Consider the following 144,179-nt stretch of genomic DNA (forward strand, 5'->3'; position numbering starts at 1 on the left):
GTCCCACCTACCATACACAGCTCGGCTGTCTTGGGCTGTTTCTTCATATATGCAATAGTGTAAATGAAATAACTTATCCTGGGCCATTTCTGTCTATAGGCAATAGCTCTCCTGGTAGCCCCCTGCCCACCTAGGTGCAGAAAAGCTGGCATCTGGGAATACGTTGTGCCCCATAAGCGTGAGTCCCTGTAAAGCAAGCCACTCTCTGGAAGAAGAGCACCTCCCTGGCAGCTGGTACCAGAGCACCAGCCCTTCAATTCTGAGCCTCTCTCTGAGAGACACAGAGGAACCTGAATCTTCATTCTCCTTTGCCAGGGATGCATGCCTGCCTCTGACTCTAGACAAATGAAAAGGGAAAGGCTTCTGCCCTGAGAATAACACTTTTTTTATGCTTTATCTCTAGGACTGCATGTGAAAGATCACACAGGCATCTCATCATACACTGTTGATTATTTATGCAAGAAGTAGTGATTAATTATTGACATTTGTCCACATTTTCAGTGTCCCTCGACCCTAAAAACAGCAAAAGGTTGACTAGAAAGAATTTGAGGACATTTTATAAACCAAGAGCAGTGATGTTTTCCAATGTGTAGTTTAGTGAATTCTCCAAGAATGTTGAGTTTAAATTACTTCTGGCATCCCCTTTACATGTATTATTTATAAGAGCTATGTTATTTATTTGCATGGTATTGGGTCTTCTCAAAAACCTGGAACATTTGGGTGTAATATCTATATAATATGAGTTGCCATACTACAGCTCTGAAGGAAAAGGTGGTATGCTATCCTATACTGAATTTAACCAACTGAGAAAATGAAAAGAAGTCGAGCTTTTTAAGAGGCTACTTTATTTACAAAAGACTTTGGATTTTAACTCCATTCCTAGCTTCTGGATGCAGATGTATTCTCAGTACTGCACTTAATTTTTTACATAGCTGTTCAGAAACAAAACATCAGAAACTGCATTTCTGTGTTTTACATCACAAATGGAAGAAAAAAGGAATTAAGGAAGAAAGAAGGAACTTGAAAAATGATGGTGTTATTTCTGGATAGACCTTTAAAGTTCAAGTCATATATTTAATGTGGTTTTGCATCTCCACAAATCTTGAGGGAAAGAAGCTGGTCTACAAAAGCAGACTTTGCTTTGTTAAATATCTCCATGTAAAACTGTCTACAGAATGTTACTGTGTTATTGTTAGACAGAACCATATGTCACAAGGTTTAGGAAATATACTGATTTCAAACATTTCATCAAGTTTAGTTTCTGTATTATACAAGACTTTAGAAAACAAAAAGAAACTCTGTGTAGCAGTTTGTGATGAGTCAACAATATATTTAAACATTGTCCTTCAATTTTCCATGTCAAAATCTCTTAACTTTGTTAAATTCATATATTCTTGAAAACATTCAGCAATGAGAAGGAACAGCAATATGTCATGAAGAAGCAACAATTTATCTTGTTATTCTATTATAGGATTTTCCTGTCTGTTAGCAACTGATTTTTAGCATTACTCCTACTCATTTGGTGACTGGTATACTCTTGAAAAGTCCTGAACGCACTTTGCATTTCCCATGACAGAATTAGTATCAGTCAATGTATGATTTTTAAGGTGCAGCAACAGATATTACAGAGTGTTTGTTTTTACCTGTACGTGAAATCGTAACTTCTTTAAAATCAATGTGCATCTTGCCATTGCCTTTAATAAAAACAGAATTTCACCCTTTACATTATATAATATGGCGAGTTTCTTGCTTTAATACTGGGAATCTTTATTTAACCTTCTTCAGACCCAGAATTCTGTTATGCATTGTTATTTTAGTTGAGTAAACCATCAGCCTTGTGCCAAAAAATGCAGTAATGTCTTTAGAAGTTTCTTTTTACAGCTCTAAATATTTTAGCACCACCACAGTAGAAGTGAAAAATCTGCAGGAGCCTAGCTGAATCTCAGAAAACCGATTCGTGTGACACTGGTTTTATGCGTCTCCTGCTCCTGAGATGGATACACAGCATGGGAGTTGCATGATCCTTCACTCCGACTAAGCGAAGGGAAAACGCACACTTTCTGTTACAGGCAAAAAGTCAAAGCCTTCCATATTTTTCTTCTACAAAGACCTGCCAGGGATCTTGCTGAAAAAAAAAAAAGCAAAGGCATTTAAATTTCATAATTAAATAACTTAAAATTAAGTTCTGTTGAAAAATGTTTTAGTTATGTTAATAGTGGAATTAAAAAAACCCCAAACCACTGACATTTCTTACATTTAACTCTAGTAATAAAACAATTATTAACTGAAAAAGAAGCAATTCTGCACTTTATCTCTTCTTTTTGTTATCATGCTATCTCCAAACTAAAACAAACAAACAAATAAATATTATTATTGCTGTTCTTGTGTTCGTCATACTCAGCAATTTTGTTTTCTGTTACTATTTTATGACACATCTTCCTCTAAAATGACAAAAAAAAAAAAAAAGAAAAAGAAGATGAGTAAATCTGTTTTGGCTGAATTAAAAAAATTGCAGTGGGTTTTCAATCCACAATTAGTCTTGTGTAATCCGATGTTGTGATTAACATCTGTATATAGACGTTCATATTTAAAATGTTTTTCTCTTGTTGCTGCATTCGCGCTGCAAACTTTCCTGTGGCTATGACCCAAGAAGGGAAGCCACATTGGAGCTTGAAAATAATACTTTTCAGGGCTTCCAGAAATAGGGCTGTTTCAGCGAACAGTGAGAGCAAATCACTCTTGCCCCATCACAAAGCAGTGTGGAGGCAGTTGCAGCTGTCACAGAAACTTTGCACTGGTTTACAGGACAGAAGATGCTTTTTCTTATCCCGCAAGGCTGTTTGAAGGAAAGTAATTTCTCTTGCTGAGTAAACAGTAATTGCAGAGCTGAGCGGTGATATTCATTACCCAGTTGGAAAGAAGAAAGCAAAAAAAGTTGCTGCCTGACGGATTGAGTTAAAACCCAGCTACCCAGCTGAAAACCTGATGTAGTTGTGTAAAAGAAATGGTACTTTTTATTGGACTATCCAAAAACAATTAGAAAAAGAGACAATCTTATTTAAAAATAAAAGCTCCACACTGGACATCTTTTCTGTGAAAAGTTTATGAATGTAGGTTTTTCAGAGCTTTTTGTCCAGGGAACAGTGAATGCAAATGTTTAAAGTTCAATTTAAAACAAAATCTATGTGTCAGCTACTCTGCTCCCTAAGTCAGAAAAAATATAGCACATACCGTTAGCAATGTTCATGAAACTGTTTTTCTTCCTCTCTGTAGCATGTGTCTCAGAATGCCTACATGAGTGTGAGGAACAAATCTAACACACATTTTGTATCTTCCTATACCTTCAAACAGGGCTGTTCCTCCAGGAGGCAGTGCAAGGTTTAGGGAAGGTAAAGGAAGGTGTAAGGGAGACCGAGAAGAGGATGAGCTATTTTGTTGAATAAATAATTACATAAAGTAGGACACAGGATAAAAGAGATGAATATATTTCAGCATAGTTTGTAAAACTATGAACAAGTAGAACTAGTTTATGTCCCTAGCTGAATTAATGATAATGTCCAATGAATACCAAGGGAGCTAGACTGAGGCTACTGCTGTGCATGAAATAAAGGTCTCATTAAAAATCTGTTTTAAAGAAAAGAACAAGGGAAAGACTTCTGTTCATTCAGCAGAGTTTGGATCAGGCCCAGCTAAGCTGCCTTCATGTCCATACTAGATTTAGATTTCCCATATGTCTCCAGGTAGGCACCCTAAAGGGAGTATATTTTTTTAGATTATGAAATGTGGAAAAACTTTTCCTATGTTTACAAAATAACTCTTTTAAGCGTGCAGTGCTTAACATGTTTTATCATAACTACATGTTATCACCTTAATACAGACTCAAGCACTTCAGACAAGAGTACAACACAAACTGCTCACATAGTGCAGTATCAAATTGTATTTCAGCACTCAAAGAATCCCAAAGAATTGTGCTGGGGCATTGCTTCAGAGCCAGGCAGCTGGATAAGGATCAGATTGACCCCCTTATAAATATGTCTGTAAGCTAAAAACCAGATTGTAGTGAACAGTCTTAGGGTGTGAAAAATTCCATGGCCAAAACTGTGGATGGTTTCTCCATCCACATTTCAGGAAATGCCATGCTTAGATAGTGAATATTCGCCTAGGTCCTCTTATGTATACTAAACATACACTTTGGGACAGTGAGATGTTAGCAGTGAAGTCTGTCCTTGCCAATAGATTGAGAGTATTCCAGCTTCCGAAAATTTTGCTGACTGGGGTTTTTTTTCAGTGAGGTACGGAGCTTGGAGATGAGTCAAGAATTGCCACAAGGGCTATAGCAAGGCCAGAAGAAGTAGACTGCAGTTCAGAAGAGAGGAGCTGGCAGAAAGGTTAGGCAAAGAAAGATTCTAGTAGTTTGGGAGGAGACCTGGTCCAAGGTCAGGAGGTTTCTCATGAATATTCCTGTGGTTTTGGTTAGTGCCGCAGAATTATCTTTCTGTTGCCCTCCAGAAGTATGCTTTATTCTTCAAAAGGAATCAGATATTTTACGAAAGATGTTCAGAGATTCAGTTTTGCAACAGAATCTTCTAGTAGATATGTTCTTTTTTCTTTTTTTCCCAAATAATTCTGCTCTCTTTCAGTCCAAATCCACATTTTTTCTGCACAGAGCATTACTTTATTTAATTGTAGTACTAAATATATCAACTGAAGTGTTAAACAGTCATATTTTGAATTGCCAACTAAAATGGTCACATTCTGCTTGGTATTTGTCTGTCTTGCACAAAACAAGCAACCAGATTTTTTTCGAGGTTTTGCTTGTATGAGGCTAAGTGTTTCACCTCAGACTCTTGCCAAGTGAACCACAGAAAGAACCCTCCCAGTTAATTGCAGTATATTCTTATCTTTGCAAAAAGAGGGGTTTAATCAGTGTTTTTATTTGCCTTTTAGTTTGCCCTTTAGATCTCAGATTGGTAGCCTGCCAAAAAGCCCTGGCTACCTTCACTTCTCTGTCTTCACAGACTCTCAGTGACACTTGCCACCTGAGTTCTGTTTGTCACTTTGAGTGAAGATGATAATTTAGTGAATTCTCAAATGTGAAATCAGGGTGTCAGATCTAGGTAATATAGATGTGTCCAGAAACCCTCAGGCTTAAAAAGTTCAATAAATTCTAGCTTTTCAAGGGGTATGCTAGACCTACCTTTTGTTTCACCTTTGTCATCTCACCACAGAAATATACCGTCATTTGTTTACGATGACTGTAATTAATGCCTCAGCTCCAAGTTCAGTCTTTGGAGGGCTGCAACTGGATAATTCATTCTCTGCAGTACACTTAGAAAATAATGTATCTACTTGTCCAAAATGACAGTACAGTACATCAGACATTTGTATTCACTCAGGTGAATTTTTAGTTTGATCTTTGTCTAGGCAACTTGTTAAGTGATTCATCCTATTTTTCCTTTTTACTAGCATGTGTGCTCTATCAATCTTATAAATGACTTGATCATTTTGTGGTTTCTGGGTCAAAGTACAATGTCACAACTAGGAGTCCTCTTTCTCAAAAAAGAAAAAAATCTACAATCAAAATAATGTGTAAAAGTCTGCCACTGGCTAACATATTCCCTGAAAACAATAATAGTTCATAAATGAGAGAGATCATCCCTACAGAAAACAAGACCTTTGACATATCATCCTGACTCATCACATATTTGAACAACAGTGCTTATATATATATATATTTATTTCTTCAGATTCACAATTAACAATACAGCAAATAACTATTGTAACCTTATTACTGTGTATAACACCAATGGTAAGCAATTAAGCAATACTTGTTGTATAATAATATTCCTACTGGAAAAAGGATTCGAGACAATGACTATTTCAGGACTTCTGTATGAGCAATCACCATAGTAAGGGCTTTGTGTGAGAAACTAGCAGATGGCATCAGGAGACACATCTCTTCTGCTGTTGGGTTCTTATAACGTCCTACTCATCTGTTTGCATTGGGTGCATAATGTGCTGATCATCTATTTCATATCTGGCTTCCCGCTTGACCCTTTCAAACTTGTCAGCAACACAGCAAAAATAATAGATACCCTGGGAATGGAGAAAAAACCCAGAAGTTAGAACTGCTGGAGAGAGGAGAGATCCTTAGAGAACTACTCTGAGATGAAGAGTGTTAAAAGAGCAGACCCTGTCAAACCATGCAGCAGTAACTGTAAGACTTTTCAAAGGAGGGTTAAGGAGTGAGTAGGATGCTGCAGTGTTTTAATAACCTAGTTGTACCTGTTCCCAAAACCACTGATTAAGCCCTATGCCCAGCAAAATGGTTATTCAATCATTAGCTCCAGAGTAGTGCCAGATTTCAAAACAAAACAACCTCCCTAAAGAAACCCAAAGCAAGCAGGAGTATTGCTCAGGAAGCAGGAAAAAAGCAATGGATATTCGAGAACAGTGAGACCTCCTTAGTGTTAATACATAAAATGTACATCGTGGTTGACTAACAAAAGACTGATAGGATTAGAATGGACGAGTGTGCAATGTTTAATACCTCTTCAAATATATACTAAGGTTAAAATAACTGTAATATAAAATGACTGGATAACAATATTTGTAAAAAATAACTATAAAAATTGCTACAAGAACATATAATGAAATAGGGTGAAGCCCATGAGTATAGGCATGTATGACATCTGACCTAAAGTTATGCAACCAGTATTATGCATTATTATGCATTATCATACTTGGCCTGTTGGGGGCATTAGTTTAAATGTTTCTCGAGGAAATTTGGGTTTGCTACCAAGTGAAATGCAGGAATTTAATTCTGAGCTAAAATAAAAAGTGGAAAACAAAATGTGATGTATTGTGAAGCTCATGGTCTCTGTCATTCTTAATAAAAACTAACCATTGTAGCAACAACTGGGGTGAAAAGAAACAGAAATAAGAACACGCAGTGTGTGTCACAATATCTTACTTCAAGTGTTTAATGTAGGCATCTACATATGAGGTAGTCAACTGAACACCTATTACAATACAGAAGAGAAATAAACACTTCTAGAGGAACTTTCATCTCATAGTAATTTATAATAGATCTGTATATTTTAGTTGTTTAAACAGGTGAAAAATGAATCCCATCCTTGATAGTTATCTTTTATGTATTTGCAGCATCTTATTTACTGCATTCATCAAGATTTATGTACCCATACAAATAAATCAGAAATAATTCCACTCATTTTGATTTCAGTAATCATAAAAACATTGATGCTGAGCTTATTGTATGTGCTGAACAAAGAGACAACAGAGGGCAGAAGGTAGGCAGGAAGAAATGTACTTGCAACAGAAGCAGCTCAAACAGTTTGTCTGCATGGAATGGAAAATGAGAAAATTTCAAGGACAACCAGTTATCCAGAGAAGAAGTAAAGCCATGAAGACTAAGAGAGAAATACAAATTATGTGGAGCTAGGGACACAGTTTAAAAATGATCTGCCAAATTTTAATCTTGAGCTTACTAGTTCGAAAATAACATTATTTTAATTGTATTGAGCAGTGAACTGTATAGGAATATAAAATAGTTTTCCATCATTTGAGCCAAAATGTATGAATAAACTCACTGATATTTATTTCTTTAAAATGAGCTATGGCCATGTCATCACGCTTTATTTATTAAGTCTCTGTTGTCCAGATGGTGTCTCCAGTCAGTGCTATCTGTGAGGTTTAACATTAGTCTGTAATTTTCTTCTTTGGTTAACCAAAGAACACCTTCCAGAGTTATTATTATTATGCACATTATGCAGCTTACTTAGACCAGTACAAATAGCAGCAAATGTCACTTAATTCAGAGCTGTAAAAGCAGTGTGAAAGTATTCTGTAAAATTACTGTGTAAAATTAGAACTAGTTTATTCAACTGATCATACTTGCATTCATACTTGTAACTTCATTAGTGCCACAAACTAGTGTTGTACTCCTTTCTTGGGTCTTATATGCATTTGTGTATCAATATAATGGTGGGAATGTAAGCTAGATTGTATTCCGACTTTTATGTTATTAATAGAATAAAAGACTTAATCAAACTTCAACCATCTAATAGTTAGACATCTAGACCATTCCACTCAAGACAATATTAGACATCAAGACTGTTTCAATAACCATCAAACATCTAAGCTTTCTTATCCTAGTTGTTTCAAGTACCCATCCTGACATTAAAGAATGATCCTCTGGAGGTTTCTATGCTATTAAAACTAGATTGAGCAACAAGCTTTGACTGACCTTTAAAGGGTTGAAAGTAAGTGACAGGAGTTTCTCTTAGATCATCATCCCATAAGCTGTTCCACAATGGTTTACCACTGTACCTATTTCAAGCCATTGGGGAGATGGGCTGTTGGTTCTGGCTTTAAAGGCTCAGAGTCCAAATTCATTGCAAGACCAGTATATATGAAGTAGATGGAAAAAAAAAAAAAAAGCTAGTTTGACATGTTGGCCTTTGAACTGAGTAAATTTGGCATTAAAAAAAATGTTTGGAAGCTGCAAATCCACAATACATTTTTTTACAAACATTGTTTAGAGCAGAAGCTTCAAAGTTGCATTTTGTGGACTAAAACATAGAGAAAAAACAAACAAAATGGAACCTAAGTAAAACTCTTAGTTCTCCAATTTGGGCAGGCCAAAAGAGTTCTTACCTTTGGAACAGAGATAGAAGAGTCATATAATGAGACAGACGTTTGTGTGCATATCAACACTTGGCCATCGTCACTGAGGTATTCATCATTACTATTCCAATTTACAACTAATGATCCTCTTCTAGAAACATGTCCTTTTAGAGATGGATAACAGTAGCTCCAGAGGCAAGTTGGAAATCTGGCAACTTAAAGTCAAGAGATCATCACAGCCTGCTTGATGCCTGTCATAGCTACGGGGGAACAGCAGCCACATACACAGCAAGCAGAATATTGTTGCCCCACCAAAGAACATGGTGCTAATTACAGTAATTTCAAGGAGGAAATTTCTTAACTCAGGCTGAGTTAAAAAGTGTACTGCAAAGAGAATTATTTTATGCATAGCAATTTCCTCAAGGCATTTTGATGTGTAGTGGAAGAAAACACCGGATGTAAGTAACTCCCTGCTGCTTGTCTGTAAGAACCATGCTAAGGCAATGTATTTTTTTAAGACAATGAAGCTTATGCTATTTTTATGTTAGCTTATACTGCACATATGACAATGATTCCTTATTTCAGCTCTAAGGACTCTGTAGCTCATTAAAAGCTTTCTGTGCATTTAGTTGCAGGTTAATTTATATTCTAGAATGCAGCTGCGGATTCATGAAATACTTAAATCATCTGCAGTGGAGCAAGAACAAGTTTGGGTCTCTCTGCTAGATGCCTTTGGAGAGAGCTGCTGGTACTCATATAGCACAATTATTCTCATGGAGAATTCTTTGGGTAGGCAAAGAGCTCTTACAACGGCATCTGAACTATTCCACCACCACTCTGTTCCCCCCAGTTCCAAATACCCACCTTCTCACCATATCATCATTAACAGCTTTATCATAATCTTTAACAGGCACCAAAATTCATATTTCAAGTAGGCTTCTGCCATTTGCACATAGTTGGCCAGATGAGCACCAAGGTCACCAGTGAAAGACATTTTTGAGGGCTTGAGTACCTGAGGACCAAAGATTTGAGGCTTTCCACACACATTCAGTGGCCTTCCCTGTAGTAATGGTAACAAACTGATTGTCCTACTCTGCCTGTCATCCCCTGCGGCACCATGAGCTCGGTTTCCAAAAGCAACAGCATACAGACTATGTCTTTCCACTGGCTACTGCTTAGTATAAGCTAGCAAATAGTAACCTGGAAAAATCCCATTTTTAACCCTGCGATCTTGTTCCCTAGACTAATGACACACCATGTTGTTATAAGGTTTTTGTTAGGACAATAAAATAGCAGTGATCAGCTCTTTCCAAAATAAGGCTTCTGACTGCCAGGGGGATTGCAGTAATTACATTTTCCAACGCAAATTCAAAACTTGCCCAGAATTTGGGCTCAAGTTCCCTGCAGAAGTGGGTTTCACAACATGGCAGGAATCTGCTGACCCAAGGGAAGCTGAAGGAATTGCTTTTCTTGACATTTATCTGGCACATTTATTGGTATGATTTTGCATTTCTAATTCATTGCTTCACAGCAGTAGCTTTTCAGGGTGAAAACGCTATTTGGAAAATTACCACTACCTTTAAGTCATTGAGTTGGCTTCTGTGAACTGAAACTTGCCAAAATCAAAGACTGACCTAGCTGGGAGAAGTGGCAGCTTGTTAATGGTTGGCATATCATTCTCCTACCCAGTCACATCATCTTTTCCTCTTTCTTTTCAAGGGGTCCTGTTATTACCCATCATAACTACTAATATTTTTTTCTTATTTTCATTTTTCTTTTTAGTCATCTCTACAGTTTTCTTTATTTGTATTTTTGGCAGCAGACACTTCAGACATTCTGTTGTTTAAAAAGGCTTGTTTTCTTCACAGTTACTAGACTTCATTTTAACATGCCTCTGGCTCTTTGGATTCTTATTTTAAAATTATGTTTTATCACATTTTGTGAAACTTGAGTTATTTCTCACTCTTCCTGCCACATAGATGAAATTTAGGAAATGTGATTCTTTTTTTTTTTTCGGACAAGATATTGTTATTCGTTACAATAAGGCCTAGCAGCAACAAGTTTTCTGTTTTGGCTACAAATTCACATCAATTTGTCTTAACTACTACTTCTGAGGACTGGGACAAGGCTTGGTTGAGGACAACATATCTAATGTGGGAGCTGTCTCGGCTTAACATCAGCCTGAGTCTCAGCTGGTAGCCCAGGTGGTACAAGAGTAAGGGAGGCATCCCTCTGGCAAATAGCGATTCTCCAAGAAATGATGAGCCTGGAAAGTTCTCTCATTTCTGTTGCTGTTAAAGGGCACTGGGACAGCATGACTGTGTTGGGTTTGCATGGGGGGGCTACAGGGGTGGCTTCTGTGAGAAGCTGCTAGAAGCTTCCCTCATGTCTCATAGAGTCAATGTCAGCCGGCTCCAAGAAGGACCTGCTGCAGGCCTAGGTTGAGTGGTAGTACCTCTGTGATAACACAGTTAAGAAAGGGAAAAAAAAACCTGCACAACTGCAGCCAGAAAGAGAAGTGAGAGTATGTGAGAGAAACAGCCTTGCACACACCAAGGTCAATGAAGAAGGAGGGACAGGAGGCGCAGAGATTTCCCTGCAAACCATGGTGAGACTGGCTGTCCCCCTGCAGCCCATGGCGGTCCATGGTAGAGCAGATCTCCACCTGCAGCTCATGGAGGACCCCACACTGGAGTAGGTGGATGCCTGAAGCAGGCTGTGACCCTATGGGAAACCCACACTGGAGCAGGCTTCTTGTAGGACCCATGGCCCTGTGGAAAGAGGAGCCCAGGCTGGAACAGGTTTGGTGGCAGGACTTATGTGCCTGTGGGGGACCCATGCTGGAACACTTTGTGAAGAACTGCAGCCTGTGGGAAGGACACTTGTTGAAGTAGTTCCTGGAGGACTGTCTTCCATGGGAGGTACCCAATGTTGGAGCAGGGGAAGAGCATGACAGAGAAGGAGCAGCACAGACAACATGTTATGAATTGACTGAGACCCTCACTCCCTATCCTCCTGTGCTGCTGGGGAGGAAAAGATAGAGAAGCTGGGAGTGACATCAAGTTCATGAAGAAGGGCAGGATGGGGGGAAGGTGTTTTTAAGATTTGTTTTCATTTCTCATTATCCCACTCTGATTTGACTGGTAATAAATTAAATTAATTTCTCCAAGTTGAGTCATTTTTGGCCATGATGGTAATTGCTGAGTGATCTCCCTGTCCTTAACCTATGAGCCTTTCTTCATATTTTTCTCTAGCCTGTTCAGGTGAGGAGGGGAAGTGATAGAGCACCTTGGTGGGCACCTGCTGTCCAGCCAAGGTCAATCCACCACGATGGCATAATGTGTCAGAGTTTTGCCAGTCTACCCATGTTGCAGGCCCCCTGTATGAGCTATATTTGCTGTGCAAGAGCTGTAAATAAGTGACATTAGCTAATGCCTGGGCATCATTCTTCCTTCATGGATCTCCATATCCCCAGTCCCTCATTTACACACAAACCTTGCAGAGAGCCCAGCTGAGATCTGATGTAGCCCAGCCTTTCTTTGCTTAATGCATGGCCTTTATATACATGCACCAAAATGTCCCTTCATGTTTCATGTTGACATTAGCTCCGGCTTTCATCAAAAATCTGCCAAGTAAATTAAATATTAAACAAGCTGCCTCCTGACACTAAAGGATCACTTCGGTCCTGCACACCAAGCACCATGGGGTTGTGTAGTCCTTTGTATTGTTGAGAAGCACAGTGTCTGCCTGTCTTACAGACTTCACCTCTCAGACCCCATGAGTTATATTTTCCTTTTGCCTCTAGCGGTCACATTTGCCACGGTTTTTAGTCTGCCCTTCAGAGGCTGGCAGGGTGACATCTGCCTCTACGCCTCTTTCAAATAATGGCAGTAATTAGGTGCAAAAGTAGTGCCTGTGATCCCTTTTGCATTGACAAAGTCAGTTGAAGTCCTCTATAATGTGAGTAAATCTCTTGTGCTACCTTCTTTCACAAATTGTGTAAATTTGCCTGCTTAGGGCAGGGTCTATGTTGTAACAATGATATAGGTCAATATGGCTTTTGTGTACTATATACCTAATAGCAAGTGTATGAACTAGCACTACAAGTTTGATTCCTCAAACTGGCTATTTTAGTCTTAGGGATTGTTTAGGTACAACTCTAAATTCTTTTTCCTGAAGCCGATTCTTGCCATTGCTTTGCTAATTACGAAGACTATTTAGAAATACCTTCTCTTTCAAAAGACATTTCCTTGAACAGGCTGGCCATCAAGAATAAATCCCACCCAGGACTGTGCCTGTCCTTCTGAGACTGCATGGGATTTAAAAAATTTAGCTATCTCTAGTACAGATGTATAGATCTGTGCTTGTTTTGTGAATACGTTTTGTACTCAGCAGAGAAAAACAGGCATGTCTGGGTAGTGATTCATCTCACTTTAAGTATAAAATAGGTCATATGGATTACATTCCTGGATTGTGGTGAAATGAACCCAAATGGACTTCAGAGACTATTTCAAGGGCCTGATGCCAAAATTGGATGATGCAAATGTCACTTAAGCTCCTGACCCTAATAAGTGAAAAATACATAGTCACTTCTTAATTCCTCTGAAGAGTGACTCACAAACTGTAATGAAGAAATAGGCAGGGAGCTGCCATCCAATCAATAAACCCCACAAACCACAGGGAACTGGGGGGAGTGTAAGTTGTCTTTATTTGCAAACGACCTCAGACAGATGAACCTCAGAGAGGGCCTTCTGCTCCATCATCAGTCGCTGCAGCCAGGGCAGAGGATGACAAGTGTAACTGCAGGCTGGAGGAAGCAGCAGTATTGATGACAAACAGCCTCAGCTGAGCCCTAGGGATAACACTGCACCCTCCTACCCTTGCAACAGGAGACAAGGGCTCTTTACTGCATAGAAGAGGTATACATTCTCCTTGAAACAAAATTGTGAAATGGGCACAGCAACTTATTCTTAAAAACATGGTATATCCGTTTCCTCTGTGCAAACAGCTTTCTTCTATAAAAGAGGAAAAAGGGAGTATTTCCTTTATCCCTAGGGTAAACTATGTCCTACTTCTATCTAATGGCATCCTCAGAAATGCACACAATAACAATAGCATTCTGAGCAAGAGATAGAGATATTCAGGGCTCTGTTTTGAATATCCAAAGTTCTACATGCTAAAGGGCACAGTTATCAGAAAGTACTCAGCAGTCACTTTCATTAAATGAATCCCTTCCTCTCGGATTGTGAAGCCAATCATTAGTCATTCTGAATACCTCAGTCCTGACCCTCCAACAATTGCCTTGGTGCTGCTGCTGTTTTCTGGAACTGTAGGAACAGCAGAATTGCACCATGTCAAACAGTACTACCGAGAGGAAGGTAACAAGAGACCTTCTGCTGTAAGTTAAGAGAATCACCACTGACTGATTGTTTGAAAATCCAAGCTTAATCTGCTACTACTTCCTTTAAAAAGCAAAAATACATATTTTTTTTCCCTCAGCAACTTATTCTAACAGATTGTTCTTCAGACTAGACCTTTTGCGAAAGCACCTCCTTATGATCCTTACACGTAGTATGTTTGCATCGTCCTACACCCAGTGAGACCATAATAGTAGCTTATTTTGGTTGACATTTGTGTTGTGTAATATTTTGCTTACTTCACTGACATCTGTCTCTTTGCTTAGTTATGAATGTTTGATTTTTAACCTGTCTGCCTAATTATGTTTGTCCCAAAAGCTTGTTTGTATCTTTCCCCTGTTAATTTTTAGAACAACTGCTATGTGAGTCAACCAGGTCCACTGTTGAGGGCCTGATCCTGCAAGCCTCACCTCTCAGAGGACCAGGTCCTTTGACATCTGCAAGTTACAGTCTGTTTTCCTTATTTATGTCCGTTACATTCCTTGAGTAACAAGGTCGGTCCAGGCCAGCTGCACAAGTAAAGCATCAGGAATCTGGTGGTTCCTTCACCGGTGTAGGGGCTTGGTGGCCTTCCCAGGAGCTGCCGCAGGTCAGGGGCAGCTCATGGACTCACTTGAGCTTTGCTGAAGGCAGAATGTCCATGGGCACGTGGTAAAACTTCTGGGGACTATGGGTCATAGCCCTCACTCTGAATGTCAGAGGTGGCACCTGTCTCCCAAATGGTCAGACACTTGGTCTAACTTCTCTGCCATCCTTATACAATTTCTTACTGAAAGGATGTGTGTTTTTTTTAGAATTGGTCATTGCTGGAAGGACAAGTTCAAGCTCTTAGATACGGAGCAATTATTCACACTATGCATACTTGTATGGAGCAAGTTTTTATAGTACATTTAGATGTGCCAGCTTATTTCATTTGCTAAAGCAGGCTTAGTTAGGAAAAAAAGTAGGCTGTTTGACCTTTGAATTAAACTGCCCATTTCTTGAACATTCCCTATTATCACAATTACAATACATGTCATATTAATGATAATTCATTTATGATTGGACTCCCTGGATAAATCACTTATGCAGATGGCAAACTATGAATCTCTAAGCAGTGATTTCTTCTAACACTCTCATTTGACTCTTAGTCCCAACTTGCCCCAACTCTACTTAAAAATATATTTTATTTTGTTAATATGTCCATACATGGCTTACTTAGGCATCCTTTTTTCCCAGAAACTTGTGACATAGAGTGGCTCGATTATAAACAAATTGCCCAAGTCATGGTTGGATGCATTGGCACAGGAATCTAGCACTTTAAAAGGGAAGATGGAAAGTGTGTATCTCTCTTGTATATACTTCACCGTCATTAACAGCTACCAGACATGCCTTAGTTTATATGCAGCATCATGAAGTCACCTTATTGTCTTACTCAAATAAATTCAGAATCTCTATTAGATTTACCATTACACTGTGCTTTATTTCCCAGAAGACTGTATTAGCTGCCGTTTTGCTTTCATTTTTCCGCTTGTGATAACAGCAGGGCTTGTTATATGTTTTCCAAGTGTTGCATTTTCCTTGATGAGTTTTATCTCCTTTTGAACAAATGGTATTGTCACTAGAGAGCCATAATATCTTGAACTATAAATACACAATAACATCATCTCAAATTTTAATGATCAAGATTGAATGATACAAAACTCTATCCTAGCTGTTTTTTTTTTGGGGGGGGAGAAATGTCACAAGAGGAGATCTTTTTTAAAAAATAAGAATATTTGTGAGGATTTTTTGTTCGGCTAGTGCTTTATTTTTATTTTCTATTTTTGTTTTGTATTTTTATTTGAGAGAATAGAAACTTTTCATGACATTCCTGATCCAAAAGCCTCACGTCAATAGTTTCCAAAGAAGGAATTTTCATGCCTGTTTGAATGTTTCTGCAGATTTTCAAACCAGAACACTGTTTAAATTGTGTTAGCCAAATGATTGCAGATAGACAGTGATACTCTAACAGATTACAAATATATCCCCTCAGAAAGTGACGCACACAGAGCTGAAACGTTAAAAGATTTGCTTTTACTAAAACAAGTCTTTCCTGAGGGATACTGAGGGATACAAGAGCATATTTTTTTCCATGTATCCCTCCCATGTCCCCAAAAACTTTGGATAAAAAGCCTTCCATGCTACCTTAATTTCATAAAAGAAAACCACAGCAGCAGAATTTCAGGGATCTCTCAGGAGGGGGTGGTCAGTGAAGTAGGTTTAGGGAGGAGGAGAGAAATTATTTGAGTATGGCATTATCAAGAAAACCATTGTTTTGTAAGGAATCTAGTCTCTTTACAACCTTAATTTGCAGAGAGCTGGCTGTACTAACTACTAGAACTGAATGAATGTCCACACATAGAGTAGGTCTGAGAGTCTTCTTTGAATAAACAACTGGACTGACTGCCAAAGTGGTGAATTGCTTTACTGAAATGTCAACGAATTATTCAACAAAATTGCTTTTTTGTCATCTCTTTGTGACTCTTCTTCTTCCCCTTGATAATAAGCAAACACACAACTTCCTGAAGATATTACATTATTTATACTGCAGCAGTTTCTAGGAAGTAAAGGTTTGCTATGTTTTGTATTGACAAATCCAAGAAAAGAGTCATTGTCCACAGAGCTGTTCATGTTTGTATTAATTCACGATAGTCAACATGCAACAGGGGACAAAGGAGTAAGTATTGAGATAATGTGGCAATGAGGTGCTAAGAGCTGAAAAGCAAAAATGCAGCTTAAATGGGGCAGGGGTCTAGGCCTGATGATGGGGCTGTGCATTTAAAGGAGGATTAAGTGAAGTATCTATTTTATGAGAAATCTTTCTGCACCAGTTGAGAGAGGATGGATGAGGAGACATTTCTGTGAGTAGGAGATGTTACCCAGAATCTTGTGAACTCTCTCAGAGATATGATCAAAGGAGGACATGTTCTTCTTTGCAAAGAAATGAAAAATAAATTTGTATATCTCAGACCTTACAACTGAAGACTTGAAAGAAAAAAACAGAGTATAAATATTCTGCCTGAGCCAGACCTGGACTTTAATACTAAACACCAAAGAACTGTAGGGATTTGTAAGTTCAGAAAATAAATTTTTTATTGTCATGTGGACAGGGACAAGAGGAGAGGAAGAAAAACTGTAACATATGAGAAAGGAGAATATAATTTGGGATTAAGGAAAATAAAAAGGTTACACTCTTTAAGGGTAGAACTGCAAAACCATTAGTAGACTAAATGGAAATGGACTAGTCAAATTATGTATTAAAATTTTTCTATTTTATTAATAAAAAATTACTTTTTAAATCACAAGATTTCATTATTTCTTATTTGTGTAACAGGTCTAGTATGTATGGTCTTTTAAGTTTACCAAAAATATATTGCTGTACCTGGGAATATAAAACCTTTGCTATGACCTTGCAACCTGATCTATGCCCAAAAATCCTTAAATGAAAATACTAAACAGATCTTTTCTTGTAAAGAAACTCTGTTGGTAGCCTGAGTCAGGGCTCAAGATCTTACTAGGTAACAAATATATATAAAGAAAAGAGAGTTAAAACCATTTAACAAACCACACAATTTAATAGGCATTTTCTTAGAGCCTCTCTTTGTCTTTGCCATTTAAAAAAAATCTATCCTTTGTGTATTAATATTCACATTATTTTAAGAAAAGCTGGCTTTTAAGCGCCAGTATTTGAATAAAAGGAGATTTACTTTACCCATTTCCTGCTATTTTCACCTTATGTGGTTTTGGAAGACAAATAATAAAAATCACATATGAAGTATGGCTTTATTAGGATCCATCAATAAAAACAATGTCTATATTACTTTATGACCCTGAGAATGTTATCTTATTGTTGTGTTTCATTTGCTGAATTATATAGGAATTATCAGAAATAGTCATTACTTCTTCTTTGCCTGTTATATTAATGCTATATTTCAGTGTACTTCTTGACAGACTCATTAAGACACAAGGGCAGGCTGGAGAGCAGTGCATCTTTTCCTGTGTTTTAATATGGTGAATACATAGCAAATACCTCACTGCCAGTTAGAACTGACAAAAAGGAAACACTTCACCATTTTGAAAACCTGACTTTCTCTGACTGTGCCTTGGATAACAAATCATAAATATACACCAGGGGCGAAATTGTTCTTTTATTTCTTCACAGTTTATCGTAAGGTTTCTCATGTTTCAGAGTTGAAGTGGAGCATTTTAATACTTGAGGTATTTTGCCATTACGAGCTATGCATACAGTTCCTCTGAAGGCTTTGAAGAGCTTGGTTTTGCAAAAAAATTGTCAGCGTGGATTAATGGCACCATCTTTGGTCACTATCTTGTTTTAATTTTAGCAGAATTGCATTTTATAAAGTTGCATTTCCTAAGAGATTTTTCAAACTTTTTTCCTCAAAGGAGACAACAATTTTCTGTCACTCTGCATTGCAAGTTCATTGTCTTCCACAAGCTTTATGTTTGTCCTAGGAGCACCTCTGCAGTGTCACTCCTGTGAAAATGTAGCACTTTCGAGCTCACTGTATTTACTCACAGTATCTGTATTCTACTTAAATATTGTATCTCCTACGATGAGAAAAATCTTCGGCTTCTTTCCAGCTCACTGTATTTACTCACAGTATCTGTATTCTACTTAAATATTGTATCTCCTATGATGAGAAAGACCTTTGGCTTCTTTTACTTATGATGAGTGAACCAGGGAGTTTCCATTCAAGACTGAAAACCAGCACCCAGTTAGTCCTGTACCTCTCAAAGCAAAGACATATCTAATTCTAACTGACATAAAATCTAAGTCAAGTAATAGACATAAACATTAGCAAAACAGATAGGAACCATATTAGCCAGCTGAGCATTTCCCCAATTACAACATCAGAGCTGAGGGTCGAGGTGAGTTTAGTATTTGCTGAATATGCATAGTGTGTAATTGTTCGGTTTGAAAAAGAAACATTGAGAAGACATCCATTTTGATGTGCAACCTTGAAGAATAGTTATATTTATCACTTTCATGCACTCCTTGCCCACATGAGTTGTGTTCACGTGACAGCAATAATCTCAGGGGAGCCTCCATGAAACTTAGTGGAGACCTTGCTGTATTAGTGTTATAATATGAGATATGTGAATATGCATTGGCAATATTACTTCAATGGAAGGTTGTTGAGGCTTCTGCCACAGAGGCATTAGAAGGTCAATTGTAAGATTTAGATTGTTGTAATGCTTTGAATTCAAGGCTGTAGAGACCACTTGAGGCTTCCATTATGATACTTTGATGAGGTGATTAGTCCAGGAAAATTATTCCATCTCAAACCTGAACCATTAGAAGAATCATTATACATTGTGGGACATTACATTATATTCTGGCAGTATGATGATATCAGTGTTGTATTCACAGTAAAATAAAACAAATGGCAAATTAGAAACTCTAAGCATGACTTTTGAATAGTATTATAGGCAAAGGTGCAAAACCGAATAACACTACATTGCTCAGTACATCAGGCATCAGAAGAGATATTAGACAGTTAAAAGAAAGAATAAGAGGAAGATAACATCCCTTGCAAGAGTTGACTAAAGAAAAACTATCATAATTAATAAGAATCAGAACTTAGATGCAGGAAATCACAGAACTGAGACGTGTCTCAAGAATCTTCTGATACCAGTTTCATGCCTCAAAACAAGATCTATGACCCTCCTAACAGATATTTGTCTTACTGCTTCTTAAAGACATCTAATAGCAAAGACTACATAATCTCCCTAGAAAATCAACTCCAGAGCTCCACTATTTTAGTCAGTTTTACTAATATCTAAGCTGAATCTTTTTGTCTGCCATTTAAGCTCATTGCTTCTTCTCTATGCACATCATGTACCGCCCCCCCCCGGAAGCAGATATTTTTGTATTTCAAAACTATTAGTATGTTGTCTGTGGTCTTTTCTTCATCAGGCTAAATAACCTCTGTTCCTCCTATTGTTTTTCAATTCCTGGAATATAGTGCCCCAACCTGGACCTGTTCTGCCAGCTAAACCCTTGCTAGTGGTAAGGTTAACTTCATTTGTCTGAAAAGACAAGCAGAAAATGAAGAAATGGTCATTTTTCTGAACAGAAAACAATGACTAGTTTAACTGTTGAAATATATTTTGACTAAAAATTTAGATTATTTAAAATACATTCCATGTGCACGTCAGCATGGCTTTGAAAGGGACTTGGGATTTAAGGTTGAACTGATATATCTGATGTTTTCAGATTTAAGCAAAATGCTCTCTTATTTGAGTTTTTTTTTTTCCAGTCTGGAACCTTTCCAGTTTTTATTGATATGACTCTTCAAGAAAAATGTGAAGTTGCATGTGGAATTGTAGACACTTTACTATCTAACCCTGTATCTTTTCTAACCACTCAAAATAATATTGGACTGCCACAAGCCCCCTTTTGGAAACAAGTATTATATTTAATATATCTCATCTTGGTTTGTGTAATTTTGCGTGCTTTGGAAAGGAAGTGATTTGTTATGTGAAAAATTTACTGCTGGCAAATACATACTTATTATAAAAGTCCAGGAAAGATCTCTCAAATTTCAGTGGAAGCTAACAAAACTATGTGAGTGAACAGTGCACAACACTTCAAAGCTGAAAATGAGTGTTGGCAGTGTTTATTTGAATTGCTCATGTACATCATCTCATTCAATATTAATTGCAACCACACAGAGGAAAGACTTGATGTCATTTTTGAGAATTAAATAAAAAATGCAGTTTAATGTGCACTACCCACTACAAAGATGAAGAAGTTGCTAGAATACCTAAAGGACGAAATGGAACAGAAAACAGTGAAAGTTTCACTGTCTTGATAAAAATGCATGCATGAAGCATACAGATCTTGAATCTGTTCCCAAAAAATGGATAGATCAGGAAAAGGACAGCAAAGGTCAATATTAAGGACACCTATTAAAAGATGCTGAAAAGAGAACTTGCACTGAAGAGGACATGCACAAAAGAATCCATGATAGAAATAATCGTGGCAATGAATTGTGCTGAGAGGGTAAATAAGAAAACTCTGCTCCTGCTTTCCTTATGTAAAAAAAGGAAAAAAACTGACAGCAAAAGAATGACTGAAAGCAAAGCCATACCTACCTCAGAAAAATCCCTGAGATTCCTTATGTCCAAATGATGGAACACGGCAACTTTTCCCAGCTCCCAGGAAAAGAATATGTAGCTCACACAGGTCTTAACAAACAGGGCAAGAAGACCATAGCTTTCCCTTTGGTCTCCCTATTTTCCAAAGGATGAAAAGCCCATTGTGCAGGTCAAAATCCACCCATCCTGCCCAAGGACCTCAGTGATAGATCAGTTGGTGGTGAGCAGCTGCCTTATGGCTGCCAGTAAGTAGTACTAGTCGTAGATACTGTGACAATGTAATGTTGATATAAAAATAACATGAGAATACAAAGTGAGGAAATAAACATATGCGGATAATGACAGTACTTAGATTACTATTGCTGTTAGGAAGGAGATAAATCTCACTAGAATGACTGTATGAATTACTATACTACTATTTTCTTTGTATATTCTGTAGAATATCTGTTCCAAGCTGTTTTAAGAAATGGAGATATCAGAAAAGGGATCATCCCTTCAATGTATTATGAAAAACTTAAAGTCAGATTAATAAAATGGTAAGACATACTGTTTCAAATGTCTGGGTAATCTGAACTTCAGAGAGTTATTTTCACCACCAATCTGTTGTTTAATTTTGTTTTTTATGTTTTGATCACATGCATTTCATACCTGTCTAGTGACTAATGTGGAAATCTTTGCTTAACAGTGTTGCAGATGGTGCCATGCCTGAGGGGTGGAACCGTGTATGGAAGTTTCATTACAACGTAAGAAATGAAACTGTTGATTTAGATTACACTATTATGAAAAAAATTAAGTTTCATGAGATGTTAAAGTGCTGGCATAGTAACAAAACTGTAAAAGCAAGATAATGCTGTCATGAGGCTTTAAGAAACTGCTTTACTCTTCTCCCTAAAAACAGCAGCAGGCATGGCCCCATGTGCTCTCAGAGAAGGTATTCATCTTACCACTGTGGATGCTGCACTTCCCAAAAAAACTAAACAGCAAGTTGCTTTAACAAATATCTTTATTTGTTGCTGTCACTACCTTGTGACACTTAAAAGAAATATAAGCTGAAATATTCAGTCTCTTCTATAACAGCACTGCAAATTTCTGCCTGTGATGAGGATATTTTCACCGTGGTTAGTGCAGACAAATCGTTTTTCTCCTGGTGTGCTTACCTCAGGCAACTTTACAAATTCCTCTACCACCTACTAATTTGTTACTTTTGAGGCATCTTAGGGATAGTCATATTTTCTTAGGAAACATCAAGATAATATTTTCCTGCCTTGCTTTGCCATTAATGTGACACAGAGTGTCATGATACCTGTGGTTCCTACATGGCGATGCTCACCTCCAAGCTTGCAGTCTGACTTGTTGTTGTGCCTCTGGCTTCCCAGACCTCTCTCCATGGGCTGGCAGAGGATTTCTGCCTTTGAGTAGCCAGATTTCCTCCAGCGAACACCAGCCAAACATGCAGCCGGTGCTGCTCATGTGTTTCACATAAAACCACTGTGCAAACAGGAATTGGTTCTGTTGATCTGCGCATCTGCAGTCTGAGGAAATCTTGAATCCTGCACAATGTTTCTTGCTTGCTCCCACAAATAGTCACAACAGTCGTGACAAAAGGTTCTGTGCTTGTCTGGAAGAGTTTAAAATAACAGGCCTAGTACTCCTAATTGACATACATGCCTCAACAGGCTTATATAAAAGATTTTCTTATAAAATGAAGCTTATTTTTGAATGTTACATAATGGTTACATTAGTCAAACGTGTAAAGATCATCATATTTCCATTGGGAAGTCTCAACTCTGTCTTGCAAGTTGCCTGATACTTAAAATAAGCTTCTTGTTCATAGTTCTAGTACTTAGATTTAGTAATTAAGTTACATCCCCAAATGCACTGTAGCAATAATTTAGGGTATTTCTGGCTTTAGGGGTCTGTGTGCTAATTGTAGAAACAAATTTATTCACAGTAAATTAAGACAAACAGGAAGGCCTTCAGCTGAAATACTGTGGAGAATGTTTGCTAAAACTGGAATGAATTAAAAAGCTTCAGCACTAGCAACCTAAATGAAAGGCGTTTCAAAAGTTAAACATAAATAGATAATTCAATTTTTAAAATACCTTGGGAGTATTAAATGAGAGTCATGCATGCTAAATCTTGAAGAAATGCTACTGCTTTAGGCTTTGCTGGCACAACTGCAGAGTGTATTTCTACTTAATGGAGAACACAAAAGTCTGCTGAAATGTCTAAGTATATGTTTTTATAACCCATGAGACAGTATCGGCTCATGCTTCATTTCATATAAATGCATCCCTACATTTAACTTTGATCTTTTTGATGTTCATTATATTTTGATTTACTGTTATACAGCTGTAGTTAAAACACAGGTACTTCTTACAATGGAAAACTCTCCACTTAGATACTGCTGTGTCTATATAACACTTTTCTATAGCATCCAACTTCCAGTGCAAAATCTAGAAATTAGATAATCACATAATAAGAAACGTATTAACACCTGGTGTCTCATACAAAGATGAAAAGAAGTTGTAGAGATTTAAACATTCTGATAATAATCTGATAACTAGTGTTAGTATTGCATTAGTTCAGCAAATGTCACTATTCATCAGATAAAAATAATTTCTGAATGTAATGAGATCAGCCTCCTACTTTGGGCTTTATTTTCCCTTTGGTAAGTACATGTGATGATTTTAAAGTCATGCCATGTTTTTATTTTTCATGGTTATAGGACTACTTGGTGAATAAGCTACAAATCTCGCATGCACACATACATTATTTAACCACAAGAAGGACACATGAATATTCTTTTCTTTGCAGCCAAAGAACACAGATCTTATCAGTCCATAAAGAGAAGAGGCTTTACTGTCTTCTGGTTATCCATCAAGGCAGCTTTGTGGTGGAGCCCAGCAGTGGGCACAGGTTGGTGAGGGGGCTGCTCTGCCCTGTGCATTGGGCAGCGTGTGGGGGAAATGCACCCCCCCGGCTGCACCATCCCTTCCTTGGGCCATGCAGTGCAGTGCTGTGTGGTTCCAGTTCAGCTGAGGAAGAAATAGAGGACCCGCCTCCCTTTGGACTCAGCTTTATTTCCTTCCTTTGTCAACCCCAATTTCTTTTCCCCAGAACGGTGAAGCTGGAACAATAAACTAAAGCAGAAGATAAAAAGACTGTGCAGATGGGTTCTTGCACTAAATTCTAAGAATTGATTATTCAGCGTTTCTTTATGGACAGGTAAGGCCATTGATGTGTCCCTGAGGATATCTAGCTGCCTGTGTGAAACATACACTCTCTGTATTTGTTGACCTAATGATTCACATGCTAGTTTTAATCAAATTCTTCAGAACATCTGGTTTCCTGATTCTGAAAAAATATTAACTTTGAACTCTTTGAACATCCCTTTTAGAGGTACAGTTTCACTGCAAAATCTGAAATGTTTTTGCTCTAGCAAATCTTGTAGGAATAAACCCCAAAGGATATGCTACTGCAGAAGACTTAGCTCAGTTTTTGGCAATGGAGGGAATTGTAGCTTTTTACAACACAATTTGTCCCTAAGCTCCGTTGTAATTTGAAAGTATACCAAGGATATGTATTGTAGGGTGGTACCCAAGTTCCCATTTCTTACCCTCATGGCATGGCTGAGCTTTCATGGCTTCTAGAAGGAAGTCAGTGTAGTTGTTTTGACTTCAGTACAACATTTAGAAGAACAAACCCACATTTTGTTAATTTTGGAATATTCCCTTTAGCAGAATGAACACAATTAAAAAGAGATTTATTAAATGACTGTCCAGTTTTCTCTGTTCCTGAATGTGTTCACCGTTAGGAGTTCATTTTAGTTTCTTCATTTTTCAGAGATTTATTTTAAGCCTTCTTGATTTGTTGAAATAGCAATTTGCACATTGTATAAGCTGTTTATAGATTTTAGCTGCTAGAAGGTTGTTAAGGATATGAATCTATTTTGCCTTCAGGCATGTCTGTCAAAGACTGATCTGCAAATGAAAAACTAATTACACACTGTTTCAGATTATGTTTTGATGGGAATTTTGATACCCAATATAACTGACACAGGCTTTCTCTTTAGGGGAGAATAAAAATGAAGAAAAAACACTTTGTTCCAGTGGAAGGAACACGGCCATTTATACTTACTGTAAAAAAACCTGTGATCACGATTGGAAGCACTCTCTGTGAAGAGCAAAGGATATATCTGAGAGGCAGAATAGGTTTGATTTTTCATCTTCCTCTTTGAAAGCCTAACTGAGATAGCTACAGCCCTTCAGAAGAGGATTGCTTCACCTCATCACCTGTCCCCACGGATAGTTGAGCAGATGTGTGTTGTAACTACAGAGGGGTGAGAAACAAGCAGGCAGAAGGCAAACCCCGAGCTCTGGGTGATGATACCCATAGGCAGCTTGTAGGCTTTTCTGTTCCCTTCCTGAAGAGTGTCTCTGCCACAGATGGATTTGAGGGAGCTCTTCAGCTCTCATGGGAGAGGAACAGCATCTCCCTCACAGGCAGTGGCAGTAAAATATGTTTTGCCCATAGTTTCCTAACATTAGAATGCTCATTCATTACAAAGTGCGGAAGGGAGGAGAAAATGAAAGCAGTTCTTGCTGTTAATTGTAGTTTTCTGTACCTGTTTTATCTGTTTTCTTAAGTCTGTCAGGCTTAGCAAGGGTAGGGCCAGTAAGAGAATAATGAGAATCCAGCTGTAAAGCTATAAGGTTTACCCTACAAGGAATGAGAGTTTCTTGCCAATGTTTTCCTTGGAGAGCAGTGAACTGGATGAGTGAACTGTAAAGTGGGTGAAAAACTGGCTGAGCATTATCAGTGGTTCCCAGCGCAACTGGCAGCTGCTTACAGGCAGCATTCTCAGACGTCACCACCAGGGTTGATCATCTTCGTTAGCAATGTGAAAAGGAGCTGGCGTGCACCCTCGGCAAGTGTGTGTACCCCATCAAGTTGGGGGGAGCAGTGGGTACACTGAGGTGCATGGCCACCGTTCAGGGGTCCTCCAGTAAGCTGGAGAGCTGGGCTGACAGAAACCTCATGCAGAGCTCTGCATCTGCGGGGAATAACCCACACAACCCCTCTGTGGGCTGGGGCCAGCTGGCTGGGAAGCGGCTGAGCAGAAGAGGCCACAGGGGCCTGGCAGGTACACAATGAGCAGGATTCAGCAGCGCAACTTGGTAGCAATGAAACCGAGCCCTCATGAGGACGGTGCTAACACACGTATATCTAGTTCAAATTAGATATGGCGAAAAACATCCTCACAGTGAGTGGTTAATACTAGCAGCAGGTTTCCAGAGGACCTGTGGAACATGTATCCTTGGAGATATTCAAAAGTCAGCTGGCCAAGGCCATGGGCAACACAGGGTAACTTTGGACCTAGAGCTGCATTGAGCAGGACCTTGGATCCAAAGACTCTTTCAACCTAAATTATTCTGTGTTCTATAAGTCAAAGGAGAAAAGCGTAGACTATGCCTCACTACTCCTAAAAGTAAAGCTTTATCCAGGCAGGGGATCTTGTTCACTGTTCCATCTCACAGATCAGGAAAGTTTTTAACAATGAAACAGATACTGAAAGAGGGGACAGGAGAATGATGGAGGAGGGGAATCAACTCCCTTTTGGAGACATCCATAAGTGGCAATAGGATTTAGATTATGAAAACTACAGCCTGGAAAATTATTATATTGACCGAACCGTTGGCATAAATTGACTTAAACTGTTGTCACGGAGGCATCCCAAAATAAGTTTAGGTGGACAACAAGGTCCAAACCAAACTTTATCCTGGCCGGAAAAGTACTGCCGATAAACCGATTAGAAATGGGGTTTATACAATTAGTTAGCACTCCGATAACATAAGATACAGGTTCGGATATTAGGTTAGGAGATTATTTGGGGTGCAGCAAAATAAGAATAATGAGGATCCACAGCGTGCATACACGCGCTCACAAGAAAACAAACCAGAGACCTCTTTGCCTCGTTTTGCCCATAAGAGATAAACACTAGCCTATTGTGGCCAGGACTATGCACTCGTCTGTCCCAGACAAGGAATTTACACTTGTCTGACCCAGACGAGGAATTTACACTTGTCTGTCCCAGATGAGGAATTTACACTCGCCTACCAAGCGGGGACTTATTAAAGCATACACTCAGTAATTTATCACTCACCCACACGGGGAGGTGAGGCGCTCCCCATCCCGGGAGGTTACCTCAGACGGCTTCTCCGTCTAAGGGGAGGGACTCCGGCAGCATGGCAGACCTGCAGCTCCTAGGAGACCACACAAAGGGGGTCTCCGGCAGGAACCCCATGTATAGTCTGTTCAGATGTGGCTGTGGGCATTCCAGAAGCTTCTCGGCTTCTCTGAGCCCTTCCCCCGCTTGTGGGCATTTGAGAAGCTTCTCAGCTTCTCTGGGCTGTGGGCACACTTGGCCCCTCCTCTGCTGACGACCCTGCCCAGCGACTCTGGGTCTCCACAAACAGCCGTTAACTGCCCATTGAAGGCCCCAGTTCTGACAGGGGGATGGGCAACTGCCACACCAGTTCTCAGGGTGTGGGGGGGAAGTGCAACTGCCAACACAATTGTATCAGCTTGGCACAATTTTATTTGTTTACATGAACTGAGATGTACGATGAGCTATTTTTAGCTGTTGATAATGAACTCAACAGCTTACAGGATAGATGAGAAAGATAGGTCCAACTGTGCAGAGACAAGGCTGGAAATCAGAAGTCTAAAATTCTCTTCACAGGCCTAATGTATGCTAAATATTTTTCATAAATTCTTTGAAACAGCTCAGGTGGAAAATATTGTACAAACATAAAACAATATTGCTAATATTGTGCTTTGTAGAAATGCTCCTAGCAATAAAAGGAGATGAGGAGCACAGCCCTGCTACTCCATAAAATTTATATTGGGCAGAATTACCTATGAACAGAATCTTATAAGAGAGTCTCGTTAGGGATCAGCTATCCTTCATGCTATACCAAGTGATTAGCAACCACAGTGAAATAATCTTCCACCTGGCAGATAAATGTACAGGATATCACAAATGGGTATATTAAATAACAGAAATGGAGACAAAGACATAACCAGAAGGATTTTAAAATAAAATGTGGCCATATCAGTAGGTTGTGGTTAGCTACTGTTATAATTTTCCAGAAACTATTGAGTCTTTCCAGTACCAGTCAGTCTATATATAGATACGATTTTCATTTTGTTGAACAGCATAGTGCTCTTCTAGTCTCTGATGTTCTGTTTCTACCGTAATCTCCAGTAGCTATAGGCTATCGGTTCGTGCCTTTTACTAGAGCATATAGATCTGTTTTGTTCTTAATTTTCAAGTTTATGATATGCTGAGGTAGAAGAGAACACACAAACATGAAATACGAAAGTCTGGTCTGTGACTATTACACATGTATTTTAAGATGTCAGTGTTTTCTCTGTGACAAAGCTTTAAGACATTGTACAGATCCCCATTTCCGTATTTGAGCTGTTTCAGACTATTTTTTGGTACTACCTACCCAGCCTGTGCAACTTTCAGTCTGAACAAGTGTTTTCTGCAGAAATTCTAAATAAAGAAAAGCTTTCATCTCATGCAAGCTCAAAACTACTCAGGTGTTATCTATTTTACATCACTGCCTAAATTTCTTTGACAAGAAGAGATGCACAGAAACAAGAGGAAAATGTGAAGTTACAAAAGATTAATGTATCTTTGCAAAAATCCCTTAGATTTTAAGTAGCAGAAAAGAGGAAATAATTTTTATTATACAACTTTTCCAAATTAACAAATTACAGGAGTACAATTACCAAACAGTCATATATTAGAACTGAGTGAAAACAAATAAAAAAGGAATAGATATGAAAACAATGTCTAATTAAAAGTTTTTATGGACTGTGTTTACATCCTTTTACTAATGTCTTTTTGGAAGTGTTTAAGCAAACAAAGATTTGTATTGGCTGACACCCAAGATTTATTTAATGACAAAAGGACATTTTTTGGTGACTAAACAAAATTCATTTGAGTGAAAGCCAATTATGGTTTATAAAGGTTAGCCACAAGGAACAATGCTAGTCATTATGCTTAAGCATAAAATCACATCCATATTAATGAATTGTATATGACTAAATAATCCACAAGTTAGGATTTTTTTTATTTAAACAAAAAAGTAAAAAAACTAAGGAAATTCAAAACAAAATGTTCTCAGATAATTCATGAATTAGATGAAAAAGTTTGACTCTCTAAGTGTTATTTTCAAAATTTTTTTAGTTCTTACATGTCACCATATCGTCTCAAATTAAAAATGAAATTCATTTTTATGCGAAGTCATGTACTAGATCAACTTAAATGAGTGGCAAAGTTTTATAGATTTCATTACCAATTCCATTTTTTTTCTTTCTATTTTTTGCTGGTTACATCCAAGTTTCACATTTACCATTGCATTCTGCTTTTCCAGAATACTTTGTTCCTAACTCCCAGTTTGAGATATATTTCATTGTCTGCTAGACTAGATTATATCTGGTACATGCCTGGACACAAAAAGGAACAGGAGGTGAGAAGGCTCCTGGCCTTTCCTGGGTCCTCTTTGCAGGATTTAGGTGTTTTTAAAATGTACTCACTTTGTGAGGCCTCTGCCTGTTCCTGCTCCTGTCCCTGTCAAGGCCAGCAGCAGGTGAGCCCTGATTTTGGAGAGTAGTTGGGGTTTGCCACCAGCGCTGCTCTGCAGTGCCTAGGCAAACCAGGCAGTGAAAAAGGAGATTTTGCATCCTTTTACAAGGCAGAGTTCATCCTCAGTGTGAACCAATGAATATTGGATACAGTCTAGTCTATGATTTGCACCTGTATGATGTTCTTGATACTCATTTTGAGTCTGCATCATTTCTATGAATGATTTTAGAAAACCCTGTTTTGATTTGTGCTGCTGAATTTGATCGGCTAATGTTTAGCTACAGAATTGCTGTTGCTGGTTTGGGATAAAAACAATATACATTACACTGCCTGGAGGAAGACGTTTTTCTCTCCAATTTGATACCTGACATTGTTCCTGCTGTAATTTATTTGCTGTGATTTCTTCAGCAACCCATTTCTTTGCCATATTTTGTTGTTGTTGTTGTTGCTGTTTTGATTTGTTGCTCTCTCAGTTCTTCAAATCATGTTTCTTAAGATACGCCAGAGTACAAGTTTAAAGCAGGGAAAGCAGTGGTGACCACACAAATCCTTTTAAATCCAATCTGCTGGGTAGCAGAGTAATACTTGTGATTGGTAAGAAATCTAGACATGCTTTTGATCTCTCTGTAGGTATAAATATATCTACATATATATATATATAAATTTGGGTAAATTATAAAGAAAATTATTTAGTGGGTATGCACAGGTATTTCCTCCTCATATATTAATTTGTGCTTTGGAAAACTTCCGTAGAATATTTAGGTCTGATATTGGCAAGGTAATATAGACAGAGAGTTGAACTGTTTATGGCTGATGACTGGGGAGTTTATCCTTTATAGTCAGTGTTTGGCACCCATTTTTAATTCAGAAAGATATTATATATTCCGTTCAACTTCTACATAACTTACATCAAAAGGTTAGATGCTAATCATGCAGCACATAAGATGGAAGGGGGCTTGAAAGTGTACTGTATGTTTTACATCCATTTGTGACAGTTCCTTGTAGACTATGAGCTCTCCGAAGTGCAGGACTGTAAGAAGAGAAGTGGGTGCTTGGATGTTTGCTGCTGACTGCTGGCTGTGTTCTTAACCATTACATCTTTCCAGCATACTTTAATTCCCTCTCATAATGCGAAATATTCTTTAGCTGCCTTGGCATAGCTAGAAAAAGAATTAAAGTGATGATGAAAAGATCATACCCGTAGCATAGACTAAAGCTACATATCATCTCATACTTGGGTTATAGACCAGAATCACATCCAGGATGGTGAATGCAGATATACACAAAAGAAGAAATTAGGCAAGCTCATGAGTTGGGGGTTCTCAGATGCATGGCACAGAGCAAGGACTTAACTGGAAGGCAGAAACCCAAGGGTATGTCTGACATACCATGGAGAATGGTGTGCCAGCACAGCACGACTGGGAGAGCACAGCCTGCAGGGAAGGGGGGCAGGGGGAGCCAAACCTGGTTGTCTTCTTTATACTGTCCCTCAGATGGGACCTTCCAGTGAATAGTCCCCAAAAGGACACAGAGTGTTACTTCAAAGGAAGCCAGCTCATTCACCTAGGAAAAGAAAGAAACAAACAAACAAACCCACAAACAAATAAAAACCTACAAACCAACAAACCACAAAATCCAAAACCAGCACCAAACAAACAAACAAAAAACCCAAACAAACAAAAAAATCACTCTAAGGCTTACTTGCAGCTATGCAGTGTAGACAGCTAAGGACCTAGGATCAAACTGTGGAATTAAGCTATATGCTAGTTTATATGGTAGGTGTATCCATAGGCATCCAATTAGGCTTTGCTTTGGCTCTACAGTCTAACACAATTTCCTGCAGTGCACAACAGCTCTGCTTCCCCAACAGATGGGTAATTCTGGTATCATGAAGTCTGCACAAACTCTGAAATAAAAGTTAAAATAACAGCTGAAATGAGCACTAAGGGTTAAAACTGAGGCCTGTGAAGGATCTCATCATGGAGCAGGGAGGTGTAAATAATTTTTTTTTCTCTCTGAAGCCTTTCTGTGATCTCACCTGCAACAATTTTGCTCAGTTCAAGGCACCCCTATACCAGAAAGAGATTGGCATATCAGGAGTGTAGAAAAGAGCAACAGGGACTGTTATGAAGCTGGATAGGGGGATTAAAAGAATTGTTGAGAGAAAGAAATTATAGGAGGTTAAAAAGGGAAGGGGTGGATCACGACTAGGAGCAGCATGCTGCATGGCTTTTAAATTGGGAGTTTCATGCTGAATGTTAAGAAATGAATCCTTGGCATTATTTCTCAGGGAGCCTGTAGCAGCTCTTCCACTTGTCTCCAGCACATACTTCGAATTGCACGAATAAATATTGCAGTAACGTTTTGCATTTGTGTCATGGAAAGGACCAAAAGTGCCTCCACAACAGAAGACGTATTACTCTAGGCCCTTTCCCACCCTAATTTCCATACAGCAAACAAACAGAAAAATTCTAACACTTGATGCCCACTGGAGATAGTCAGCCAAATTATTTTCTCACAAGCACTAGGTTAGTGAAGTCCATGCACACAACCAAGAGCTGCTTTGACCCAGGGAGTGAAATACAAGTAAAGCAATAGTTGTTGAACATTTATACCTCTTAATGAGGTCATTTTTAATATGCTGTGAGCGTTCCTGGTCATCTTATTATAGTAAGGTTATTGTAGAAAGGAAGTGACAGCAGGGAGCAATCAGTATAGTATAATGCAGAGACTTAAGCATTTCAATTGTTTTCTGAACATCTGTGAAGGTGGGAAAGTGTATTAAAAGGAAAAAGGAGAATTGGAGAGGCATTAAGGTTCACAAAGCCTGAAACCTATTTAAATTCCAGTCAGGGATTAGAACACAGGTTTGTCAGTAATGTAATGTGAAGAAAAGTTTAAAATAATGAATTAACTGTGATTTTTTTTAAACTGTAGTTAATAAATATGTCTGCAGTCAGTTTGAATCAGAGTATTGATGACTGACAATAGTATATTAAAAACTACTTGCATCAATGTTTTCCAAACAGCTTTTTTCCACGCATAATCTAATAGCATTTTGTTATCGGTTCAGTGTGGCACTTTCAATTTAAATTGAGAGAATTCTGAGGACTACAAGGGCCAAAATCCAGTTTAAATCACAGCCTTTTGGAACTCACTCTCAATTCCCAGAAAAAAAATAAATGTTTCTGATTTTGCTGCAGGCACCTCCCACACTCACTGTCCCTCTTGGGAGCAGAAACCCAGAGACCTGACCAATTTGTCACAGCAATCCGTCTCTTCCTTTGGCTGAAGGCAGAATAAATAGGCTGAAGCTGAAATCTGTGGCCATATGCTGCCTGTATGCATCTGTACTAAATCCTAGGGAAGATTTTAAACTTTTTGCTAATTACAGGACATAATTATGTAGAAAGAGTGCTGTGGGATTATTTGTTTTGTCAAATAAATTTGGGTTTAATATTAAATCATTCTCTTTCTTAATTTGCTTTCAATGGTTAGCTTTACTGAAGGCTACTCTGTTATTCCTATGGATTGTTTCTCTTTGTTCCGGCAGATATTCTGATTCCCTTCAAGCTGCTATTGATTTCAGCACCGAGAGGTTTCACCTCCCCTGTTTTAAATGCATTGTGTTCTTTAAAAGTGCACCATCAATAGCCGCTTGTTATTTGGTGCTCATCCTGCAGGTTGGTTTATGGAGAGGATGGAAAAACTCTTAAACCCTGTAGAGAGAGTGTATCACACCACCATTTCTGCCCTTGCAAACCCAGTGTTGTGAGGTTATTCCCTTCTTAAATGCAAAGACTCAGATTAGGTGCTCAAAGCATTACTGATTTTGGAAAATATTAAAGATTTTAGAATCTTTGAAAATTAAATTTGAGCATTTTTAACCTTTAGTTTACCATGCCAATAATATGATTTGAGCTACAGTAACTGTTTATTCATGCAATAGGTATATGTAAGTATAAAAAAACCAGGTTTTGTTTCAAATGGATCAACTCTTGCAACTGACACCAAACACACTTTACAACAGAAGTAGAAGTAAAAGTAACAGAAAGCACATAAACACATTATACAACTGCACTGTCAGTCATCCGTAGCAAACTATTCACTTAGAAACTGAAAGGGTATAAAATATTTACCATTTAAAGGGAGAAAAAGGAAGCAAAGTGTGTCAGAGAGAGAAAACATGAAGATCAACACTATGATTCATATAAATATACCTTCTGATACTGAGGTCATGACGCTTGGATATAGTTCAGAACAGTTGATTATGAGTGGGTTTATTTGAAGATTTAACTTTCTTAATGATGTATTTTATGTGAGCTGAACATTTATCCCAATTAAAATATAAAAATATCGAAAACATAAGAGCTATTTTTCATACCCCAAGCTGAAAATGATGTAAGAGCTATGGCATATATAATTTTTTTTCACATTGTCATATTTATGTCTATATTTCCAGGGCTTTCGGAAACAAAAGTGAAGTCATCGATTTTGTGTGAAACACTGGAACTAAAATGAGTTATGTTCCCTGAGATGAGACACTTTTGAGAAATATGTTTTATGATGACCGTGAAAGGTTTTACATGTATTTCACAAGATGGTATCACTATCACTAGTCCTAATATTATTCCAAAATAATGAAGAGTATTTCTTATGTTAAAACATTCAATTGATATATTTTTAAAAATTACTTGTTGTTCTAATTGCTATGGTTACTCATTAGAATGTAATAATGCATAAAATCGTACATGTCTTGGTTTACAAATATGTATATATTCCTTACTTAGGTTCATTGGAAATAATTATTTTCTAAACACGAGAGCTTTGCCAGCATCTTGTCTTTCAGATACTTCGCATGAAATTGTATATTTTGTATATTGCATCGATTACATAGTTTTCAGAAAGAAGTATTGATAAAAAAGCAGTGCATATAACTAATTTCTCTTCTGAGGTCAACTAAATAGTTGAAAGTAGAGTAGCATGGGCTGAGACCAGGCAGCTGTCCCCGGTGAGGTATGTTAAATTTTGGGGCATTGCAATAAAAAGGAAAAATGTCAAGGGAGAAGAAGATACAAGTTAAAAAAAAAGTTGGTCTTCCAGCAGAAAAAATTATGAAACAATCATAGTTTTCAGTTATGCAAATTCCTGTCTAGCAGTTGCTTTTGTGCTCCTATTTTTGTGTTAATAAACATGAGTTTTTTTCAGCTAAAATAGATTTTCTCATTTGAATAAGGTACTTGGATTAAATAGTTGAAAGCACGGAAGATACTGGAGAATATTCAATTATCCTTTGATTCATAAATTAGTTATTCTTATTAGTCTGGAAAGGTTTCAGATTTTCATTCTACTTTATTGTGCTATATATTGTTTATATTTGATTCCTAACACTTGATGAGTGTTTGCTGTAATTAAAAATCCTAGTTGTCGTAAAGAACAATACTTTTTTTTTTTTTTACATAAATCAAAGCTGTTCATACTTTGTAATTTAGGAGAGGTAAAATGATCTGTAAATGTGTCAGTGACAACCAATCACCGAACTTTTGATTTCATATTCCATCTAAATCCATAATCAATCTTTCATTAGTTTCATCAGACACAATTTTCCTGACATAGCTCGATTCAGCACTGAAGCATGTTGACAGCTCACCTGACGCCATAATTGTACAAATTGATGTTGATAAGTCTACTTCTTCAACAAGATGCTTAGTTTGGAGAGTGAATTCCGTGTTGGTCTCTAATCCAGAAGGGTCCTGGATCTGTCTCTCCAGTCATCGCACTGTGTTTATACATTCACAGTCCCCCACGCTAAATTCCTCTTCAGTAGACACTCAAAATCTGATGGCTAGAGATAATCTTGACATACAGATAAACACTGGGGTTGACAGCAAGCGATTTTGTCAGCACTTGTGAAAGGGAAGCTGACAGCCCTGCTGCAGAAGACCTAGAAGCTTGTCCCTGCCTGCCCTTGCATGTGGGACTGCAAAGCCACCTGGACACACAGCAGCACCCCCAGCATGGTGGCATCCAGCGGAGGGACAGAGTTGAGCTCAGGCAGTCACCCATGCTACAGTAGCCTCACAACTTATTCAGCCTCCCCTTCTTCAACTTCCACCTCAGTTAGAGGTCTCTTGTAGAGAACTACTGTATGTGGTGAGAGTGATTTCTCTGGCCCCCATGCCAAACACAGCTTCCTAACAACCAGCTTTCATTAAGGTTGTAGATTGAGGTTTTCCCTTTCTGGCATTGTTTTCCTCATACAGGCTCTATGCATGAGGCACTGCTGTATTCAGCTTTAGTTCAAAGTATTCAATACAAGCAAGAATGTTTTAAATTTGCAAAAAAAATCCTGAAATATGTAATTGTCATTTTGATGCATTCTAGGGGGGCACAACTGTGTTAATAAGCATATGAGAAGCAATCACAATATTGATGGAAACCATTAATGAAAATCAAAATATACTAGAGACAAGAGGTGGACAGAATAGATTAGATATAAATTTGATGTGTCCAGTATCAAATTTCCAGAAATGTCTTGAGTATAAATGTGAGCAATTCAAGCAACATATCCCGTATGTTTTGTAACTGCACAGATGAATGCTAACCTGACAGTAACTTGGGCTTATTTGCTATATATGCATACCCTCCAGGGCCAGCTTCTGAAGTGCAGGCAATGCAGGGTGCTCACCACACAGACATCTTGGGGTTAGCCTCCTCAAGAGCAGACTGGTCTGGTCCATGATAATACTTAGACCTGAGTTCCTATGACTTTAAGACAGCCCTATGATTTTTCCTCATTGTTTTTTCAGTTCCCATAATGCAAAATGCTCTGCAGTTTTATCGTAGAGTGGTATTTTCACAGTGTGAAATTCAAAATGTATGTTGCATGCTATGGAAGTATGGCATGAAAGTATGTGAGGGTGACTAAGGACTAAATGCTTGATGGGGTGGTACTGGAATACTAGACCTGAAGCAGTCTTCACTGGATATTCACTAGAATTAATATTGCCTTTTGGGAAGGGTCCCATGAGTGGACCATCCTTTAATTCCTACCATTTTATTTTTGGAGACAATTCCATAGGTCATGGTAATGAAGAACCTGCAAGCTAATGAACATTAGGAAAACACAGGACCAGGACTGTAGAACTAACAGCGCCTTGGCTGTGTGGTGTCCGGACCAACTAGGACTAGCCAGAACCAGCTTAGTATTTCTTATTGTGTACAGTAAACTCAGTTTTTTCACTCTTGTTATGATGTATCATTTATTATTGTTATGATGTATCATTTATTATTTTGGGTGTGGTTCACCACTCAAGTATAGACCTCTGGAATGTGGCTATCTACAGCTGAATACTTTCCTCTTCATTGCCTGTGGGGAGAACTAAGCTCTTTGAGTGTGATTAACTTTATTCTATAAAGAATATCTTCAACAGGTCAGGAATCCTAGGAATGAGGGTTTGCAGCAAGTAGTGATGAGGAAGATCAGGCTGCTGGAAGATGGCACCGTGTTGGTTGGACCCATCAGTCCACACCTTGGCATCCATGGGAGGAGATGCAGGCTGGGCTGGCAGGGCTGCTGCATCAGGTTTTGCAAACAGAAGTGTTTCCAGGTGGGAGAATGCATGACTGCTTTAACTGGCACGAAGTCATCTCTCACAGAATCAGCAATTGTTGAGAAAGGGACAAAACAAGAAAGCGGAAAAGTATAATCTTTTTCATTTAGGAAAGCATCATAATTACAGAAGCATACAGAACACAATAACACATTTTCTGTTTGCTACTCACTGCCTCAAACAATTTAAACAGCCAAAGGAAATGAGAGAACCAGGAAGATTTACAGTATGTGTTGATATTCTTGCTGCAGGCAAAGAGACATAGCTAATTTGCTTTAGACAGTTTTGAAGGGAATCTCTTTGTAGAAGCATAGGCACACTGTATTTTATTTTGTTTCATTTCACAGTGGTAAGCATATAGCATGAAAAAAAATAAAAGAGAGAAGGCAAGATTTCAAGCGTAATTGCATATAATCTTAATTAAAAATGATAATTTTCTTTCCTTTCCATAACTTTCTTCCCACAAAGTTTCTTGGTAGAGGAAAGAAGTGGTAGATGATAATTACTTGTGAATGAGATGTACACTTAATGTGATGCTTTCTCCTTTGTGGTGGGTTTACTGACACCAGCTGAACCTCCATTTAAAAATTTAAACAACAAGAAACAACTATTCCCCATTTGTCATAATTTCACAGTCCAATGGAGTACTCCACTCACAATATGTGAATATCGATAGGAAGCCCAAAACCTTCTAAACTGAGGGAAGATAATGTAAAATGCGTGCTTGGATTGATCAAATGTTAATATGGGAAAAATGTTAAAATTAACCCATTCCTCATGTACGAATGTTTCACAAACTCCAACATATGTATTCCTTTAATAATCTTTTAGGGTCAAGCATATTTGATACTTTTTAAAAGGTTTAACATTCTTTAATACTCCTGCAGAGCAACCCTCGGGAAACTGAAATGGCACATTACAAAAATCATACACAAGTTACAAAGAAGTCTGTGACAAAACCAAGTTTTGAATCCAAATTTACTCCCAAACCCATTTAAATCTTACTTTGTTACTGAGACCCCTTTCTTCTTTCTTGCTCCTTAAGCTTCTAAGACTCTTACAAACTGTCAAAAGGAAAACACTGATATGGATGCATTATCTTTAAGTTAACCTTGCACACTTCAAATATCTGGCTTGGCCAAGTAGCCAGGGGTCCTTTAGTCCCCACGAGGCTCCCTAAGGCAGCTGGACAAATCCTCCGTACAGGCAGAAGGTAGGATTGGAGCAGAGGCAAGTTCTTACCGTGAATGAGATATTTCCTTTCAACAGGATCTGAGTGTCTGCAGAGCCCTTCAGAGCTGGAGTGTGCACACCTTTGTCTGGTCTGTGGCAAGTCCCTTCCTTTTCCACAGACTTGGCTTGCTTTTGCAAAGTGTTTCATATGCTCATCACAACTGTTATAATTCCCCTTGATTTCTCTTCTGCCAAGGCAATGGGATGAGTTTTCCAACATCAATTTGGAAAGAGAAAAGCTGAGTTCCCAAGGAGTCCTGCAGAAAGCGTCCCCCTGAAAAAAGCACAGATACTTTCATGGTCAGGAGACAGCCATGCCTTTATGTATGAATACATTTCGACCATCTCGCAGTGCAAAGTCAACTACAGTTATTGTAAAGGTCAATAAATTATCACAGCAAAGGATGTAAGGTTACCCTACCTCTCAACCTCATCACCTTACTAGAAGAAGTGATTATGGAAAATAATGTCAGCATCATGATTTTTCAACACATTGGAGAAGACTGAAGGCTAGTGCATTTTCTTCTTGTTTCTAGGTAAGCATCTCTCTGTTCTTCCTCTCACATCCCACTTAACAGTTTATTTTTGTTAGCCTACCTCAGACAGTTCTTTGCCAAGCACGTATTTTGCAACTCTGTGGAGCCACAATCTCATCTCTGTTTTCCTGTTGCAAATGGGGTAATTTTTGAAACACATCCATGGATCACTGGCCCCAACTTCCTTGTTTTGGTGTTCTCTCAGAAATCTTTCTTTCACAGACAATAGAGGGGAAAGGATAGCTTTCTTCCAGATTTGACTGAGATCATTCTTACAAAAAATAAGGACCATTTAAAAGCATTATATTATGCAAAGCCTAGTAAATATTTTGCAAAAACTAAGTCACTGAAAATGCATTGTCCTTCCAAAAGCTGCAATAATAGCAAAGATTCGATTTGATCACCAAAGCAGGAAAATAAGAAAAGTGCAACACAGGAAGCATTTTCAAGAAAGGAGCAGCTCCCATTGCCAACATTTCCTCTGGGTGCCTGAGCCAGGTGAATGCCACCTCAGCTAGAAGCTCTTGAAGATGCCTTTATTTCAAAACTTTGCTAATTATAGATTTCACAGCTGGACAGTTTCTTTAGCAGTTCTACTGACATCTCCATTAGCAAATCCTAACCATGAATAACAACATCTGCCCGTGGGATTTAAGCCTCTTAAACCAAGTTTCTGTCTTTTATACAGCTTCCTGCATTTTACAGCTTCCAAGTTTCTGGACCATCACTTCATCCTGTGTTACATACAAACATCAGAAGTTAGTTTTAGATGAATCTAAAAAAGGAGTTGTGAATAGGGAGAAGATGTATTATCATCTCAGCTGGATCGATTTTACAGTTCCCTCAGTGCTCTGTCACTTATAACATGTTAAGTACTGAGGAGCCCAATGTGAGGTAAGTGCTAGATCTTTTAATAGGGTGGAGATGTTCACTCTAGCACTCACCTAATATTGGAAGCTGTTTGATCATTAGCAATAGATCTGTCACTTTGGACAAAGTGACACCTCTCAACACTTCTAATTTGGTTGGATTAGGCCCTGTCGTGGTTTAACTCGAGCTAGCAATAAAACCACAATAGCTGCTCACTCACTCCCCTCCACCCCGCCCCCGCTCCCCCCATATAGGGAACAGAATCAAAAGGGAAGGAAGAAAATTGGATTGAGATAAGCACACTTTAATAAAATAACAAAATAATACTACACTACCAGTAAATATCTATATATATAAAAAATGGAAATAAAATATAAAATAAAAGATACTCAAGGCAATTCCTCACAAACTTCATCCACACGGAGCAGCCAGTCCCAGGAATCAGTACCCTGGTCCCAAACAGCTGATCCTGAAGAGAGTGAAAAGGAAAAAAGGCAGAAAGGCTCAGGGGCCTCTGCAAAATGGCAAAAGGCCAAACTAAATGTCCCAAACAGAAGTCCTCCTTGTCTGACACAAAGAGTGAAAAAGAATGTATGTGGGAGAGAGAGTGAGAGTGTCTGAGAGCAAGAGACCGGAAGGTCCTGACTCCCCTTAAATACGAAGCATGACACTAATGGGATGGAATACTCGTATTGATCAGTCTGGGTGTCAGTCAAGCTCTGCCCCATCCGTGCCCCCGTTCCTCCCTGCCTTACACCTGTGGGCAGAGCCCTCATACGTCCTTTCCTCTCAGACCAGAACAATTTAAAACATTAACTCTGTGCTGGGGTGTTGTCTCTTGTTCTCAAACTAAATCCAAATAATGACTGTGCTAGCTATGAAAAAGAAAGGTTTCTAACTGCATTAAGAAAATTAACTCATTTTCAGTCAAACCAGCACAGCCCTCATTACACTGTAAATGTTACTCTCTCCCAGAAGATGGGAGGAGATGAGGTATTGAAAACCGAATATGTGCCTTTATTGACACAGAAAACCACCTAAAGATGTGCTGTTGCTGTTTACATGGCAGTCACACATTTAAAGTATACTCTTTCGTCAGAGGAATATCTTCAAGGTGAACACAAAGCTCTTCTGTCACTTAGCACTTGTTTATAAAGCCACCACTCTTGTCTTTAATCAGTCTTCAACAGAAGACTGAAAAGTGTTTTAGGTTAGAAATATACAGAGCAGTAGCTCATTGCAAATGGCAAAGTTGCTGATGAGCTAGTAGTGATGCTCATGAAATATCACAAATCATGAATGATAGAAAGGTTTGGGTTAGAATAGACATTAAAAATAATCTAGTTCCAAGCCCCCTGCCATGGACAGGGATGTATTCCATTAGACAATTTTGCTCAAAACCCCAACCAACCTGGCCTTGAACATTCCCAGACATGAGGCATCCACAACTTCTCCGGGCAACCCATTCCAATGTCTCACCACCCTCATAGTGATGAATTTGCTCCTTATATCTAATCTAAATCTATCTTTTTTCAGTTTAAAGACATTACCCCTTGTCCTAACACTACATGCCGTTGTAAAAAGTCCCTCCCTCTCCAGCTTTCTTGTAGGCCCCCTTTAGGTACTGGAAGGCTGCTACAAGGTCTTCCTGGAGCCTTCTCCAGGCTGAACAACCTCAAGTGTCACAATCTTTCCTCATAGGAGAGGTGTTCCAGCCTGATCATCTTCGTGGCCCCCTTCTGGACTTGCTCCAAAAGGTCCATGTCCTTCTTCTGTTGTAGGCCCCAGAGCTGGATGCAGAACTCCAGGTGAGGTCTCACCAAAGCACAGTAGAGGGGCAGAATCACCTCCCTCGACTTGCTGGTCATGCTTCTTTTGATGTGTCCCAGGATACAGTTGGCTTTCTGGGCTGCAAGTGCACATTGCCAGGTCATGTTGAGCTTCTCACCAATCAGCACCCCCAAGTCCTTCTCCTCAGAGCTGGTCTCAATCTATTCTCTGCCCAGATTGTATTTGTGTTTGGGATTTCCCCAACCCAGGTGCAGGACCTTGCATTTGGCCTTGTTGAACTTCACGAGGTTTGTACCTCTCAAGCCTGTCGGTGTCCCTCTGGGTGGCATCCTGTCCCTCCAGCATCTTGACTGCACCACACAGCTTGGTGTTGGCAAAATTGCTGAGGGTGCACTCAGTCCCACTGTCCATGTTGCCAACAAAGATGTTAAACAACACTGGTCACAATGCTGACCCCTGAAGAACACCACTCCTCATTAGTCTCCACTTGGCCATCCAGCCAATGACTACAAGTCTTCAAGTGTGATCATCCAGCCAGTTCCTCATCCAATGAATCCGTGTTTCTACAATTTAAAGATAAGGATGTTGTGCAGGACATTGTCAAATGCTCTGCACAAGTCCAGGTATGCAAATATATGCATATGATATGCATGTGGACAATGAATGCTGAGTGGAAATGTAAGCTCTTAGCGTCCTGATTTCATTTAGGTTATTGTAAATCTATAAAGGTTTCTCTGAAATTATCTGAATTTGTAATGTGGGGTAGCAGGATGAAGTGTCTTTAATTCCTGAAAATGTAAATGACATCAGAGTGGAGTCCATTATTTCAGCATGAATATTTAGGCATTTGATTTTTTCCCCTCATGACTAAGCTTTATTGCTAACTAAGTAGAAAAGCTAAAAGGAAGTTCTTAAGCACATTTCCTTACTGTATATAAAGAACTTTTTATTTTAGGCTTGACTATCTGAGTAGTCTGCTGCAGTGTTCAGGACACCACATCTAATCACATTTACATTCTCCCAGTACAGCAAAAGGAAAAAGCATTTTAAAAATCAAAGACATGGTCAGTGCAGATTCCAAAGGAGGAATTAAATTAAAATTTAAAGCAATACCAAGAAATATAGTAATGCTCAAAACTGCAGGATGATTGTAGAGTAGAAAGTCTTAAAAATCGTTCTGACACTGATTTCACTAATATTTCTGTATGGTGTTGAATCAGACCTCTAATAATATTTTGCATGCGTCTATCTTTCAGTTGGCTCCCTCCCTTGTGTGCACCATCACTGCAAAGATTTTCCCTCCCTACCAGATCCCTCGATGCCCACAAGCAAACTTCCTCCTGGCCCCATTTGCTGCCAAAGGACTGAGAGTAAGTGAGAGGATGACTCTGGGCTCTCATCAAATTCCAGATCAGCCTGCTCTTGTGGAATCACAGTGAAATTTTGATCTGGCTTTTGCTATTTTAAAATTTCCTAGAGATTTCCAGCATCACTGATGCTGAATCACTATTTACAACCAGCATTAGAGAATGTTTACTTTGAATGTGCTGTTGATGTTTTAAGAAAATTCCTCTGTGTGGATAATTTCTGGTTGTAAGGATAGGCTTACTTAGCCTTGCTTAGAACTGCTAAAGGTGAATATAATTCAGGCTTAATGATCTGTGAACGACTGGGTATTTTTTAATCCTGTGGGAAGACTACTTGACTATTGAACAATTTGGCAATAGGAATAGTAAAAATATCCAGAGTCCCAAAATGCCCATCCTGGGAGATGTGGAACTGATTGAAGGAAAACACTCTCTTGAAATTGGCCTCCTTTGTGGATCTGCCCTTTCCATTCTGGCACAGAGACACAGTGGTCGCAGTTATCACGGTAAATAACCAGCACGACTGGGGAGGTGAGGAAGTTGTAATAAAGATTCAGATCACCTCAGACAGATCTAGTGGCAGTAACATCTAAAAAATTCACAAGTTTGTACAGTCATATATTTTTCTTTCATTTGGTGCTAATGTAGTTAACATTAATTACAATGTTTTGGTGCAATAACACTACAATTACAATTAACTCTCCTTTTCTGAGTTTGGAAAATCAGGAGTAATTTAGTATGTTGCTGAAGATCTCCTGTCAGTCTACATGAATCTCCATACAATCTGATGTCACTTGTTCACTTGTGGAAAAGGATTACCTGCTACTTCTTTTAATTCAGCACTGAACTGACCAACAAGAAACTATCCAAAGGGGTGAAAAAAAGTCATCATCATGTTAATTCTTCACGATTATTTGTCTGGGCTCTATCACCAAATGGTACCTGTGTAAACTGTGTGAGTAAATACCATCTGTTCAGTCTAGAAAGAACTTACTGATAGGAAGGAGCTAGCTCATCAGCATTTGGCACAGCATTTTCAAGTACACCTTTCAAAAGGACATTACCATTTCCATAAATTTGTAGTTGGTTTGGTTCAGATTATGAAATCTTTGTGTGCAAAGTAATTTTCTTCTTTTGAAGGTGACACATCCTTAATTAACATGCTATTTTAGTTCAATTAATATTTATAACATTTTGCCTGAGAATTTTTCCATATATTCAATTTAATGCAACTTGTACCACCTCTCAAATCACTCTTTGCTTTAGTGACACAATGTTTGCTGTCTCGAGTAAATGCTTTGGTTTTGTTTGGTACCTTAGCAAAATAGACATTCATTACCTATTCATTATCTAAATCAGTGATTGGAACATTTTCGTATTTTGCTGCTATTTGGTTATATGTGATGTTGTACAGATAAACATATTTGGTGGACTTAGCAGAAGTCAATATTTAATAAATGACTGCCTTATAGCAACTTCATCTAAACTGCAAAATTAATAATAAATGTTTTCAAATAGATGCTTTGCAGCATACAGCCTTTTGAATCATTTATAAGTTGAGCCCTTTCAGTAAGTCTTTTCATATTTAATGCATTAAGTTGGAGTATTTATTGCTTTTCTGAAAAGAACAAAGAATGAAGGAGAAGAAGAAAATCACTCAGGGTCTGGATGAAAGGAAAAACAAATATTTTAGGTCAAATATACAACTAATTAGGGATAGACTGTACCTTTGGGTAGAACCTTAAATAAAACCCTATTCATCCAATCCTCAGGCAAAGGCTTAAGTTCTACATTCACATCTGAAACATCACTTTTCCGGTACTCCCTCATTATGCAGAGCAGACATTTGAAGAAGCCCTTATAAAAAGTTATAGCAGGCTAGTTTCCCTGGCACAGAGAGCAAAAAATTGACCCTGCCTAACTTCTGCCTGTATTCTGCCTTCCCATGGCACAAGAAGGATCCAAGGGCACATGTTCCAGGACATCTCTGGGCTCCTGTGGTGAGCCGTTCTGCCAAGACTGTGCAAGTAAGTTGCAAAAGGGTTAATTTGTACGCCTCTTTATAAACAGGATTAAGGCTGTGGACAATCTGGCTCCTAATAAGAAAAGTATCTGAATTATTGGACTGGAAGAGCAGTGTTTTCTTGAATGGGTACCTCAAGGCAAAACTTCAGGGAGGCTTGGCATATTGTCATGGCTGGTGTTACCTGGCAGAGAGCAGATAGTTTGGACACCTAGCCCTCATGTGGGCTTTGAGGAGACTGTTGCAGGTTCCTCCCTCACCCCCTCACAGCCTGTGCCTCCCCCTGCCCCTAGAGGATGCTCAGCAAACCCTACCTGGCCCCCCTCCACATGTGCAGCAGGTTTGGTGCCTGACTGGAGACAAGTTTCAGCACCTGCGAGGCTGAAATTGAATTGTGCACGGCTGTTGCAGTATGAGGTGCTTGTAAAGATCAGCATTCAGGTTTGCAAAGCACTCCATGAGGACAGAGTGGCCATCAGAAGACATGGAGGCTGTGCTCTGTATGACAGACTTGGATTAGAGAATATCTAAACGTTTTTGAGAGCTGAAAAGCACTGGCATTTTGTTGTGTACCTGTCTTGAGTCAGCAACTAACAGCTTGCACTAATAATTATGAGTTATTATTTTATTTGAAAAAGCTAGGAAATATATAAGCAGGCACTAAAACAAGATCAAGGTATCAAAACAAAAAAGAAATGTTTTTTCATTTAAATTAAAATTATGGATTACTTTATTTTGCATCCTACTGGTAAATACATGCTGTGAAAGCCAGGAAATGTTTGTAATGCAGGTCTTCTGGATGATTTTGCACTATTATATTTACATTTTTTGTTGTAAAGATTAATGCTGCTAATATATACAAGATATTCTGCATCTGTAATGCAGAGATTAGCATTTATTAGTAGTAGTACTCCACCTATTTATTTTCCTGCATTACCCATTTGTCTGAAAAGTGTGTTTATGCTGTGGTTATCACTAACAAGATTATTATCTGTTCAAATGGCCCAATCTAGCCTGAAAAAGGTAAATTAATAGAATGAAGTTCTTCTTAGTCTGATACCTTGCAGATTCAATAGGTCCCACTGTGATACCAGGCACCGATATAATTTCGGCTTAAATTAATACACGGCAGCAGGACCTAGCTGTGGATGAACAAGGTCCCTGCCTCCCCATCAATGAATCGTGCAGAAACTGTGGAAAAACAGCAGCTCAGCTTTCCATCCTCAGTCTTGAACTTGAAATATTTCTTTAATACGGTGCAGAAGAGCCCAGGACCCCAGGGCAATCAAGTGTTCCATCTCTAAAGCAGAGGAGATGCTTCCCAGTGGGCCAGAAAAGGGTTTGTGGATGCTAACGGTAACTGAGATTTCAGATGTACCCATTGTTTAATATCAGCCTTGCAAAGCTCTTGAGTCAGTGTCCTGGCACATTCCTATAAGGCTAATCTGCCTGTGGACAGAAGCACAAGTGCTGATTTAGACAAATTCTGCCAAGCATCAAGACAGCAAGAAGTCAAGTATCCCAAAGTGCAGCACCCTGGAGTCCTCTCGGCTGATTGAGACCTTTCTGTTTTCTTGCGTATATAATGCAAAATGCATATGATGTATCAAAACTGCACTAGGCAACATAGCTGATGTTTGTAGGAGGCTTAAAATGAACAATTTATTTCTCAGCAGCCTGACTAAAATGCAGTGATCATTCAGTAAAGATCTAGAAGTACAGAATTCCTTACATTGATTTAATAATTTAGTTATGATTATTTAATAAATTAGTGTATTGAAGTGTTCATAATACTTGTTTGCAACAGATGCTTGTCATTGGTTATGTGGCTCTTTTGCAATAGTGTTTTAATCAAACAATCTGGACATATGCTATAAAAACAGATCATAGACATACTCAAATTCACACAAATTCATTTGAACTTTTGCCTCAAATTTCAAGACTGTTTCAAAACCCTTAAATTCTTTACCACCTCTGACCAGCTGCAGTACTGATACTGTAGATTTCCCTGCCATTACCAAAATAAGAAATTATGCAGAAGGCACGCCTTTGAGGACAATCTATTTTTGGATTCCTAATCAGAGTATATTCATAGACAGGAGAACGAATACTGTTTTCGCTTCTGTTCTAAAGAAAGCAAATTGTTTAAACTGATGTTTTAAGAAGAAAAAGAATGCAAGATTCCATGTTTTACTCTCTGTGACAGAGTCTGATGTAATCTTTATGCCTCCTCAACAGTTCTTTTTAGAAGAAAAATTATCTAGAAAAATAAAAGGATTTTTTCCCCCTCAGTCTGCTCTCTCCACGCCCCCCCCCCCCGCCCTTAAAATTCTGTCAAACAAGTGAAAATGCGGAAACCATATTTTCCCTCCTGGTCTTCAGACATTAGACCTCATGAAGCATTGATGGTTTGATTTTTCTCATATTGAGATCACCGGTAGGCCAGACAAACAGCAAAGGAAAACTGGAAACAACTTCTAGTCCTGCTGCTTGACCAGGTTGGTGTGAAAGTCTCTGCAGTTTCCCAGCAATGTTCTGAAGCAAATAGTTGCTTAAGTGGTTGCTTAATTAGATACTCACTTATCCTGCAAGGTAGGACCTGCTTTCTGGAGACCTTGTTAAACCAAGTTCCAAAGTTTCCACAGATTTAGAGGAAGTATCCTCCCCATATCCCTTCCCCCTTCTGCCTTCCCCCCCAAATACACAAATTCTGAAGCTCTAACCATTACTCTAACACACACAAATATATGTTTTCCTGACACAAAATGCAATAATTTTTCTCCTATTTCAGTTGTTGGAGACTGGAGAGGCAAGAGTCACATTGTTACCTTCTCTAAGGAGCACCATATAGATTTAAACATAATTATTTGTGAACAAGGACTAATTTCAAATCCCTGTGTTCTACCTCAGGCTGTAGGAAGAATATAGTCTGACAGCTGGAGATAACATTAGTAAAGTGCAGCAAAGCCTATTACATAGAAAGTGAGAAGTCAATACCATCTTCGTAGTCATATTCTGATAAGAAGGAAATTATCTTGTATGAAAACTCTTCTATTTGATTTTTCTCAGGGCTATGAGAAATGAACCATCAAGGATTTAGCCATGCTGGATTAAGATGTTACTGCTCCTAAGCGCCTACCCAAGCTGACTGGCCCTATGCCAGAGTGCAGTTCCTCGTGAAAGAGGGAAATTGCAGTTTTGTAGGAATGGAAAATAGTCTGTACCTCAGATAGTCTGATAACCTGGATGAAATCCACTCCATTGGGAGTTTAAGGCAGCATGGGGCTGTACGAAACAAATACTCTATTTTGCTGCTCTTCCAATGGCATTAATAAGTTCCAGGCAAAAGCAAAATTTCCCATATGCCACCTCTTGTCCCTCAGAGAGTGGAAAGGAAAAGGAAATATGTTTCCAACAGATTCTCTAAGTCACCATCAGCCCAGCTGTGAGTGAGTCTGCAGGTTTACTTGGGGTTAATAATTCGAACTGTGTTTAGATGAGAGCTGACATCTTAACCACTCCATCCCGCTTAACCAGACTGATGGAGAGTTTTTTTCCATTTGATGTAGCAGAGCCTGGCAGCAACTTGTTCATAAAATAAATTCTTTTCCTTGTGTTGTCATCAAGCAGCAACATTACACAGTGTCCCTGATGAGAGATGCAAATCCAGCAGCCCAGTAGAGAAAGTCTCCCACAAGAATCTACAGGGCTTTGGGGAATTTGCTTAAAGATGTAAATAATGAAGGCAGAGGTTGGAAGAAAATTTTAAAAAGGAAAGCAATGTTACCACCTAAGAGCTTGAAAGAGGGAAAGAAGAAGAATACTAAGTCAGGAATGAAGGTACCATTTGCTATTGCGTACTAATAAAGTACATCAATGATGCTGAGAAGATGAGGGGGAATAATTCAAAGAAAACCATCAATAATGAGTTTACATTGAAACAAACAAACACAGAAAAGGGAAGTAGAGAAAGCTGGGAAGGCAAGTTGTCGAATTGCCATCCTGGGAGATATTAATCTATTTGAGATGGTTAAGAATAACTAACTCAATTCAGGCAGATGCAAAGGAATGGAAATGACAACAAGTCCCCGCCAACTCAGTCTGCAATGTCACTCCTCCGCGTTCTCTGATTTTGGCTCCCTGGAGTGCAAGTCACATTTTATCTGACAGACTACAATCAGATTATTTCCTATCGCAAAGGCAAGCCTATTTGATACATAAAACAAGCACCTATCTTAGCTGTCATCTATGATATTTTTTATTACAAGAAATTGCATTTTGTCTGTTTGCAGTTTGTTGGTAAGCCTCTCTTCACCCTGGGCTGGATTGTGTATGTTGAGACCACCAGCACTACAGTACATATGTTGCGACAGCTAAAATTTAAGTAGAAGTCTGTCTGGCATGGCGTGCTAATCTCACCTTAGTACTGGAGTTGTGTGTCCAGCTCCAGGCTCTCCAGTAGAAGGTAGACATGGAACTATTGGAAAGAGTCAGGGAAAGGGCCAGAAAAATGATTAAAGGACAGAAGCATCCCTTATACACAGAGAGGCTGATAGTCCTGGGACAGTTTAACCTGGAGGCTGAGTGAGGATAAGGCTCAGGGGGTTCTTAACCATGTGTATCCATACCTGATAGGTGCAGTAAAGAAGATGGAGCCAGGCTCTTCTCAGTGATATTCCGGCCAGGACAAGAGGCAATGGGCACAAAATGAAACACAGGAAATTCCATTTAAACATAAGAATTTTTGTTTGTTTATTTGTTTTTGGTTTTGTTACTGTGTGGATTGCCCAGAAAGGCTGTAGAGCCTCCATCCTTGGAGTTATTCACAACTCAGTTGGATACGGTCCTGAGACACCTACTCTAACTGATCATGATCTGAGCAGGGCAGTTGGCCTTGATGATCACCAGAGGTGACTTTCAACCTCAGCTATCCTGTGATTGGTATACTCTGCAAATGAAAAAAAAAAACACCACCAAAAAACCAAAACCAAAACCTGTCGTAAAATGATGACATATAATTAAGAATATATGTCATTTCACTATGCATAACTCTAGGATATGTTGATCACTGGCACAGTTTATCATAGCACTGCTATAACACTGGCTTGTTCCATATTATAGGGACATTATGCTAATAACCCACATCATAGAAATCCATAGATTTTTCTGTTTTACTACTTCATAATGTACAATAAATATCAAGATGCTTCATGAAAAATAGTAATTGTTGCTGGATTATCCAACACTGGCAACATTTTTTATATATGAGCTTCAAAGCATAGTCACATTCAGGCTCTTTGAGATGACAAATATTAACTGAAGACTGAGGAAAAAAAAAAAAAGATCTTCTATTAGAGCCTAAATCTGAGAAGTGTCCAGCTCTCTTCCCTTCACTTGAGGGTAAAGTCCTGCCTGGGATGAGCGGGAGTTTTGCTATTCCATTCAGCAGGGCCAGAAACTCTCACGTAATCAGTTCTTAGATAATTTTTTAAATTAAATGGCAAATGGTCCAAACTGGTCAATGTAAAATACTTTGGGGTGCTTTCATAGATCTTCTCTGCTTACAAAGACCTAAGAAAAAATTAAACCTAATTTAGCTAAAATTTGCACTACTAAACCCCTGAAAATGCTGTAGGATTCCCTATAATTAAGATTCCAGCAGAGCCTCAAGCAAAAGTGTACACAATAGTTATGGAGATCCTAACCATCCTTTCCCCCTGCTCTCAGTTAGTACCATCTAGTTTACACTAGTTACTCATTAAATTTTTAAGACTGGCAAAAACTGAAACCTAATCTCCCATCACCCTTCCTCCTCCCCCATCCAGAGAGCCGGAGCAAGTGTTGGGGTTTCTTGGGCAATGAGTAGTTGCGAGGAGAGTGCAGGAGGATGCCCAGTGGGAGCTTCAGCTCAGGAAGCCATCAGTAGCCTGCCAACTCTTCAGCATGTTCTGCCATCCCATGGACATTGCCAGAAATGAGTTGGTTAGTGTAGGGTGTGATAGTTTCCTCTCAGCTGGCTCTCATCAGTTTTTAAAGAGTTTGGATGACTTGTAGGAGCGTTGCAGGCAGGAGCCTGGCAGCTTAGGGCAGGGTTGGAGAGAAGCAGGGCAAATTATCATCATAAGGTGGACAAGAGGAAGCTTTAAGCAAATGAGATTATAGATTGTGAGCTTATAGAATCATAGAAACATAGAATAGCTTGGGTTGGAAGAGACCTTCAAACGCCATTTTGCAGAGGCCTCTGAGCCTTTCTGCCTCTCTCCTCTCTTTTTTCTCCCTGGAATCGGCTTTGGGACCAGGTGCTTTGGCTGCTCAGCGTGTTAGTGAGGAATTGCCTTGAATATTTTTAGTTCTATTTTTTATATATATTTACTAGTAGTGTATTAGTATTTTGTTATTTTATTAAACTGTGTTTATCTCAATTGAATTTTCTCCCTTCCCTTTCGATTCTCTCCCCTATTGGATGGGGGGGGTGGGGAAGGGGGTGGGTAGGCAGCTATCATGGTTGTATTGCTAGCTCAGGTTAAACCACGATGGATTAAAGTACTTTTAACTTTTTTTTAACTTATTTTTTTAAACTTAAATTAAACTTCTTTTAAGTTTGGACAACTGAAATGTCTAATTTATACTTACCCACATAAATCTACTTTCAGGTCACCTTTTACAGCTGTATTTGAGATCCCTTATCTGAAGCAAAGCAGAGGACAGAGTAATATTGACACAACTGGAGATACGAATGAATGCAGTGACTTTCATCAATATGTACTGTAATGACACTTAAAATTCAGTTTCTTACAGGATGTTCTTTTTCACTCTATCCATTCTGTCCTGGACTTCCAAAATACATCAGCTTTCTGAGAACACACTGAAGTACAATGATGATATATGTATATATATTTCAAATGAACCAACAATGTCAGGAAATTGACATCACAGATGGCACAAATATTAATCCTGTTAAAAGTATTAAAAGCAGTGAATTGTATCTTATTTTATTGTAGCTGATGATCATTCATTATAATGAAAAAAGCAGAAGTTTCTGACATCATCTCATGGTATTCTCTTATGCCAGCATGGGAAACTTTCCAGATGTTTTACGGAAGACAAATCCAGTTGGAAATCTGGATTTACAGCAGTCATCACAAGGGATAGGGCATATATGAAGTAAAGATACTATCCATCCTATGTTTATTGCTACTCTTTATTAATTTTACAAAATGGAAAATATGCTGATTAATTTGAAAATGACATCAGTCTAGAAAAGACTGTAAGGAATTGAAAGAAAAATGTTGCAAGAGAGGAACCTTATTCAGCACCATTTTAGCTGACTGACATTGCTACAGGTACCTCTGCTTAGAAACATCACATAGGTACTGAGCACTGCCCAGCAGAAGGGAGTGGGAATGCAAAAACAACGAAAACAACCAACCAAACAACAAAAAACAGTGATGATATTCATAGGCATACAAGTCTTCTGTGAAAGGGTAGAGTACAGGAGAAGTAGTAATGGGGATAAACTGCAGAAAGGAAGGTTCAGATTAGATAACAGGAAAAAATAAAGTATTTTGTGTCTCTGTATTTCTAGGATAAGAGAGATTTAAGGACCTTCATATTCTGACTTTTAGATTTACAACCAAATTCTGAGTTTCAAGAAGTTGCTGGGACTTATGGTTCCCAAGATAAGAAAAATCCCAAGATATATCACATGTATGGGAGCTGCAGATAACACAACTAGAGTAACAGAGGAGCTCATACAATCACCTGGTGGGTCATAAAAAAAAGGTAAACCAACAGACACACCCAAACTCTTTTGCATATGAAGTAAATGTATGTCTGTTTGGAAAAAACACATCATATCCAGATATTATAGTTGCATGTGTAGGGTGATGATGTTCTGCGTTCATGGTCATTGCTAATTTATATACGTATACATGTGTGTGTGCATATCTATGGAGGGGAGGGTGGAAATGAGCAACAGATATTTAAAAGCAGAATTTCACTGTGATTGTTTCTAATACAAAAATAATGTATCAATACTGCTGAATTTCAATTAAATCCCAATACAAAGTATATCCGTACCAACAGATTGTTTTATGTCGAAATCTCTTAATAGTTGGAATTCCATACTTTTTGTTTGTTTGTTTGTTTCAGTTTGTTTGGAGGAGGTGGTGAAGATTTTCAGATCTAATTATTTAATTAAAGACTTATAGTTACTATATTAAAGGCAGTACGTAATAAGACAGTACAGTATTGGTAAACAATGACTTTATTTCAGTTATAAACAAGGGAATAATTATTTTCAGTAAAACTTTTCAATTGCCTGCAATTTTTTAATTGAAACTATAGTGTTTCTATTGAATCTATACTTTTAAAAATGGTAATTTTAAAAACTACTTATGTTTCTGATAAGTTACAATAAACACAAACATTATTCCAGTGTTAGCCATGCACTAGTCCTATGCAGTGGGGTTGGCAAAGGTAAATTCTTGTATAGCTTGGAAATACTAGAAAAGTGGGCCCAAAATATGAGTAGCAAGTCCCAAATAGCAAGTGATAGAACAAGAGGAAATGGCCTCAACTTGTGGCAGGGGAGGTTTAGATTGGATATTAGGAAAAAATTCTTCACGGAAAGGGTTGTCAGGCATTGGAACAGGCTGCCCAGGGAAGTGGTGGAGTCACCATCCCTGAAGGTGTGTAAAAGGTGTTTAGACAAGGTTCTTAGGGACATGGTTTAGTGCTAGAGTTCGGTTATGGTTGGACTGGTTGATCCTGAGGGTCTCTTCCAACTGAAATGATTCTATGATTCTTTAAGATAAATTTTCATCAAAGCAATCCAGATAATTGGATGTGGAAGAGGAAAATGTTTGTACTCAACCTACAAAGCTGTGGAGGAGTTAAAAACCTTCTCAGCAAAAGAGATAAATTTTGGTCATGGTCCTCAGTCACCATTAGTAAGAGGCGAAGAGGAAACACTGTCCAAGGTTTGAACACAGCTTAGTTCAAGAGGATGCTCTCTGATCCAGCACAGCACTGCCAACAGCCAGTGTGCTGGAGAGAGGTCTCATCTCACCACTTAGAGTCATAGAATCATAGAATAGTTTGCGTTTGAAGGGACCTTCAAATGTCATCTAGTGCAACTCTCCTGCAATGTGCAGGGACACCTTCAGCTAGAACAGACTCCTAACTGCCTCTCAGGGGGCTGGAGCTGGAGAGGTGCAGGATCCATAACAAGTCCACAGAGCAACAGCACAAACAGAGATTAAAGTCATGGTTATCATATAGAAATGCCTGCAAAAATTTGAGTGGCGGCATCCATGCTCCTCAAAGGGGTTGTCATCAGAAGCTTCTCTGTCGGTCACAGTCAATACCAACTGATGCTCCTGGAGCTGTGGAGGGAGAAGCAGGATCTGTGTAGGGTGATGAGGGTTTTGTGCTGGCTGCCGCAGCACTCGCCCCTGCACCAAGCAAGATGTGTGTTACCTAACGCTGCTGGGCAGCACTGCCAGAGAAATGGGTTTTATTCCCTGTTACCATGGCGATGGGCAGACCAGAGTGCTAACGAGACGTCTGATGGGGCAGGCGATATAATACTATATGCGGCAGGCTGGATGGAGGAGAATAATCAGGTGTCTACTTACTAGAGCTCTTCTAGCTGACTTGTGAAAAAGGTAGCAAAGGGATCCTCTAAATTGCTGTCTTTTACTTGGAGAATGATCTGTATTCAAAATTGTATATTTCTTACCCTTCGTGAGCTAATAGTGCACACTAATGTCATCTGTAGTATTATTATAGCCTCCTATCTACTATTTCAAATTTTTTATTATTCCATTAATTATTAACTTCTAGTACAAATCACTATGATAGGAACATGCTGCACTTAGGTCTGAAAGGAAAACATTAAATCTTTCTTAAGGTGTAAGTTTTTTTTTCCAGATCACATAATTTCAGTGCTTTAGTTTCTAGCTGTAGCACTTCTATAATAGCTTCCAGCACTTTTAACGCAGCTTCCTGGAAAATCAGAGGAGATAAGCGCATGTGTCTGCAGAATCAAATCAGCTCATCTGTAGTGGAAAAAATAGAGAGAAAGACTTATGTGCTGATTTCATTAGTATATGCTATTGGAAAATAACTTATATAATACACATGAAAATATTTTTGCACCTTATTATTTTGCTATAGGTCCATTTTTTATTATTATTATTTTGAAGCAGAAGAGCATGGAATGAATTTTCTACTTTGAATTTTATAGATAATCTGGTATTCAGCAGACTTCTGAACACAAAATCCTATGTGGGTGGACACAGATATGAAGTTGGTATGTCAGGCAGCACAGAAGGGCAGAGGTTTTGAAAGCAATAGACAGATCTGAAGTAGGGAGAGGAATGAAAGCAGGAAAAATCACTATAATTTCTACTGTTGCAGGTGATAAGCACTTAAGGATTTCAGTTTGAGAACTGTCCCTGTTGCAAGTAGCCTTATGCACATGATTATAGAACCAGGCCCACTATAGACTAAGGAATGCTTTGGCAACTGCAGCAATACTTCTCAAAGAAAGCACCAACCACAATCTGGTAATTCAATGGTGAATCCAAGCAATTTTATACAGGCCGCTTATCATCCACATTTTAAATCTAGTGATGGTCTATCTTGAATTATCCTGTTTGGGTAATTACTTTGCAAAATGCTAAGGCATAATGCTTTGGTTCAGTATTTATACCAAATTTGTCATTGGACATTTCTTAAGTATTATCTGAGCCCAGTTCCACTAGATACATGTAAAACATCTGCAATAACAGTTACTCCACTCAAGCCATTTTTCTCTTGGAGAAAAACAAACAAACAAACAGACAAAACCAAAAAATCCCCAAACAAACAGAGAACACAGTACTGAGATCTGATTCTGCAGTAATAATAGGTTGCCTCAACCACCTGTCTGTTATTAAGTCCTAAATCAATTACATAGCTCATCACAGAATCACTGTTTGGGCCATCTAGTTAAATGTGTCTAGATAAACAGACAGATAAAAACGAATACATCTAAACTATAGATGTGCTATAGAATTCAGAAAATAGTATTTTCAGTAATGAAATATAAAACTCTTGATTCCATTTTTCCATTTTTCTTTTTATTCCCCCCTTCACTTAGAAACAAAGTCATGTATAACTCTTAAAGGGTTTAAAAAGGGCACTACATAAACCAGCTTCTACAGTGAACAATTTTTAGACCTGAGTGTCTGGAATACAAGGACCAGATCACTGTCTCTATTGAAAGGATGAGGAGTCATTCTACATGTGTTAGGTGAAGAGGACAAATAGTTCTCTATCAATCTTTTTTTTTTTTGTCCTACAGACCCTATTAAAACAGAAACGGCCCAATTACACTGAATTATGTGATGCTATGTGCTTATTTACTGTGGAAACTGTCCACTAGGTACAAGAATAAGAACAAACTTGGTTTCATAAGTACCCCATTTCCTCTAGATGAATTTAAATGGGAATTTAAAATATTGGAGGCAGGTAAATAGCAGTTAATTTCCCAAATACATACTCCAGGGATCATACTTCATTATTATGACTAGCTGTTATGTGCATTAGAATAACATCTAGAAGCTTTACTTATGGATCTGGACTTCATGCATTACTACGTATGTTAATTCTGCACCATGCTAATAATCAGAGGCAGGTGAGAAGCAGGAATACTTGTCGTAATTTCAACAAGTGCTGAATTCTGCATTCCTAACATCAGCAGTCTGGCTGTTTCAGCTCTGTTCAATAATGCTGCAGTTAAAAATAAATAATAGAAAATGTTAGCCTTTCTTCATTTTTAGTCTGGGGAATATACACTGACTGTTTTATGTTGTAGCAAATGTGTTTGCAAAGCTAAGAACCACCTCGTTGCATTTCACAGGGAATTTTTGTCAAGTTCTATAAATCAAACAATGCAAGCAACAAGTCAATGCTCTGCATTCAGCAATTGTTTATATCATCTCTTAGCTTATGTCTGCCACGTGAATTTTCAGTCCAGCTTTTTTCTTTACCTCACTCAAATCACAAAATTTCTTCCCAATCGTTTTCCCCCTGAAGCATTTGTTAAATGCGCACATCTGAATTTTATGGGGAAATACTTTTAATGTTTGTACTGTGGCAGTCTCCAAAAAAAGTATTTTCTCCCTCCTCCTACTCATTAGTCCCTTGTGTGTTCATCCAGGAGCTGCACTGAATCCCTCTGGCACATCCCCAATCAGGAACTGGACTGATTTCCCCCTTGGACTCTTAGATCATTTTCAAATCATTCCTTACAAGTGTACCACCCCAATTTCTGTGGATACCTGCTGCTTTTAGAGATTTTCACATTTCTCTAGGTTTAAAATGTCCATTTTTGCTTGAATGGAGTCTACCTCACCGTGTAATACAGATGTCTCCATGTGATGGATCTCACACTGGTCCTCCACAAAGTCCCTGTACCATTTATGGTCTCATTTTGGCCAATGTTTATCACTGCTGCCTTCACTGATAAAAATTCTCAGTGTCAGGTTGGTCCTAATCCTGCCAAGACCTCCGTTTCAAGACAACTACCCACTGGCAATAGCCCTCAGCTGGCTCCTCAATTATCTGCTCAGCATGAACTTTATAAGTGCTCTAGAACTTTCTTTAGTGGGATTAGTATGTTTTACCCATTGTAATATACCACGCGTACAATTCTAAAACAGCTCCCACAGAAACACCTAGTCCTAAGTTTTAAAGGCAACATGAATGCTGCCCACCAGCAGCAGTCCTTTACCTGTCTGTGACTACAGAGAAGCTTTTAATCTGACCTTACCCAGCTATATTAAAATAATTTGATTTTCCTAGTAAGTATAACCTGTTTGAAACAAAAATGAGAAAGTTGGAAGTACATTAAAAGTTTATCATCCAGTTGCCTGCCTTTGTCTTTTTACTTCTTCGTAAGCTACACTCATTTTCCCCATGAAAGAGTCAAATCCTTTATCAATTTAATGGAGTTCTCCTGATCATAAAATTTCAATCATCCAGTCACCAAACAAAATAAAAACGCTGTAATTTAAGTGCCTGTTCATGAAGTTGTGATGCTACAGTCTAACCAGCTACCAGTCCTAACAGCTAATGTACTTCATGAGTTATGGACTGAAAAATGATTATCCAAAAGAGCTGCCAAATTATACTAAATAAGCAATTAATATATTAATACTTTTTTTTTTTCCTCTCTCTCTCTCTCTGGAAGCACAGGAGGGCAGCAAAACAAGGTGAAATTACCCTTTTCCTTTTCTGCTTTGTTCTCCCATCCACAAAACAGAAGTAATCACGTGCCCACAAAAGAGTTTTATATGTCAACAGTTAATAATTGTGAAGCACTTCAGTGGAGAGCAACATTATCAAACTGATCAGAATCATTCTGAACTGCCTAAGAATTAGAGTCCCCCAATTAAATTTCCAACAAGCTTGCTACCTAATGATAAGGTTTCTTGATAGCACAGTTTTTGGCAGGGTGGAATTGAAGAATTAGTAAAAGAACAAAAACTTAACAGGGTGGTTATATTTCTATACATTAGTGTACAACAGTAACCATGAATGAGGATTAAAGATTTTAAAACCAGAGTTTCTAGAAGCAAAAAATTATCCCACAGGTGAAAATTAAGAACCCAGCATCTCAATATTTGTCTCATTCTTTATTTTTTTTCTCTAAATTCCCTCAGCTCTTTTTGATGAATGCTTGGTTCTTCTCTAAATTGCATCTCTAGATTGCTGGGAGACACTGTCTTAATTTACAAGCGCTTTTGTCTGGCTAAAATGTAAGACCAAAGGCTGCTGCAGATGACACCCAGAAGCTTGCAATAAGTGATTTGTTGTTCAGATTCTGGGCCAGAAACTCTTCAGTTACTGACTTAAATGCCTGTCGTAGTTACCAATAAGTAAGACCCAGAGAAGATAGTATTGGTCAAAGCTCTTCCTTGGTCATATTCCTTGTGCTGGCAGGACTGGAATATAGTGCTGTAGCAAATGATTTGTTATGTTCATAGCAGAAAAGAAAACACCTTCAGAGTCTAGTTAAAGGCTTTTTGCTGTTGTTTGACAATGCTGTTTTTCTTAAAAATAGGACTAATGTACAAAGAATACATATTAACAGCATTTGAAACATTATACATAGATACTATATTGTAGGACAAAAGAAACTCTCATTTTGTAATGAAAGTCATATAGAGAGAATGACATTTAGGTAAGTACTTGTTAGAACTTGCATTAATTTTTCATGTAAATAAGCTTAATTGTGGGATGGAGATTAAAATTTTGGCCTCTACTCCAAGAAGTACTGTTTGCAATTCTTTTTATAAGGACAAGTGGACCTTCATTTCTTAGAAACAATTTATCATTCATGAGATCATTATTATTTAAAATGCTCAAAATCTGTTAATGATTGCTTGACAATTTTTTTATTATCAAAAATTAATTACTTTGACAGCCAAGACTTTTGAAGAAGTAGTATTCCATCTTGTTTTTTACTGTGCTTCTCTTATTTCCAGTCAGTAAATAACTGAGTCTTAGTTTTCGTCTGGACATCATGAAAATTAGGATTAGCTATCCATTACAATATTGCCCAATAGCATGGCAGAATTAAAAATAAGACATAACATGTGGAAACTGATATAAAATATCCTTCACGAACTCAGTGTTCATTCACTCCTCAAGCTTGTCATGTATGTTACTGGTTATGTTACAAACACATCTATGAGAGGTCATATTTCATTTCCATCTGGCATTCTCATAATCTATTGGCATATTAAAAGAAACAATTAGAGTGAAAGATTAAATGAATTTTCAGAAATCTTGAATATGCAGGGTCTAGAAGACATTTTAGATAATAAAAGCAGTAATCTCACAAAAGGGATTTGTTAACCTGGTCTGCAAGTAATATTAGTATCCTAAAATGCATTCATAGAGTATCATGTCCTGTAAGATTCAAGCTCCGATAAGCAGATTCCTCAGAATTGCATTTGTACAATGTGAATAACCTCAAAACCTAATACACTGGTTTCAAAGTACGTCTTTAGTCCTGCTAAAATCTTTTAAATTTCTGTAACCTTAAGGCTCACTGTGCTACCGGATAATGGTCCTCATTCATTGGTAGAGATGGACAAAACTGTAGATATCAAGTAAAATGATGGTTTTGTTGTGTAGAGAGTTGATTAGCTGGATTGCATTTATCCTGCAGCTGTGAAGAAAAGGAGAGAGCAGGCACCTTGCTTTCTCTCCAGGCCCTTGGTTCTGCAGGGCTGTCCATCTTCAGCTGAAAGGATGCAGAGAGTGAACTGCTCAGCTTTTTCTCCAAGGCTGATGAGGTTTCCTCACTAAGTGGTTGCCGGCTTCCATTGAACTCCAGAGATTGTGCTCACCCAGGGGCAGTTTCAGACCTAACACTGTCTTTTTGTCTGTTTGTCCATCTTAGCTGTCTCCAGAGGTGTGCTCTGCAGCCCAGTCTCCCCTGCCTTTCCCATTTAGTATGTAGGGAAAAAAGCATCCAACTCAACAACGTGAACTATATTAACATCTGGCACCTGGATGTGCAGGGGCAAGTCTCTTTTTGATAAAGTCCGTAAGATGAGTGGCTTCAGGTTCTGAAATACTAAACCTAGGCTCCAAAGCACTTCTGAATGGACACACAAGTGTTCCTAGACACGTTGTGAACTTTTACTTTCCCTATGTTTTATAAATCCTGTGTAGTATTAATATTTTTTACACAAAGGTTTCTTTTGGGCTGTTTCATGCTGCAGAAGGTTCCCAAGTCAGATGTTCAAATTACATATTTATTGTTAGAGAATACTTTAATCCTTTCAGAGCACATAATAAAGCCTTTTTTTCTTTGTGTCTGTCTTCCAGTGCAGGAAAGTCCTACTGACATCTTCCTCTGTGTACGGAATACCAAGTCTCTGTTCAGATTGCAGAAGGCTCTGAGAAGCTGTCTCCTCAGTGGCACATACGGAACTATAATCTCACCGTGCTTAGCTCATCGGTGACACAGAGAATATTCTGGTCAAAACAAAGCTCTTTGGCAAACACCTTCTGTCCATCCTGCTTGGCTGGAGATTTGAGGACATGAATAACCAAACCCCTGTTCAGGTTAAACAAAGTGAGGGAGAGAAAGCGATGTAGCGTTTATGCTGCTGCCTGGCATCTCAACAACCTTGCTATTCAATGTGGCTTTGTGAGAACTTGGCAGGAGATGTAAATCTCTTCCTTCCCTGGCTTTCTGTCCATTGCCATTACCAGGCTGTAAAAGGAGAGCCTACCTTTCAGTCTTTTCCTGAGGGACAGTAGACTGGAGAGCACGAGGGGCGCAGGCACTGCGGTAGTGGAGACCATCTGTCTCCAGCTGAGAGGCAGAGATTTGTTGAGGGTGATGAGCAGGTTTTGCTGAATCAGCACCTTAACGACCTGCTTAAGTCTCATTTGCTTACATGCTTAAGTGCTCTGCTGAATTACAGCCCACAGCAACCAGCTGCCAGCCCTTCACTTTCTGATTAAAAACAACAAAAAAAAGGATTTCTGGAGGCTGTTCACGTGCTATGAGCAGTGCCATCCAAAGTGCCCCTCTTTTCCTGATTATTCCTCTACACCTACCCAACAAAACTCCATCCAGAGCAATGGAACTGCTTTAGTTTGAACAAACTGTATGGAAAGAACTGTATTTTCTAATTATGTGCCAATTTCTTTTCTCTTGCTTATCTCATCCAAGAAAATAGTGTAGCTCTTAGCAAATATCCTGAGGCAGTACAATTGCCTATTAAATAGGACTCCCTGTTGATTTTAATGCACTTTCAAAGTGCTTCAAAAGGTTGATGGCACAACGTGGCCCAAAGGTGCTTTTTACTAATGTGTTGTCTGGCACACAGAGAGAAAATAACAAAGGAAAATCTGACTGCTTCTTGAACATGGCTATCAGCACTGGCATTGCTAGACAAAATGAGATAACCCTTTCTTAATAAATTAAAATGTTTTGTGTCCTGGAAATGTCATTGATGACACAGAGTAAAATTCCAACCAGATCTGAGAAAAGGAAGTATCTCCTTTTCTTAAATAAATTGGAAAGTCAATGCAAAACAGACCAGACAGTATGTACCAAAGAGAAGAGAGAGAAATAGCAGAATACTTAACACTCTCTCAGAAGCCATGTGATGTTTTCCAGTGCAATCTCCCACATCAGATTAAGATGCCTGAACAGTTTCAGATGCAAACGCATAGCAACAAAGCCACAAGAGGAAGGAAGGGCTGGCGCTCAGTTTTTGGGGAGGAGACACTGCTTTCCTCAAGACTGCTTTTTCTCAAGACCGGTATGGTATTTCAAGACAGAATTGTGGCCAGTTTAAGAAGATAAGAGTAAATCTTTTTATATCAGCAACCACACTGGCCAAGCACAACATCTGCTATCAGCTCTGGATTTAGAGAAATTTCATATAAACTAATCACCCATCGTTGAACACACTGAGAAGGAGAAAAAGGATTTAACAATTGATTGGTTTCATAGTTCTGGCACCTTACTTCTTCCCTTATAGGTTTTAAAAAGTAATTAAAGTGTCACTATTTAACTCTTCAGACACAACTTACGTGACCTCACCATGGAACAGAGTCTCATTAATATCTATGAAAAATTATCTCCCAGATATCAAAACTTATTGCTGATTTTATGTGTCCATTATTCAGAGTATCCTATTTCATTTGAAAAGAGCTGGTTTTTTTACAAAAAAGTCCTCACTCTTACCCTTTAAATGTCAATTGCCTTTTAGACATTGTTTGGTTATTCCAATTAATGGCAAAAAGAATTGCTAATAAACGTAGCTGCTGTCTGAGAGAAGTAGCATCCTGTCCAGATGAGGTTTTCAGTATCATCCTAATGATTTTGAGCATATGGCTTTAATACATACACATGGCAACCATGCAATCTGCAGATTTAGGAATCCCTACATACTTATTAACTTAATAGACAAATTATGCTGTACTAGATACAATTAAAACCCACAACTTTCTACAGAATTCCTAATTACATATTTACATCATAGGCCCTGTTGAGTAAATAATGGGCTTCAGAAAGCCTTTACATTTCTATATTTGTCTTAATACATTGCTAAAGTTCTGCTTTGCATTTGTATCATAGTTCAATCAACTGAGCACATTGTGCTGTCATTGTATAAGTTCATTTCTCTCACAAATATTTGTAGTAACCTTGATCTTCAACAGGATTATATTTTTAGGGATTTTAAAAAAACTTTTAATAAATTACTTCTGTTTTGGATATCAATGTATTTTCAAGGATGAGTTTTAAACATGTAGCCCTTCACTTTCTCAATGTGCTTAAACATTTTTCTGACTTCACACAAAATAGCACTTGTGAAAAAGCTGAATAAATATTTTATGGTAGTGTCTGTAGGCTTGAATCAAATCCTTTAGACTGAATCCTGTAGACATAAATGGGGAATATATTTGTTATCATATCCTATACAAAATTTCAGACTTGTGTTTATTAGTGTACAAAATCTTTGGCACTCATTCAGCCAAAGTTTAGAAGCATGATAATGTTTCATCTAAATGTTATGTCTGTATCCTAAAAATGTATTTCTCATTTTGGTAGAGCACCACGGGGAATCAACAAAATCTGTTACCATTCATTCATTACATTTGCTTAACTTCTTATTTTTTAAAAAAGAAAGATATTGAAGAGGGATCCTACTCGTTTACTCCTTAAATTGTATCTGGTTTTGTATGGCATGGTTAGTGCATGAGACACAGCCTAAAATTAAATATGTGTGCAAACCTTTCTATCAGTTTATCAAGTCTCTGTGTAAGTCAAGCTGTGTAAGCAGATTCATTAGAGCAATGGCACAGGAAATCTGAGCAATAAGAGTGTTAGATGTAGTATTATAAGTACTCGCTCTTAATATGTGACCAGAAATCCTGCATTACAATCAGCTTCTTATATGAGAAAATTTTGCAAGCAGCAAAGGCGTTGGTTAGACCTAGATCTGCTAGACTCCCACTGTAAAGCAGGTAGAATAAGTTTACCTTATTCTGAATCACAACAGAATCCAGAACATCTCAAAAGTTTCTACAAAAGGAGAATTTGACTGCGATTTCTATCTTACCTTTGCCTTGAAAAAAACCTAATCTTCACTTCTGAAACTGTCAAGAAGGGACATTTCTGTGTTGGTTGGCTTTTTTTTATTTTTCCCAGACTTTCTCTAAAGGGAAGTGGCTAAAAATCAACACAAGGGCAAAATAATTGCTGACTGATAGAATTTCATACTTTTGCATACATTTTCTGTCAAAGTTTTGTGTCTCGAAGTTTTCTGTAATGTCTGTAACGTGAATTCATTCTTTGGTCAGAATGACCTTTTCGGAATTGTTTTAGGCCTCTTTAGACCTAAAGCTATAGCTTGAGAGACAGCTGACAATGCTGTTTGCCCCCCTCCCCTCTGTGCAAATACTTGTGCTTGAGAAAATCAAACCCATATATTACACAAATAAAATGTGCTGCACGCTCTATATCAATAATGCCTGTTCAAGCAGATCCAGACAGAGGGCTCCCAATATTTCTACTGCTCAGCAGAAGATGTCAATATTTAATGTGACACGCAGAGCAAGAGGGAAGGTTGCTGATGGAAGGAAGCAAATGAATGATTCCTTATGTCACAAAGATTTACTTTGACTTGAGTGCCTGCCCCACACTCTCCCTTACTAGATTTTTAGGGGTTAACATATCGTTTACCTAACCTCGACTGCCAATGGCAATTTTTCCTCTGACAAATACAGTTACTGGTTTTCTAGTCACTTTGCAAAAAGATTGATCAGTGTCATTATTATAATCAGCGAATCACCGCAACCACATTTAGTGCTGCTATGCTGGTTGACATATAAATAGATAATTACAAGCCCTGAGCTGAGAGTTTATGTCTCAGAAACAAAGTTACTGGTGCGTAAGGCAAACACATGTTTTCAACTACACGCTGCATTTACCTAAAATTATCAAGGCTTGTACTGAGTAGAAATGCTTTTCACTCAAATTTTCTGAGACGGAGGAAAGTGATACCTGAATGCCTCTGAGAAGTTATGTTTGTTTGTACTGATTAAAAATGGCAAAACAAATTCAGCAAGTTAGTAACTGCAGAATTCATTCTTTCATTTTTAGGTCAAGAATAGAAGTGGAGAAGCTTGAGGAAGCCTCCAGTTGAATGTGTTCATGTGTCTCTGAGACTGTCACCAAGAACTGTGATCACTTATGACACCAGCTGGTAACTGCTGTCTTAATACAACTTACTCTGGTTAAAAGAAAGAGGCATGCTTATTTTGCTTTTTTTTAAAATTTTCATTTCCTATTGGAAAAAAAGGAAGTATATGAACACAGTGAATATTCAAATACCAAGTAAACGTTCAAATGATGTCCTGTTTTATAAATGTCCTTTGTAATAGCCAGGTAACTCAATGGGTTTTGATGCTCCTCTTAATCCTTGCAGCAGCACTGATTCAAACAAGTTGCCACTTAAGGCTGCAATGCCTCTAGGGAATCCTCAATATCAGAGAAAGAAAATAATAATTTGCAATGTGTAGCATTTTTTCTCGTCAAAGACAGATTTTTTAAAAACACTTTACATTCTCCCAGTTGCCCCAGATGAAGCCAGCTAAATATCTTCCATGGCATTTAGTGCAAGCAGGCTTGAAAACCTAATCCTCAACTTGTGTTCACAAGTAAGATTCCCCTATTTGATTACCTATACTATCAGCATGCTAATCCTCCTTGGATCCTTTCCTTTAATGGGACTGCTCAGTCTCTGCTCAGCAAAAAAATATCTTCTGAGTTCTGTATAACCACCCATAACACACTTCCCATGAACAAAAGGGCTCTTAAGTGCCCATACCTGTAGTATTTCCCAGGGCCTCTCCTGATAGCTGAAGATGCATATCTAGGATGCCTTTCACTCCCTTGAGGCATTCTGGGTATCTGTGGGAAATGAAAGCAGTATTTGGCTGGTCTCAGAACAGCATTACAGGCAACTGAAGCTATGGTTGATCTGGTACTCCACCTTTGAGATAAATGAATCACAGCTCAGCCTCTGATTCCATTTTAGAAGCAGACTCACTGTACTGCAGTAAAAAGGGTTTGTGAAAGACAAAGGAGAATATAAAAATTGAATAGGACATGCAGAATTCAAAAAGGAAAGGTAGGGAAATTTAAAAGTCCAAGAACAAAAAAACCAAATCTCAAGCACTATCGGGTAGAATTTGAAAACAGTGCAAACAGAGTTACCAGAGAATTTCTATTAACACAATATTAAAGAGAAGTAGGACTTGGCATTTGAATTCCTATTTTCCCCATGTGAATATGAGGAATATTAAGAAAAGAAGTAACTGAAATAACAGAAAGAATAACTAAAATCTAAGGAAATAAGAGCTACATAAAAATTAAGAATTGACATGCAGACAGTCAAAATGAGTTTTGGGGATTAAAATAGAGAGAGTCTAGTTCAGAAGCTCTCCTAAAATCTTCACTTAACTTATAAAACAAGGGAAAATGTTGTGTTTTATGTCTGCCTATTGCATTCAGACAATAACATGATTATTTGCTAGAGGTCATAACTATTAAAGTATATTGCTAGAAATTTGTTCTCAAGAGAAATAACATTTATGTCAGGAAGACTGACAATCTCATTTTACCCACATCAATATTCCTAACTTCGTGTAGTCTCCTTTCCCAGCACAATACATTCTATTAAAATAATTTATGTTCGGTATCCTGTCTATTGAATTAAGCATATTTTCAGCTGAGGCAAAGCAATTTTAGAACCATAGCTTTGCATTCTTGGAAATACTTCTTCACAACTCAGCACACTGCATATGTAATCATTAGTATAGAATACTTTTCATATAAAATATTAAAGGAGGAGATAGTGTGTTCAAATAGCACTATAATTTGGCTTGTTTCTTTATTTAAATACTCTTTATCCATAGGAAGAGACAGTAGAACATCTGGAAGACCAGAAGCACTCATAATAATCAGGACCTTCATCCACATGTACTTTACAAATGCCACAGTATCATTTCCCCTCTTTTGCAATTTGAAAGCAAAGGGCATACACAGGTCTTCTTGCAGGTTGCCCACACACCATGGACAGAGCTGGCAACAAGGGCTGGCAACTATCCTCTTTCCATCACTGGCAATCTGGAAGGCTTAGGCACGGAAAACCAAACTTATCTTTCAGTATCATTTATTTCTTTGGAGGTAGCATCAGCCTCTCTTCATCCCAAGAGATGTGTTTCATTTTATCAAGTGTAATACAAAACAAACCTACTCTAAGCAAGCAATTAGTATAAACATACGTCAGATGAACTGATAGTGTCAATAAACTATGAAGACTTTGCTTACTTTTTTTGATCCACATAGAGAAAGATCAAAGTATTCACTGTTCTAAATTGTCTCTGAAAATATCTTTGTATCTATTTTGACAGTCTTTTTCTCAAAGCTCAGATGTTCCCGCCAGGATTTCGCCCACGATTGCATTGAAAAGACAATACAAGGAAAGAATCAGATTCTGTTTCAGGAAAATGAATAAACCTATTATATAGCAACCACTCAACAATAAAATCAAGGTAATTTTTCTCAGATGTTCTGATTTTATAATTTTTGAACTGCTTGTTGAGAATTTTAAATGAATCTTGAAAGCATAGAGTTGAATTTCCCCACTTTTACTCTCTAGTTTACATGTGATGTTTTTACATGTCAGCACAATCAAGTAAAAATTACTTCCAGTATATTTCATATATACAATCTGTTGAGTTGGAAACAAGAGATTGTCCTTATGGATAAGCTTGTTGTCAATAAAGGTTTATAGGTTACTTTTTTCATTTAGTTTATTTTAGTTCATTCTGATTATGTGTGTGTACATTTAGGCATTTTAAGTTATTAAAAGGCACAGCTCGAATTTCTGAGAGAAGTACAGTGTTTTCTAAGCTATAGCAGCGGTTAAGAATAATGGGTTGTTACATCGGATCTTTACTCAGTAGTGTTCATGTGCTCCCTATAGAGTGCAACCAAAATGATAAGCAACTTTGGATGCACGGAGTAAGAAAGTTTCCCCTTTTCATTTTGAGTGAAATATTACAAAGTCTGTGAGGCTATAAGAAACCTATTTTTTGCCTATGGCAGATGAAAATACATAAATCATACCTGGAAGATATCAGCACCAACTGATTTCATTGAGACAAACTCTATAAATCAAAAAACCACTTCATTCTTATTTCAGTTATCATCAGGTGTAGTTGATCTATTGAAAGTCAGAGATCTGAGGTACTCAAAGTGTATGAAATGCACCACAAACACTGATAGAGCTGATAAGACTTTCAGAAGTATTTCTAGATAAGTAGCATTTGGGAAAGTATCATCAGGACTTCTGAAAGTAACCAGACCACCTTGTAAAACCACTTTCATTCATTCCATCTGTTGTTCCTTTTTTGTCTCTTAAAGGCTAAATGTCCTATGGTATTTGACTTCTGAGAAAGTAGATCAAGCTAAGGCACATTTATCCAAACAATGAATTCGTAGAGAGTTAGCTGGACAAGTAATTTCAACTCATAGTGAATTGAATATATATTTATATTTGTTTTATTGATGATCCTATCCTTCCAAAAGAAATTCAGGTTTTGTTAAAATTAAAATCTTCTTACTTGTAACTGGCTTGATTTTTAATGTATTGAGTTAATACCAAACAAAGTGAAAAAAATATTAATAAAAATAAATGAAAAATTTGAAAATATGAAATTTAACAAGAGCAAGTGCTGGATTCTGCACCTGGGACAGGGTAATCCTGGTTATATGTACAGATCGGGGGAAAAGAGGCTGAAAAATAACCCCAAAGAAAAGATGTGGAGGTTTGGGTTGGTGGCAAGTTGAATATGAGTCAACAGTGTGCCCTGGCAGCTGGTAAGGTCATTTGTGTCCTGGGGTGCACCAAGCACAGTATAGCAAACCAGTAAGGGGGGTCACTGTTCCATTCCACTCTGCACTGGTGTGGCCCCACCTTGAGCACTGTGTGCAGTTTTGGGTGCCTCTATCTAAGAAGGACATCACACTATTAGAGTGCATCCAGAGGAGGGTGACCAGGATGGTGAAAGGCCTGGAGGGCAAGACTTAGGAGGAGCAGCTGAAGTTTGTTCAGCTTGGAGAAGATGAGGCTGAGGGGGTGCAGTCTACCACTTCCTCAAGGAGGTCAATGGCGGGGAAGGTGCTGATGTCCTATCTCTGGTGATCAGCGATAGGACATGAGGAGATGAAGTGAAGCTGCATCAGGGGAAGTTCAGACTGGATATTAGGAAAAGGTTCTTCACTGAGAGGGTGGCTGGTCACCAGAAAAGGCTCCTCAGGGAAGTGGTCACTGCACCAAGCCTGTCAGAGTTCAAGGAGCATCTGCAGGATGTTCTTTAGTCATATGGTTTAGTTTTGGGTACTCCTGCGAGGAGCAGGGAATTGGACTCAATGATCCTTATTAGTCCCTTCTAACTTGAGATATTCTATAATTCTGTTATCTAACCAAATTGTTCTTTCCCCCATAGAAATTGGAACTTGAATTGCTACTAAATTAAGAGGTTTTCTGATACTTATATATGGGGTATGGTTCAACAGCAACCAGTCTGAGAAATGACTACATAGCCTGAAAACCTGAAACACAAATAGCTCTTTTTTAAAAAAATTTCCATAAAAGCAATTGTTTTCCTTTAAAAAGGTCAAAATATAGTTGCATATAGTTGATTTTTTAAAATCCTACTGTACCTTTAGAGTGAAGCTAAAAACAGCAATGAAATTATGAAAAGAGGAGCCATGGTTTTTTATCTACTTTTTCAGCTTTCAAGATGACATGATTAACTATGTAATTAGTAGAGTCATTAATGAAGATAGAAGAGATCACTCATAAGTGTTTAAAGCACTCTGATCCATTACTGTAGAAGTCTTTGAAGGTTAATTCATGGGTCTCATTGTGGGGTACAGACAGATATTCACAAGAGCATTGATTTTCACTCTGACTATCATTTATGGATTTAAGATGCAGATTAGAAAGTTGAATTTTCAAGCCTTCATTAGCCAAAAGGCATGCCACTGAGGCATATCCTTGATGGAGGAACCACTATGTAAACAATGTAATTTGACAGCAAGATGTAGGCAGTAAGACATCCTATTTTTCTGAAATGAATACTTTCAGTATGCATGCACAAAATGCTGGAATTCTTACCCACAACAAAACTGCAGTCAGAACCAAAGAGCAAACATGTATTTTGGGATTCAGTTCTTGCCTTTCTAAACCAGAATGCAAGCTTTAAGCATTTTATTTTCTTCTGAAAACTTTGCAGTTATGCTAACAATGTAATGCTCTTTTGCAAAATTTCAGTTACAAGAAAAATCAATGCACTCTCACCATGCTCTGCTACCCCTACCCAGCATCCATTGTTTGCTGTATTTTAGAAATTTGTACCCATGCATGTCAGGACTGGGCTCGACTTATTGGTACTGAATAGTTCAGACAGTGAACTCTCTGTTAGCTTTAGGTTGTTGACAGTATTTCTGCTCGTGCAGCCACTTCTTTTCACATCATCTGAATTTAAAATGGAAAGGTCATTGTTTGCCAGCAGTGAAAGAAAAGCAGTTAAACAATTTCTGAGTAAACTGTTTAATATCTTTAAATGCAATTCAATAGCTGTAAATTTATACTGCCTTCATGAGCTGAGACTGAATATTAGAAATGAATGTGTGGGCTGTGTGCTGTAAGAAGGAGAGAAAGGACAGCTGGAGAAATTCCTCCTTGTTCTGTTTTTGGGAGGGGTACCATAGTACACAATTTGCAGCAGCTTTTGCACCTTATGACAACCTGGTTTGCTGTGGAAAGCAGTACAGCCTGAGTCATTGCCATGAGATTCCGCCCAGTGGTGCCTGTCCTGCCTCTAACCTGCCACAGATGCTCAGATGATCAGTTGTGTTTGCCCTCATCCTGCCTGCCCTGGGAGTCCGGACAGCTAAACTAGGGGATGGGGACAGGGTGAGCCAAACTTGCTCCTTTCACCTTTATAACCCTCAAAAATCTAGCGTAAAGGTTTGCATTTTCACCCTTTTAATTACCCAGTGTTCAGAGTATAGTGAAACAGCCATGATGTCCTACATAATTAAATAATCTGATGTTTACAGAGACACACAAAAAAAAATCTTTTATGAGAGTTACTGATACTCTTTGAGACCAGCAGCACAGTGGGAGGTTTTATGAAGCAGGAAGTGGCCAGGCTTTTCTTCAGCTACAACTGATGATCTCATAAAATAAATTATTTACTCTGACAAATCTTGCCTCACCTCTGCTCAGAATATGAATCCTTCATCGGGCTTCTTAAAGATACAAAGAATAATAAAGATCATAGAAGCTTTTAACAGCCTTCCCTGAAGAAAGAAAACAATTCACAATAACATAATGGTCTATCAGATGGTCAATATAATTTATGTCCTCAAGAACAGTGGCACAGTGAATGCAAAACAAATACAGGACAATGGACTATAGCCAGGAAAAGAACCAATATGAATGTGTGAGACAATTCAGTCCGGGACTTTATGTTATCACCCCCACCTCCTTACACATGCACAGCACAGGGGAGGGTGGTTGTCTGTTACAGAACCCATTTTTCATATCTTATTATGGACAACAGGAGTAAATTATGTTAACTTTGGGTCAGGCCACATCCACTTTACAAACCAGATCAAATGGAAGCTGCGCATCAATTCAGTGCATTTTATTCCTACTGATGTCACCGCTGTATTTTCAAGAAATCATAAAAAGTTCCAGTTACGATTCTTTTTTTATCTCCATTTTGAAAATATTTTTAATGATGATGTATAGACAATTATATGCCATTATGTATTTCCTCATGAAAAACAGTTTCAGCAGAAGTAGCTCAAGAAGCAGCATGTGGGACAGTGTATGAGCAGAATTCTGAGCTGCCTTGCACAAAACATGGAAATATAGATATTTAGACCCCTCCTTTCAAGAAGCAAACAGTCTGATTCTAAATTCCTTAAAAGACCAATGACTCAAAATTCAATTTCAGCTCTTGTAGCTTAGTGTTTCTTTTTTAATGAAAAAATAATAATGAATCCAAGCGGATCACAACTCTGATAGTCTGTTAAGTCAAACTCACTCTTTCCATGCATGGCACCATTAACTGAAAGCAGTGGGAACTACAGACACATATGCAAGAACAATTTCTAGTCTTCTCAGAGTGATCAAGCAGAAACCTCAGATGATCTTTGGACTAGAAAATAATGATATGAAATAATTGAATTAGTAAGACTATGTAATTTTGTTGTAAATAAATAACCATGGCCATGTGACATCTATCTGTGTCATACTCACATTCATAAATGTCGTCTAGTGACAGATGCATGTACACAGATATGTATATGTATAATCTCTTCAAAACTGCAAGACATCTCCTCAAAGACAGAAAGCATTTTCTGTTCTGACAGCGTCATAAAGCTGCTCATGCACGTCAAGTTATTCCTGGTGCATTCACAAACAGCACGACAGCGAATTCACAGTTATACTTCAAGTATGAAGCAACATAGTAGTCACCCTTGTGAAGACCCCTCAAACTAACCCAGAACCTCTCTACCTAGCTGGACAGGACAGCATGCACCATTCAGAAGAACTCTCCCCTGTGCTCCATGAAGGTGAGAGCAATGCTCCACAAGACAGTGGTGGTGTTGGTCTCATCAATTGCCGTTTATCAGCTACGCCTGTGCTGATGCACAGCTCCTTTTGCAGCTCTATATCAGACTGACCCCTGATTGCCACCCCTATATCCATAATTTGTACACAGAAGAAAGCCAGACAAAAATCAATGAGAGCTCAGAAATAAATGGTGGTCTGGCTGTTGGTGGACCGAGGCCCAGCTGTCCTGCAGCCCCCATTAAAAAGCAGGTTTGGATGTTGCCAGTAGCTGCCAGTCAGCTGAGACCCATTTGAGCTCAACTGTCAGGGACATAGCCCTAAATCTAAGGTTTTAAAGTGCTCCCCAGTAATGAGACAGGAGTGATATAAATATTTTTCAGGCTGCTGAGCCTGGTGAAGATCTGATAATGATACAGAGAATACGCCTTCCCCTGACCTGAAGACCTGGGTAAAGGGAGAATCATGGGTTATTTTAGAAGGACACTGAAATTGAAATGCAAACCCCAGGCTGACACAATTCTCTGAATGACAGAACTGGTTGTGATTTGTGTCCTTTCTCTGGTAAACGTTTAAGAACAAGCTCTCTGAAAAGCACCCCAAACTCTTTACAAAGGCAAAGGCCTCATGGAGTTAAATGTAGGAAGGGAACCTGTTCCAGACATTCTAACAGAAATTTAGACGTTAGACAGAACTCCTTCTGTCCACATATTTCACCATTTCTGTTTACAATTGCATCCATTAATACATGATCACCACTGAAGGCGCACATTCTTACACTTTTTACCTGCAGTCCTTTTTATCCACAGTTTTCCTGAAGAAATGAGGATTGTGCAATCATGCCATGCACATTTGCCTCTGTCACTTCCTTCTTAGCTCATGACTTTGAACTTGTTACTCAGTTTTCAGCACATTTCTTGCTAAAGTGGGCTAAAGTTGCTGTACAGGGTATCCCATAAGTGGCAGGAATGTCAGCACTCCCGTCCTAGAAAAGCCTTGGATCAACCCAAATTTGATGTCAGAGAAAGCACCCTTACAGTGACCCCAATCAAGGAAAAAGATTCAGACATGGCTTGTATCAGAGAATCAGAAAACACATATCCGTTGGTAACCAGGCTACATTTATTCTGCTGATCACAGAAGTACTTATTCATGAATCTTCTAGTTTACACAAGTAGCGAAACAACCCTGAGGAAAACACAGTGCTTTGAGTGGACTTCTGCCTGAGATGAGTCCTGACTGCAAAGGGCAGCTGAAACATGCACAATATGAGAATTTTTCTTCTACTGGTTAACAGAAAAAGTTATAAGTTGAAGCAAACCTTAAATAAACCTTAAATAAATACAGCTTGGAAACTCTAAATGTCAAGTATTATTATTAATGTGTTAATACTGTGACTACATTAACATTTCTAATTACATGCTCCATTTAGGTAAAATTAACTGTAAGTTGCTAGGTTATGCTGAGAATGATACTGACAGCCATGACAGCTCTCTGGGTGGTAAAGCAACATGGTCTCACCAAGTTAAGGTGAGGTGGTAGCTCTTGGACCAAAAGAGACAATGGAGAGGTGGGGTATGGAAACAGCCCTGGCATGGGATTGCCACTGACACCAAAAGCCGTGGGAACATCTCTTCTCATGATACCTTAAGGGAATCAGGTCGCTCTGAAGGATGTGAACATCCATGCTTGAGTTATCAACTTGTGCAATACTTTTTTTCCTTTCTTTGAGATCGAACTACTAGACAGAGATAGACCAGTCTCTCATAGTAGAATATGTGTATGTGTTTTAATTCAGAATCATGTCTCTATGCAATATAGTGGATAGACAGTAACTTTTCATTTCCTATAACAACTAGCAAACTATTGCCTTCCTTCCATGTACACATTAGAAAGCAATAGTATCTATAACTGAAGCAATAGGAAAACTCTGCAGGAGACTGGTGGAGTTTTCTAGTAAAAATTAAAAAATTGGCATACAATTCTGAAAATATTCATGTATACAATAAAAATTAGCAAATGGAATTATGGTTCCTTTTCAATAAAGGAAAATATTGTTCTAGATTTAGCTTCTGGCAATTTTAAAAATTCCAGTCATAGTTACAAATAGAGCATTGTAGTTTTCCACCAAGCATCTTGTATTGTTTTTGTTTGAGGTATGCCATATAAAGGATTAACATTTTTGGTTACACGGTGTTACTATTTTTCTTCTCTGGCCTCATTTAAATATGCTTTATATTTTACTGCAACTGTCTCTAATACTCATTGTCTTCGGAGTTCTTGCTCAAAGGAAAGGAAAACAAATTTGCAGTTCTATTACCAGGAAATATTTACCTTTCTTTTAAATAGTTAATAAATATAACCAGAAATGAATTTCCGACTTTTTTTTACATTAAAATATCATCTTTTTGTCTCATTGTATAGCCATCTCTGTAAATAATTGTCTCATTATTTCGTCACATGTATAAACAAAAACCTGAAAAAACATAAAAAAATTACATTAAAACTTTAAAAAATTGCCAGAGTAGCAGCTGCATTACATAAAAACTATATTTCTTTTGACAGACACAGTACCACGTCATATTAACCCAGGTTTCCAATACATAAGAAAACACGGAGTTTGCCTTTTATGCTCCATACATTAAACTTGAGACTTGAAATATTCTTTCATTTTACGCCTAAATTACCCTACTGAATCAGCAAAGGATCAGAATTGCAAAACCTGAATGAATGAACAGATACTAAAGGATACTGTCTTACATTTGGTGTACACAGCACACTAACATTAGTTCTACAAGGCACATGCCTGTTCTCCATTTTCTATACCATATAACATTAAAAGCGAACTGCAAAAATTCACTGAAAACATAATTTTCTTGAAACTGTGGTCTACCTAATATGTGGCCAGCTGCATCAATGTCAACTGTATCGTATTTTAGATTTGAGTCCTCCAGATTTGGGTTCCTCTATAGTAGGGAATTATGGTAGTATGTTCCTTCCTAAGGGCTGGATTTCATGCTTATGGCAATTAATAGGAATTAACTCATTAATTCAGTAGCTAGCATCTGCTTCTGGAAACACTGCTGGTATACTCTTTAGTATACTGTAGGAAGCATTTGCCTGTTACGGCTATAATGTATTAAAAAATAAAAAGACCCACCCAAACTCTAAGCTATCTGTGTATGTGGGGAAAAGGAACAGATATTCTAACGTTTCTAGCTATCTACATAGATAACTACTAAAAAAAAAAATTAAAAGGAGCCCCTCATGAACTAATATAGCTCACCACTAAATGTGGAGTTTCCAGTTTTGAGACAGATTTTCTTTATCTAGGAATTCTGTCCCACTAAAAATTAATGTCAGTCAGTGAAAGCCTGTTAGATGAGACAAAATATCAAATGAAGTATTCTTTATCCAGAATAGTTACATTGTTTGTATAAAAACTGATTATATAAATTTTTACCATAAAACCCAATTTCTTTCAAAAGATTTGTTTTGAACGCTACTTTCAAAGCATTTATCCTGCAGTAGAAATTCTACATTGTAAAATGTAACTTTATACTGCAGTTAACATTTTTGAGATAGTTGAGATTTCCCTTTACTAATACCTAAATGAGAAATACTGTATTCTCAAGATCACTTTTGCTTTCAGAAAACTTAAAAGTATTTAGCTCTTAAAAGAAGTTTTAGAGATGAAGGAAGTAATGGTGTTCTTAATCTAAATATAACCCTGAGTATTTTGACACATCTTTGAAGAGCGTTCTAAACTTCTGTTTTAAATTTATCTTTCTGTATAATAACTTTGGGTACATAATGGCATACATGAAAAAAGAAAAAAAAAAAAAAAGAAAAAAAAAAGCTTTTTCCTTAGGCCAATTCAATCTAGTCTTGCTCTGAGCCAGAGCCTGGACTATGTGGCCTCCAGGGGTCCCTTCCTTAAAACACTTCCATGACTCTGTGAAGCTTAAGAGCATTCTCTGTTATTTTTGCATCAACTGATCCTTGCAATGAATACAAGAAAAAGACAGTAAATTTGAAGAGAACATGGCTTTTTCTCATCAGTTCTCAGTGAAATCCTCTTTAAAACTTCAGATAATAGACCTTTAAATGTATTGAACGGAAAAGAAGATGGTAGGTGGCATAATTGGAAGAAAGAAAAAAAAAAACCTATTATAGTTCCAGTACTTAGATTTTTGTAGTTGTTTTTGTTGTTTTGTTTTAATTTTCAGTTAAGCTGAAAACTGAGGCTGGTATTCACTTGTGTAACAGTTTCTAACCACACACTTACTTGACAGAATATAGTTGTTCATCAGGAAAAAAAACACTTGGTTAGGTAGCTTTTTACTTTGACCAATACCAAAGTGTCAAGTAAATTGTAATTATGGGCTGATTAAAAGTCAAATGGCTTGCCTACCAAACTGTATTTGTGCATGGTCTACTAAAAACTTGTTTCCAATTCCTACTTTCTGTTGATTGAAATACATTTATTTGCTGATAGTTTTTTAACTTTGTAAACCTTTGCTGAAATCAGATTAAAAGTTACCGTGAAAAACAATCTATTTTAATCAAATGGAGCATTTACTACTTCTTTAAAGTGTGCATTTGTTAAAAATGACATTTTAAAAGAGAAAAATGTGTATAATTGTGAGGAATATTTTTTGAAACTTTGAAATGTTATGTTTTAATTTTAACCCTCCTTCTTTGGGAAGCTGTAAATTTTTAGTTTATATGGTGTTTCAGAAATGATCCACATGCAAGGTTACAAAGAGAAATTTCAGATCAAATTTAATAATCTGTAGACCATAAGCACTATGGATTGCCTTCAATTATGCAAATGTGTCTAATCCTACGTAACACATTGGTGGACTTAATGGAGCCTGCTTAAGCATGTTTTTCTGTAACAACCTAAAGATAATTCTGTGATTCATTATTATTTGAAAAATAAAATTCCTACTTCTTTCTATTGAGTTTTATCAGATTTTTAAGCATTATTTAAAATCAAACAACAAAGTAACAACACCATAAATAACATAAACTGAAAACTTCTTTTAAAGATGATTCCATCTTTTCCGTAGTCACATAATTCCCATACCATAAAATGGACTAAAAAGTTTGCACATCTATGTATGCATGTGTGTGGGATCCTTTGAAGAACACTGAGTATATCTAACAAATGGATGCATACATGTGCATGCGAGCATGTGGACAGCTTTGATTTACCTTTTGTTCACTGAAAAATTTTACAGGATTCCCTTGTACCATATAATAGAGACTAGAATTATGAATGCTGAATGTTACACTACAGGTTTGTTTGAAGATAAAAAGGAGGTATTTTTTTATGTTCTACCCATTTGTTCTTAGGAGCAGATGCTTCATGAAAGCCTTAATGCAAAAAGGTTTTTGTGTTCTACTTGTATATTGTTATTCCTTCTGCTCATTTTGACATGCATGCATATAGATTACATCTGTGTCATATTGTGCAGCATCATGTTATACCTTTAAAGAATCTTCAAAAGTGTCTGGCAGCATAGTATCTTAACTATTAGCAGAAAAAAGTACTACAGAATTCACCTAAGGACAGTTACTAACAGTCTGGTTTGTGATTCAATTTGTATACACATTTCCTAAAATGAGATAGTGCCTTTTAAAATGGTGTGTCAGGCTTCTTCTTAAACTCTGTTAAATACACCTATAGCAAACTAATCAAAGCAAGCTAATAGATCCTTCTTTCCTGTATGGTTGATTACTAATTTTTTTGTGGCAGGATTTGTCCCTTAATGTAGTGCCATGGTTTCATCCCAGCCAACAACTAAGCACCACACAGCCACTCACTCACTCTCCCGTGGTGGGAGAGGGGAGAGAATCAGACGAGTAAAAGTGAGAAATCTCATGGGTTGAGATAAAAACAGTTTAATAAGTAAAGCAAAAAGCATGCATGCAAGCAAAGCAAACATTCACCACTTCCTATGGGCAGGCCGGTGTTCAGCTGTCCCAAGGAAAGCCGGGCTCCATCATGTGTAATAGTTACTTGGGAAGAGAAATGCCATCACTCCAAGCATCCTCCCTGTCCTTCCCTCAGATTTTATACTGAACATGACATCATATGGTATCATTTGGCCCATTTGGATCAGCTGTCCTGGCTGTGCCCACTCCAAGCTTCTTGTCCACCTGGCACTGCTTGAGAAGCTGAAAAGTCCTTGACTTCTTAGCAACAATGGAAACATCAGTGTATTATTAACGTTATTCTCATTCAAAACTCAAACCACAGCACTGTACCAGCTACTGGGAGGAAAATCAACTCTATCCCAGCCCAAACCAGGACATATATTTTTTACAGCTATAAGGCTAAGTATTTATATTCCAGATGGTTTACACAAGTAAACTACAATAATAGTAATAGTAGTAATAGCAGTAATAGTAGTAATAATATTAGTAGTAGTAGTAGTAATAGTAGTAGTAATAGTAATAGTAACAGTAATACTTCCAGATGTTTATTCCTTTCTTCAGGGATTAAAATATTGCCATACTTTTAAACCATATTGCCTATATTCCTTGTAACATAATGATGCAATAACTTAAATGAACTAATGTATATTTCCAATACCTAGAGGATATTGGGTGCTGTCAAGAAAGAGATGCAAAAAGCCTCTTTTTTTTTTTCTTGTTTCCTGACTGTAACAAATCGAATATCTGTAGTAAATGTGAATGTCATTCAAGATTATCAGGGCTTTCTCAGGACACATTTCTGAATGTTTTCTTCTTTTGATTCAAATAAGATTCATCAGGAGAAATTCTGCAGTGGCTTCCAATATGTGAAAAGTCAAATAAAATTGATTGCTAGTTTTTCACTTTTTGACATAAAAGATGTTACATAGGTTGCCAAACTACACTCTTGCCCAATAATTCATTTTTAAAATACAATATTTTTGTAAAAAATTCAAATCATACTCCAATTCTAAAATCAATGGGTCTTACAAAATGATAGAGATCAAATGATTAAACTGGTAAGCTTTCAGTGGGCTTTCTTACTGTGATGTTGAGACCCTCCCTTTTAGTAAAAAAAAGTCAACACTGAAATCTGATGCAAAACCTTATATCTAAGACTTTCGCTTAACATAAAAAGCACCTTATGCCAGTCAAAGAAATTTTCCTCATGTTCTCTGTACTACCTGTGTTGTTAGAGAGCATGTTCCTTATGTGTTTATTCATACTAACACCTCCTGGGTTTAGATAATACTGCACATTTCATGCAAAAAGCTAGAAAACCAGAACATACTCTGAACCAAACAGCAATCCTCATTCAAACAGTAATATTCTGGACCAAAAGCAGTAAACTCTTTTCATGGGATTCTAGTCCAGCAAGTACTGTCTCAGCAAGGATCTCTGTACAATCAATGAAGACAGAAAGAGAGAGATAGTTCCACACAGGAATGAATCACATTCTGAAATAGATGACTAAACCATATGGAAGTCACTTCCCTTGGAAGTGACTGTTTCTCTTTGTTGACCACAACAAGAAACTAGATAATATATTTAGTCAAAGCAGCTATCTAATGTGCAAAGTTTGACAAATTCCAACTAACTCTTCTAATAATATATCTGGTGCATCATATTTTCTCTTACAAATAATTAAATGCTTAGACATCTCAAATTTCAGCAAATTAATTCACCATCTTTATGCATTTTTAGTCTAACCATAAGCTTGACACTGATTTCAAGCTATTTAGTCATGCTTTGTAGTAATATTTATATTGCTTTTCCAGTTTGATTAAAAACTAAATCTTCTCTTGCAAAGTTCTTGAGATCTGTGTGCTTCTTTCTTCTCTAATTTCATACTTTTACTTTGAACATATTATTGAGTTTTTCAATATTACGGAGCTTTGAGTCTAGAATAACTTTAAGCACTTGAAATAGGATGACAGCAGTGGTTCATTTTTCCTGAAAAAACAGCTATTATACTTTCCTTGGTACCATCACTTGTGGCTCATGAATTCATTGAATCCTGAATAGTAATTTTCCTGTTAAAAGCTTTCAGATATTATTATTCGAGAAAAAAAATGTTATGGTGTTTTTATTTTCACCTTCAGAATGGAGAGTGAATAAACTATTCCACTTTTTGACTGAGAAGTTATCTATTCTTCTAAAGCCTTAATATGAAGGGGCTGATGAGAATAATGAGAATAGAAAGGACTAGAGTGATAATTTTATGGGGAAGACACTGGACTGGCACGCAGGAAGATGTAATTATGCAATGTGAATTACCCATTCTGTAGGGATCCCAGTTGGGGTCTTTGGCAACCATTCCTTTTACCTGTACTTGACTTCTCATTTCAGCAGTGATGGAAATAGGACTTTCTTGTGTCTCAAGAGAATCTGGAATAGTGATTAACATTTTTGTGGTGATCAAATATTTAAAGTTATTGGCCACAAACATAAACACATATATAGAGTAACTTACTTTTATTACCCTGTGATTACACCCACTACAATCTTAGCACAAACCATAGATTTCTTCCAAATTTTTATACCAAAAATTTACCGATGACTCAAGCAGGGAAATAATTTGGTTGAAAATAGCCATTTGCCAAACTGGTAACCCAGTAAATAATGACCAGAAAAAGATTGCAAAAGGTTTAGTGTACTCCAGACAATACCTGAAACTAAAAAATAAACAGGAAACAAAGGAAACTGAAACAGAGTTAACAATAATAAACAAATTAATGCCTTATATTTCTTGAAAACCTTTTTTAAGATTCACTGTGGTTTATATGTATAATGGCTTATTTGTGGATAAGCCATGAATTTTCAAGCACTGAGCTGATTTTCAAATTATATAAAAGGATATTATACTATGAAAGCGGGGACTGAAATTTCCTTTACAATGACTGTGATACATGGCAGCCTTATTTGAGTTGCCCCTCTGTGATATGATCATGCGACACAAATATTTCTCGTATTTCTTATTCTCCTTATTTGACAGAAACACCTACATATGTCTTAATAGTTTTCCTGCTTCTGCTTTTTATTCTTATTGGAATTTTTCTGCCCAGATAGTTATATTGCAATAATTTTCACAACTAAATCTGGTTTCAAAACCAGATTAAAAGCAAGGCTACCTGCAGTCTCTAGGGAACAAAGAAATTAATACTAAAAGCTAAAAGTGATTGTAAGGGTCATCCATCCAAGACCAGTTCTAGTTTTTAACAGTAGTGAGCAGGCAATAGATAAGGAATCAAAACAAACACCACTTGGAAGATTTAATTGAGATGAGAAGTGATAAAAAAACAAAGCAATCTATTTATTTTTAAAATGATTTTTTCAGAATAAATGAATCTTGAAATTTATTATGTGCTTTCAGTGAGTCTTTAAATAGCAGTTGGTTTTGTTTTGACTTGGAACTAGGAAGAGGCAAGTGGAAGGAAACAAGCTGTCATTTTTAATATCCTGCTTTTCTGGGTTCCCCTTAAGAAATGACAGGGGGAAGTTAACAAAATTTATGATTTGATCCATATTAATTGGCTAAGTCAGAGAGCTGTTAAGGACTCTAGAGAGACTCTCCAAGTGACTGTGATTTTATACAGAAATGTCATATGATATTTCAAGTGAACCTGAAGACAGAGCTAGCGGAACTAAACATTAAATATAGTATTATGTAAGAGGGTTGTGAATCATGCCTAATTTAATCAAAATATGTTTCTCATACTTAAATATTGATAAAATATTTTGAACATCGTTCTCAATATGGATAGCAACATAGTAGCTAAATTACATGATGCTCTAAAAGAGTTAATAAAAATATATATTTATATGTTAGTGTTGCCTTCTGGACTATAATCCAGATTTGTTTTAAAATTTGTGGAAGTGAAGTCAAGATTGACTTTGGATCATTCTGTGCATCCTTTTCCTAATCACTTCCACAAAAAAAGTCATGTGGTTTTGTCATACAGCCTTGCATAATAATGCCTGTGAAGGTGGAAATATAAGACATCCTCACAAGTGAGAAAACATGAACTGCAAAGCAAGAGGGAATAAATGTTTCTGTGACTGAGAGACAGAGACACACATCAGAGACAGGCTTTGATGTCCTACAAATGTCAAATTTCATCTCCAATTTTTTAAAAGAAAGAATCTGCCATTTTTCTTTATCCGAAGGGATCCTTAACAACACTCTGACAAGAGGAGAATAAGTTCTGTATCATGACAAGAGTTCAGATACTGAATTGAATATAGGGAGCTTTACTTGCTTATATAACTTCAGCACGCAATGCAACATGCATTATCAGAGTGGCAGGCAATGGTATATATATGCTATTTGTATCAGATGCAAAGTATAATTTGCATTTTTGGAATCATATTGAGAAAATGATCAAGAAAGAAAACAGCAGCAGAGAGAGAAAGAGAATTCAGAAGGAAAAACATGACTTAAGGGAAAGAGTGTCTTTGCTTCTACGCTGGGCAGCTAAGGAAAAGGTTCATTCTCTGCCTTTAGGAGATACTGGAAAAAATTGACTGCACCTGATTTAATTTCAGAATGAATCATCGCAGAACTGCTTTGTACCACATAACATGTCAGACTGCTCAGTCCAGCTCAACAGAAAAGGGAACCAAATATTGCTTTTATTTTTTCTCTTGGTCTTTCTTTCCACTGATTGTGTCTTCTTTGGAGCAACTTCACAGATTTAGACTGAACAGCAGTGGCATTTGCTTTGCTGAAATGCAAGGCAAAGAGATTTCCCCTGGCAGAAGATCTTTGCAGTCTCTACTGTTTACAGCAAACTTAAGAGGACACAGTTTCTCTAAGTTTTGTTTTTCAGTGGCCTTTGCCTACTAAGATCTGCTACCTATAGCTCCTTCTACATTTGTTTTTCTCATAAAGACCTGAGTATCACAGCATGTGTGAGTAGCCAGTTTTTCCTTGGTAAATTAGGAAGACAAATGGCTGGGAAAGATTTGAGTCTTTAGTCTCAATGCTAGGACATAAACACCTGGTAAAATTATCGTGGTTTACAGGAACAGCACTGTTGAAGCCAAAGCAGAAGGTTACATCACAGCAGGACAACCCTGGACCAGCATCTGGAGAATGAAACAGCTGTAGGATTTTTTACAAAAGAAAGAAAAAAATTCCTATCTGGGTCAAATGGAAGAAGTGAGGGCTGTTCCTGACAGAGCTTCGCTTCAAAAATCTCCCTCTGAAACAGTGTTATGTGGCTGTAATTCTTTCTGCTAGTGACATGGAAAGGGGAAGGGTGAAGATTGCCTGATGACTGCTGCTGAGTGATGCTGACATCCACAGTGCAATCCTGTCTGGACTTTTCATCAGCTTTGAACTTTTTTCCTTCTACATTAAACATCACCTGAAGGCTGAATATACTATTGTTAAACTGTGTGATATAATACAAAATGTATATGGAGAGACTGGCTGTCTTAACTATGAGGCTACATCCAGTTGTAGCAATATTTCTTTGAGTTTGAAAACATAATCTCTAAAAAAGCCCCAAGTTGCATAGAAGGCAAAGGCAGCTCAGAGTAGAGAGTCCAAACCAGTCCTCTGCTGTGTTAATTAACTGGTTTAATATACAAAACAACTTAAATATTAGACACAGTCATTATTACCTAAAGTCACTGTGATCAGGGCCTAGAAAAGTAACTAAGTGATCTTATTCAGGCCAGGATTTCTGCTGTTCTGATCACTCTGGAACTTAAGAATAAGAGAACATTTTTGAAGGGAATTAACCCAGGAGTTGGGACTTTCTATAGAACTGCACCCACAATGAGGAATTCAGTGTAGGAAAGTAAAATTAGAACAACCTCTACCACCTCCTAAATAATATGATTAATTTTCAACACCTTGTATCATAACAGCCCTCTCAGAGCTTATACAGCAGCACTAGAATGAGACATTTTAGTTGTCTTTGTATTTATCAGTTTATCCCACTAAAAGAATACAAAAAAACCCTCCAAAACCTATTTTTTACCTTTTTCTTGAAATTGCTTGCAGCACTATTCGCTACCCATGTGCCTTAGCAAGCAGTACTGTATGAATGATATATTAAGGTTTCTCACCTCTTCATGTACACACTAATTAACATCATTTTGTCTTGCTACATGCTTCAGGTCAGATTAGGACTATTTCCACCACAACCTTTTCTTTTCTCTTAATATACTTTGATGATAAAATTAGCAATGAGGAAAAACTGGCTCCCATTAAATAACTGGAAGTGTTTCCATTTTCTTCAGTAGGCTCAGGATGTTGTCTTTAGTTTCTTGTTTCCATTAGTAGATGAAATCTTAATGAGAAAAAAGCTGCACTTTTGTCATTAAAGAAAATCTCTGCTAGTATGACCTAATATCCTTTTTCCAGTACCCATATATTTTTGAAAAGGTGTGCTTTCTTCTTAAAAAAAAAATTTCCTCTTCCCCAGTTAACAAATTCCAGATGCACTTAAACTTAATTGCAATGGCCTCACTGCTTATCATCCGGAAATGACATATAATATGAAAGATAACTCTTTCTGAAACCGGAAAAAAGGTTAGTCTGTCCCTGAATTGCTGTTCCAATTGCTGCTAATTGAAGAGCTTCTTGCCACCTTTTGCCTATTCTATCCCACTCCCATTGCAAAATGATAACTGTGCTACTCTGTGTTGTATTCACTGCTCAGTTTCACATACAGTGTTTTTCTTTTCAAAATTTTGTTGACATAAATTAGGTAATAAGTATGGGGTTTTTTGCATACAGAAGCCACTGTCTTTGTTAGTGTTCTCATTTTCATACCTCTAGATTAACACCAGAGTTGTGACACACAGCTGAAGATTATTTTTTTTATGCTACAAACACTGCTATTCCTGTCTTCTAATTATATTAACACGGAAATGTTTTGGATCTCCCATGTATTTGGATAATCTACACGGTAATTGTAGCTTGGTTTTGGTGTCTCTGCATTTGCCTGTGTTTATTCATTTGTTCAGAAATGTGTCTGCATTATCAAGGAAGTGTTTGGAAGATGATATTTTAGCTTGCTAATTCCTAATTTTCAGAATTCCAACTTCTAGTTTAAAGCTTACCATGATTGTGTTGTTTTTTTGTTGTGTTATTTTTTAAAAAAATGGTTTGCTTTGTTTTGTTTTAAGTTTTATTACATCCCTTTCATAAACTGGTAATCCTCACATGGGTCTGAAAGAGTAAGTATGAAATTGTGAAGTCAATTCAGCAGTCTGTTTTCCTGCTGGAGATCCCTAAAAGATGTGAGATGGTTTCATGAGTGGCAGTGATGGGTTTGCCTCTTTTCCACTAAAGAGTTCATAGTCCCAAAGACAGTAGTACAAACATTAACAGAAATAGCTTTTTTTGTGAGTAGTAGAGACAATGTTGCTAAACAAAATCCTAATCCTTTATCCCACCATCCTTTTTCATAAGAATCTCCTACTCAGCTGCAGTAATATGCAGACCTACTCCACAAGACCTCTTTGATTTACATCTTACCAATATGAAAAACTGGCATAAACTGAAATCTGAAAATAAGGTACCAAGATAACAGCAAAAAAGGGTAATAAGGTAATATGAAGACAAATGCCATAAGGACAGATAAGCTGTTTTAAAATCAGTACCTTTGTGATTGATTTTAAAACTTTTTGGTTTTGTTTGTTTGGGGGTTTTTTGTGTTTTTTTTTTTTTCCCCTTTGTTTGGAGCTTTGTTTATTTATTTATTTTATCTTAAAATAAAGCTGACTTTTTTTTTTTTTCAGGAAAATTTCTAGAAGGAAACAGCATCTGATGGTTGCTCCACAGCACATAAGTAGCTGCTGGGTGCTATAGGTCCATTCCTGTGCTTGCTCCAAGAAGATGTGTCCTTTCCACCATCCATTACAGAGTATTTAGCCCAGGCTTGTTCTGTCAGCCCCAGAGGCTCTGACTCTGTCCCAGCACAGATGGCAGGCATCACCCTTGCTAAGCAATACATGAGACCTTGACTCTGCAAAAATCAAGCTACTTTCATTTTCATAAAGCATGAAAGGTAGATTGCCTCTGAGAGTAGGAGTTTTTATTCCTAGGCTTTCAAAACTGCAGATGAAAAACATTGTCATTTGGTACTTCAATAGCAAACAGAACCTGAACTGTCATCACAGGTAGTGCAGAGGTTTGCTGGCAAATATAGGAGTTATCACAATAAAAAAAGATTTAAAGCCTCCTTGTTATTATAATCACTGTGCTCAACACAATAGCTTTTCACCTGTTCATTGCCGGTTTTGTGAGTCAGCCATTCTTTGCTATAAAACTCTCCAGCCTGAGCCTCCTCACAGCTCCCTAATCAAATCTTGCCAGCTGAGAGCAACTAGATGGCCTCTCTTCAGATCTCATCAGTGTCATTTATTGAATGGATGTATCATTTCTGATACACCACCAACACCACCAGACTGTCCCATCTGCAGAAGAGCTGAGCTAACTGCCCTGAGAGTGTCCCTAGACCCTGCAAATTGGCAGTGAATTTTCTCTGGCAAGCCTGGGTAATCTCAGCCTTCAGGTATCCCTCTGCAATGCTGCTGTTAATACATGTTTTCTGCTCTGCCCACATGAGCCTGTCACCTCTCTTCATAGTGTTTTGGTGGTCACTCCACCCCATGCTGCCTTTGTGCAGATGTCACAGGGCACTGCTACCAGTCTTCACTGCCAGTTCCCTGCAATGCCCTCGAGCACATCGTCCTCCTGTCACTCAGGTTTCAAGGCTGCTCCTCAGAATGGGAACATACGAGGGGGTGTCTATTCATTTCCAGATTTATTTTACAGCTTCCCTTGCCCATGAGCCAAAGTGCATGTTTATAGTTTGCTACACTGATTAATCCTGTTTTACTGTCCTTTTGAGTAAGCTTGCCTGTCTCCAGCTATAATAATTTACATTTTCAATGTTCTTTTAGGAAAGGATAGAAAATACTATTTTTTTTAATAATCCTTGCTGTTTATAATCTTGCCTCTTCAGGTTCACTACTCGGGAAAGATCCCAGGTTCCTCTGCAACCCAACCACACTCTCAGCACTCACTGCCTCATGTCCTTTGCACATTTTCAACTGAGTCTTCTTCTTGATTTCACAGAGTTGCCCATCTCTATGTTACTCCTGCATCTGATCTCAGTCAGCTTGACTAGACTCCATAAACAATTATAAACTCAAAAAAAATGAGAGGGAAAAAATTACGGTATTAATGGAAAAAAGGAATACTAATTTATGAATTCCAGCATGAAAATGGGATGAAATATTTGTAATCTTCCAAAGTAGCTCCACCATACCAGTGTAAGAGCCTTTCAACATAGAATATGTAATCTGTATAGAACATGTATTCTGTATAGAAGACATAATCTTTACTGGCAGTTAATCTCAGATATGGATGTACAATGCCCTGCTATTATAGACGTTCACCAAATTCTGCTCAGCTATGCTGATTAACTTTCAGCGCCTTCAGAACTTGGCAGTCACATAAAGGGATGGAGGCTTTTCTTATTTCCTAAGTATGTTGTGTCCAGATTTCTATACTTTCTATACTTTATGCTTTCTATATGTGATAACATTTATAAGTATAATGTCTATATTTTCTGGTTTAGCCATAAAATTTTAAGATTTATTTACCAGACCAGAAGGACATATGAAAAATAAACCCAGTGTTTCTTATGTTACATCATTGAAAACCATCTTTTTAAAAAAACCCAACTATTACACTTCATACTCAGTATCCCCACTTCCTCAGAGTCATTGTCACATTTCCTGACTGTACTGACAGATAGAAAGCCTATTAGTATTGATAGAGATACACAGTCAACAAAGCTATGGAAGAGAGAAGAGAATTCTGCTATTCATGCATTACCAACAAAAGCAACAGCTATAATTCAGGTACTAAATTTTTTATTTTAACTAAAACAAATAAAAATCTCATATGTCTAAGAAGCTGTAGAGAAATTTTTAGGTTTACTCTAATCTCTTATTGGAAAAGGTGCATATGATTAGATATTCTAAAAAGCTAAGAAAATTATATAAAAACATCTACTCCAAAACACTATTGAAGAGCTAAAAAGATCTCTTACTCCATAAAAATAATCAAACTGTCCATCTGATATTCCGTATCAGGCAAATCCATTTCTTCAAGTGAGAAATAAAACGTACCTTGTCATAGCATCATGAAAAGAATAGCTGACCACTAGTCTGGGATTGGCACTGAGCGGAGTTACGGAGCTGGATGAGTCTCCTCCAGAAGTGTATGCTGGTACTGCAGGGGAAATACAAATCAACCCAAACTGGCTGGTCTTCCACATCTGCACACTGCAAAGGTCCTTGGGTGCCACCCTGCTGCACCCCTTTCTCCTAATTTTTCTTGCTGGGGTCACACCAAGCCTGACTGTGGAAACCACTGTTCATAAAACCTCCTTGCATAGAGACTTTGCACTGCTCCCATCTGGAGTGTGTTTCTTCCACTGTCCCTGCGGCCTGCAAGGGAGGCAAACCAACTCTAAATCTCTTCAGGAAAAACAAGCAATCACTTTTTTATGGTTTCATTTTCAGAGTCCTGTAGAACTATATTTTATACGAGTATGCAATCTGCCTCAAAGCCAACACATCAACCTTCTTCATTCAAAGCTGTCCAAGCTCTAGCAAAAGAGGAAAAAAAAAGAACCTGATTTTTTTTTCACATACATTATTGCTTTGTGTAAGATGCACCTATTCCAAAACCAGCCTTCCAGTAAAAGACTTCCCTTTCTCATTGTGCTACAATTAATTCTCTAAGAATTCTAATGAAGGTCTCCCTACTTTCCAGCCTAAATAATACACTGTTTGCTTGCAAAATTAAAGGAAAATGACAATTGTATGATGTCTCTTCTGACATTCAGTCACAGGTTAGTTCTAGTTGTCATGCTCCATTTCAGGTCAAGACACATTTCGCTTGCTCTTACCCATTTCCAGCTGTACAACATATGGTTGAATTTTCATGTTTGTTTCACATCACAACATTGTAGCCCTGGGAATTAATATTAAACCTTCAAAATAAAAAAAAAGAAAGAATTGTTACTATTTACTTCCATGCTACTTTGTGATTAATAAGGATATTTCATAACAAAGAAATGTAAAAGCCAGAAATATTCAGCCACTTGACTCACCTTCATGATATCTTGTTTCAGAAATACCACTTGGGGCTCTTCAGTCATCAGGAAGAGGTGGAGGTGACATATTTTGATGTTAATCCTGCGAGGAAGATTACTCTCTTAGTGGTGCTTTAAATGTTTACTTCGCCATAAGTTTTCTGTCACAGTGGATAAATGGGAAGCTGTCACTTGCTTTTTTCCTCCACATTCCAATGGTACTCACCAACTAGATGATCTTCCCTACTGAGATAGGATCCAGTACTGTGTTATATGAACAAAAAAAGTCATTCCACAGACAGAGAGGCACAAATGCTTTCTGTTTCGATTTCCATGTATTTTGCACCGAAGTATGTTTTTCAGAAGTTAAGATGATGCTTTACATCAAAGATTACAATAAAAGCCACAAAATCATGACAGATGAACTTCTAGACAGAATCACCAATAGTCTATTATAAACAAAAAGAAATCCAGCAGTAGTAGAATGTCTCTTATTTTGTAACAAAAAATACTAAAGCACAATATTTAAAAAATAGTGGAAAAGTATAAGAATGAACAGGGAAAAAAAGAAACTTTGTTTTCCTTCAGAAAATGAAGTCTTATTAAAATAATTTCCTGCATTTGGGACAGTTTTGCCTCAATTTTAAATAAAATAATTCAAAGTTATTTTATTGTTTTGTTCTGATAATATCGAGCATGTTTATTTCTACATTAATTTTCTAAAATGTTTCAATTTTTATTTTACTACAGTAACATCTATTGTAAACATTTCATTCAAGGTATCATGGGAGCAGAAAGAATTGAAATGAGCATTTTGATTCATCTGAATTAAAAATATTTTATGTTTTCCTTCTTTTGGAAGTATCAGTTTCAGGGATGAAAAAAATTTCCAGATATCTACTTTCCCAAAGGATACAAGTTCCTGGTTCTCTGTTTGCGCCAAGATTTTCCTTGGTGTCTAGACCAACAAGGCTTATCCCCTGCCTCCCTAGATAAACCCACGCCACAGTAATAAGTTTAATTTAGCAAAGAAACCACAATGTAAGCTGATATATTTGAAGATCCAACAAATGCTTTTATTTCAGAGGAAGACATTACTGCCTGATATGTGACTAATATAAGGAAGCAATAAGAGGGTAAATAGTCTCTTCCATAGTTGCTTAATAAGCCATGAATACATTTTGGTTTGGTTGAAAAACTTTGTCAGAAAACATCAATCAGTATATGCAAGAGAGGTGAAAATATGATCAACTGCAGCAGCCTCATTTACCTCCCCGCTCATCTGCAGGCAAGTTGTATTTTCAACAGTGTAAGTCAGGAGTAACTCCAGGGGGAACAGTGGCAACAAAGCACATGAGGAACTGTGAGGTTATTTTTGGAGATCATATGTGGTTCTATTTATCCATTGATTTCTGTGTTGTGATTTATTAGGACTGAAGAGACAGGAGATTAACTTGCAGCTGCTGGGCACACAGGTCCAGTCTAGACCATGTAACGGTGTACAACACATAGAGCTCAGAGGTGCTGGCAACAGAATCTGCTTCAAAATCAGAAACAATATATCCTTGATACCAGCCAGAAGCAGAGCACAGCTTAGTCCCTACCCTCTTGGATGCAACACTTTGTTAAGGTACCAGAGATGTCACCACGTAGAGCAGCTTGAAGCTCTGTGCTGGTGTAGGCTCTGCGTGCTCCTTAGAGTACTTTGTAAAGATGCCCCTAGGCTCCCCAGGCTGGTGTAACCACAATTAAGAGCCAGAAAATAGCAAATGATGCACTAAAAGACAAACAACCACACATTGACCTGAAACAAGCAGCCGCTCAGGAAATCGAGTGTGTGAAAACAGAGGCTGGGATTCATTTCCATTTAGCTACAAATCGGGAGTCAAAGGCTATGCATTTAAATTAATTGTCTCATGTCTTCCAATAGAGAATGGAAAGAAATGTGCACTTTCAGTGTGATTTACCTTAGACAAAAATTTAGAATGGATCTAAATGTGTAGTTTTTAAAATATTGCAGTTAGATCAAATGAATCCCAGTCAATGTGTCTAAAACAGCAGCAGTGGGGTCTTGGCATAAGAACTTTGAAAGCTGCAGTTGGGGAAGAGAGACTCTCAAATATTGATGCTAAAGAAGCAGAGAACACTTTCCATATGCATATAAACACGTTTGCTTTTCTGTCCTGATATAAAGTTGAAGATTCTACATTTCTGCTTGGCTAACAAAATCTTGTGCTTTGAAACACTGCCATGTGCCACTTCAAACTCAAACTTTGCTGCATGCTCGTAGCTGAAAAGGCATAAAGTTTTTATTGGGATTCAAATTCTCTTGAACTTGCTGAAAGCTCCGGAGTGGGACACAGTGCTGAGGTCAAGACAGGGGAAGCTGTTGACAACGTCATTTATGGGATATAAATATCCAAGTAAAAAAGGCCAGAGGTATATATCCAGTAATATGAAGACCTGATCAGATTCTATAGATGCAAAAAAGTGGCAATTGTTTCCTGAACAATTAAAATATATAACATCTTTCTAAATAGTTGTTAGACATTAGACATGATAATTTGCCTTATCTAAATCCCCTGATGTGATACGTATATGGAGTGGTACTACTACATAGTCTTCTGAAGTCTAGAGATTCTATGACAAGGTTTACTTAGCTAAACAAATAAATAAATGTCAGAGTCAAATCTGTACTTTAAATTGCCTAAGATTTCAAGCATTGAAAAAAACATTAAAATCCAAATATTTGGTCTCTGCACACCAGGAAAGCTAAACATCTGTCACCAGAAGCAAAGCATCAGCAGAATCACTTTATTTCTTTATATTTATCTGTCCTTGAAATAACTATTTTTCAGCACACTGCATTGTGCTATGAAAACCCAAGGCAGCCTTCCCCTTTACTTTTATTATTAAACACAGTTTGAAGTGTCTGAGTGGAAAAAAACCCCACTTGTTCAAATCACCTCTGCGCTACCACATGCGTGAAAGTGAAGGAGAGAGATAGGGAGAGAAATCTCTAGAAATGTGACTTATCAGTATTGCATGACCATTACAAATAACAGTTTGTGCATATCATTTACAGTGGTCAAATATGTCATTCAGGATATCACTCCATACATATTCGGATAAAACAGTTGGATGTCAAAAGTGTTGTAAAACTTCAATATACTAACATATCTCTCTATTGCCAGAGATTGCCTCCAGTTTCTTGCACAAAACGAATGTCTCCTGTCGGGATTCCCCTTGTCTTGGGCATCCTCATCAGAGGCAGCACATTGTACATGAGCAAGGAGGCAGTAGGCATATAAAGGCTGGGGATTTGTCCTCAAATGAAGATTGTCATGGTCCTATGGGCCAGCCTGGAACTCCGTCATGATCAGGAGTACACCAAAGGAGCCATTGTCAAGAACATAGTAATAATTTTCTTGTCTTAATTGTGAGGTATGGATGTTCAAGAACTAGTTTGTTCTGTCCTAATCTGCCTTGAGATTTGGTAATCTGTAACAGCTGCCGACAGCTCCCTTGTCTTTAGTTTTTATTGGTCAGAAGTGTAGTGTGCAAGAATCTGGGCCCTGTAACTCTGAATTGCCTGAATCAGTAACTGCTTTTCCTCCAATCTCATCCTTATAGAATAAACTGTAATCACTATCCATAAACCCTAGTCAGAAAAAAATGTATCATTCAATTTCTCTAACATCAAGCCTATCAGTTCATCAGTTCCTGGACATCTCCGAAGCACCTTGATTACTATCTACACTCTTGGCATCAGCAATAAAAAATGCTGCAAATGTAGCTGTACCTTACATGGCCCTCAGTTTTTGGATCTATTAGACATCAGATACTGTGGTTTGGTGATTGCTCGGTTGTTTCCTCTTTACTAGATACTTTAAAGCCTTTCCAACTATATCCACTAATCTGTCACCCACCCAATCTGCCATTAAATCAGAACTTCTGCTCCTGCAATGTGAGCTTTCCTTTTGTCTAAGATTCTCCATTCTTTACAAAACAAGAATTCTTTCGTCCTAAATACCGATGAACAAATTTTATCAACAGTACATGTCCGGTGTCTTTGCCTTCTGCCTTCACTTTAGAGACAGATGCTCCCATGGACATTTATGCCCTCTGGAATATTTCCCTGCTTTACTTCTAACAAAAAAACCTATCCCTTCTAACAACTGTAAAAAAAAATGTCTCACACAGCTTTTGATGATTATTGCTTTGTCGTTTTGATGCTACTGCTGCTTCCTTCTGTGCAGGAAAAAGGACAACCCACCAAGCCTCTTTTTGCGTACAAGAACAGTTATTTCAAACAGCAGAACACTGTGAAATCTACCAGCCATACAGAAGGAGATGGCTTTTTATTCTTTTAAGAACAAAAAAGAAGATATGAATGAGTATAAAAACAGCATCTAAGCATTTATGTCCTTTTTAATAGCTTGTTTCATCAACAGATACTTTTGCTTAAACAGGATTTGGAAGTGTCCCTTAAAATATCTCATGGCTCCACCATTCCACTGCAACTGTTTTTCAAGGCTCATGAGTGGATTTTGCATGGATCTTAACCCCAAGGCAAAATGGAAGACATTTTAAAAAATGTTGTTAGGCACCCATGCCATCAAATATGTGCATTTGCAACTGATTAGTCCTTCAAATAAAAGTTAGTATAGTGCTTATTAATGTTAATACTATGTTATATATTCAGGTGAATTTATGTTCACTCATTTGGATGTGCAATCAGTTATAATTCTGCTTTCCTTTTTCTCTTTTGGCTTTAAAAAGGGATATTAAAACCCAAAACATTATTAGTGTAATGTTATGATTGAGAAATTACGCTTCCTAGAGTAAAGTGACACAAAGGACTGTTTCCAGAGCAACCGCAATTCAGCCAGCTTGTACTTTACATGTTTCCTGAAGGGAAATTCTGCCTCCTGCTCACATCTGGACTAAATCCTTCTGGTTACCTCTGGCTGCAGAGTGACTCTGCAGCTGTTTCACCATTTTGCAGGCTGCAGCAGCCATGTGGTAGCTGCTTTCCCCACTACTGGGGATCCAGCTACCAGCTTCAAGGCGGGGAAAGCCCAGCTCAGACCCCTCGTAAGAACCCTCCTCCCAACCTGGAACATCTCTCAGGAGCTCTCTACAGCACAGTTCTTGCCGCATCCTAGCTCATATATGCACCTATACAAAGTCTATTCTGTGACTTGTCCGTGGATAGTAAAGTTTGTCCCCAAAGGCTTTAAATTAGCATCCTCCTACGTGAGGATCCAAGCTGGTCCTGCTGGTCTTCTCCTGGAGAGCACTCAGGAGCTAAGTGTTGGGCAGCTGCAGGACCAGGGCCTCCGGGTTGCGTTAGCAATCACAATGATGGAGGCCTGGACTCACATGAGAAATGCTGACCAAAATCTCATACCCATACAGAAGCAATACTGAATTCTCCAATTTAACATCCATAGGAGTAATAAAGGCTCCTATTCACACCAACTAAGTGCTCATCAAACATATCCCTCCCCCAGATTCATATATGCAGCTCCTACTGAAATACACAGTAAGTTTGTACATCTGTAGCCTGAATTTTGTCGTGTTTGTATAAACACTGACTACTTGATTTGGTCTTGGTGCTGAGAGTTTGAAATCAGTTAAACTGTGTTATTTTTAACTGCAAGCATTCTGTACCTTTGAAACTGTATATGGCAGTCTAACACTGGCTATTACCTTGCCAAGTATAAAAAAAATTACATTTTAATGTATTAAAAGAACAAGAATGTTCTCACAGCAGGGATTAACAACATTATAAAATAACCTTTAAAACAACTTACAATTGTGGAAATCACTCTGTCCCTGTTAAACCTACGGACATGAGACCCAGATCTCCAAAAGCAGTGGCCAAGGTAGTGTCACTTCATGTTTCTCTAATACTTTCAAAGCCTGCTTTGGCATGTCAGATTTTGAGCTGAATTTGGGAAGGCTCAAGACTGCTGATGAAAACAACAGGACTGACTCTTTCCTAATTGACCCAGTGGCAATGCTCTTGAGGTAGGTATTTGGGAAAGATGTCTGAGATTTTCCACAAACCAGTGCAACGGGCTTAAACAAAGCAATTAAAAATATAATATGAAGCAATTAGAATTCCATCCTAAGAATGTCACTGCAGTGTTGCAGGTAGAGAAACAGACAGAGGTAATACTAAAAGAAAAAAGAAAAACAAATTGTGGGAAACATAATTTCTCATTTTAATAAGACAATTATAAGAATAACTTTGAAGAAAACCTTTACTTTTCAGAGTAAAATCTTCAGAAAAAACAGTATTAGGATATATATCAGTTGAATACATTAAACAATCAGAAAAATATTAGGCTAGCCACTATATATTATTTATAGTTCTAAAGCATTAATACAATCTCTGTTAGATTAATCTGACTTCGTGATCTTGGCAGGATTAATACTGGTGTCATATATCAGAAAGTATTCTGAATTTTCTGAATTAATAAGAAACAGTGATGGAGTCAACTCACAGTAGATAGTGTAAAACCATAACACCAATTCCCTATTTATACAACTGAAAAAACGGGACCATGTTTCAACATGAAAAAAAAATGTGATTCAATATCTTCTTCATCATTAGTCCAGACCTTTGCCGATGTTTCATCATTTGCTCTCTTTTTTCATTTCATCAATAAGACTACAGGTTCCTGGAGTCAAGAGTGATCTCCTTGTGTAAAACTTTATGCTGAATGCTGCCTTTAAACATTAGCTAACAATGCTCTAAGAAGAGCAATAAAGCAATGAAAGTGATGACAAAGGTTTTGTTCCTGTCTTTGGGATCAAAATTTGCTTGAGAGTTTGATCTCGGGGGTGGTTAAGCCCTCTCATTATCTGGAGAATTCAAAAAAGTGTCTTCAGTCAGGATAGTTTACATCCATTAAATTCAGTTCAGCTACAGTTTATAATGCATGATAAAAATTTAACATAATTTTCTTCAAAGAGCAGGCCCATAGACTTTTTGGGCTCTCCACTGAGTCACAGGAGAATGTTCCCTCTTTTGTAGCATGGAGCCTCACCATCCCAGTCCTTCTGTGCCAAGAAAAGGAAGGATGAATAATATACATACACATACAGATATAATACAAGTATAATATTTCTTTTGTGTTGTATTAGCCAACAGAATTATTCCTAATACTGATAAATTAATTCCATGTAAATATTTGCAGACTGAAACAATTTTATTCCATCAGCCATTAAGCAAGCTCTTTAAAGAGTATTCATCAATACAGCTTTGGGATTTCAACAAGACTATGCTAAATTAATCTAGCTTTTCACACGTATAATATGGTAATGGACAAAAAGCCCATAATCTCAAACTTTGCCATGGCTATCAGGACTACAGCTCTGTAAAACTGGAGATTACACCTTGATGTTGCGCCAAAAGCAGATCACATAACTAGAGAGAAAATGTATTTCTACTTTTCCTACAATTCAATGGATTTTTTTTCTGTGTGCCATCAATGTCATTTAAATTATTCAGACAATTTAGATGCAGCTTTGGTGGCAGCAGTAAGTGTTAAGTTCAACAAACTAGCTTTATGCACACTTGCCACTGTCCTGGGGCTTCTAAATATGGAACCCTTTGGGGAAGGTTTTTGACTATGTAGTACCTGTTTTGAGTTTCCTAATGTGGATTTGAGGATTTAAGTGCCTTACAATGTGGCGTCTGAACTAATTCTTACATTCTCATCCTGAAAATAGTGTTCCGCTTACAAAGAAAAATTTGCTGCAGCAAAAGGTCTGCTGATTCATTGCTGTGTGCCCCATGGTGTTCATTTAGATTAGTGCTGCTACAGTGATTTAGTTACACCTTAGAAGATAATGAGTCTAAATTTTATTTCTGTTAGTTATGCAGGCTTGTACTGCAGGATAAATATCTAGAAAGCAAAGGTGAGGGGACAGAAGAAGTTGTACACTTGAATAAAAACAATTTTGGGGTAATGATGATTCTTTCGTTCTTTTTCCACAAAAAAAAAAAAAAACCTGAAAAAAAGAAAAAAAGAAAAAAAAAAGCTTCTGTCAAGACGTATCATATAACAAAGAAGAAGCCAAGATTTGGTTTGTTTTTTCTTTTCAGCCAAGTGATCTGGATACGACTCTGAAAGCCACTTGGGACTGCAGCTCTGCCAAACACTTCCTCTACAGGCATAAAAAATACACAGGTAAATATAACAGGACTGATGCACTTGAGTGTTTTGCCTGATCAGAGTCTCAACTGACCTGTGCATTCAGGTTCAGCTTTCAAAGAAATCATAAAAAAAATGTATCAGTGAATATGACACTACTTGTAGGAGAAAGGGAAAAGGATCCTGCCCTTCCCAGGGAGCTGCGCCTCTACCTGCCTCTCTCAAGCGTCTGCATATGTGGTGCCCACCGCCATATCCCCCCCATCCCTGATCGTTCCGTCCCAGTACTTCTTTACTATGAATGCACAATGAAGGAAAAGCAGAACGCCATCCACAGCATTTGTGCAACAAATGGAATATGATCAAGTCCTTGCAGAGAGATTCAGGAGGTAAATTCACTTCATCAGTCCACCGAAACAAATAAAAATGGCAGCACATATGACTTTTTTTTCAGGCCTATATTTTCTTTCTTATTTTTGACCCCATGTTGTCTTTTCATCCTTCAAAATAAGTAAAAATGGCACAGCGTGCCCTGTTTGGTTACCACAGCAGCACTGAGGGGCTGTTCACAACAGGAATTTCCAGTTCTCATAACACAACCACATAGAGTGAGTGAACTCTGCTTCAACTTGTACTCACTGGATAGAGGCAGAAGTTGGCATTAAAACCTTGACCATATAAGCAGCTTAAATCATTTCACCTCAGATCTCTAAGCGAACTTCTTTCATATGCACCAAACACCCCATTAACTAAAGAGATTTTAGTCCCAGGGTACCTGCAAGACCTCATTCTGCCATAAAAAATTGCCATTGACCTAGCTGGTACAAGATGAAGCCCTAAAAATCAAACTGACCTCAGAAGTGTTATTGTGTTTCCAAAGTTCCTAAGAAATCTGGAGCTTTGATTCTACATGAGGTATCCAGTATGACATTTTTGTCATCATTCTAACCAAAACACTCAAAGGATGCAATTCTTCTGATCAAATATGTTTACCTATATTGTAGACATCTACATACGAATTAGTCATATAGCTTCCCTCTGCGGTCAAAGGAAAGAAATAAGTAGTTCTGAGATGTGATGCATCCCATCCTAATGTGGACACCAAAACCAGACCAGGTATTCATATTCAAACCATAAAATAGCCTGGTCTTCTCCATTAACTAAGAAAGGACTGTGGTATACTTGCTCACCCATGGCTTTCCCATCCATATATCCATACCCACAGCTCATTGAGATTAATCTCACCAAAATCAGAGAAATAATTCTGAAGTAGAACACAGAAAGAAAAAGGATGAACATCGCCTGCCCAACCCGCCCCCAAAAAAAGCCCCAACTGAGGTACAGGGGAGCATTAAGAGTTGGGAAAGAGGGGACATTGGATTAGAACTGGCACTGTAGAACTGTAAAACTCTGAGGATCTGAGTTAGAGTAATCTGGTTGCCTTCAGATTAAAACGTGTGATGAGGCAATCTTCTTTTAATATGCCAGAAGTTATGATCTAAGGCAAGTACTGCAGACATTCATACTGTGCTCTTGGCATTGTCCTAATTCTGTTCTCCAAAGCCACACTGTTCTGCAGGAGGCTTTCCCATATGCAATATTGGTTTACAGGTGGTGGCATTTGAAATGCAGTTCAGATTAATGTCAGTCTTTCTGCATAAATATTTTGCTTTAAATATAGCTATTTCACTTCAACACTGATTGGTGCAGTAAAAATGAGCAGGGACATTCATGTGTTCTTTAAAGCTGAGTATTCCAAAGTAAGGAAGCTAATTTATCAGTTCGTTAAGCACTCCAAGGAACTACTCCAGTGAGACCGTAGCTGTCTGCCTCTGACCTGTGCTCATAAAGCTGACAAGCTGAGAGTGCCCTTTTTCTCCGTAGTTTCTCAACAGTGTGCATTTGGCAACTGTTATGTCTGTTAAAATGAAATTATTATGCAATTTCATATTTCTCATTTTCATCAAAAAGGATTAATTTATAATCCCTACTACCATTTCATTGAACTAACAAAACTGTTTTTCAACTGCAACAAAAAATCTAAAAAAAAATTAGTTATGACTACAAGACAGATTGATTTTCCCTTCTTAATTTGTGTAAAACAAAGATAATTCTAGGCTTAACATTAACATTAGAACTAGCATAGAAGCTTTTGCCATCTTGTTTCTCCCCTAAATTATAATCTTAGGAAAATTTAAAGAGAGCAAGCAGAATGCATGAGCTGGCACAGGCAGGATGCAGGAACAACCACAAAACCACAGATGAAATGCAAAGAGTAAATTTATTTTCCTTACCTCGCCAGCCGGGAGATCCTCAAAGCAGCACCTGGGCAGAGGCAACCAAGCAGGGACACAGGCACCGCAGAGCTTGGTCCATGCTAGAGGATCACTGAACCTGCTGTTTCCATCTGTATTTCAAGGATTCACGCAGGCGTAGTTTACCACTGTGCTTTGATCTTTCCCACAGCTGGGCAGGAATCTCAAGCATGTTCCATGGGGTGCCTCTAAGTCTATCGCAGGCCTGTGTTATCTAAACACAGAGGTTCTACTTGTCCAACAAACCAGATTAAACTATATTTCATGTAATATATGTATTTTTCTACACCCCAGCTGCAAGTCACTGGAGCGTGTTTACAATCCTCCTTGCCAATCTTCCCTTCTTTTCCCGCAGTCAATATAGTATGTAGAAACTGTTTATCCGTAACAAGTTTGCCAGTGCAATGGTAAATATGGTGTCAACCGGTTTGTACTTGAAAATGTTTTCCTGATATTGTTTAAAGATATAAAGGCTTCAGACATGTGCATGAAACTACCTCCCCAAAGAGCTTAGCCAACTAAAAACATGTCAAAACAGCATAATATTTGGCTCTATATTGTACAGCATTCAAACTGTGTTACACATACTGTTTTCACTGAATACAGAGTCAACAGTATTAAATAGACTGCCAAGATCTCTTTTCTTATGATTTAATCAAGATTTGACATTAAATAAGACATTCTGTATTTATCATTTGTTTTAGTGTATATTAGGTTTTCACAGAGATGGTTTGTGCAGAAATCAAGATGTGTCTGATCAGCTTCATATCAGCTTCACTCATCATATCTCCAAAGTGGTTTTCTAAGCAAAACATGATATTGCTGCCTTCTGTAATCATCTGTAATTGTCCAGTGGATGGGGGATACAGAAGTTCGATCTGCCTCCATGTAACAGGCCTATGTAGAGTGTTTTTTCTTTCTCATGAAGATAGAGGATGGACTAATGAATGCAGGACTAAAATACTGAGGCAAAAAGCAGCACTAGGCATTTGCTCTGAATTCCAATTTTCCTATTCAAACAATATTTCTATAAGTGACTGTGTAACCTTCAATTTTGTTTCCTGTCCTGCTCTGTGTTTTGTATCAAAAGGATCACATTATGTTACACAATATATAAAATGTCACGGCTAAAATGGAGTATTTTCAAGTAACTACTATCACGATAGCATATTTCAGTGTAATTTGTCTCTATAAACAATAAATAACTGAGAAATATGTTTAAAAATATGGATATTAGCGGCAGTAGTCCTTGCAACAGGTGTAGTCTTCCATGTCTTGTGTAAGTTTTGGGTTATTTTTACTTATGACATTCTCTGTAAAATGGTTACACAATAATAAATCATGTGCTGATTTTACTGATCAATACAAAACCCACCAAAATAGTAGCGAGGAGTGCTTATCTCATGCAATACATAGCAGACCAGTGACCAAACACCCAGTTTGGTGTTCAGTGAAAGCAGAGAGCAGGATGTATAAACGAGAGCTGTGTGTCACCAAGTGTTTCTTCTAAAATGCCCATGACTCAGGTAAAGGTTATAAGGTGAGATTCCACTCATTACAGATATCTAGTGAAAAGATAGAGTGGTTCTAATTATGTGGTGCATAGAGGAGCAACTGGATGCATTTGCCAGTCCGGAGTGAGGCAGCGGAAAATGTGGGTAGTTGCTAGGCTGCTGCTGCCTAGCACAGACTGGAGAAATTGTGCCGATAAATCGCATGAGAAAACTTCTTATCTCAAATCTCTCCCACACAGAGTCCCACTTCAGTACCTGAGGTTTTGAAAAAGAAAAAAAAAAAAAGTGCATAACCGCAAATGTTAGAGGAAAAATAGCCAATTAACTGCTAATATTCAGTTCTGGGTCATGGACTTGTTTTACCCAGTCTAGCAAGAAATGGTTTGTAAAATTTCAAGTGCTGAAAACATACTTTCATATTTTTAGGTAAAAACTGGCTTTTTAAATTAAATTCACATTTTTGGGAAAATGAGGCTTGAGGCATTCTCAGTCTCAGATGGATTTTACTGCACATGAAAAAGGCTGAAGTGGACTCTGTGTAGCTACAGTGTGAGCCATGCCAAATGCACCTGAATTATTTATGTGAGCATTTTATGACTAAATACCATCATCCACTTGGGATGTTGGTATCAACGAACATAAAACATCTAATTGGAGACTTAACTGGATTAGTGGTAATATTAATACAAACCCCTGTCACTCCATCTGTAGGATTCAGCAGCACTTGTGTATCTCTTCATCTGCTACTTTGCCATCAAGCAGTGGCAGTGGGCAGACCTAGTGGATCATCTACTGCTGAGAAACCACTTTACAAGGGTACAGTCACCCAGTTCTGAAAATGCAGCAGCAATTCACAGGACAGCAGTGATCAATATGTCCTTCCAGTGCAGAAGATTCTTATCTATGATTTCACCTGGAAAGGACTTTAACGAAGTTTATCACAAAGAAACTCTCCTCCAGTTTTCTCCAATTTTTCCAGACTTAGAGGGACCAGGTGACCCTAAGCAATTCTAAGTGACTACAGGTCTAGTAATCACAGATCTTCTCAAACACAAACTACACAGATATATGTCACCTTTGTGTATTTTTGTGTTTGTTTGCCATACTTCAGACAGATATGCTTCTGTTTGCAACAGTGTTTTCAGACAATGATAGTACTGCAAATAGTAATGTAAGTTTTCTAAAGAATGGAAAAGTCTCATTTTTTACAGTTCAGGTGACAGGCTGAATATATGTAATATACACTTTTCAGATACTCTGTGAAACACAAAAGGGGCTCTATACAGTACAGGTAGACCAGAGAGGGACAAGAAATCATTCCCTGCAACATAAATGGTGGAGTGTGACAAAGTGTGTCACAGGATGATGAACAATGCCATTTGAAAATTCATCCCTGTAATTAAGTCAAGTAATTCTGAATATGAGTTGACCTTTAAAATTCACCAGCTATTTATCCATATTTCAAAGAAAAGACTGAAATTATTGGCATTTGTAAACTAGACACAATTTACGTTTTGGCAGCAATAACAATATCAGCAGGATGGGGACATAACTGCACTATTATATAGGTAAAAACAGCAAGTATCTTCATAAACCAAGGAAAAGGAATAGTTACAGAAAAGATAAGTTTTGATTATGAGATACAGTGGCTTAAAACATGGTATGAATTTTTCTCTGCTTTGTGTCCCTGTGGTTCCTGGCGTGCACAATGAGGATTTAAAGAGCTTTATCCATCTGCGGTATGAACAGGTCAGTCTGTTCTGAGGCAGTTGGAAATTATCTGTCCTGAGAAATCTTGTATAATTTTCCCCAATTGCAGCCAAAGCTAACACAAAGCAGTCAAAGAATACACAAAATAACCCTCCCTTTCTAGGTTGTAGTCTGAGCGATGTACAATACATGTATCAAACTAGTAAATTTCCTAAAACAGTTGTCTCCAAAAGAGGGGAGTCTCAAAAACAAGAATCTTGCAAGCAGGGAAATTACAGGGCACAGGGGCAGGTGGCCATGCCCAGTGCTCATGGACACACACCTATATTCTGCCATATGAATGCACACACATTCATATTCTGCCTCTCTCAGAGAAAATAGTCCTGACCTATTAAGTGAGAAGGAGCTGTAGCTGGATACATTATAACATTTTTTCCTTTGGAGGTATTGTAAAGACTCTCAAAATGTGAAGATGAGACATGGAGACCAGTCATAGCAATAAAAAGATAGCTAGAGTGGCTATAGTATAAGTATACACCATGTATGGTCCATCAGTTAGATATTTATACGGCTAATCTGCAATGAAGACAGTACATGTATCATTGTTGCCATAGTTACAGTGGCCTTGTGGGACACATATTGTATCACTCTTGTATTGTACTTATTTACTAGAAAAAAGAAGCAACTTCATCTATTATTTATATGATGCCTGTTTCTTTCACCATTTCCTCTCCTCTCTGCACTGCCATACAGTCACTTCACTTTCCCAAAGTTCTTTGAACATGCCTTGTATGATTTCAGATTAGACAACCACAAAAATGGCACGAGATAATTTTCTACTGAAGAATATAAAGACTCCTATGATTTTACATGAATATGAATTCCAGACTATGGGTTTTTTTTTTTTAAAAAATAAACAAAAATATAGTATTTTCAACAGGATTTTCAATTCTTTTCCAAGAGTGGGAGGAAATACAAATGAACTCTGTGGCTAGATCATGTGCTATAAAGTAAATAAAGTAATTGTTGTATTTATTATTTTAGTCTTTAGTAATTCAATCTTCTCTCAATGCAAAATTCTGTACAGTCCTCAGAAATCATACTAATTTAAAGCCAATTTACTGACAACTATAAAGATGTACTTGTCCTGTAGTTATTGTCTTGGGAAGATAAAACAGACAGAAAAAATAAGAAAATGCTTCTTTTATTCATTTATGGGTTTACAGCCTTAAAATATTTGTTAAATGCATTAAAATATAGTTGCCCACAACATTGACCAAAACAATTGCCAAGAAAATAAAAGCAAAATAATTGATTACAAATAATGCTCCAGATGATTCAGCACAGCATTGCAAGCCACCTGCCTTCTACAGAGTGAGCAAAGGAAAAGTGACTGTGCTTTTTGAACTGTGCTGAGAAACGTGATGGAGACAGAAGGACCTCTGGAAGTGCAGGCTCTGAGGGACATGTTTGGCCACAGCTGAAAAGCTGGAAACCTGAACAGTGCATGGCCACAGATGGGCTCTAAAAAACCTTTCTTTCTTTTTTATTATAGTGGCAGTCATACGCGGTCAGAATCATCTCTGCAGCTGAGAATGGCATTTCTTATTCATGGCAGAGGGCGGTCCTCATGGTTTCACTGTGGCTCCTGACTGGTCACAGAGATTTTTGTCACTGACTGTGTTATTCATTTATAAAATGATTTCTTGTGATCCTTCATATATTAAGTAAAAGGATATTGAAAACTAAAAAAACAACCAAAAAAATAAAACCAACAAACAACCACCGCCACCAAACCAACAAAAAAACAATGGTAAGTGCACCTGAGAAACAGATTCCTTGTCGTTGGAAGAGTCTAGACTGCAAAATGAAGGTTATTCCAAAAAGACAAATATTTTTTTTTTAGGCGTGCCAGACTGAGATATGCCATTGTGCTCTCCAGAAACAGAACTAAACCCATGGGTGTCTGTTCTCTCTTCTGGTGAAGTTCCATGGGTCTGAAGAGGTGCATGCCCAGGCCTAACCCTATCCCTAAGGTTTGAAGCTATGGCAGCACAACCTTCAGAATAGCACAGCAAAACCACCTTTTTCTTGCTGTGCCCAAATATGCTTTTGAAAGTCACTCCCTCAAATTATTAGTTAAATAATTTCTCTCATCTTGCTGTGGCATCCCAAGAGCCTGAACTTCAGCTGAGCTACTTAATTACTGTCAGATGATAGCCCAAGTCAGTTTGGTTTTAATCCTTCTCTAAACATGGGACCTACCAAAATGTGTTCAAGAGTCTCCTTCACACTAAACAAACCACTCCATGGTGACCCTGCAACATAGATTAAGATCATTTGAATTTTACAGCCAGCCTCTTAAATCTAATGTCACACCCTGGATTCAGACTGAACAAGGAGCTCCCTGTCACAGAGGTGTCCGTGGTTGCCTTTGCACCATATCATCCTGTCCTGTCCAGTTTACTGGGAACGTGATCCAGGAGAGGAACTGTTACTGGTGGAGCAACGTTGGCAGCCTGGGAGCAGGAGGCTGCCATCCAGGACAATTGTCACCTCGCCTGCACAGCCCTCTTCAAGCATGCTCTTAATCTAGGCTGCATATTGGTGTCACTTACTCATCTTGACACTAAGCTGGAAAGAGCTATGAGGGCTGCTAACCTCTGCAGCATCTCATTTCATGTGTAAGTAATAAGTCCCTAGTCCCTAGAGGGAGATGAATGCTAATGGCTTGAAACTGAGAGGTGCTGGGCATTTAAAGCCTTTGCTGAAGACATCTTCTAGTACTGAAGGCACCCTAGCAATTAGGGATACTCCTACTCCTCCTGGGATCAGGACATAAATAAGGCTCTACAATTTTTTTTGTAGTTAATAAAGGAGATCTAATGTCTTATACATCGAGGAAAAGTAGTAATATGGTGTCATTTAGATGACTGCTTTGTACTGTTCAAATATGCTTGTCTGTTTTATTTAGCTGTTTTCACTGAAGCAATATCAAAGGGCTATAAACAGTCCACCTAATACTGTGAACACACTCTGTGAATTTCCACATAATTGTCAAGTCATGTCAAAGTTCAGCTAAATGTAATCCTGTGTCTCTTGCTGGTTCATGACAATCCTTGAATGTGCTGATTAAGAAGTAAATGTGTTTCTCTGAGACAGTAACGATTGATTCCTGAGTTCCAAGAGTGGTGGCTAGAAGTTTTCTGCACAGTATTTTCTTCCCCAAATCGACAAAAACTTAGCTGCTCATGCAACACATTTCCAATTAATGTCCCACTCAAAAAAAAAAAATTTGTAAAGTGTTCAGCTGTTTCTGTGAGATGTTCACGTTTTGGTTCAAGACGATTCAGCACTTGACATTTTACATAACTCATATACAAAAGTTAAAAAAATTGACATTGGACATGGCTCAGTCAGAAACACTGATCCTATTTTATTCTTGTGGTGGGAAGGTGTGAGAATGGAAATGCAGATTCCTGTCTCAGATAAGAAAAAAAAAAAAAGATAAATTAATTAGGACCAGGTTGAATTGTTTTCAAGATGGCATAAAAGCAATCAAGGCTTTCCACACATCTAATACATTATTGGAAGTTTCAATATATAAACCCTGAAAGATCCTAATCTCTGGATTTGAGGCTATTGCATACATAGATGAGTCCTCTTCCCTAGCTCTTATGTTATTGCCGGTTCTTTCAGGTATCACTCAAATGGTATCAAACTTTTTTTTCTTCTCGAGAAAGAAATAAATCATTTTTTTCCAGCTGAATTATCTCAGATTCATAGCTTCCAATTTTATCAAGAGAACTGATGAAACCAGCAATATTACAATGTTTTTAACAAACAGAACCTCAGGGGAACAGGTTCAGGAAGGGAAAGCCTAAAGGAGCTTTCTTTGAATTCTTTTACTCTCTTTTCCCTCTCAGAATGGTCACACTTATTAAGAGGTTTATGCTAGGCATATTCACTGAGTTTAATTAATTATTTGTCTGTCCCCCATGAGCCTTCAACAGAGGGAAGCCTTCTCAGGGGGCAATTTCATTCAGTCCAACGTGCCTATGACCTCTACTTTGCCCAAAGACCAGTGTAATCCTATGAATAGGCTGTCGAGATTTCTGCAGGGCTCCGGCATGTGTGCACAGAAAAATACCTTGATACCAGCCTCAATAAATGTCACACAGACCCAATCAGCTAATGCTATTGGAGGACTTCTTTGTAAGGCTTGGGGACTTCATACAGAGCTGTGCCACCAGAAATCACAAGCACTCATTGTTGGAAATCCTAGCGTTATAAAGACATATCAGCCTAAGCTAAAACTGAACAATAACATTTTCCTTGATTTTCAGCAGTGTTAAATTCTTGCAGCTCCTACTGACTTCAGTCAGATCTGTGGGTACTCAGCACTTCCACAAGTCAAGTCATTTAACTTGAAATTTTCTTCCTTTTGTTATTTTTAAAATATCCTTAATACTAGTGGCACTTCTGCATGAATATGATACCACAACAAAAGTCAATTTTGCTTTTGGCCATATGACCTACTTTTGAGCTACTTTCACAGTCAATTATTCTTCTGGCTTCTCTATCATTTTACAGTCTTAAGATTATTATTATTATTATTATTATTATTATTATTATTATTATTACTACTACTATTATTATTATTATTATTATTATTATTATTACTACCTAATATTTTATTATCACACAGGGAAAAAAATATTGGCCAAAGCTGTCGAGGAATTGTGACTATATGAGTCAGATATCTTGAATAAGAACTGAACCAATGTTTTTAAGACTTCAAGACACAAATTAGGCTTCTTCATTATTTTGAATCTGAAAAAGTAACCTTATTATAAAATACTCAGTAATGAGAAGCTTCCACAGAGGTCAGTGGGAGTTTCTAAGCACTGAGTGTTTTTGAAACTGAAGTTATAAGTTGACATGTCTGAAATACTGATTTATTCTCTTGGCATAGCTTCTCAATTTGAAAGGTTCTGTTACGATTCGTGAGACCTTGTTGGGGGGAAGATGAGAAATTGCTTGTCGTTGTAATATAACTTCAGAAGTTAACTTTTGGGGGGAAGTAAGTTATCTTGGCCGTTCCCACTTTACAATCAGAAATCAACATGACTGTAAAATGCTCTTTAAAAGTGATCATTAAATGTATAACTTAGCAGATTCAAACATTACAAAATATAACTCTCAGAAAAAACTTACATATTTTTCTCTTGAGTGTTGTAATTTTTTTGATAAATTGAATAACTTGTATACAAATAAAAACTAAAATATTACATGAGCCTGTGTGAGGAGAGTAGTACGAGAGTTAGAAGGCCAGAAGACATCTGTGCGATCACTCTATCTGGCACCCTTGGCAGTCACATTTCTCAAAGTGTGTCCTCTGCACAACCCCAGAAGAATCTGCTTGGCATGTGGTTCTTAATGTAGGGAGGAAGGCAGAAAGCTAAGGAGTATAAACCTTCCTGGTAAGAGCCCACTTCTCCGCCAGTGGGCTCCTATCGGTTTCAGATACCTCCTCCTCCTCCTCACATTTCCCTTCTGGTTTCCACAGGCTTGTCAGGGACCCATCCATCCCTGTCCCCAAATTGTTTTCTAAGCTCCAGCTTGAGAACTACAGTTTGAGACGTGTCAGATATCAGACAACTTCATAAATTCGTTCCTGCATAAACGTCTCCCTTTAAGAAAAAACAAACAAACAAACCAAAACAAACAAATACACACAAAACCAAACAACACCAAAGCACTGGATCTAGTCATACTTGTCTTCTAGGCTCAGATGAACATCTGAGCTTCACTTCTCCATGTCAATATTCATCAGCTTTGGTCAAGTGCTCCATTAACCTTCTCTTTGGCAACTTTTTAAGCATTTTACTATGTAGCACATTTCTGCTGTTCTGATTACAGTCTCCTCTGCACCCACTCTGATCTATTAACATGCTTCCTGACCTGGAGACATCAGACCTGAACTGGCAATAGTCATATCCTATACCAGAGGTGGGTTCAGTCACACCTATACCAAACAGGGATGTAAGGTCATGCTTACCTTTCTTACTCAATTTTCTCCTGAATCTTGACAGGAATACATTAATTCTTTTGGACAGTGACCTTGTGAGCTCAATAAGAACAACTTAAAATCAGATTAATATCTGCCAAAAACTGCACTCTCTGTTCAAGGCTACTCTTTACAGAATTCATATACTTCTTATTAAAGAGCTTTTTATTTGACGCAGGTCATGAATTCTGATCAGCTTGATAAGAGATGTTCTCTCATATTTGGCAATATCTAATCGTATCCAGTATAACTGTTTTTGCACAAGACCCTGGCATATTTCTCTGCAGCTAGCGTGACCCTTAAAATGCTAGATAATTTCACAGTTATTTCAGTCTTGTCTTGCATTGTATGATACTGTTGTAACAGAGTTTATGTGGAAAACACCTTTGTAGTAGCAGATTAACATTAATAGCTTCTTCACATGTTCTCTGACATTAATTCTCTACCTCAGGTCTCTCACAGGAGAAAGCACCTGACGAGAAGAAAATATTGTGAATTAAAGAAACAGAAGGAAAGGGACCAGATGTAAAAAGAAAAAGGATAATTTGATTTAGATGCTTCAGTTAATTTCATAATAAACAAAGAAATGCAGGTCCCTGAGACTGCCTGGGACTGACAACTGCCAGAAAAACAAGTAGGTTGGTTGGTGGAAAATGCCAGAAAGGGGAGTATATTTAAAATCCATTCTTCCTCTTAGACACATGCCTTAGTTACCTATACATACACACACACCTTAGATTCCTATGAGAAAGTAGATTTGCAACTAGAAATCAATTCACTTGGACACCTCACTTGTGTGTTTGGTACAGAGGAATGCCTCATGGTCTTTTTGCATATGACCAGAGGAAAGCTGCCCATTTTCCATATGTTAGTTAAAGCACTCCCCCAGGATGGATCTTAGTCCCTTGACCTTATGTGATTCACACCCACATTTTCTGCTTCCCGGGCAGGTGTATCATTGCATGACTCACTCTTTTAGTCAACAACTTTTTAATGCAAATCGCTTATACAGCTCCAGAAACAAAGGCCTTTTACCCAAGTCACAGCATCCTTCTCTGTATACTCCAATCTCTGTGTCACGAAGTTTCATCTGTGTCTGTGCCTATGCCTTGGGGCTGCAGGGCAGTGCAAGTTCAACAAGCAAGTTGGAGAAAACCTACAATATAAGACTAATGGTAAAGGTGTCTGAAAAAATCAGAGTTGTTCCTGCGAATCTCTTCCTATTGCCTGGCTGAGGGACAGTCTCTTTAGCCATCAGGTGGGAATTGCCACCAAGGCTGCTGTGGAAAAAGTGTGAGCAGCAGTTTGGCTCCAGTGCTGCATTGGCTGCTGCAGCCAGTGCCAAGCTCAATTCGAGCTTGCCTGCTAAACCAGGCCTCTCGGGGTCGTAGGACATCCCATGTGGGAACTCCACGTGGTCAAATATGGGAAGGTGAAGCACTTTGGAAAGGATTCCTCAGCCAGCTTGGCAATCTTAGTTTCCCTGGTAAGAGGAGAAACAGTCAGCCTTTACTTCTTTTAAAGGTGGAATAAGCTGTTTTCCTGAAATGCCTGTCAATCTGTGTTGACTAGAGCGACTAAAGTTAAATGAAATAAATGTCCTTAGACTATCACCTCAGATGCCAGACAGGTGAACTTCAGGCACAGAAAGAGTTTTCTGAGGAAAAGCTTAGCTTCTCAAGGAGCTAACTGGATTAGGCAGAAGTTTTTTCATTCTCTCGTATTAATGTAGATGCCTATGTTTTCCCCTCGTGTTGTCCTGTTAATACCTAAGTGATTTTTATTCAGAGTTTGTCCAGATACTCTAGACAACGTAACAGAGAAAATTTATTTGTCCCTTGAAGTACTAAATTAAGCTAAAACAGCATGACAAACTAATGTTCTTTTCTAGCAGAACATCGTCCTTAAGCACCTTCATTATTTTATCTCGGTATTTTACTGTACAGTAGTCTCTTATTTTCTGAGCTGAATTCTCTGGGGCTCAGTGCACACCACATAAGTGAGCTTAAGGATGTATTTTAACAATTACTAATGTTAGCCTCCAAATGACCCAGCTGTTACATGGCAGAGGATTAGAGTCCTCATAATTCCCATGTAAAAGTTGAAATTGATTGAAAGGAACAGCAGCTGCATTATTTGTGCTGATCTCGGTTCTGCTGTAGCCTATTTTAATGGAATCACAGAACGGTTTGGGCTGGAAGGAACTTAAAGGTCATCTAATTCCAACCTCCCTGTCATGGACAGAGATACCTTCAACTAGATCAGGTTTCTCAAAGCCCCGTCCAACCCAGCCTTGAACACTTCCAAGGATGGGGCATCCACAGCTTATCTGGGCAGCTTATTTCAGTGCCTCACCACCCTCAGGCTGTTATCTCTTTTCCTATCACTTCATACCCTTGTACAAAGTCCCTCTCCAGCTTTCTTGGTAGGCCTCTTTTAGGTACTGGAAGGCTGCTAAAAGGTCTCCCTGAAGCCTTCTCTACTCCAGGATGAACAACCGCAACTCTCAGCCTGTCCTCACAGCAGAGGTGCTCCAGCCCTCCGATTGTCTCCATGGCCCTCCTCTGGAATTGCTCCAAAAGGTCCATATCCTTCTTATGTTGGACGTCCCAGAGCTGGATGCAGGACTCCAAGTGGGGTCTCACCAGAGCAGAGTAGAGGGGCAGGATCACCTCCTTCAACCTGCTGATCACATTGCTTTTGATGCAGCCCAGGATACAGTTGGCTTTCTGGGCTGCAAGTGTACATTGCCGGGTCATGTTGAGCTTCTCATCAACCCCAAGTCCTTCTCCTCAGACCTGCTCTCAATCAATTCTCCACCCAGCCTATATTTGTGCTTGGAACTGCCCCGACCCTTATGCAGGACCTTGCACTTGGCCTTGTCCAAGCAGTTTGATTGACAGCTGTCTGAAAAGAAATGTAATTCTAAAAACGGGAGAACTCAACTGATTTGTGGACATGTCTGGGGTAGTCTTTAGTTTTCATACTGAAAAAAAAAAAATATTTCTATGGTTTTTGTTCCTTGAGCAAAATCTGAGAAGTGGAAAACTCTTACCTCCTGATTTAAGATACAAGAAAATAAAATCATGAGGATTAATCTTTTGTTCTTAGCAGGTGAGATGTTGATATCTGACTTCTGTAGAACAAAGTTTATCTCATCAGTATAAATTTACAACTTTTGAAACTACTGCTTCATATGAACTCCATGTATCAAATTGACGCCTAACTTTGATTGCTAGTCTTCACAAAGAAAATTAACAAAGATATCTCTCATACATTTCCTGTTAGACAAGCTGAATTTTTATCTGGGAATATTGAGATATACCAATAATCTGAACTTATTTTAGCTTTAACAAAACTTTGATGACCATAAAATTAATATATAAACATAACACTGTTCGTTTATTGTACTGTTATTTGAACCTTGAGTTTGTTTCCAAGATTAAACAAATTCAGTAACTGGGACCATTTGTCCCCACCATTCTATCAACATGCTGTGCTAGAGAGGAAGCAAATGTATTGTGTATACATACAGAGTTAATTTTACTTGTTTATTCAAAGGATACCTTCTACCATCTCTGGATTTGGTAGTTGGGATTACAGATTTTGCAGTTAAAAGGTTATCTGCTTTCTAAACTAGGATTCAGATGGATTTCTGGATGAGAGGTATCCTCTTCAGCTCCATTTAGCACATTTGGCAGTGATTCTCTTGACTTGTCTGATAAAATCTACAAGGAAGCAAACATATCCAAGTCTTCAGAAGTCAGAACCATCTATGATCATATATGCCATTAAAACAGCATCATCCTCCCTCTCCTCTGTCTTTTGCAAGACATGAAGAGATTCTGAGCTGTTGCTGTACGCATGCTTTTCGTCCATCAAGAACTGACACTTCTGGCTACTTAATCTAAAATTAATATTGCCAGAGTGTTCCTCCTCTGAACTACAGGGATATTATTTTTCCCCTTTTCACTTCTTTCTCAGTAGATTTTTTCTCACTTCAGATAAAACTTTCTACTCACTTGGGACCACTTAGAGCTTTTGCTGGCAGTCCTGAATAAGTACTTTGTTTTGATACGCAGAGACCCGACTCTCTGTGGGTTTTTCTTTTACTCTGAGGAGAAAGTCTATTGAAAGACATGAGTTCCTGTTGTTTCAAAATCCAAATTTGACTAGTTCTTTTAGCCAACAGGCAGGCAATACAAAACCACAAGTTCTGTCCACTTTCTCTTTTTTTGTGTGTATGATTCAGCCTTAGAATTTGTGTTTTGAAATATAGATGCCATTTAGAATAAAAAGCTCATGGCAAATTGTGCCTTTAAAAAGTCTGACACAAAGAAGACAAAATATTTGATTGTTTTGTTTTGCTTTGATTTGTTTTTTACACAAAATAAACCAATAAAGTACCAGTATTAGAATCCATCGAGGGTTAAATAAAAATATATTTATCTTAATTATTCATTTCCCTCACTGAACAAAACAAAGGACAATGCCCTGAACCACTTCAGCACATGAAATAAAAGATCATAGTTTTCCTTATAACTACCAGGCAGTGAGTCACAAAAATGTTTAAACTATCGTTTTCCTGCCATGAATAGAGAAAGCAGAAATTGCAGCACTTGTGAATCTGTCAAAGGGTTAAAATCCATAAAGATAGATTAAAGAACAAGTAGGCAGTACCGACACAGCTAAAACAATTGATGCAAAGCACATGAAAAATATTTGCATCTTGACTATCAAGAATCTTATATTTTTCCCCAGCTCTACTGCTTAACTTTCTTCTTTGCACTGACATTTTTTATTTTGGTAGATTTATTCTGTTTACTTGCTTTTTAAATGATCCTGCATATTTCCGAGCATTTATGCAATATACTTGGAGAGAAGTAAATTAGAAATTGTGAGAAAGTGCTATTTCCAAAAGAATAAAAGATGGAAAGTAAACTACTTCTAATTGGCATATAATTAATTAACAAATGAAAGCAAGGGTGACACATCCTAGAACAACTAGTTAAAAATTAATAGTTCGGGGCTAAAGACAGCGCTGTCCTGTGCTTATGGAACTGACAGTTACAAATATACTGGAAATTAATGCAACAAAAATTGGAAAGAGTGAATAACACAGGAGCTGGAAAAAAGATGCCTCTGAAGCAACCATTTTTTGGAACTATATAATACTACCATTTCACATCAGCACAACCTCGCACTTTGCAAATTAGAAACAGCAAGACAGAGGTGTGAATAAATTCACTGTATTTAGAAACCAAATCTTGCACAAAATCCTTCTGTAAAGAACTACTTAATCTCTGAAGAGAATTATTCCTCAGGTCATGATGTTGTAATTATAGATATGTAGAAAAAACTCAAATCTTTAATATAAATTTCAAAAGCTTTTTGTTCTTCTTCATATGCTGTCTTGGTATTATGCTTCCTCATATAAGAACATCTAAATTTTGGTTCACTTAATCACTCCTATGAAATATCGAGGTTCAGAATGATAATGATCTAAATGTATGTTTATTCTCCTGAACAGAAGTATTCTGATGTCTCAATAGTGAGCATCTATAAAACCAGTAAAACAGTAAGTGTTGCTCAGTAGCTTTCTAACTATTTTGTATAGATATCTCATAATAGACATTCACACATCATTTTTAGGCTCTAGTTCAAAATCATAAAGCTATTGAACTGTCTATGTAGCACAAGATTTCTCTTTCCTCTGATGTGTAGGGAGGCCACAGATAAGCTACACCAGAAAAAAAAAATCTCACAGTTCCTAGAAATTAATCAGGGGGAAAAAAATATTAAATGTTCCTCTAACACCAGAGCATATTCCAGAATATGTTATCGCCCCATTTTACCAGAGTTCTGTCTTTAAGAAGAGATATTCTGCCAAGAAAATATCAAGGAAACACAAAACTGCTTGGATTTCCAGGTTTAGCTTTTAACCTTAAGGTTTGTTGCAAATTTTTCATGGTTTTGATATGGTTGGTAAACATCACTAGTACTACAGTACACCACCAAAATTCCTTTGCAGAAGTACATCTGATCCAGCCCATAGAAGAGAAATGCAGGTGGGAACTCCTTGAGAACTTACAGCTTGGAAAGCACAGATGGATCAGAGAGCCTCTGAGGCAGGAGTTAAGAGCCCTGGAAGTCTTTTAAGAAGAGAAATGACCTTTCCTGGGAATTCGAACTGTGCCCTTCTGGGTCTTTAAGGAAGAGCAAAACAGGCAAGTGAAAGGGAAGGCATCAGATATGCAACATAACTCTGGCAGAATGAAACACTTTGTACGTAGTTTATTCTACAGAGATTCAGATGCGTATTTGCAAAATAAACTCTTCATAGCTGAATAAACACTGTACGTTCAGATTCTCAGCATCACACATGGCACTGGTCTATTACTTCTATAGTTATACTACAACAGTAATCTTACAGCATACAAAAGCATGTCGTGCATTAGAATGCATATGAAAAGCAGGACCAGTATAACAATGCAGAAGATCTTTCATTAAAAGTGATGCTACGTGCTTCAAGAGATTTTTTCTTAAAGACATTGACCCTTCAGTAGGGTGAGCAAAAATACCCAAAAGGCTGTTTGCAAATGTTCATAGGCACATATGGGGCATCATGAACTCCAGCTGAGTCTGAAGCAGTGCAGAGTGATCTCTGAGGTGTTCCAGTGCCCAGAAGGGCTGAACACTGTACTGATGAGTCACAGTTGGTATAGCACAGCATGTGCCCAGATGTATTCCTGCTTTTCCTCCATCCAGATGAATTTTGGAGAATATTCCCTTCCTCTCTGCTATGTCCCAGGCATGCCCAGAAGTTGCCTGGAGTGTGCCAGTTGGACCAGGACAAAGCTGTGCCAGAAATGTGCTGGCAAACAGTGTGGAGAACCACATACACAGGAGTGCCTAGGTCCATGCCTCTGCCTGAAGTAGGGTGTTGGTGCAGACCCAGAGAAACTTATCTCCTTAGCTAGAGACAGCTTTTGGACCCAGTTCCATCTTCAAATATTGTATCGAGCATTTGAGCTTTGTCAGTGGCATCATATGTTAAGCTAAAGAGAAGTACGTGACATATTATGCTGTCTTTGTTTTCCTCCGGCAATTTTAGAAAATCCTTCATCCTTAAATAATGGAAATGATAAGAAAATATGAGGTCCTGGAATTCTGATTTTAAGGATAGTCTCATTATTAGATACAATGAAGTGCTGGAAACAAATCTATCAAGCCTCAAGTGAAATAGCCACAGGCTGAAAAATTTCCTATGATCTAAACTCAGTTTATCTCCATGAATAAATACAATACAAAAGATGAAATACAAATCTTGAAATGGAGTCTGAATATGTTTGTGATCATTTCTATGCTGTATGGAAATTACTTTGAAAGTAACTTCATAAGCTATAGTCTTTATTTCAAGAAGATAGCACAAGGATTCACAAACACTCCCTTGACCTTTCCAGCATGGAGTATGGTAATGAGGAGATTGCTTAGACAAAAAATGAACTTTTTTTTTCTTTTTTTTTTTTTTTAATCAGCCTGTTTTCTGCACATGTGGGGGAAGGGAAAACCCAGCTTAAGGCCTCCGAGCAGTTACAGTTTTCCTGCAAATACTAATGCGTCTGCAGTGCTTCAAGAGCCAGTGGGTAAGTAGGCTAACAAAATGAAATAGAGAAATTCTGTCATCATTAGTTTGCAAGAAGATTTTAACCAGCAAACCATAAAACACAAAGTGGCTCTGTTGTTATGTAAAATTATATGTATGTACTGTACACAACTGACTCTACACAAGATTAATGTTTTTGCATACCTGCTACCTTAGAAGGAAACCACCAAGTGTCACACAAAGTCAAGCAAATATTCTTCCCTAAACATATATGTACCATGACAACTAAGATTTTCTTTTCTTGTTGACAAACTCCTGCCTCATTCACTGTACAGTTTCTCATTTTTTGAAAAAGTAAAGTAGTCACTCGGGGAAATGCTGCTCCTGCACAACCTATAGCTATAAGGATTTCGTATGAGGGAACTGATAGCAAATGCAAGTTTTTCTGTTGATACTAAATTACTCAATACAGTAAAACCAAAATTCAACTGAGAAGAATTATTAAGAGTTTTTAGGTTATTGGGTAGCTGAGGAATATAGTGAGCATGTTAATTTATTTATGATAAACATAAAGCATTGCACCTGTGGAAAAGTAATTCTAACCATGCATAACTGACAGTCTCTGGATTAGCTGCTGCCCCTCAGAGATAGAACTTTAGACAAACTTTAGCAGGTCAAAGTATCAACTCAGTACTAAATACTGAAAAAAAAAAAACCTGTCAAAGTTGGAAAAAAAGCCAGCAAGAGAAGAAGAGAGTGAAGAATAGGAAACATGAATACAACATTGTGAACTGATGATGTACCTTCATCTTGAACGGTTTGTGTATTTCTCTTTCCCTATCCAGTCTCAGGAAAAGGTATTATACAATCAGAAAAGTCACGAGGAGAGTTACAAGGCAAGACAACTCTGTAGAGAGCAATTACATAGAGTAGGATTCTTCAGCCTTGAAAAAGAAAACTGGACTATGACAGATGTATAGGATATCATGAGGAGCTTGGAGAACACAAACAGAGAATGACATTGCTTCTCATGATACAAAACTAAGAGCCATTAACAGAAATTAGTGGGTGAAAGGTTCAAACCAAAGAAAAATCCATTCTTCAAACAGCACATTGTTCAAGTATAGCATTCATTGCCATGGAAGATAGCAGAGGTCAAAATTTATAGGAGCTTAAAATGCAGTTAAATAAATCAATCAACATGTATGGTCTGGGTCCAGAAATTTCTTTTGTCCAGGAATTTCTAAGCCACAGACCACCAGGAGAGTACACTCCTGTCAGTGCCTGCGGATCCAGGATCTTACACTTCTCCAGGTATCAGTAGTTCGGTCTTGGAGGAATGAAACAGACCTCTGTTATAACCCACTGTGACCACGCATATGTTCTTCTCTCTTGATAAAATCTTTGTGTATACTGAATGAGGTGTTTCAGCCATTTTAGGCAATAACTTTGTTCCCGTAGCCTGAGGCTATGGAATCACAGAATCATAGTGTGCTTTGTGTTGGAAGGGGCCTTAAAGGTCATCTAGTTCTAACCCCCATATCACACAGTCAGACACTTTGTGAAGACCCCTGCATAGTACAGCCCAAGGTAAGGGCTGTGAGGGGCTGAGGACAGCGCAGCTAATTTCCAGAGGGGCAGTTTTTTCGTGAGCTGTCAGCAGCAGGAGATGTGAAGCAACAGTGATGTCCGGAAACGATGATTTCAGTGGATTTGGCCGTTAGACTCAAGCAAACCCACACTGAGATCTGCAAATTTTCTAAAGTTAATTCCCTGGGCCCAGAAGAAGACATGCTGGTGTTACATACAGCCACTTCTCATTGTATTTATTTTCGTGCCCTCAAAGGGGTGTCCTAAAAGGATACTTGTGCTGACTGAATTAATTTTGCCCATAATGTTTCCAAACAAAATATCACTTTCTTTTGTCTCATGCTTCAGGAAAGTAGAACTATTTTCATTTAAAAAGTTTTCCAAGAAAATTCAGGCTTAGATCGTGCAGAATTTCTTAGTAAACATTTCCAAGCATGGTAAAGCCATAAGCAGTGGAATAGTTTTTTAAAATACGGTATCACAAACAATTTGAAAATTCCTTATTATTATTGGTCCTACCCTTCAGGTAAGGATGAAAAAAGCTATGTAGGACACCTTTTTAATAATAAAAATAGTTGAATTTTGATTCTGATAGAAAGAATATTTGAAAATACCCATGAATCACAAAACTAGATTTTGAGACACCTTCAATCTCAAGTTGCTATGGCTGAGTCAGAGGAGTTTTTTGCTTTGGAGAAAAGTGTAGCTACTTGCACTTCTGACTTGCTAAGGAGTCCAGTATTTTAGCCTAATTTTCCACTGAAACTGAGTTTGAGCAAAATGCGAGGCTATGAATTAGAAGACTGTTTCTTTACAAATAGCAAACACTATTACGGAGGTGGTAACCTCCAGCAGAATAGCCGAGCTGACAGCTGGGGATGATAATGTCTTAAACTACTGCAACAAGATTTGCTTGTCTGTCAAAGACCTTAGAGAAACCAAATAGCTGGCTGACTGGGAATAAGTCAACCTTCACAGCACTTCAGCATTTATTTTCACCAGCTGAGGTCCAAGCTGCAAGCTATTTCCACTGTATAATACCGTTCCCTGAAGCTATCGATTCTGAATGTCATATAAACAGTAACAGTGTTAGCCCAGTGATGTTTACCGCAGCCTGGTTAAGGCTGGGTAAGGCAAAGGAGAAGGAAGGGGCTGGCAGACATTGAAGCGTTCGTTTCCCTCTGTTGCTCAGTTCTTGTGGCCAGGAGAGAGTTGCAGAGAACAGGGAACACTTTTGCTTGTTTTCAATCCTGGCAGTTGAGATGCTTTATGAAAAAATAAGGGGGACTACTAGTAAGAGTGGTACTGCTCATATATGCAGGAGGAACAGTTTTTTTCTCCAGCCTGCAGCCTTGCTCAGTGAATTCAGGGTGTAGGAACATCAACCTTTACATGATAACTCAGACAACTCAAGCAGGACAAAAGTAGCTTTGTGCCTCCAACCTACACTCACTCACTCCAGCTATACTGTGCATGGTTCAAAGTAGTGATTGTTCAAATGTTTCCTTTCACCGCAGAATTTAACATTTGAATCCCCTTTATTCTGTATCCTTTCCCATACCCCGTGCCTCCCTGGACTTCCCAAACCATTCTTGGACCTCTAGGTCCACGAAGTCCTGGAAAACACCAGAAAAGAGTTTTGCATTCATCAAAGACATGAATGTAAATAAAAAGCTGAGAATTTGCCTTTCCAAAACACAATTATTTCACTTGATATTTTAGTTCCTGGTAATGTTGATATAAAAAATTCATTGTGAATCAAAACCTAATAGCTTTGCATTTTTTAAAAATAGGATATTTTAGTTCCTTTTATAAAAATGTCATAAGGAGTTTTTCTATATTCACATATGCATAAAAGGGAGGCGAATTTACCTCATGACAACAGACGTAATTTTCCTTGATTGTAAATCTATGACAGAAGAAGGCGTTAATCAGTAGCACAATAACATCCAGCAAAAGAGTTTAACTGTAAGAATACTTGTGGCCGAGAGATTTCACGTACAGTCAGTTGTAATGCCATGTAGTTTTGTCATGTGCCCAAGCTCTACAAAAAGAAGCAAGTGACCCAGTCTTACCTAGCAAATTATCTTTAGGCATCACAGTAACATTTTTATAAAAATTACAGATGACCACAACTTGGGTTCATTAAGTTATCAGGTATTGTCTTCTGCCTTAGAACACACATCTTGACACTAACACTATCAAAGCTGAGTGTCAAAGTTAGACTGTTAAATACACATACATGTATAAGTATATTTTAATAATTTTTTTTTATATAGTGAGAGACTTGACTTCCAATACTCAGGATATTTATAAATAGCCCCTGGAATTTCTTAAACTTAGAATTTTTTTCCAAATTTAAGTATTCTGGATTCTAGTTCCCAAAAAACTCTAAATAGCATTCCATTGACTGTTCCAAGTTTTTCTGGTATAACAGAAGTAGGAAGCCTGTGAAAGAAGAGACTGGCCCACTGAATATTAAATCAAGCAACAATCAAGCATATTGCTGAGAAGAAATGTTTTTTTCTCTTTTTGTAAAGAAAAATAATGAGAAACAGTAAGTGTCAAAAGAATAAGTTTTACAGATATCTCAAGATGCAGCAATGATCTACCAGTCCTGGAGTTAATATATTCAGAGTTTTAAAACAGATAAATTAAAATGGTTTATTTGTTATCCAAATTTTGAAGTACCTAACCAAACACAGTTGCTGTTCTAAGTACAGGTAGCAAAAGTTTTTTCCATATTTTTAAAATCCCTTTTACTTATCCAAGTGCATGAGACAAGAAATGTTTACACTTGTACCTGACTGAGGCAAGAAGTAAAAACAATATAGCAGGATGCCCATGTGAGATGATAGGCTGTAATGAGCATTGTTTTGAGAAGAAACACTGTGCCTCTCTTCTATCTTCTCCGACCCTTTGAATGTCTCACTGTAGATAAAACATGTCTCTATACATAAAAGAGACTCAGTTACCACAATTTCTTTTGATTTCCAAGGTGCTCCATGGTACTAGGGAATGTAGTCATGCGGCAACTTACAGTCAGAGAAAGACTAAACGTTTTACAACAATGAGCAAATGCATTTTATACCAATAAATACAAGTAATGTGAAGTGTGTGAGGGACGAGGGAGAGATGAACTAAACTTTCATACATTCTGTAGGATTTTATATTAACGTCAACAATCTTATACATTATTGCAGTCAATTAAATGGAGACCTTTGTTCATTATGTAATTCCCGATACAAAGCAAATACTATGCTAAATATGCACAAAGGGTGGAACAATCAATAGTATGATGAATATAACAACTATTTTATATGCAAGAAAAATGCTGCTTTCTAGTATTCCTGTCTGGAATAATGTGTAAAGTATGCATAATAAAGAAGTGCATAAGATTCAGAGAAGAGCAATAAGAAAAACTGGATGAGAAAAAGCTTTTGCAAAGAGTTGGAAAGACTGAGACAGCTTTCAGAATATTTTTAAATCAAATGAGTCTTTGTTTCTTAATCTACGAGGAACAGGATATTCAAAATTTAAAGAAAAAAAAAAGAAAATCGTTTATCACCCAGCATGGGTGCAGCCAAACTAAGGAATTCATTACACACAGCCATTTTGTCCTAGAAATAAAAGAGATTCGAGAAGCAAATGAGAATTTTATACGGGTACACAGAATTGCTGTAACACCCTGCGAGAAGGAGGTCAGACTACTGTGTCAAGACCTAATCCTTTCTAATCATCTCCAACTCAGAAGAGGCCAGAATTAGGTTTACTGTGTGTGGGATAAGCAATTCCACATCTATCTGTGACAGGGCTTGCAAGTCTCCCTGATCTAATATGGCCCCAAGTCAGAATGAATATTTCCTCTGTCGTATCACACATAACAAGACCTGCTAACATTTTTTTTCAGGACTGTTTAAAAACTGTTTGAAACTTCTTACTTTTGAAAATGTTGGACAAGAGGCAAAACATATTTACTAGTAGAATTTCTGTCTTGGAAAAGATTTTCTTCTAGGAAAGATACAAGATCTGTGCATTATAGCAACAAATACAAGGTGCTTTTCCATACAACGATATTCTAAGAGAGACTTAAGAATAGTCAAGTACTCCTGAAAATGGAAAAAAAAAAAAAAAAAGGAAAAAAAATTGAAATATAAAAAGAAAAAGGGTATCTCTCAGAGCCTGAGCAGCAAGCTGCTAGACTGTCTGCTGGCACTCCTGCCCTAAGTACACATATGATCATAAAAAAGGGTGTGTTGGCTGCCTTACATTCGTGTCTATGTTTTCAAATGGCACTCAGCCTGTTCACATATTGATTGCAAGCTTGGTATAGGAATGGGTGCCAAGGTATTCTGAGTTTAGACGGGCAGCTTGCATAAATAACGTTACCGATGCTGTATCATTCTCAGAAAGTCCTGTGAATGTGACAAAAAAATCATAACACCAGTTGGCATTATATTTTGTGGAAAGAATAGTCTGCTTTAGATGGGAAACAGAAGGCAAGATCTATCACGCTTCGTAGCAGTAATTACATGGGAAGCCTACTTTTTCATCGCTGGATTTGGTCCTGGAGCTACACATGCTTAGAGATGAGTAAGTTTCCATTAAAGAGCAAATGCTCGCACTGGAAAGCTGACTCACTCTCTCCCAACAACAATACTATCTTCGGGTCCACAGCACTATCTGTGTTCTCAGCAAGATTAAGGTTTTGGATTCTCTCACAGTGTTGCACAGTTAAAGCCACCTACCCTACGACTATGGGAAAGTGTGTATCTCCTGCCTGTTTGGATACATCACAGAGAGGAATGGAGAGGACACGAAGCCCAAGGGTATTGGCACAGTCCCCCTCCTCAGTCAACCAGTTCCATGTGTCATCCCATAATCGCATGTCTGTGAAAACTTCCCTTCCACTTGGGGTATGGTTTTGCAGAAACCGAATCGGGTAACCCCCCTTATTCTAGTGCAGTCGTTCACAATCCTGTTGGGAAGGCTGTTAAAAGAATGCCATCAAAAGGAAGTGATTCCTCTGGGACAGGCTGTTGGAAAAGTGGTTTAGGAGCAGGAGGATTTCACGCAATTGGTTGAAAAAGGAATATTGCTGAATAGAGAGCAGGCAGGAGAAGGAAGATGAACCACTTTAGATCTTCTGACTAAACTGAACATCTGCTAATACTTTAGCAACTGCTTTTCACAGGTTAAAATTAATATTTTATTTTCTTGAGGTTTATAGATGAGTAAAATATTTTTCTATAAAATTCTGAAATATACTCTATGAATTGCAGACGCTTGTGTATTTGCACTAGGCAATTACAGTACTCACATGTTTATCTCCTATTTTTTTCTTCAATATTTCATATTCACTCTGATAATTTGGTTTCCTTTTTCTCCTTTTCCTCACCTTCTCTGGGATCAGATAAGCTGAGGTTGAAATCTCCTGTCTTAGGCTAAGGCAGGAGAGAAATGAATTGAAGTCATAACAAACATCCAGCTTCTGTTCTGTCACTCTGGATGTTAGCAGGTGCTCCCCTCTCTCACTATAGTTGTGCTTACTTTTTCTTTGTCATCTCTGCAGCACAAAACCTCCATGGACTGGCTTAGCTGTACAAACATATATTCATGGCAATGTTTAAAACAATGCTGGTTCTCACGACTTGTCTTTGTGATCAAGTCCTGTGCACCTGTACACACGAAGAAGACTTGGTATTAGACCTTGAAGCCAATGAAGAATTCACTACTGACTTAGTGGGGGTGGGATCACCCCAATGGCTTGAGTCTCCAAGATCATGGGCGGCCTCCCTGCTGCATTTAGTGGGCTTGGGATCATGGCCTATACAATTAGTGAAGAAGAGTGGGAGCCATTTTGCAGAATTATCATAGACATTTTTGTGTGCTGGAATTTGAAGTTGCCAAAAATCAGAGTTTTAGAACTAAACAAATACGGAAGTCCTCCAAATAGTGCCCTTTACTAAATTTTTTTTGCATTTAAGCTGACTTCTTAAAATAACCACTTTGCTGCAGCATGAAGAGAGTAGTCATCTTGGACAAAGATGGACAAAAAGAGTTTTATTTTATTAGATGACATTGTGCCAACCTCTGATTTTGTTATTTTTTTCACTGCAGGGTAGATAGTTAGTTATGATTAATAAATTTATTTTTTATAACCCAAGTGAGCCATGTTCAACCTTGTTTGAGGAAGAAACATCTATCAATTTAGGAAAAAACAATAACTTCTGGTCTTATGGTCTTCTGAGCAGTTAGACATAAGCAGTAGGACAGAGCTCCACTCTTTTCTGAGCTGATCACAAAATGATTTAAGATGGCTTATCTACAAACACATAATTGTGCTATTTATTTTGCTACAGGTTACGTTGCCCAATGTTTGGTGACAGAGGTAGTGTAATTTTTCAGAAAGAATTGCAATTAGCATGGTTGACAGCTGATTTGTCTGTCTCCAGATCTTTGTAATGACATGTGATGTCTGTCTTAGAGACATGCTTATTGTAGCATATGATTTATTTATCCTTACTTTGCATTTAATTGCTATGACACATCATGATCAGAACGAGAAACCAAAACTTTAATCAGTCCTAACAATATTTGAAAAAAAACACTCCAAAACATTTTTTTAAAGTTGTGCATGGAGAGCTATGCAGAATCTCCTAAGCACGAACCAAATTAATATGACTGTTGGATTTCCTAACTTCCCAACTGAATTTTGCATAATAGTTAATGTGTAAAATTCTCAGTGCTGTCACCAGCAGACCTGCTGTTACTAGGAAGGTAGGAGACACCTTAAAGCTGCCTCTACTGTCACTAGCTGTATGTCATGACTAGTGACAGACACCTTTGGTCCCTCAGGGATTTGTTGCCAGCCTGAGTTGGGCTCAGAAGCTGGCACACTGTTACCATGCTCCGTCTCCAGCTGATTTGCCTTCTGGATAGCTAGGACTTTGTGCAGCCATTCTATTTTTTTTTTTTTTCATAAAATGGACCAGATTAGGCCTGATGTACATGGGTGAACTCACATGGAAACACTGCGTCTAAGCAAAGAAGGAGAGCAGTTCTTTCTCAAACAAAGTTGAGTACAGTTCAGCTGTGTTTGTCTCTGTAAAATCCAGTTGTGGAAGCTGGAGTAAGAGAAGCAGCTGTCTGAGCTGCAAAGTAATCTGGGATGTGGTTATTAAAAAATAAACTGTTGATTTCATCCCATAAATGAGAAGTCACTGGTGATAGTAATAACCTTAGGACACAAACGCATATCACAAAACAATTTTAAAATTAGTACACAGGACTTGTGAAGGCTGGTCTGATGGCATGACAAATCCGCATGACATAGTTAGCGTTTCAGGTTTAAAGTTAATATATTGAATCTACCTTTTCCCATTGAAAACACAGAAATACTTGGGAAATTGGAAGCTGAAAAACTAAGTTTCAATGACAGGATGGGTTGATTAATGAAGCAGATAATTTCAGTACATTGGCTAATTGACTATGACCATTTTTCAAAACTAAAGCTGGCCAACTCAAATTAATCTCTTTCAGAGATATAAAACCAAGATTTGTGGACATAATACAAGTGAACTGAAGTATACTTGACTTCAGCAAGATATTTAATGAGATTCCACTAAACAGCTTTGAGAAGAAAGTAGGAGAATACAAATTAATCTCTGGTCTTCAAGACAGAAACCCAGTAAAAGGAAACCACACAAAAAGAAATCCATTCCTATAGAGAAGAAATATTTTCCAGTTGAGAATTTAGACTTCACATGTAAATTAAGATAAAGCATGTCTCAAGTTTTACAGTCTGTAAAATGAATCTAATATCATTGCTTTGAAGCTGTGTGACATATTGATTTTTGAAGATCAATGCACTTGGCAGAAGGCTATATTATTTTTTCAGAGAAGATAAAACCAAGTGCACCAATCTGAAGAGTTTTTCAGGGAGGCTATGTGGTCTATTAGATATAATAGAGTTCTGTGCCAACAAAGATCTATGATTTTTAATTCTAGCTTCTTTGAAGCTAAACAGTGATTTGCTACTGAGTGCAGGAAAACCAGCATCTCTTCCAAATATTCTGAGGTTTCTGAGTCTTCTGAGTCTGAGTATCTCACATAAATGGAAGAACCTCTGTAAAGGTTTGTATGAGTATTAACTGAAAAAGGATTAAAGCACAGACAACAATTAAAACAAAAATTGCTCAACCTTCATTTGTGTTGATGAGCCTAAATCACATATAGCAGACCTATTGAAGTGCTTAAGAATTATTTCTGAGAACAAGGGCTCCCCTGTATAAAGACTGTATGATCTTATCCTAGAAACACTTCCGATCAGGAAAGAGAATTTATGAGCCTTCTGCTGCTGAATCTGTTCTGACTGCTCTAAATACACAGGTAAAAGTAGGATCAGGACTGGGTCAGATTAAAATTAATTTCCTTCAGAATAATGGAAAGGATTTTTATACTTCCTATCCTGTATTGAATCTTGTAGCACATGGCTGTTCTGCCTGTAAGGCTGCTCAAGAAAGAGATGCTAATTTTTTTCATTTTATAATGGGAAAATTTTGTGTTTAGCTCTCGCTTTATATTCAGGAAAAAAAAAAAAAAGGACTATTTTAGTTCTAGCTTTTTCTAATTGCCCTTGGGTAGAAATCAGACAAAGAACATTGCCACCAAGAAGATGAAATATTCAGAAATGGAGGGAGCAGTGGCAGAGAGTTGCATTAGAGGCTGCCGTTCAGTCTTAACTGTAACAGCTCAATGTTAGAGCCTTTCCACAGCCCTGCCTGTAATTTGCCTTATTTTTATATTTTAAACTTAATGTCCTTGAATATGTACTGTACATTGATATTTACTGTACTCAGCGATTAAGACTGGCTATTTCCCTTAAATATTCTTTGTGGAAATAAGATGTAGCCAGTTTAATAGCAATTAAGGAAGCTTTTAGGTTTTTTCAGGTACAATAATAACTGTCTGGAGCACAAATTAAAAAAAGAAATGTTGCCAGCCACGCTGTGCTGGTTTGGAGGTCTGGATTGTACCAACAATTAAGTATTTAGATTTGAGCTGCATTAGGAAATTTAGCACTGGGCACATGTCTGATCTAAACTTGAGTTAGGGACAACATCAGATAGCAGATGATTTTTCTTATTTGCTACACAAAAATAAATATTATTCTAAATTACTTTCACTTTTGCCTAAAATTAGTTTGGTCTTTAGCTTTGCATTACTAAAGTTATGTAGAAACTGAAGAGAAATATCATCTCCTAATCAAGAAAACCTTAATGACTGATTTATTATTTTTCCTTTTCCCTTTTTTTGCCCTAAAACTACTGTTAGTCGTAACAACTAGCAGGAGGCAGAACATAATGTCAGCTACTGAATATAGTCAGGATTCACCAGCCAGCTAACAATGTGCAACACCTTTTGGCCACGGCAATGAAATGGATTCTGGGGGCAGATGGCCAACAGAGAAAATTTCATGGCATGAAATAACATGCAGATGTTATACAACTTCATCCTGTAGTTATCTACCATTCCACCTCTGTTGTCAAAAGAAAGAGGAAAGCAAGAAGAAAGCTGGAAGAATAAGAACAATAGATATGAGGCCACAAACATGCTGGACTTGAATCCATTTGGGCATAATTTCTTGTTTCCTTATAGCAGGCTGTCAAGTTAGACCAGAGCTCCAGCCACTCAAGAAAGGCTGGCTGGATTGAGTGACCCATGCCTGTCTGTTATACCATGGCTGTCCAACAGTGAAATAATAAGTCCAGCCCAACAAAGTCTCAAGAAAAATAACCTCAAAATGAAGATTTGTATATATGCACTCATTAAAACTGAAATAAAAATGACACACAAAAATTCAGGTACCTTTACACCTGATCAGAAAACCCTGCCTACTTACCAGGAAAATTATGTGCAGTGACTACAGAAAGTCAATTTTACTTTAAGAAAAACTCTACTAAACCCTCTGACTTTATTCTTTTGGTTCACTTTCTGTCTCCAGAAAACACTGAATAGATGTCTAAGCTTCAGCCTTTTCAGCAGGAGTAAAGTGTGGATATAAATAACAGACATTGACTTGGGGAATTATAATCATGAGAGTGACGGTCTTGAAAAAAAGAAGCAGAATAATTTTGCATAAGAAAATTATTTTTCAACAGGAGATTTAAAATAATAGGAGTTCTTCCATTGGCAGTACTTGATTGATACTAAACATATTGTGCATTTGTCAAAAGGCAGCAGATAAGGAAAGTTAAGGAGTCCCTTTTGGTCTCAGCCTCCTGATGGTGATTTCTCTTTAAAAGGTGGGGGTTTTTTTCTTTCTTTCATTGACAGCCACTACATAGGTGACACCATTTTCTATATAATATAAAATTCCATTTTACTTTCCTGATCCTTACTCCAGCTAGCAAGTAATGGGGAAAATATGCGATTTTAAAACAAAATTGGCAGACGGGATGGGAAAGAGAACAAACAGGCAAGCAAGCGAGAAGTAAGGAAGCACTAAGAGGATATGTAACATTTGCCTTGCCCTCTATATGGCAATTATGTGGCCAGGCAGGAGGCAAGTGGAGAAGTCAGGTGAACATTCCATACACCATGACGAGAAAAATGCTTTTGATGGGAGATCTCTGTGAATGTGCTACGTTGCTCAGAAGGCAGTGTGGAAGCTGGGAAGGAGGAGACAGAAACACCAGGATGACTGAAAGAAATGGGCAGAGAATGATTGGAAACTAGAAAAACCGCCTGTGTCATTTTCTGAGTAGGTCTGGTTACAGAATATAATCACTTTAAAAACTTTCAAGAAAAAAATATATGATGATTATATATCTAAATTCTCTCACTGATGCATTTGAGAGAAAAAATTAAAAAATCAGATTCTTTGCTACAAGTTTTCAGATAATCAGTACAGCACATTACGGGGCAGTTGTGCTAAGAAATGTAGCCAAGTGACCACTCTTTAAAGTCACTTAGAATTTCTTAGGTAAGTCTCAGTGTGTTGCTTGGAAGATGCACTCACTTTCTCTTTGAGAGATGGAAAGCAATTTTTTTATCCCTTCTTTGAAAAGTTTTTTAGTTCTTTAGGAGACTTTTCCCTTTCTGCTTTGTATTTCACAGTTTATCCCTCAAACACTGTACTTGTTACAGAATATTTTATATCTTAAACTGTGTTTGCAGTACTCTTTCAGAGGGCTATTACTGAGATTACAGGATTTTTGCTCTCCCCAGTCATGGTCAAAAAAGGTTTTTGCCTCTATTTTTTTTTTTTATACTGCTAGCTTATGGGTATTAGTCACGCTTTGCTCCAAGGCAAATGTCTAAACTTATTCCTGAAATGACTTCCCTTACTGTTGGAATAATGCTGCTCATACATCTGAATTTGAGTTTGAAATTTTAAAGCTGTATCAGCATTTTCATTACAAACCATGCAATAATTGAGCAGCTACCAAAAAATACCCAAGATACTGTCATATTATAATGTACATGATACATAAAAATGGTATGAAATTAAAACAATCTGTACCAACATAGAACTAATGGCATTTTATTCTCTGCTGTGCTTTCTCTCAAATCCTCTTGCAGCAAATAAAGTGATGCATTTCTCCCACATTTCAAACCTATCACATAAATAAGTCTTGCAGTGCATTTTTATATTGTCCTTACACATTCAAAACTAATGCCAGAAATGCACAGCAGTCATTTGTCTGGTTGTAGAGAAGAGAACATAAAATCATAATGCCCCGATTATTCCACTGAGAATACTACTAATGAGGATATTTCCATAACATAAGATGCTGCAAAACTGACAAGTAACAAGAAATAAGTTAGTTGGATAGGGTGAAAAATTATCAAACATTTGCCTGATGTTTTAAGGCTTCAATTTAAACTTAATGTGAGGATATTTCATCTTGCCATTTTAAGCCTCTAATTACAGTTACCATCCTTTGGCTTGGCATCTAAATCACAGCTTGATGAGACTTATTTTTGTACAAGGAGACATCATACAAGGAAAGGTCATGCTCTACGTAATTCCAGCTTTGTATTAGTGCTTCAGCCTACCATAATATGAAATTTTATCAAAGTCTAATCATAATTTTATTTTTTTAAACATATTTAAGACAATAATTAAGGCCAAGTATGACATTATCTAAATTAAAGGAGAGAAGATGAATCATTCCTTTCACTTCTGTTTTAGGAATATAGGGCAACCATGATAAAAGTCATAAAGGCAAAAACACTGCTCTTTATATGAAGGAGAAAACCACCACATTTTTCAATACAAGTTATTTTAAATATTACAAAATATTTGAAAATAATTCCCCAGCTGCTTATTGCAAAGACAGAGATTAATGAGCACAGTCCAGGAACCACTTTTTCCTCTGCACGTTGAAGAAAACGCATTCTTTACAATCACAATTTCAAAAGTAACTGAGGCCTTAGCTGGAATTGACCTAATTGAGATATAGTGGAAACTAAGCATTGTAAAAGGCTAGTTTGAAAATGTTTGTTCATGTTGCTCTCTATTTGCTAACGTGTCTAACCCTCACAACAACTCTATGTAAGAGAAAGACTCTTCGATGACCAGCAATCTGTGACAAAAATATGTTCCATTGCATTGTGACGCACTCTGGGGACACACCAGTGTCCACCAGTTAAGGCTGGTGTGGAAGATCACCTTAAGCCATGCAGAGATACTAGCTTGGATCCACACTGCTGACCACGCTTCCTTGCTTCTTATAAATACCCCCAATCAGAGCAAGATCTATTTTTAAAGGGATATTTAGGTATTTAGGGTGCCCAAAGGCATATTTAAGATTGTTGAAGAATTTCTCAGTACTACCATGGAGTTAGACACCTAGAGGCTTTTGCAAGTCTCATTGAATAATGACCTGCATGTAGGACTTTTAATAATTGAAGCCTAAGTCTTGCTCAAGTCACACTGGGGGAGAGATTTGGGGTGTCTCGTGGAGGTATGTAGTGCTGCTACTAGCTGTGTCCAAAACAAGTCTACCAGGCAGGCAGTGATGATACAGAACCCACAGGTGACCTGTGCTCTTCTGCATCAACAGCTAGAAGTCAGGACATAAGAAATGGCAACAGATGCTTGTGTTTAGGCACCTGAATCACTACCCTGATGCCCATAGCAGAATAAGTGATTGACCACACATCTCCTGAGACCAAATTCGTTCTCAGTCATTGAGGCATCTTTCCTCATTATAGTTAGAAATCTTCAGGAATAGCTAAAGTGTATTGGCTAGTTTACAAATACATTAAAAAAAAAAGAAACTACACAAGTATCACCATCTGAGGGGCTCTATAGATCTGCTTCAGGTCCCATATCAACATGCATTAGCCATTTGATCTCACAATACCCAGTTTGTCAATTTTTTGTCTTGGAGAAAATTATTCAGAAGTGTGAAAAGAATGGCAGAACACTTTCCCTACTAAGGAAGAAGCAGGCTTGCTTTCATAACTAAATAGATCATGGTACTTTCATCCATCTTTATTTCCACTGAGAAGAACATAGTATTTATTTGCTGAAAGCTTATCAAGTCCCTCAATTTCTGCTAAAGTTCAGTAATTCCAAATACTCTTTTTTGCAGAGAATTTTAAACTTTTACCGAACTCTTATCTCATATTAAAGTAAAACATTTTAGTCTTCTAGATACATTATGTATGAAAATAAAGGTGGAAATAACACTTAAGAATAAAACAGCAGTGCATAGCATGAATTTGATTACAAACTGAGTCTGCATCATCCTGCTTACCACTAAACTGAATCTGTAACTTGGTGTGTTAATGATTAGCATGAGCACCACAACAGCCGAGGAGAGACAAAGGGAGACAAAGGCATATATTATATATATCAAATCCATGTCATTCAAGTGTAAAATGCTTTGTCTTCAACTATTTATTATTCCACTGAAAATTTTTTCCAGTAATCAAAATAGTTGTCACAACTGTTGTAAAAATATATATATCCAAAGCAGGCAATTCAGACCTAGACTGCATAGTGCTACGTAAACTATTCAATAAATATTTACGAATAATAAATACAGTTACATAAACATAGACCTGCTTTTATGTGATTTGTGAACAAAAGAAAGCTAGATTTATCACATTGCTTGACAAACTGATGTGAGGATGAGATTTCTGATTTAGCAAGGCACTTAAGCGTGTATATAAATTCTGCCACATTCTCAGGTTTGATTAATTTTTAAGTTAAGTACATGCTTAAACGATTGCACTATCAAAAGCAGCACTACACTCCTCTTGAAATGTAAATTAAATGTGCCAACTTGCACAAGCTTTTAGTTACATTTTCTTGTTCAGCTTTTTGCTCTGGCTGAATTAAAACCTGGTGGCTTCAGTTCCGATGGAAATAACAAAAAGAGTGTTCAGTCCTTCACTACTAGAAGATACTTGACTTACCTTGAGGTAAACTGGCAGCCTTCAGCACAGACAATTCAGACGAAGATATAATAATAGCATGGCTCTATAGCTCTGCACAACAGCAGCATGAGAAAAACTGGTCTCATACTTCAGCTCACAAAAACATGCATATGCAAGAAATCAGTGGAGTTACAGTGATTTATATCAGCTAAGGATTTTCCTAGTATTCTCTACCGTACATCTTGGCTCACAAAATTTTATACAAAGGAATATTTAGCCAGAGCAAATTAATCAGAGAAACTATCAATAGCATAGAGGCTATTAAAATTGTTTAGTAACATTGTCTTTCTTTCTAGACATAAGACTAAATATAAATCCCTGTTTGGATGCAGAAATAACAACATATACAAATGCTTATTCTCCTATCCATTTTAAATTGACATAAGGGAGTTAATAATTGTAGTAACTGCACATATGAATGCAGACAAACAAACTCTTGTGCATCTTTATACACAGAGAAAGGTCTGTACTTCACTAGTAAACAGTGACAGGAACAGGTAATTAATGATTTTTTTTAAGCCTGGTATTCTGGCTTATATGAATTTTGGATCTGCAAATAGTAGACATTTGATTTTTCTTTTTCTCGCTTTGAATTCCTCTATAAACCTTTGGAAGAATTGTATAAGTATCCTGATACTCTTAGGCACAATTACATAATTGTTACATATAGCACTGCTTCCTGTGCATACTAATAAATTAATTTCTACTTGATAGATTTTTGGGGAGTTCCTCACTTTTACTAATTGTTTGTTCTATTCAGAGACTATGCAACCTATTGCTTTCCCTTTCTATGGAGTTGCAAGGACCTCTTAATGCTGAGTAAAAAAGTTCCTTCATGATAACATACCACAATTCCCTGGATGAGGTCCCATCACAGGTTACAGTTTTCTCAAAGTCTGTTCTCTCAGTAGGAACAGATGAGCTGATCACAGGGTAGGGCTCACTCAGATGATGCATCTGACGTGTAATCTCTGCAAAAATTGCTCGACTGAGCAACTGAGGTAGTGAAATCTTCTGCAGCTATTGAGAAACTATTTAGGTAACGTCCCGCTTTTGGAATATCTACAATCTTCTTAATAATTATACAAGAAGAGCATCCATGCCTATATCTATACAAATGTACTGTGAGGCACCTACTGTCTTACACAGGTGAAGTAATTAAGACTACAATATAAACAAATTCATGTGTTATAAGTTTTAGAGGGAGTGATATAACGTTACAATTCTCAATCTGCACCAAGTGAGATACATATGTACTCTTGCTATACTGGTGCACCCAAAGATCTGCTAACAGCAATTGACAACAGATGGAATAGTGCCATTTCATTTCCATAATCTGAGGGCAGAGCAAGTGACAATTAAGCAAAACAGGGTTGTGCGTACATACACAGATACAGAAAACAGTCACCTCAAGAAGCACAAGAACTCACAGTCAGTGAAAATAGTTAAAATGTTAAAACCTCAAGAGCAAGTGTCATGCAAATAGCGATTTTTTTTTTTTTTTGGTATAAGATCATTTTAATAGTCTGGAAAATCTGGCAAGATAAGACTTCCTGGGCTGAAAATTGTTAATTAGAAAAACATATATAATTTCTGGATGATAAGAGTGAAGCAAAGACAACAATATCTCTGCCATGTTGTCCATGACAAACCATTGCTAGGAAAAGGGTGTGTACTTTAGGGGAAACTGCTTTGAGTGAAGAAGGTGCTGTGTAATTTCAAGACTTCAGATTTCTCTTTTTGTAGCCAGGATACCAGTGGCACTAACTTCCTGAAATGACTTTTTCCTCCCAGTAATGGCTCCCTGAGGAACTTCAGGTCTCTGCAGTGGGCCAGAACACTCAAGAGGGAATTCTTGGGTTTAATTATGGACTTCTGGTAAGAAAACCAGATTCATGGGATGCTAATATTTCATGCGTTTGGGCAAGATTTTGGAGAAGAGCTGCAATAGTCTCAAAAAATTATTAGTACTTAAGCAGTATAATTAAACCAACAATTTTCTCATCATTGCCTTGAAACTATTAATGTAATCACTGTGATATTATATTTCTCTATAAATAACAATAAAACACTTTTTAAAGTACATAAATATTTTACATGTTATGAATTTCATTTTCCGGAATGAACTGAATCCATATCTGTTCTTTTTTCATCTATGCTAAGTGGGATAAATCTGATTTAATCTGAAATGAATCAATCAGCATGTGCATAGTATTATTTTATAACTGTCAATAAAGTGATGGTATAGCCACTTGAAATCTCCAGGGAAAAGCAATATATTATTTTACCTGTACAACAAAAAAAATGTTTTATTGTATGATTTTTAACTTGCTGATTGAAAAGAAAGTGTCAGACTTCGGGAAATGTTACAAGCCAAGAGACGCAAATTTAGTCCTGGAAAATAAAGTGACTGTACTGTGTCTTATGCAAGCATTCATCACTTCATAATTGGCGGTTACAGCAGAAAAAAACACAGGGCAGATTTATGGTGATATACTAAGTAATTTTACCTGTCAGGTACTTATCTCAAAGGATGCCCTTTCATGAGAAAAATACATTGTGATGTGAGCAAGAGCTTGATTCTGCTTGCTTGGTGTCCCTGAACTGATCCAACTAAAACAGCTACCGAACAGTTGTGTTATACTCTCACTGGGTTTTGGTTGAATTTTTACTGCTAAATGGGTCTTCATGGTTTATTAAAACTGAAAAGCTGTTTTATTTTGGGAGAGGTTGTTGCATTTTATCTAAACAAAGTTTTTATTACAGGTTATCTTTTGACACCGTCTACAATTCAATATGATCATGTGTTATATTGCATCCTATATGGGCCTGGAAAAACTGTCAGCGTATTCTCACTTAAAATGCTCAAACTGCTTACTTGGTTCATGTCTTTTCTCTGCTTTTCAGAGGAGTGAGAGTATCCAAGATGATTCCAGAAGTATGTGGAGTTTGACCCAAATGTTCTTGTCCTACAAAACTGTATACTTAATTGTGTTAGAAAGATTTCCGCATCTGTAAGCTCAATATCCAGGATAGCAGGGCTTTGCTTAGACCTGAAGTACTGGATGTGGCCCTTTAATTTGCCTTTAAATGTTTTCTCAGCATTCAGATGGTCTTGGCTACATCACAAGGCTGTCTGATTTCTGTCTCTTCACAAGATTACAATGACTGTCATTTACCAAAGGACATAATTCCTCCCTCTTTAGACCCAATGAGAATTTTGGCACATTGTCTGTCTAGTGCGTTCTAGTATCATTATAATTGCTGGGATCCAAGCCAGGAAAAGATCTGGAATGCTATTTTAATGACGGTGACATGCTGACATATTCTGGTATTAACCTCTAGCTATAACTATAGAAATACTCATTTTTCTTCAGAATCTCTCTTACATATTTCTTTTCTACTCAACATCTGCAAAAAATCTTCCTTTAAATGTGCTTCACAAAAGCAAAGCTCTCATTGCCTAAAAAGTATGGGTTTTCTCTTAAATTATTGCTCACTCTTTCTCTCACAGGCTAACTGCTTTATATTTGACACTTGTTTGTCTTTCTGTAACTTTTGGGGTTTTTTTCCTAAATGATCTGTTTCTAGTAAAACAAACAAACAAAAGTTATTTCTTGAAAGACAAGAAATAACTGGTTCATGTACATAGAGGAGCAGTTTAGCAGTCTTGTACATGGGGAAACTTTCTTCCAAACAGCTTATCAAGATATTCTAAATCTCTGGTTTAGGACATTTATTGTCCTGGGGAAAAAAAAGGAATAAAAAATGTTTTGTGTGGTGGTGTAAATCACTCAGTTGAAAAGCTACACCTGAATGCTCTAAATTAGTATGAATCTAATTTTGCTGTTTTCTTTGTACAACTGTCTACTGTATGTCCTTCACCCTTTTCCTCTATTTGTAGATTGAACTAGTTGTCAGCAGACTCCTATTACTCCATCCGAACGTATTGGAAAATATGTAAAATTTTAACAGCAGGGCTGTTGAAATATGATAAAGAACTTCAGGATCCAAAAGCCAACTCCCTCCTTCCATTTAAAATGTGAAATAAACACAACCATCTTCAGAATAGTGCTGACAGCAGGTTTCACTGATTGTTACCACAAAACTTAAAGAGTGTGGACACTATGACAAATTGAGGTACAAACCATCTGGTGCTATTTTGCCCATGCTCTGAACTTGCTGGAGAAGAGTTGGACCCTGTCTGAAGGCCACACAACTACAGCAACTGCAGGAAAGAAAGGTCACTGAGGCAGTCCTGCTTGATCTGGCTACACTATATTTTTCACACTAAAATCCATGTGTATGGTAAATCAGTGGAAAGTAATAAAGATCCTCCTTTGCCATGACCCTACAATTTCTGCAGGTCACAACTCGGGAGAAGAGGACTTCTGAAAGAAGCATTAGCCTGGGCTGTTCTCTTCCTCCTCCATGTCCGGCTACCACAACACAGGAGTCAGTCCTGACATGCACCATATTCTCTCCCATGTCTTGACATTTTCACAGCTTCCCTGTCCTTCTCCATCTGGCTGCGAAAGCTTTTGCTGGTGTCTTGAGCCTCCACTGGATTTCCAGGCTCAAGAAGCTCAGATGTTGGGCAGCCCTGAACTGGGATGGCTTCTTCTCTGTTCATCTACTACACTTAGGAGACCTAAGCAGGACACGTGGACATAAACAGGCTAGAAAGCATCACTCTACTCTGTGGTGGCACAGAGATTGTGAGATTGAAATGAGCAGAGGAAATCGCAGGAAGACAAAAGAAAAGTAGGAAAACGCTTTACTTCCATTCCCATTACACTGTCAGAAGATGTCAAGGGCAAAGGTAGCAGAAAGAGCTACGCAGATGAGATGATGTCATATGCTGAGTCCTGTCTCAAGGATATGGAAAGGAGAATATGAGGCATTGTGCCTCTGGTTCCTAAAAGAAAAAGAAAATACTCCCCTAAAAACTCTGTGATACAAAGCCAGAGAGACCAGGGAACATTTTTATACCTTTCCTTGAGGAATCACAGTTGGGTTTGCATATCCAGGAACAGTATGAAACAGTGGTAGCCAAGTACATAGATGGATTGCCCAGTAACCAAGCTAAAATAACTGCATCTACTGGCTCCTGATCATGTTATGTATTAAAACTATTGTAGGTTTATGTACAATAGCAACTCAGAGATACAAATGAGATTTGTCTTGGTGCAGTCTCCTGTAGAGGCCAATGATCAGAAACAGCTGATTTTTTACTATGTGTTTATCTTGAAACTTCTTTGCAAGGGAAACGTAGTGGTTCTTCCTTAAGTCTTTTATTTTTCCATGTTTTTCTTTTTTTTTTCCTTTTTTTTTCCTTTTTTTTTGCTTTCTCAAATTATCTAAGGCACATGTCTTTCTTTAGAAATCTAGTGTAAAACTTGTTAAAGGCTGTTGCATATCTTCTTATTAAGATGTTAGAGTCTTAACTCAGGGTTTTATAGCTTCAAATTGCTTTCCAGAAAAAGAACCATAAACCACACCAGACAAAACTTGCAATGATATGTTTTGCAAAATGCCGATACTGCAAAGTTCACCTCAAGTACAAATGGTCCTGGAGCACACCACTTAGTAAAGAAATGCAGGGGAGTCTTTGAGATATAAAAAGAAGCCAGTCTGCCACATTTACTGACTTCGAGTAGCACCTCACCCTGCCAGCTGTCCCATTAAAAAAGAGATACTAACTGAAACAAGTAAAGTTTTCATTCCCAAAATAGCTGCCATGAAGGAAGAGCACACTGTGATGTGCTGATGCGCACAGTGTTCTGAGTCCTTCTTTAAGATTCCTCCTAGAATTTGCATTAAGTGCTAGTCTTTGTTTTGGTTAAAATTACACATTTGATGTGTTTGAGGAAAATTTCACATCAGCATCATTGAAGTTCAGTGAAATTTTAAAAAGACCTGTTCTCTTCCACTTAGCATGACTGTCCACCCAGGCTGATCATTCCTGTTGTAGGAAGGACAAATAGGCACAACTTTTCAGTGTTGCACCACTCCATGAATAACAGGTCATTTCCTAATGGCTTCACCAATGACAAGGGGCAGAGACAAGGCTGGATGGCGCTAAGTCCCAAGAGGCAGCAGCAAGGATGAGGCTGAACTGTAATCACACATCTTTATTTACTGTTAGAATGAGATGTGACATCAAAATGAAGGAAAAGAGGCTTCCTGGTTGGTTGGAGAGCAGCCACAGTAGGAGTATGAGGTCATTGCTGGCAGATGCAAAATATCAACTTGTGCACCCAGGATGGGTGCAGAGTGCTGTCAGCAGAGACTGTCAGATGTGTATTTCTCAGGATGTCCAGTACTTCATGGTGCCAGAAACACACAACAGCTCATGGAATTACACTGGGCTCCACATGGACCTCTACACAGCACCTTTGCAAGTGGAAATAGCACTTGAAGAAAACTAACTTTGAAATAAAGACTTATTATGAAAGCTATAATAACATCTGGCATTACCTAACCCCACAAACAGCAACTTGGTAGCATTAAAAAATTAAATCTCTGATTATCTCAAGTTAAATACAAATATGCTCTAAAAGCTCCCAGAATTTTCCCAGGAGTGTATTTTCTTAAGTGATATACTGGAAAGTAGCAAAGCAGAAATATATTTAATAAAATTGAAAATTACAGAAAAGGTGATGTGAAATTTCCTCATTCTCTCTCTCTCTCTCTCTGTCTCACTGTCCAAGAACAAGGAGACATTCAATGAAATTGAAGGTGAATTATTGCAATATGTCTCCATCAGGATGGTTTCACTTTTGGTTACTTTTATAGAGAAATCATAAAGAGAATGGATAAAGAAAGACTTTTAGACTTATTAAAAACAGATTTAAAACCCATGCAAGATAATGCTGTCATTTTCTCTGTTGAAGAAAGAACATTCAAAGGTCAGATCAGCTTTCTAAATGGAGTTTTTTTAGCACTCTTTTACAATTGCTGGACTTTTATCTTTAAGAGCATTCTAATGTTGTTCTGTATGTTTGTTAGCCCTGAGCGTTTCAGTACTGTCAGCCCCTGCCCACAGTAGTCTCCTAATTCTGAGGAGAACAGCTACAGCACAGCTAGATGTACTTGGGATGCTTTGTACCACCTCGCCAATGTATCTCGTGCCTTACCTCAGCAAAAGAAGCATTATGAGTCTGAGTTGGTATTTGTTTAAGCTAAGATCCAGTGCCAATTGAGCTTGTATTTATGCTACACAGACTGGAAGATGCTTTGTCCCCCACGGTCATGTTCAAGTGTCAGCTGAACTTGGCCATGTCCAGTCTTTCATCATTACTCCTGCCACAGTCAGTGTCACCTCTTCTGTGACATTAAGAGTGTATTAGGAGTTTTATGTAGACTATCAAAATAATTTCAAAAAGCAAAGGATCTCAGTCAAGATCAAGCTACATCTTACTTGTACCATCATGAGAGTGAAATGTCCTGAAGCGAAGATCCTGAACCACCCAGTTTGCATGTTTAATCCCTCTGTTCAGCTACTATACATCCAGTGTATTTTCTTTTTTTTCTATCAGACTTCAGGAACTATTTTATGTTGGTCCTCAATTTACTTTTAGTCTACATATGTGTTTGTATGACAGTATTTGAACCAAACTCTTAGTGTGCAGGGTACCCTGCACAGAATAATGACTTTACATAGTTTGTAATCAAGACAAGAGACAACAGAAGAATAAAGGCAGATAATCTGGAAGGAGTGTTTAGTACTCTGCCAGAGCATAGTAGGATTTCTGAAATAAACCAATATTTTAGGGTACTTATGCTTCTTTCAGTGCCAGTTTTCTGAGAAAACACACTTTCAGAGTATACTTCTTTCAGTCTGCATTGCCACTGCTAATGAAAACTGAATGATGAGATCAGTAACCAGTATATATTCCTGTGGTTTAGACTATGTTCTCACCCTCAGCAACAGTGTGAAGCTGCATCTAAAATACCCTATGTCCATGCTGGTTATTAGACAGATTCCTAAGAAATCGTTCCTGCATTATATAAATATAACAGGCAAAGATTAGCAAAGAAGTTTATGAAGCTCAAGGGGCAGCATCAAGGAGCTTGTCAGGAGGACATCAAATAGAAAAGGAGGCATATTCATTATGTACAGTATTTATAAAAGGCATTTCACAAGACTTTAACAGAAGAGACACTTTTTTGGTTTTGTTTGCTGAGATCCTTCAAGACCTAATGGAAATATTTACAGTATCCAAAGATATTCAAAAAGGACAGAACTAAATTTGCAGTATTAGCTTTCCTTATTTCCTTGGATAACCTTTTACTTTAGATATCCAATATCTATAGATAATATTACGCATTCTTCAAGAAATTACTTCTCTGCACAGCAATAGTACAATGTGGAGTTTTATTAATGCATTATATAAAAAAAATAAAAGTGGCTTGATTTCTAAAGCAGATGCATATTAAATAGATACAACTGGTTTTTCTCTGAAGAAATTGAAAATGTACTTATTTTAGCGGAGGAAATAGATTACTGAATGCAATAGCTGCTGTACAGTGTACCATAAAATTACTTACAATACCTGTCACAGAGAAAAATATGTACAGTAGGTATTTTTTATATTTAGTTAATGAAAACAGAAATCTTAGAAAATATCAGTTTACTTTTGCAGAAGGCTTCATTTGAAAGACAAATTTAACATACAATAGATCACTCTTCCCAAAAATGCCATCTTACTGTTTGCTTTAATCTTTCATTGACTGATCTACATATCCCCACATGCCTGTAGCAAGGTAGAAGGGACTTTGCTGCCCTTTAAGTGAGGATGCCAGTTTGGGCAGATGTTGAATTCCCTGACTATTCACATTTCTAACTTGACAGAGTGCCTCCTGCTATGTTACAGATTGGAAGGAAGGCAAAGGAGAAATCTGAGGAGGTCCCTAAGCATTAAGTTGTGCTCACGGTGCACTTGCCTTGCAGCCACGTCTTGCAGCCACCTCCACATTTTATTACTACCCTTGTGGTGATATGGCCTGACCATATCTGAGCAGACACAAACAATCCATCCTACAGACTGATTTTTGCCACAAGGCAAAATAAGATTTGTAGCCAGCTCACTCTATGAAGGAACTCAAGCTTTCACAGGGATGATGGACAGTATTCATTCAGAGGGGAGTTCTTGTCCATTCCCAAGACTTGCCCCCCTACAGAGTCCATGCAGCCTCTGACACCAGACAGCTTGTGCACAGGAGTGGAAAGGTTACCTGCATCTTGCAAGTATTCCTATGAATATAAGACTCCTTAGTTTGTCCTGACTGTTCCTGTTCTTCGGGAAGCTGCTGCATGCATCTTCACGCTAACTTGTTTGTCTGCAAAATTAGTAGTAAAAGGGATCTGTAAAAAATGAGGAAAAAAAAGTGGAGGGATGTGTCATGAAAGAAGAAAACCTGTACAGAGGAAGGCTGTCATGGAGGAGACAATAGCTGGTGTAGGAAGAAATACTGAAGACAGCTGACAGGGCAGAGAATGTGACTAAACTGGGCAGTATTCAGCCATTCAGTCATATGAGCAATAGAGACAATTCTTGTAATGGGGGCAGCTGCTCAAAGATTGCAGCATCCAGTGGCTTTGATAGCCTAAGACTACGTCTTAGAACAGACTTTTCAACGACCAATTTTATTCAAAATATTTCCTATTAACACACAATTCCTTGTGCAGTGCCTTCTGATTCAGACACACAGAATATATAAACCCCACTGATGAGTAAGATATGCTTCATCTTCCAGCTTCATTGAACACATGAGGTTCCTTTTGGAAAAAAATAAGCACATGTACTTTATTTAAGCCATCATACTAAGCAACGTGACGGTGATACCAGGTGATTTATAGACACTAATTTGAAATGTATCAGTAGCAATCCAGAGCTTTTTAAACCATATCAGCCTTAGGTTTTATGCCCAACATAAGAGTACAAGATTGTTATGGACTGAAAAAGGATGATGACTCGAAGTGGAGGATCAAGGAGAAAAATCATTCTGTGAAAAATTTAGACTACTACTACAGTTTTGTTAGGCTCTGTGGGAAGTTTCTTTTTTTTTTTTTTTTAGAACATTTGAACGCTTTGTATTTCTGCATTTAAGTTGAAAATAAAAATCTACAGAACTAGAAAACAGAAAAGTTGACAGCTTTCACCTTGCTACAGCTTAATAACAACAGAAGATGTTAGAAGGAAGTGCTGTGATGCATCTGTGGATGTCCACAGTTATAACTGAAAATGCAAGAGACAGTGCCTCTCCTGTGACAAAGCTAACAAGGCCCACAAGCCACATACATTTCCTAGGGCTTTCCTGAGGAATTCATGCTAGTTGTTCATTTTATGTCCCTCCCAACACCAGTAGCCTGCATCATTGTAAAAGCTGGCACCATAACAGCACAAAACCTTCTTCCAGGGAATGGAGCGATTTTCTTGCCAGAGATGAAGGCTGTAATATGAGCTGCTCTCAGCAGCAGAGCTGTGAGACCAGAAAGAAGACAAATGCCAATATTGGCACTGCTACCTTTATAGATTGCAGATGCCTTTACTTACTGTCATTCTGAATG

Source organism: Caloenas nicobarica, chromosome 2 (genome assembly GCF_036013445.1).
Source record: "Caloenas nicobarica isolate bCalNic1 chromosome 2, bCalNic1.hap1, whole genome shotgun sequence".
Classification (NCBI taxonomy): Eukaryota; Metazoa; Chordata; class Aves; order Columbiformes; family Columbidae; genus Caloenas; species Caloenas nicobarica.